Source organism: Cuculus canorus, chromosome 5, assembly GCF_017976375.1.
Source record: "Cuculus canorus isolate bCucCan1 chromosome 5, bCucCan1.pri, whole genome shotgun sequence".
Classification (NCBI taxonomy): Eukaryota; Metazoa; Chordata; class Aves; order Cuculiformes; family Cuculidae; genus Cuculus; species Cuculus canorus.
Window position 1 is genome coordinate 25,580,179 of NC_071405.1, and position 144,179 is coordinate 25,724,357.

Here is a 144,179-nt window from a genome sequence, read left to right on the forward strand (position 1 = left end):
GGTGGTCCTGGGGTTCACGTGTGCGTGCGCACTCCCCTCCCCCCCGCTGGCGCGCGGGCTTGGGCGGGTCCCGAGCGCGCGGGAGGCGGGGGCGGTGCCCGCCATATTGGGGGGAGTGCGGAGGACGATGTGAAGAGATTCGGGCGTGGAGTTGCGAGGTCCCCTGTGAGGGAGGGACGGTCACGCAGCGGCGGGTCTGAGGAAAGGAGTGCCAGGCAGAGACTTGGAGGGAGCGCTGATGCCTCTGGACAGCTTGGTGCTGAGCTCTCTGGTGGCTGCGTAGCGAGATCCTACCTTAGCGTGCGAGCGGGCGGCCATTTCCATCAGGAGCGTCCCTCCTGCCAAAGGCCAAGTGTCACTGTCCCACTAGGGACCCAGCGCCCTCGCCCTTGCTGGTGCTGGGCCCGGGAAGTGGAAGAAAGAGAGACCCTTGGGTTTATGTGCGCCCACTAAGCAGCATCTTTCGCCATTGTTCAAGGAAGATTGTTGCTTGGCTGGATGCTGGTCTCACTCCTCTTTCTTGTCTACGTACGCTTGCTTGAGTGACATTACTAGCTACTACTAGTATTTTTTTAAAGTGTCCTGAAATTTCTTGGATTAAGGAGTTTATATTGATACCAAAAACGCCAGCAAATAAAACTCTGCAAGACATGTTTTGGAGTTTTACAAAGCAAGCATCCTTTATCAGGCCTGGGCAATGTACAAGAGCAATCTTCCATCAATCACATGCAACGAGACAAATGCTGGTTACAGAATGTAGTTGCCACTTACATGTGTATGTATACATTTTCCCAGAAATCTTATGCATATTCTATTGCTTTCCAAGGTCTAATTTTAATGTTATGAAACGTCACAACAGTCAAAACTCTTGCTAATTTGGAGCTGGCTCCAGCTCTCCGCTTGGCTGTTGAGATAAGATGAAAACTCCAGAGAGGGGTAATTACAAAAGAGACATCTGTTCAGCACATATTATACTTAACACAAGGAATTATCATCTTCAAAGAATGAACAATGGCTGGAAAACACTGTTTTAAAGAAAACATGCTATCAGAGGGACATTCTGTCTAACTTTCACACAACTGCTTAGATGAAACTTAACTGTGCTTTAGCTTATATCAAAGCACTCCACTTTTTGTAAGCGATAACTACTTGTATCAGTATAGGATAACTTTTCCACCATCAAAACCCTCCAGCCACCAATGAAGAACTGAAGGGAAACGCGTGGTGCTGAAACATGAGAAGACAGTTTCTCTTATACCTCATATGCTGCCATTTTCCAATGTCTATTTACATGACAATTAACAAAAATCTGCAAGCTATGTACTTGGAAAGTTGTGAGGAACCTCATATGACCTAAAAAGCTTTTAACAGTGTATCTACCTAAGCTGGGCTGTAGTGCAACAAGACTGTCTCACAATGCTTGATGTGGAAGGTTTAGTTTTAAGTGTGAAGAGCTGGTTGGTAACAGGGCATAGGACTGATGTGGGGATGGAAGATTCTTCCACCGCGTACATGCAGGATAGTACGGTCAGTATCCTCGCACTCATTGGCAAAAAAAACATGGAACAGTTAAGCAGAAAGAGAGGACACATTGCTGAGCTAAGTGAGAACTTTTGGGACTTTTTGGTTGCTAGACAAGAGAAACATTTGTAGCAAGTAAATTTATGCTGGATGGCTGTAACTGTGGGACTTTAGGGTGGAAAATCACTGGGGTAGCTGGCTAAGGAGGCAGATAAGGGCATATAAGGCTTTGCTTGTGCATAATAAACTGATTTTGTTACCGCACCCAAAGAGATCCTGTGCCATCATTGACACAGACTGAAGTGTATCAGTTTACAAGAACTAGCCTGTTTGGAGCTACCTTACAGTTTATTTTAATTCCAATCTCAATGAATTCCCTAGTTCCCAGCTCCCATGGCATCTTGTCATGCCCCGGACCCACAAGCCACATGCTCACATCCAGGCTTGACTGGGGGTGGGTTGTTTATCTGTGCTGTGATCCAGAGGCCAACAAGGTCATTCTCAGGGTGAAAATCAAAAGCAGTATTTATTCTGGCTCTGGAAAACATAAACAGACCAAAATACTCAGGTGCACAGCCAAGACATGGGGTTGCAACTTCCCAAAGTTACAGAAACAAATCCTAACCTGTTCAGAGTACAATCTGATCCCTGAATGCAACCAAGGTCACTCGGATCTGATCCGACACACACACACCATAAAGTAATGAGAGGGAGACAGAGAGAAAGAAAGAGAGACAAAAAAAAGGAAAGAAATCACCACATTGATGGGCAGTGGCAGTTCCTCGTGAACACATGATTGCAGCGTCAGCTTTTACCAGGCAGTGTGGTTCAGGCTGGTCTGATCGAAGTGATGGTCAAGAGAGAGCGCGGGAGTGAGAACGCCCTGCGTGTTTCCTTGTGAGTTCTTTTATAAGGCCTGTCTGACACCCATCAGCAAGTGTTCAGGTGGCCTTGCCACGTGTCTTTTGGGAGCATTCAGCCCAGGCAGTCTGGTGGTTGGAGGAAGGTGATGGGGGGGAGCAGCACCTGCCACTGCATTACCTACCCCTGTAGCAGCCAGCTCCGGACCTTGAGCTCAGCCAGATGAGAGAGAGTGGTGCTTACTCCTGCACCTCCACTGAACCCTGAACCACAGACAAGGCCCTCAGGCGATATCTCAAGCTCTGTCCTTGGGATCCAAAATCACATCCTTCAGAGAAACCAGATTTCTATGAGGCTTTATATGTGCCTCAAGTTTCCTAATACTCTGGTTTTAAGCCCCTTGAATTTATCTGAGCCAGTGGGATTCTGTTTACAAAACTGAACCTTAAAATTTTTGAGAAAATAAGTGGCACCCCTTTGAGTGGTCCAAAATTATTTTAGTTAGTAGTTTTCTTACGTTTTGTGCAAGAAAAAAAATATGTTACCATAATAATCCCTTCGTTGTAGGATACACACACTTAAGACTCAGAAAAACAGGCCTACCTGTGCTAATAGTGCTAATGAGCGGTCAGATCTACAGACTATCCACTCATACAAATCACCACAACAAAACTGTAAAGATATAGCCACATGTGGGCAATATGGTCACTCTTGTGGAAGGAAATCTTTAAATATCTAAATATACATCACTGGCCCCAGTCTGCCTCCTCTTGGCACCACATTTCCAGGGTGCGTGGATTTCATTTGATGGGTTATTTTGCTGATCCTGTTTGTACTCTTGCAAAACTGATGAGACCGCACCTCGAATACTGTGTTCAGTTATGGGCCCCTTGCTACAAGAAGGATGGTGAAGCTCTGGAGAGTGTCCAGAGAACAGCAACAAAGCTGGTGAGGGGGCTAGAGGATAAGTCTTACGAGGAGCGGCTGAGGGAACTGGGGTTGTTTAGCCTACAGAACAGGAGGCTGAGGGGAGACCTTACTGCTCTCTACAACTACCTGAAAGGAGGTTGTGGAGAGAATGGAGCTGGCCTCTTCTCCCAAGTGTCAGGGGACAAGACAAGCGGGAATGGCCTCAACTTCCGCCAGGGGAGGTTCGGGCTTGACATTAGAAAAAAAAATTTCATGGAAAGAGTCACTGGGTCTTGGCAGAGGTTGTCCAGGGAAGTGGTGGAGTAACCATCCCTGGAGGTATTTAAAAGATGGGTGGATGAGATGCTCAGGGGCATGGTTTAGTGGTTGATAGGAATGCTTGGACTGGACGATCCTGGAGGTCTTTTCCAAACTAGTGATTCTGTGTTTTCCAACCTAGTGATTCTGTGTTTCTGTGATCCTGTGAAAACCCTGCAAGGTGTGTGAGGTGTGCAGGTACAGCACCAGTTATGCTTGTGTTAGGCCAAGTGACCAAGTCAGGAGCCTCCTCAGATCCCATACATATGGACGGGAGATTATCTTGTTGCCTAATACAGAAGACAACAACCGTAAATGCAATGCAAAGCCACTGTTGGCCAGCTACTTCCCTTTTAAAATATGCAGAAGGCAGTGTGTATGCAACGAAAGATCTGTCACTGGAGGTCCAGCTTCCCTCATTCATCTGCAGTCCTATCAGAGGCTTACCATCTTCCTTTATATAACTGTGCCTAAAAAAAAAAAACTATGAGAAAAAAAAGCTAACTGGTACATTCGTAAGGTTCATTACCAACATTACTAAAACTATTTCAGATTAAAAGTGATAGGGCTACGGTATTATCAACTTAATTTCTCAACTCAAACTTCTATTGCTATTTACAGGATATCTCCTGTAATGCCCATGTTATTAAATACTAGAGTATTAGTTATTTTTATAGCATTGAAGGGGCATCCTTCTGTTTTTTTATGGATGAAAAGATAATTATATCCTGTGATAAAAGCTTACGAAGAGCAGCAGCCCTTCAGTCTTATCCAGTGGGAGCTGTCAGAACATATGGGTCTATTTTTCCAGTTTTAACTGAAGTACTGAAGGAAATTGGCATTTTTGATTATTTCTAACATAAAATAAAGCAGAAGGATACCCTCCTTAATCCTATGCAGGCTATGATTAAATAATGAACGTTATCCAATTCAAGTAGGTTCAAAGAGAAGGCAAGCAGGATACTTAAAACTGAGAAAACAACACACAAATGCCAGGAGAGTTCTGGAAGTTATTTTCATAGAAAAAAGGGCGTCTTTCTCCACAGCTGCTTCCTCCTTGAGCCTGCCTGCTGACAGGAGTTTTTGATTTTAGAGCACAGTTAGGATAAAAATTGTGCTATTCCTTATTATTCTATCACCACTATCCTCTCTCCATTGTAAGAAATGTAGATCTTATGTCATATGCTTGTATAATGACAGCTAACCTTTAAAGTTTAAGCCTAAATAAAAAATTGAGTTCTACGTTGATATCACGAATTTCTTACGAAGATTTTTAAAGTCAGATGAACTCATCAACTCTAAAAAACCCCACATATTTCAAACTGCTTGGCATTCAATGTTTGGTAAAACCCACACAACCAACCATAAAAACAAAGCAAACATGCCTTGAATGAAAGCAATAGAACAGCCCAACTAATTAAAATCCAGAACAGAATAAGTAATAATGTACTAAATTACAACTTTCCCCATATGTTTAGTACTGGAAATACTAATGTTTTACTCGATGGGATAACTGTTATGAGATAACGAGAAAACAAGGCATTTATCTATCTCCCTTCCCCTTAAAAATATCGTATCAGTAAGGAATTGGGGGGGGTGTCATCTTTCTTTATTTTTCCTGTTGGGTAAGAGTAAGAAAAAATTGTGTTTGGGTTAGAAAATAAGAAAATTGCAATTATTTTATTCTTTAAATCACTGTGTCACATGTAATTGTCTTTATTCATGCTATAGACTGTGTAATTATGCCAGCGGAAACCAAGCTTTGTGCTTTTTGGCTCTACATGTGTCATCAGGTTCTAAAGGGGACTGTGAGGAGATTCCTTCCCACAAGACAACGGTGACCTCTGTTGTTCCTTCCTGTTGATATCACCTGTGATGCTATTTTGTCATGGCATCACACTATTTCAATAATGCACTTTGAAACAAGCTGGCATTTATTGAGAAAATATGGGCTGAAGTGTTGCATTCAGGTTTCTGCCCAAGAAATGATGTGTCTATTCTGCACTACAGTTCAGAAAATATAGCTTGATATTTGCCTCTGAAGCAGTTTGTAGTCAGGCTACCGTTTTTTTGTTCAGTTCAGAAACGTGAACCACTGCAGAATAAAGCAGTTGCAAACATTTTAGAGCACAGTGTTAATAACAACATCTGCAATATGTTATGAGAAAAAGCTGCAGGTATGATTATGGAGAATGAAGGGGGAAGGCAAGGCAAGGCAAGGCAAGGCAAGGCAAGGTGAGGCAAGGTTGAATGGCATCCATTCCTAAAACTGAAGCTGAGATTTTGAAAAGGTGTTAGGTTGCACAAACTTTTGGTTCCTCCCTAAGATGCTATTTAACCCATATTTCATAACTCTAAATAAGGATGTTTTCCCTAGTGAAAGAGAAAAGTCAGTATTTTTAATTTCACAATATATAAATGTACTTAGCTGTTGTATTTATGCTGATTTACTAACATGCAGAAAACATGTATCAGCAAAGTGATAAATCAGTTTCCCAAGGTACAGATCTACCATAAAAAGGAAATGTAAAACCAATCAATTCAAAGTATTTACAGTAGATGGAGCTATACCTTTTGCTTTGATCATATATTACATGATATTCCTAGGTAAAGTGTACAGTTTGGCAAGGACAGAGAACTAGGATACTGTCTAACCACAGAATGGAGTTAATCACTAGAAAGCATTTCATAAATTATTACAATTAACTCTCCTGGAAATAATCCTTGTAATATAAATAGAAATAGCAATTCAAGAAAAGATTATTTCTTTATATTGCTGTTTTAATATAAATCGCAGCTCAAGTCTAAGGTTTTGTTATATTGGCCGAACAGGTGGAAGGTGGCTTCTGCTGGCTTCTGTTTACCAGTCAGGTAAAGCGAGCACTGAAGAGAGAATAAAGGTTTCATTATACACTAGGAACAAGAATGTACGCATGATATCCACAGGTTATCCTTAGGAGGTCTGGGCTCCTGTACAACCAAAGCAAAATATGCATACTCAGTACTTGCATATGGTTCCTCATCTGAAATGAACCATGTGCTTGTCTTTATTGCTGCCATGATCCATATGGGAACATTTCCTATGCTGCACTTGCCTCTTCTTTAAGCTACAGAAATTGTGTTTACACAGCAATGATAAGGGAGATTATTTTTGCAGTTTCTATCAGAATTACTTTTCTTCCAAAGCAGTGAAAAGAAATCAAGTCAAACAATTCCTATTCTTAGTGTGCTTGAATTTGAATTAGTCTGGATCCCATACTCTTGTAAAAACTTAATCTACTCACATGTTCTGTGATGACTTATGCATATTTGGACTTCACACCCCAGTCCACTTTCAGATCTACTAATTAGTGTCAAGTTGCAAAAAAATAACAAAACAAAAAAATCACTAAGTTTTTATTCTCCATTTAAGCATTATTCATGACACCAATAAGAGCTACTGGTCTCAAATTGTATCTAGATACTTTAATGCTCAAGACTGACTTTTCAAATATCCCAAGTTGTCAACAGCATTATGAATTCTCTTTTACTACCTACAAGCATTAGGTCTCGGGGAGGGTAGTCTGATAGATAGGTACCAGCTATGGCAGAGATGGTGACAAACACATTTAATTTTGTAGAAGAAACAGAGGAACATTTATAATTCCTAAAACATGATAACCATGAAATTTTAAGTAGAGAAGAAGCACACCTACTCTATTCCCCATGTACTATTTTCTTTCTCTGTGTTTCCAGTTTAGATATGTTTTTCAGTAGATAGATCATGGGGCTGTACTGAACTGTATTGCATCTCTAGCGTAGTTTTATTTTCTCACATACTGCCAAGGGAATTAAGGTATAAGGGGAGGAACAAGGTAAATATGAATCAGTACTGCTGCATGGACTAATTTACTAGTCCACTAGTCTAAACATTTACATAGAAACAGGCCAGATAAACTGCCTTGTAAGAACAGTAAATAATTAAGCACAACTGGTTTTGTAAGCTTTCCCATGGCTTGTCTTTATAATGCCAATTTCTGCGCATTAATAAATTAATAAATCTTCACCTTTATAAAACCTTAAAATTCATTCTGTTTGTTGACTGGAATAAACGTTTAGGTTCTTGAAAATTAAATGTCACTTTTTGAGCAGGCAGGGAAACAACGCAAACTATGAATTTGCTATGCTTACAGAGCTCTTCTCTGCTAAAAAGTGAATATCATTTATGGTCATGAAAATGAAAAAATAATATGTAAAAATATATATAATATATACAATATAAATGAATAAATAAATAGAATAAGAACAAAATGGTGAACTCTCCTGAAATGATTGAAGATATTTTCTTGGGAGGAAAGGGCCAAACTCACAGATTATATACAGGAAGCTTGTCCATTTATTTCAAAATTAGAGATTTTATAAAATAAAGTGGAACTAGTCACTAGTAAATACTATTCTTATTACAGTGTAACAGTTGCTAAAAACATTTTTTCTAGTGTACCAACTATACAGAAGAATATATTTCTTTCTCACAAAAATTAGCTTTGAGCAGCAAGTGCAAATATTCAATACATACCACTGATTGATAGCATTCAGAAGAAATGTATTTGAAAGTACAGAAAAATGCCTCTCCTTCAGTATATCTTTTGATACCACTCGAATGCTCCCAGCATTTGTTCTCATTTAAATAAACATCATTCCTCACCATTTGCCAAAGAGAAACATGTATTTTAAATATTACATTCCTTACTTACAAATGATTTCTTTAGGATAAAAGTTCCTCATTATCTCTTTAGCAATCTAGCACTTTACAGATTACATTTTAAACTGGAGAACTAACAGGAAGGATAAAACATTTTCTTCAGCTTTTTACACAGCAGAATACAATAGCACAGAGTGGTATGCCTACTAGAATATGTTTAGTTCAAGACAAAAGCAGAAGTTGAATTTCTGTATTACAATAAAAATAGACTTATTTGACTTGCATAAATTATTTGGCATTAAAAAATGACTGCATTCTTTCTTTCAAAAAATGAGCAGCACATAAATAGAAAGCTACTTGATTTAAATCAGACCAGTCATTTCTAACTGAACAATGATGATTACCTGTTCTAGGGTAAAAATGGCCGTGGATCAGGACCCATCGGCCACTCCCGCCCCCCTGCCCCATACAAATTGGTCCTTGGACACAGAGCAAATCCATTCTGTGAATCAAAGATTCCAGGAAGGCCTAGTGAAAGTAGTGAAACTACTTTGGAAATAAAGTATTACCTGACCTGAACACAGCAAGGAAGGCCAAGATGTAGCCTTTCTAGGAATGGTATGTTTTAGCATTTCTCAACAAGATAAAATTATTTTCATTGCCCCTTCTAAACTTTTCATGAAGGAAGAAGTATATTAATCACCCTAGGGCAAATTTCATGTTCCAGAGACATAAACTTAGACATTCCCCTCATGGTAAGAAAATAACACAGTTCTTGTTTTCTAGTAGTGACTGCCTGGAAAGGAGCCATTAGAAGTGCCACTGAGGTGGAAGGACATTTTCCACATTTCACATTCAGAGGAGGAAAAAAATACTTTGATGTTCCACAATTTCACTTAAGATAACCCTGAAATGGACATGGCACTTGAGAATAAGAGAATTAATTTTTCACCCTTGGTGAGCTCTAGAGTTGTGTCAAGCAATGGACAGAGTAAACAAGCTATCCCATTGAGAACATGACTTTTCCACATCATTTAATTTGTGTATACCTCCCATCCTCCTGCATGAATACCTTTACAATCTTGGGGCAGTGTGGGTGGGAACAAGCCATCCTACAAGTTCTACTTAGATACAGACCTGGAACTCCAAGGGGAAGATTTTTATGTTATCTGCCAGACAAAAAAACTGCACAATGTGGAAATAAAAAAACTTAGGATTTTTTTTTTTTTTTTAACCTCCATTGAGATCTACTAGCTATTAGCTCAATGGAAAATAGCAGGCAATCTATTGACAGGGTAAGAGCTTTCAGCTGTAGCAGTTTGGGGACTTTCATGGCGACATTCAAGCCTGTAACACCACCCTTGTCTTACAGACACTTGTTCCTCGCTGCTGTGCTCTTAAACAAAAATGGAAGTAGATGCTAACTTCCTAAAAGAAAGAAAAGATTGATCTGTAGAATTTAGGCAAACAAATATTATGCATACAGTGGGGTTAACTGAAGTCAGTGGCACTGTTTGCCTACATTGGCTTTGTGTACATTCCCCGCTGAGGGGATCCAGCCTTAAGGGCAATGCGTAGGCTTCAGATGCTTCCTGGCCTGTGTGATTCATGTTGATTTAAGTCCCCTTAGAGCCAGATCCTGTAGAGTGTGCTTAGCACACAGATGTGTTGCATTGACTTCCATAGAAGTAGAGGAACTGAACACATCACCAGATGCATTCAAGTTTGCACTTGTCAAGAAGGGACTCCAAGTACTTAAAGCTAGGGTAAATGATAATGCAGTATTATAACTATTATCTTGTTAGATGGCTTAATATAGTACCACATACACTGGCCAAATTAATCTAAAGCTCTGATTCTGTGGGGATGGGTGCAGAAAACCCTAAAAAAACCCACTAGGTATTGCATGGTATCTCCATAAACTCAATGGAGCACTACTTGGATAAAGAGTGACAGTCATACTGAGCTGGAGTAAATTGAGTCTCCAGAAGATGTAGAGGATTTAAGTGTGTTTAGACACCAAATATCAACATGTAGTAATTTCAGCCTCAGGAAGTTTTAATGGAAGAAAGTGGCTTAATCACTCAGTATATTTTGCAACTGTAGCTGAAAGTTTAACATCATAACATGACATATTGCTATGCAACTTTAAGAATCACACAATTGAATTCAATCATTTCCCATGTTTTTCAAGTCCACTGTTCATTGAAAACTCCTCTCCTGTTTGCAGTTTCCAGTTTTAAAATGGATGACACAACTGATGCATAGCTTAACGTTCATTCTCATTAGTCATAATAAATAATCATATCACATACATAGAATTTTATAGGTAGTCTTAAAATGGTTTTACAATTCTATTAAATATATAGATAAAATAATCACTACTATATAAAAAACATTTTAAAACAGCTGAACTCTCAAGCTTTGCATAAAATTCTGTAGACACATTCATTACAACCTAGAAACTCAATAAAAAAACATTTTAGAGCTCAATCCGTCAAAAATATCCATGGCGTTGAAAAGTGATTGTCATTTTTTTACTCTAACCTGTGCTTGCCCTATCTTTGCACTGATCATTTCCTACAGTTTGGCAAAGGTTATATTAAATTCAGTTTGTAGATTATGTGACTGTTTAACTCGTTTCTTCAAGTCTAAGATATCTTCCTTGTAAAAGTTCAGTGGATTTCTGTCTTTAATAGCATATCTTTCCTTGCATTTTCTAAAAAATCACAGTGAAACACTTTGCAGTTAAGTTACATGACTATATTGAAACTGAACCATCCTATTATAGTTGTGTCTTCGTCTTTAATGGTACTTCCATGCACACGGAACATCCTTTATCCGGTAATCCTCAAGCGTTTCCTGACACTTACTTACACATCACAATACTGTGCTACCTACACAACTGCTCAACAACAATGGGTTTTAGAACAGTCTTAACAGATCAGTACCCTTGCATATCTGAATTATGCTGCTAAATGAAAATAACCAAATGCAGTCAGTTCAAACAGCAATTTTCAAAAACCCGTACAAAAATTCAGGAAAAACTTCTTACTCAGGCAGTGCGTACATCTGTTGGAAAATGGGTAGATGACAGATTGCTCACCAAGACTGAAAACCTCTGCTACCCCAAGTCAGTCCTCTAGCCAGCAAGTTAAAACAAGCTTTGTCATAGTGAATGCTTAACAATCATTTTTTTCTACTGCAAGCTCAGAATAGGACACAAAGCGATAACAGCAAGCGATGCTTTCAGAATAGGGCACTTCAACTGAGGGACTGGATTTTGTGCTGTTCATCAAGGGGAGGGAAGAAAGAAAACCCTGGGGTTTCACCCTCTTGGAAGAAAATACTGTGTAATGATGTTGCCAGCATCAGTGCATTCCCATTCATTTTCCTTTCTTTATGGATGTCAGTTTAGATGAGACATCCAGAGACCTCCTCATTCTGATTAGTCTTCTTGGGAGGAAGGAGAGAAGACAAGAGGGGAGCTTATTTTATTTGATTAATTTTGATAGTTGTAAATTTCTATGAGAAGACGGTAATCCAACTCCAGACAATCTCTGCTAAAGACTAAGAAACGTAGAAGAACTAGAGAATAAGATACAAAGATTCAGAAAAAGTTGTCATAAAATAAAGGAACCTATGAAAAGTAGCACATAATGAGGAGCTATGAACGCTTCAAACTAATGTGCATTGCTGCTTGCTGCTATTAAATAGCTGTCATGCCCCAGTCTGGTGTTCTATGGTATTCAGGTTGAGGATATAAAATCTCTTACATTTAAGTTTTATTCTTTCAGAGAAAAAGCATCAGCCCTTCAATGGTATATTCTAGCCGACTTCAAGAAAGTATCTTCAAAAATTCTAAAATAGGTTTTCTTTTGGAAGAAAGCATCACTGTCTTCATTAACAAGCACAAACAGGTTCATGCATCACAAAATCAGGTGATTCAAAATGGTGAACATTTTCATCAGCAAGATGAAAGACTATTTTTTTTTACTTAAGTTGTTTTATACTGAATTAAGGTGGGAAGCTTGGACCTGTTCCTCACCAGGCACAAAGGATCTTATTTTTAAGTTCTATGGGGTGAATCTGGTTCTAGTCAATACTGACAGGACAGAATAGAAAAGATTTCAGCTTTCTGTTGACTGAAAGAGGTTCAGATTTTTATCTTCAATTTTTAAAATCTCCTGCCATGCACTGCTGCTATTGAATTCTAACTGCAACTCAGAAGAAAAATCCCAGGGAAACAAAAAGCTTATAAAGAACAAGGAAGTGTGATGGGCAGTTAGGATTACCTCAGCAGATGACCTGACTACAAACAGGTTTTAAATACCTGCATAAAATTGCTATATATTCTGATGTGTCCTGATCCCAGGTACTACTAGTTCAGCTGAAAACTAAGCCAGGGCAGCGATACTCCTTATCCTAAAGCAAAACTTACAGCCACACATTGTAACTTTCACTTAATGTAAATCATGAAATCTCTCATTTTTTGAAGCACATTACAGTCAACCTTAAAAATTTTCAAGTAGAAGCAGTGACAAAACATAGTCTCATGAAGCCTACCATGAAACTAAAAATAGGCTGAGGAAAAATAGTGACTCCACAAAAAGTCACACGGAGAAAAGTTACTGCTATTAAATTGAATCCGAATACTTCTCCTGTAATGCACAGGTAAACTTCCTCTGGCAAAAATCCTAAATCAAATATCTTGAGTTGTTCACTGATACGGACAAAAATTACAAGACGCAGAAGTGGTTCAACTGTGTTTACGGACAAGCCATAGGAATCTTCAGTTGCACTAGAAAGTCAATACCAGCTGACAACATTTCTATGTGTTTAGTTTAACATTTACCATTTCTTTCTCTACTGATTTGGGCACTTAAAGGATATTTCTAATTCTTTTATCATGCACTTGTGGCTTAACAGTAGCCTCAGCAAAGTATGTGACCTGTTATTTTTTTTAATATCTCCAGGAAAAGTGAAATCTACACATGATCTGGTAAGTAAAGGTCACAGAGAAAAGCAAGCAGATGTAGCCTCAGAGGCAGTGAGGCACTTTTTTTTCAAAAAAAGAACACGGAACCATGGTATCTGTTCCTGATAAAATTATTAAAGTTCCTTGAACACCTTTTCAAAGATGGCCACCATCAGTAACATACAAAAAGTGTATTTCTTCAAGCATTCTATACAGATTTTCTGGGCTAGAATTTCCTCTATGATCCCTCCCTAAGAATCAGTTAGCATATATGTTCTTCACACTTCTCCACATCCTATTTATTCCTGTGAATTAAACACCAAAAGGTGCAGGATAAAAATGAATTTATATCGTAAGAAAACAAACTCCTCTATCCAAATAAACCTTCAATCTGATATTGTTCCTCCACTGGATTGAATCAATTTCTAGGATCAGCATGTTCCACTACCTGCTGCTCTGCTCTGCCTCCAGCTCTTTCAAAGTATTCCATGGAAAAAGTGAAAAAGCATTTCAAGCCTTGCCCTTGCAGGTGGGCCGGATTCATGGGCAAGTAAACACCACCTCTCTTCCATAGCTGTCAGGCCCCACATTCCTATGGAAGTAAATTAAGCCAGAAGAATTATTTTTGAAGACTAGAGCTCTGAATTGTTCATATTTCTACTGATAATTATCTGGTTTTATTTAGCATCTTATAAAGCAAGGCACAAATGTACAAAATTGCGTCTACTAAATTAGGTAATTTTTTATATATATTTACACAATTATCATAATATAAAATGTGCTTAGACACTGTCATAGCACAGCAGTAGAGGAATTAAGGACAACCTGATAATAAAACACAAATAGCAGGTCCTACATTTCTGTTTGTGCTTCACCTGAAGGAACATATTCATATGCAGATACAGAAAGCAATCAATTCACCGTCCTTTATTTTTCCACTCCTCACAGAAATCAAACTTTGTTGCTAAGAAGCTGCGGAAGGAGTAAAAGGCAGTAGACCAGCACCCAGAAGAAAATGATGAAGTGGAAGAGCTCTGGCTGCTCAACAGCTGTAATCTCATGAGTTGGTGTAGGAGTCTCACTTGCTTCTGAGTCCTTTCTGTTCCTGAAAACAGCAGAGAACTGGGTAAGAGGCAGGACAAGGAAGAAAAGAACTTCACTGTTAATATTTACTGTAAAGATCAGAGGGTAAACTAAAAGACAGAAGTTTAATGACCCATTTCCATCTAGTCAATTGGAGTCCAAGCTAGACTATGAGGTGCATAGTAGGCTTTGGCAGCACGTTTCCTTAGGAGTACATAGCAATTAATCTTCTGAAAACTCTGGACAAATTCTCAGGTGATTTAAATATATTTAAATACATATTTACAGTATAGTCCTTTGATGTAAGGTAATTTCCATTATTGAAAAGGATGCCAACTAATATTCAGAACAGTACCTGGGCCACACATATGACACTTTCACAATTTTACTTATACAATGTATCTGACTTGATATACATTCCCCAGATCTTCTGCTTTCAGAGCTTCCATGTCAGATATCAGAATGCTAAACAGAAAAAGCTTAATACTTCAGAAACCAACCCCAGCAGTTGGGGGTGTGAATGACAACTCCAAAATTTCACCTTTCCAAAATTCCAGCTGTGGTTCATAAAGGCAAAGCCCAATGGACTCTGCCAGCACCACTGATCAGTCATAAAGACAAGAAAATTACTTGCAAAGACTCATTTCATAATTTTATAATACTATAAATCACCCTGTGGCAGACTGGCTTTTAATTCTACTTTTTGAGAAAATTGGGTTTTGCCCTGTTTTATGGGTTGCTTTTCGGTCTTGGGGCATCCTTCTTCCTCACATATTACATTGGATATATACCTGGGTATTACACAACATTTGCTCAATATCAGCAGTCTGCAAACAGACATAACTGTGACAGCTACTCATGGTTTTTTTTTAATAGATGCACATGACCAGGACATTGGTTCTTCATAGTATTTTCTGCATTTAAATGCAACCATCACTTTTACCAGAAGTTCTGGGAGGTACTTTTCAGTATCAACCGAGAGGCAAACCCTGAAGCAGTCCTTTTTTCTTGGAGATATGCAGACCCAAATACTGATGGGATAGACACTCTGCATTCAGGATCCATCATCCTAAATCAAGACCAAACACACATACAAATTGCTCATGGGTGCTCTAACAGAGGCCAGAACACCACTGAAGTATCATCTTTCCCCAGCACTGACCACACTAAATATTGTCTTGACAGTCTTACAAACCTGGAAAGAGTCAGTCATCACTGCTAGAGGGCCTCATATTTGAAGTTCTCCCACTCTTTTCTTGGTCTGAAATATCCACCATTTGGGAAAGTACTCACAGTCTTGCTTAGGCAGCTGGATCTTTCCTCTCAAGTCACGAAAAAGCTTTTTAATCAGGGGCAAGATTGAGCAATAGAGAAGTTTTTAATCTTAAACCTTTGGAAAATATGGACTCCAAGCCATTACACAAGACATTCAGTCAGTCTCTACCATTATAATTAATTTTCATTTCCCTCTACAATATCGTTAGAAGTACCTAGGAGTTATAGTTTTCTTGCAAAAGGCTTTGTCTGAATAAGAACTACTCACCTGATCATTAATGGATTTTCACCCACATCTGTCTTCTTCTTCTCATTTACACAATAGGTTTCCTTAAACAAACCAGGAATATATTATATAACATAAAAATTAAAACTCAGCATCTCACAAAAATGGCAATTCTGTGTGTATTCTATGCAGAGTATATCTTACATTTGCTCAAATAAAATGAAAGTGGGCTTATAAATTTATTCCCTGTCAGCACGTCCACCACTGCAGTCTGGTACACACACAGAAGAGGAAAAAACTTATGAAATAATATTTTTTTTTCTTGCTTTCAGCTGCTCTCATTCAGTTGAATAAAGCTCCCCTCATTAATACATATTTCTAGCACCTCTGACAGCATTGCAAAACTATACCTCAGTTTCATTGAACATTGGTGGCAGCATTTCTTTAAAACTCAAAGACGGTCAGAATCTATTTTGTGAGGAAAAGAGACATATTGCTATCCTTGATCAGTGTGCCCAGGTGGCTGATGCTGTCCCTTCCTTCTGACTTAAAAAATAAGAATCCAGAGCTCAGTTGTATAGTGTGCTCTCAAGAAACCAATATGAACTACATCTGCTGTTAAGGATGCAGTCTCACATCACAACTAGAACCTAGTAGGGTTAGCTGCTGCTATTGAGGTAATATAATACACCGATACTATGAAGCAGAGGGACAGAGCCCAGTCTCATAAAGAGTGCACTTCAAGAGACACCCAGCATTCTTGCAGGGCTGTGATCAGAATGCCAGCACACATACAGAGAATACAAAATGCAAAAGAAATTGGAGCAGCAAATAAAGATAGCTTCAAAGAAGCAAAATGTTGCAGCTATGCAGTTCATAGAATGGTCTGAGTTGGAAGGGACCTTAAAGCCCATCCAGGTCCAACCCCCCTGCCATGGGTAGCCTTCCACTATACCAGGCTGCTCAAGGCCCCATATAACCGGGTCTTGAACATCTCCAGGGATGGGGCATCCACAGCTTCCCTGGGCAACCTGTGCCAGTGCCTCACCACTCTCATAGTGAAGAAATTCTTCCTAATGTCTAGTCTAAATCTGCCCCTCTCCAGTTTATACCCACTGCCCCTAATCCTATCACTACAAGCCTTTGCAAACAATGTTGCCCTTCTCCCAGTCACCAGGAACTTCTCCTGACTGCCATAATGTTTCAAATATTATGGAGAGTGGCTTGGCAATCACATCAGCCAATTCCCTCAGGACTCTGGAATGCATCTCATCAGGTCCCATAGATTTATATATGTTCAGGTTCCTCAGGTAGTCACAGACAGTGACACTACCCGTGCAGTACCCTCTTGCTCTTCAGTTTGACCAGCAGGTCTTGACTCAGCCACGCTGGTCTCTTCCCTTCCCTGCCTGATTTTCTACATCTGGGGACTGAGTGCTCTTGCACTCTATGGGAAAGCATCCTTAAGTATTTGCCAGCTCTGTTCTCCTCCCTTGTCCCTAAGGAACATTTCCCAGGGGAAACTATTGGGAGTCCTACTAACCCCAGGGGAAACTTACAGGGGGTCCTATTGACTAACTCCTTGAAGAGCTGGAAGTTTCCTTTCCTAAAATTTAGGGTCCAGTTACGATGAAGTAAGCCTCAAATTTACCATAGATTTAATTGTAGTATTAGGTACTCCTTTGTGGGTTTGTTCAAGGTTCAATAAGGTTCAGTTCCATATATTTAGGAGAGTTCAGTAAAGCTTTTCAGCTATGTCTAGTTTTGGCATAATCACAGAGCTTTATATATAGAGTAGACCCTTTTTACAGTATGTGAACTTCTGGAGTTTAAGAGAAATAGAGAAACAGCAATAGGTAGGTTTCCACATACTTACCTCTTCAGAAATATTAGGAGCTCTTTTTCGGAGACAAATGCTGGAATCACTGTCACTGGTTCTGAAAGGTATGTAAAAGAAAAGTTTTAAAATTCATAGCTATTTTTTTTTTTACTTCAAAGAGAGCCACTATAATTACAAAATCACAAATATGCATTGTTGCATATATGGGAATATGGGCTTGAATTTATCAGTAACATTATAAAAAATAGCTTTGGGAAAATCTGACCAATGATAAAAAATCCATATGCTCAAATTAGAATCTTTTCTGAAAAATCATATCTGATAGGGTTTTTGCAAATTTAAGTGAGAGTATAATCAGGTTTTATGGCTGTCTAGATAAATGAAAACTTGACAGACCTTGCAGGGAACAGAAAGTCTGAAGGAGACAATGGGTTTTTCTAAGCAAACTCTTTCAAATTCATTTGAGTGCTGTAGTGATAAGCATCATAAAATTACAGTTCATGTCCCACTCAAGTACATTACCTAAGAACTAAATGAGAACATAAGAGGGAACAGAATTGAACAGGGTAAAATTAGCTGAATGTCTCTGTACTGGTGCCGGCTGGAGGGCAGTTCACTTTCCCTATAGCAGCCTTTCTAGTGCTGAGCTTTGTATTTGGAGCTAGAACAGTGCTGAGAACACACTGGTGTTTCCCTTATTGCACACCTACTGAGGCTCTGTTTCCCAGGAACTGGCTGAACATTGCCTGCCAGCAGGCAGTAAAGAATGAGGTTTTAATGTTATTTTTGCCCCTCATTCCTGCTGAGGTTGGGGAGTGAGGGAGAGGCTTGGTGGGCATCTGGTGGCCAGCCAAGGTCAACCTACTACAATTGCATTTACCTGTTCAGAGATAGAAAAAAAAAGCCAACAAATATCTGTTGAAAAGAAGCAGTGTCACGCTTCCACATAGTGACACAATGTACATGAATTATTTTTTTCTACGTTATAAAATATTCTTTGCGCCCGAAAAGCAGTTATAACACTGCCTTGTTCAAGATGCACTGGGGTTCCAGTAGGGTTTTGTGTAGTAAAGTTTGTATAGCAAAGTCAAACCATGTCCATTCACACCAAACTGCTTTACATGTTTAAAATAAACAGAGGAAGAAGCCAAAAGTCCAAATACACTGGTCCTAAAACAAGTATATAAGAAACATCAAACGGACAGGACACACTTCAAAAAACCAAGCATTCATACCAGTTAGGTGGTTTTAAGCCCAAATAAATGTGAAATACCTGGTAAATTCCTGATAATCAGCAATTTCTTCCAGTTTATCTTGTGACAGAGCATTAGTGGCAACTTCTGAGATCTGCAGGTCTTCTGCTTTGATCATGTTTTCCCCTTCTTCCTCCCTATTACTACTTTTTTCTGATGTCTTTATAGCTATTGATAAATCCTCTAGATGTTCTACTATGGCCTGTTGAAATCAAGAAACATTTTGCATTAGATAACAAGACTGTTTCCTTACCCTTCTAAATTTCTTAGTGGTGTAGCCTGCTCAGATGCTAAACCGAATGTAGTATAAAACTGAAAGTCTCACCAAAGAGAATAAAAGGCAATCCATTTCTTGAGAATAATTTTGGATGCGTTGAGCTATAAATTATCATCAGTTCAATATACATACAATTAGTTGTCAGTTCTTTTTATATAAGAAGTCATGACATGACATGGCTCTTTGAAGTAATCTGCTAAGGTTTTTTTTTTAATCTATCCCCAATAGTTTCTGAATCTAACAGCAAATTGACTTCATTACTCTAGTAAGTGTCATGACCAAAACATGTTCAAACAACTTGTCTAAGCAACCTGTAGATTAACATTAAGTGGACATTCATTCCTGAAAAACACTAAAATTACTGTGCTGGAAAACATGCAAGACAATTATAAATCGGTATCTGCAAGAAAAGATGCAGTATGAAATTACCTAAATCTAATACATAGAATGACTACAAAAAATCACCTCATTTCTCCTCCACCATAGTAGACAAGCCTTCAATTTACACATGTAACTTATCCTGCTCAAATAGATTTAAGTTTTTGTGGGCAAACTTGTTTGGATTCACACAAAAATTACCTTTGCTTCTATCCTTTCTATATCAGAAATAATTCTTTCTGTTCATCTCATTACAAATTATTAAAAATACCCTCTGTGATATATATATAGGATTATACAGGAGCCTCAAACTAGTTTAAAACATAATTAAAATTCACATATTTGCAGTACTATTAGTACTAGGGCGTATTCTCTCTCACAACTTAGAGATCTGCAGTTCCATTCATTCCAGTAGGGGGCTGTGGCAAATAGTGTTACTGGACAGGAAACCAAGTACATTTTACATATTTCTCCAAAGCAAAGCAAAACAAAAGCAAATGAAAATCATTGAAGTCAGAGGCTGATCTTCCATACGTACACAAAGACATTCTGGCAATAAAAAATAAAATACCTCAGGATGCTGTGGAATAATGGAATCTTGATGGGTGGTGGGCTTTTTGCCATCTTTTTCAATTTCTAACTCTTCTACTAGTAATGGCTCTTCTTCTTCATTGGAAGAATTAATGTGACTATTAATATCTGTTGTTTCCTCCTCACCATTCTCAGTATCCATTTCTGATGGAGGGACAGCTAGCTTATTCCTTGAGTCTGGCTCTGGAGCACCTTCTTCATAGTTCTGTTCTGGTAAGCTCTTCTCATGTAAAACATCCATTGCTGTTTCAGAAGAAGCTTTGTCATTTCCACCAGCATAACCCTCTATACAAGGCTCAAGGTAAGCATCCAAAACTGCTGATATGGGAACATTATAATGTGGATAATAAAAGAGATTATGGGGTATTACAGATACTTTTGAAGAATCGGGTAGCACTTCAACTGAAGACTCAATTTCATCACAGCTGTCCACATCCTCTGGACTTTTAAGCACATCTGAGAGAGAGTCATCAGATGTTTCATGCTGTGTAGATAGTTCCTGGCTTTTGAGATTAGAACCATTCAATGAACAATGGTTGGTTTCTATTGTCTCAAAGACAGGTGATTGCTCTGTATGTTCGTTTTGTGGAAGTTTCAGTATTTCCTCATTTAGAAGATGAAGAACATACTTATGTGTATCTTCTTGTTTTGAGGTATCTTCCGGTAAAAGAATTGAAGTTTGGGGTTTGCCCTCTTCTACTTTATTTACAGATTCATCTGTAAGTATACCTGAAGTCCAGGATAATGGACTCAAAGAAGAAGTATTGGCTGAAAGGCTCTTAGTTTCATTGTCATATTCAGCAGAGGTTTCTTTAGTTAATTCTTCAGAGTAGTCTTCAGAAGAGTCAACAGAATTTTTCTGATCTGTCAAAATAGCTGGAGAACGGTCATCATTCTGTATCAGTGGATCATCACATATGCCCTCTTCACCTGGCATGAATTTATCACTTAGAACCTCCCAAGAGGAACTGGATTCAAAACTGACAGATCCTTTAATTTTCAGTGAGGTAGGCCTCTGAGGCTCCTCTTCAGATGTTTCCTGTGCATCACCTAACACTTTACTCAATTTCCCATTGCATTGTTCAGAAATGGTTTCTGATGGGATTTTCTCAGGCGTGTCATGAATATGAACCTTTGGAGGAGCAGGATGTCTCCTTTCGTGATTAACAGTATACAAGTTTTCTTCACTTCCACTTAAAATCAAGATTTTGCTTTCCTTTTCTGAAGGTGTGTCTTTGATGCGTACATACGTGGACTCAATTGGAAGCTCCTTCTCAGGATCTGTAAAGTCTTCCTGTAAGTGATGATGCACCATTAGAAGACAAATCATAACTCAAATACCATTTTACTTTTCTCCAAACAGTACAGGAAAAGCAACTTCCTAGCCCATCACCTCATTACCTTATGAATGGCCAATTAATGACTCATTTATTCTGAAACTAGGAAAACCAATTTGGCAAGTCAAGTGAGTTGAACAAAGCTCAATTTCAAGAAGCCACCTGTATAGGAAGATCAGAATGCAGACAAGCCTAGTCCTCATCTGTTAATGTATTCATCTCTCCCTGCTGCACCTGTGGAGACAACTGACTTGGCTTTTTAACACAATCCCAAACCCTAGGGATAAAATAAATCTAACAAGTCCAGTAAGTCCGCTGTGAAATATATTAATATACTAGATCATTCCATCCCAGCAGACTGTATTTAATAAAAACACAGCAAACCAGTAAGCTTTTTCTTTGTCCATTAGAATGCTCACAAGTCTTAACACCAACAAATCTTAATGCTCATCTAATCTAATAATCATAATTAGATTATTATAATAATTTTAGTTCCAATGACTTTAGTAATGCCCACCAATTTTATAAGCTACAAAATACATACCAACTGGAACATTCAATCAAGAAATGACAGGGAACGCCTTTCATGTGGGAACCATCATTTATGTGCATGTACTGTAGCACAAAACCTTACCCAGATACTCGAAAGATGCTGATTCTTTGGGAACCCTTTCAAACCAAAATTACTATGTTCAACTAGGTTTGGTTGCAAGTACAAGCAGCCTCCATAACAGTTTTTCACCTTATGTAGATCTCTTCTCAAGTTCCTGGGACTTCCCATCTTTTTCAGTCCCTGACACTGTCAGTCCCTGCTTGCTCTTCAGGTTTTTTTAGTTTTGACAAAGTCTGTATTAAACTCTCTGGAATCTTGCCTGCCATATTAATTGTGGCCCTCAAACTTGAGGAGATAGAAGTCAAAATGAAATTCAAGGTCCAATGAATTGTCATAGATAAAGGGATAAATTTCAGTCTTGTTTGGAGACTAATATAGTGAAGTAGTAGAGCCCTATGTAACCAGTTCTAACCTCTGAAAGTTATGACTGGATGCAAATGTTGAAAAGCACAATTCTACCTAAGCATTTTAGCAATTGCCAATGAAAACCTATTTGACTGGATTTAACAAAAATGTGAAAAATTAAAACTAAGTCTGTGGTTTACCTTAAATAGTTTAGAAAGAAACCTAGAAGATAAATACAGAAATATCTGAATTTAAGTATGCCAAAGCAAATAAAAAAAAAAATTAGGTGACACAGGAGTAAAAACATACCCCTTCCAGCTCCGGGAAGTGTTCCAGAAACTGCGCCACATATGTCACAATTGACTGTTCATCAGGAGATTCCACCATGATATCTATGGAGACAGACACAAGGGACTTGAGCATACAGATCTTTGAAATGCTCTTGCAGAAGAATAGATCATCAGACATTCATACTGCCTTTATGATGAGAGAAATAACAGCTACAAACACTTTCCTTTTTCTGACAGCATATCAGAGAAGGTGGAATCCTTTTCGCTGTTGACAGTATTCAAAAGAGTTCTCAACATCTTACATTCATTTTTTTCTATTTTCAGACACATACGAAACACTGATCAGGGTCCTTTTTCATCCACCTTATGGTCATTAGACAGTAAGCTTGCTGAGTGACAGCACAGGTTTATTTTTAGCAGATGGCTCAGTCTGCTAACAGGTGACCCATGAAAGCACAAATAATCAATCTCTGCTTTCACTCATAAAATCAAGACTTAATACCTGTCCAGCAGAGATCAGTAAAAACCACTGCAAGAAGCAGCTTTATTTATATACATACATTCATATACATGCATACACACACTTACAATATATAAATACATGTGTATATATGCATTGTAAAGGAAAAACTGGGAGATGTAAATACATCTGGGTAGGTATCTACCCAGAACCAGTGTACATAGCTGAAACTATTTTAAGATCTCTCCCCCAAGGAGTTTATAAACGTGACTAGAACCATACGACTACATGTGACCAACTAATTTTTATTTTTCTTAGCAATCATAGAATGGTTTGAGTTGGAAGGGACCTTAAAGCCCATCCAGTTCCACATCCCCTGCCAGGCTACTTAAGGATCCATCCAACCTGGCCTTGAACACTTCCTGCAAGGGGGCATCCACAACTTCCCTGAGCAACCTGTGCCAGTGCCTCACCACCCTCAGTGTGAAGAATTTCTTCCTAATGTCTAGTCTAAGTGTTCCCCCTTCCAATCTGAACGCATTCCCCCTCACCCTATCACTATGTGCTCTTGTAAACAGTCCCTCCCCAACTTTCTTGCACATCCCCTTTAGGTACTGGAAGGCTGCTATAAGTCCACCCAGAGCCCTCTCTTCTCCAGGCTGAACAAGCCCAACTCTCTCAGCCTGTCCTCATATGGGAAGTGATCCAGCCCTCTGATCATCTTTGTGGTCCTCCTCTGGGCCTGTTCCAACAGTTCCATATCCTTCTTATGTTGGGGATCCCAGAACTGGACCCAGTACTCCAGGTGGGGTCTCATGAGAGAGGAGTAGACAGGGAGAATCATCTCCCTCGACCTGCTGGCCACGCTTCTTTTGATGCAACCCAGGATACAGTTGGCCTTCTGAGCTGCAAGCACACTGATCACATCAACAGCCTAATGACTGGGAGATTTTTGGTAGGTATCATAGTACTGTATATTACAGTTTGAATGTTACCCAACAAAGGTGATGTAGGCATTTTACCTTCTGGTTCTAGGAGCCGAGGAACACCCAGCTTATTTTGTGCAATGCTGAAAGCATCCTCCAGGTTTTCTCGAGCTGATTTCTCCAGTGCTTGCTTCATGTCTACCAAAGTAGAGTCTATTGCTTTTATGACAGCTAAGAAAGCAAGGCCACTCCTCCAACTGCTGGCAAAGTCCTGAACTGCAACACCGTACCTGAACAGAATTACACACATTTTCCATTGGTGGCTGTGTTACAAAATCCAAAGTAAAGGCATAATTTTCCTGAAAGTTAAAAGTAAGGTTGCTGAGTTGCATTAGTCACATTGGAGACAGTTTTGGATTTCAAAATGCACAAAATACGTCCATTAAAGCACAAGAACTCACAAACTGGATTGGTGTGGCTAACAGCTGACATCAACCTGCTTGTAGGAAGTAGTTATTAAAAACAAAGCCCTCAAGAACTCAGCAACATATAACATTTACAGAACCAAATGTCTCTGTGATTCCTGTTTCTGTTGTTCTCCAGCATTTTAATGTCATTGCTTGGGAAGACTGCCAGCACTTGAAGTATTTAAAAAAATAAGCATAAACGATTCACATTCCTGTGTACTTGGCCTGCTATAGCAGAAAATTGTGCTTTGCCAAATACAAATGGTGTCAGTATATGTATAAACCACAGGCACGCCAGAGGCCCTAAGTTTAGGAGGAAAAAACAGCCATCAAACTTGCAATGAAATACAGCCCCAGTACAGAAATTTCTGCACAGGTCGTTGGATAACGAGATTATAATGACACTATTATGGTTTTAATATTGCCGTTGCAAGAACAATTTTTTTCTGTTAGATGTTTTCAAATTCTACTCTTTGACAGGAATGAAAAGTCTATGGCCTTTACTTTTGTGGTCCTCACTTTCCTTGTACCACCTCCCTGTTAATGACATGATCTGAATTATTTCGGGGGTAAAACTGTGCTTCCTCTGTGGTCTGCACTGGTAGCAGTGAACTATGGAACGTATTTTTTCAGTTCACCCCTTGTTTATGCCTACCCTTTAATTAGCAAAAGATATCAAATCGACTTCACGAAAGCCAGGGGGTACGAGGGAACAATCCTGTTCTAAACAGCACAAAGCAGATTAGTGCAAGTTAACATTTAACACTCAAATCATGAAGCCAGCAATGCAAAAGGCTTCAAGGTCAGACGGTCACTGTAGACACATGGTATAGTGATATTCCCTTCTGCAGAGACCTTGTGCCTGCAGACTTCGAAAGCAGAAGCCACAGTGCACAGCAATGCATGCGCAGGGTGTGAGACAGAAGAGAAATACAGCTTCAAGAGGGCAGGTGGAACACATTTTTACATGAGGCTTGTTAGCTTACTTTCTGGTTTTCCTCTGAACCCAGATTAAAAGGGCTCTGATGGCTTTCCGCTGATCCTTCACTGTAACAGACATGTTTCTCTCCACACTAGGAGTGCTGGGGTAGGATGTGTCTGATTCCGGACCGCTGGGCCCGGAGGATAGGCTGGAGGAGGAAGAATTCCTGTTGAGGTTACCTGTCAACTCCTTAATCTGTAATAGAAGGTGAAACATGCAGTGGTCTCATTTACAATGGCTGCACGGAGAACTCAGTGCTTGTTTTCATGCAAACTTTTAAAGATAACAGCACCATAACTGAATTTTAAGATGTAATTATAGACCTATCCATTATAACTCTCAACTTGTACTGCACAGGTGTGACAGCCAGCAGCAGCCCAGCTGGCAACCCCAGGAAACAGAAAGGGCAAGGTATCAGTTAAGGCTGAACTGATCAAATTCATATTAAACAAAAAGCAACGAAGTGTGTCCTTCAAAGAGCAATTTCTTTAACTGCAATTGTTCTTCCTCTTCGCAGGACTTGCTGGAGTGAAATAGTCAAGAAATTGTGACCTGCAGCAGCACTGCTGTCATGGTCAGCATTGATATTTGAGTCCAAATAATCCACTCTGCTACTTTTAGGTCTCCCATGCACTCTGCTACTTTTAGGTCTCCCATGCCCTCTGCTACTCGAGAAACAGTTTCTGGTCACACCATCTCTGCCTTTGAGTCCTTCTGGCCAAACTAGGGCTGCGCACCACAGCTCAGCTTAAGGAGCCTAGCCAGGGAGAGAAACCCCAATGCAACTTTTGAGACAGAGATTATTTTTTAAACTTGTAGCCAGTTTAGAAATGAACTCAAGAGAATGAAAGAGCCCTACAATCTTTCTTACAAGAGTTGCAGAAACCCTCTTCCATCTCTCTCTGTACATTATAATTTGCTATTGTTTCAAAGGATATTTTCAAAATACAAAAAGATTAGGGAACAGTTTTAAACTAAGCCTGAGGCTAAATAAATTTTCAGGCTCAAATCGGTTTTATCAGTTCCAGGTCCTTCAATATCTTTCATCTGGCCCTCTACATCAGTTGTGAATTTTTGCCATGTTGAGTAAGTTTCCAGAGATCAGTGATTCTACAAGGAATTCCTCTCCACATTAGATTAAATCCAGAAAAGCTTAATGCAAATAAACCATGACCTGGAACCAAACCTGATATGTTGGTTCAGATCCAGGGAATCTGGACCAGAACCCTGAGAAGGCACAGAAGATAAGGGAAAGTAGTAATGTGAAGCTCTAATTCTGGTCCAAGTCAAACGAGGGCTTAAATTGCCTCCTTTTAACACCCAAATAGGTCCAATAAGGTAAAATGAAAGCAGCTGCAGGTATAAAATTAGTGTATATTAATAGGGAAAAGCTCAGGTTTAGCATGCTTAATTATGTTCCTTAGGATTAAAAATCTATTTAAAAATCAGTATTCAGCTGGAACAGATTGATGCCATGAAGATTATTCACTTATGATTAAAGTGTTCAAGTTTTATTACCTGAAAAAACAAGATTATATTCCATATTAATCCAAGTACCAGAGAGGAATTTCCATCTGCTATTTCTGCTGCATCGATGCTAACAAGCTTTACCTGTAGAAAAGAACATAAATTCAGAGCAAAACTCAAAGAAGCAAAAAATGCACTGTCTTGAACTGAGACTACTGGATGTGTCCAGAATACTTCTACCACAGACTGGCCAGCCAAAAAAGCAAGACTGAAACCTTGTGTTAATGATAATTTGCCCCGAACACAACCACTCTGCCCATGGAACTCTTATGTCAAGCCCCCAGCACAGTTTGTAGAGTAGAATTGAGCCCAGTTCTGCATCATGAGGACCACAAATATGTTTCCTCCACACAAAAATGGAACAAGATGTTGCCCCCTCCAGCGGACCCTATTCTTAAAAAAGCAGAGTTAATTCTCGTACAAAAATTAAAATCCTAATAAGATCTACTTACTTCTGATTTGCTATGCATCTCATTTCTCCTTGCTTATCTAACCTAACACAGTTTGTAAGGGAGTTCTGATTAAATCAGGTCACAAAGGATAGGGTTGCTAATGCAAGCAAACTCTAGATTTTTCCACACAGTGATTTCTTCCCCCTGATAATACCAGGATGTTATTCTCTTAGACAACACAAACTTAGTTTTGGCAAAGGTCATGAAGGAGGGAGGAAGCTGTCAGTACTGCACATGGCACCCAGACCCAGTTAAAGCCCAGCATACAGCCCATTTATCACTGAGAAATTCCGTATATGATGAATCACTTTGCAGTGTTTTACCCTGCTTCCCCAGAAGCTTATGCTGATGGGTTCCACCCATTGTGGTTTAATATCTAACCCTAAGGCTCTTGGCAGCCAAGGCATTTTGCCAACACTTTCATCACAAACCTTCACTAACCGGTCTGGTTAAAGTGAAAAAAGGAAAGCAAAATAACTTTTAACCTAGTGGTTTGCACAACAGTTTTCAATCTTAGCAAGAAGACACCTTTAGCTGTCACTTTTCAAGTCAGATTTCTTGTTAGCTCCAAGGTATTTGGCATGGGAAAACCTTTAATATATAGCACATTTTAAAAGCAGTTTCTCCAAAATAGGGAGCAAGTGACATTTACCACTATATTGCTCTCAGTGACAGCTCTGTTACTACTGCTTATGTCTGTCACCCAGCCATACCCGGCTAGAAGATACTGGCTGTTTCATAAGGAAACAAGTAATCCATAGAAAAGTAGGTGTTTTAGTACTACTAATTAAAAGGGTGCCTGTGACCAGGGCTTCTCCTGCCTGGCCTTGCTGATTGAGGTTCTAGGTTGTCTTCTACTGAGCTCCTGGCAACCAGATATGCTTCAGCTCTGCAATATGATGATGTCAACAGAGAAAAAGAGACCTGCCAGTAGGTCTTAGTTGTATTTGGGTAAAAATCAGCTGGGAAACTGTTAAGAAATCTGAGAACTTTTAAAATATTTCTTAGCAGTTCTACGGAGAACAGGTAAGCCGGCAATCTGTGCTCGCAGCCCAGGCAGCCAGCCTATCCTGGGCTGCATCAAAAGAAGTGTGGCCAGCAGGGCGAGAGAAGTGATTCTGCCCCTTTATTCCTCTCTTGTGAGATCTCATCTGGAATACTGTGCCCAGTTCTGGAATCTTCAAGGTAAGAAGGATATGGAGCTGTTGGAACGGGTCCAGAGGAGGGCTACAAAGATGATCTGAGGGCTGGAGCACCTTCCCTACAAGGACAGCCTGAAGAAGAGAAGGCTCAGAGGAGATCTTATAGTGACCTTCCAGTACCTGAAGGGGGCCTACAGGAAAGCTGGAGAAGGGCTATTCATAAAGGCTTGTGTGGATAGGACCGGGGGAATGGGTACAAACCAAGAGGGTCATGTTTAGACTAGACATTAGGAAGAATTTCTTCACTATGAGAGTGGTGAGACACTGGCACAGGTTGCCCAGGGAAGCTGTGGCTGCCCCATCCCTGGAGGTGTTCAGGCCAGATTGGATGGGCCTTGGGCAGCCTGGTCTAGTGGGATGTCCCTGCCCATTGCAGGTTCATTGGAACTAGATGATCTTTAAGGTCCCTTCCAACCCAAACTATTCTATGATTCTATGTAGACATAACATTTAAAGTCAGAGCACCCCCTTTTGGTGGAGTTTCCAAAAGGAGACTGAAACACCTAGAAGTTACTGGACAACTTCTTGACCTTCACATCATCTCCTGAGGAAAATGGCGAAGGAGATTAAACCTCCCACATCTCCCAGTTCCTAAGAGAGCCACTGAGGCTTCACATCATGTTCATCCCTGCACTGAGGCTGCAGTGACTCTCCCGCATGGCTAGAACTGCTGCAGGATGTCTGGAGAAAGAGCTAAGCTCATGGCAGGGAGGAAGCAAAGTGATATCAGTTGCTATTGCGGCAGTCCATGCAAGGAAGAGTTTTGCCTATACGCACACACTGGATCCCTCCTAACCCATAAAGTTTAAACACTATAGAGCACTTGCACCCTGGAGTCAATAGCATGATCAATTAAATTTCCTCCCCAGATGGTATAGTGGAGAAGCTGCAAAACTTTATTTCGGATACTAGATAAAAAGATCTTTCACTACAGCAAGAAAGCTGCAGTCCTTTATAGGACATAGTCCAACACTTGTTTTTTCTTTTCTGAAAGATCTAGGTATACCATGTATATGAGTTGTTACGTGACTGGTACTTTGCGGCTCTTGACCCCCAAGCTTCTCAACATTTTTCAAGAAGAGAGAGTTTTCAAGACACAGACCACATCCATAGGGCTTTGGAATAAAGCCCTAATGGGAGAAACAACAAAAAAAAAGGAATTAATAATTTAAAGCTTCAGGGTCTGATCTTGGTTTGTCACTTACAACTTTAGGAAGTGATGTTGCAGTAGTGCCTCATTGACTATAAGGGAACTTACAACCTTGTAAGCTTTTGATTCCTGGAGTTAAACATTTCCCAGGTTTAATTTTCTCTTGCCTCTGATCAGCTGCCACAGCCATTTACAAATAAATACATGATTTGTAATACCTTAAGCATTTCTGAGGAAAGTCATCTGCCTTCAGTGTAACTGAAGTAATGCCACTAAGATCCAGTTCATAAAGATTACCTGCATTTCTTTTTATTTTCTTTCAATATTGAGTTCCCAATCCTTTAATCCTGTTGAGCTTTCACATTAAAAAAAATGAACAAATACTTCTTGTTTTAGACTCTCTAGGTGTTCTTGTTGTGCATTTCTATGTGGTGTTTCAGCCTGGTTGCTAAGGTAAGTCACAGTGCCTTTATGTAGTGTTTTCCTCTTCCATACACGCTGTACATCAGACTAGTTACAGTAATTTTAATTTGCAATATGCATCGAGGAAGGTATTAAAGTCAGTCTTTGAAAATACTCACATTACTGTCCTCCAAGAACTTAAGTGCTTTGGCAATGTTGTTCAAACGAAAAATGCGATGGGTTGAAGATTTGTATTCGTGCATCTAGAAAAAAATAAGAGCAATGCTGTTTCAAGAAAAGTTGGAATTATTCAGCACTACATATAAAGCTTAAAAAAACTACAAACAGAGGCTACAGAGGCTTCAAAGAGTAGTGGTCAACAGCTTAAAGTCCAGATGGAGATCTGTGACAAGTGGTGTCCCTCAGGGGTCCATACTGGGACCAGTGCTGTTCAATATCTTTATCAATGATATTGACAGTGAGATTGAGTGCACCCTCAGCAAGTTTGTGGATGACGCCAAGCTGACTGGTGTAGTTGCCACTACAGAAGGACAGGATGTCATCCAGAGGGACCTGGACAGACTGTCCCTGGAGGGCCCTGGAGAAGTGGGCCTGTGAGAACCTCATGAGGTTCAACAAGGCCAAGTATAAAGTCGGGGCAATCGGGGCAATCCTTGTTTTCAGTGCACGATGGGGGATGATGTGATTGAGAGCTGCCCTGAAGAGAAGCACTTGGGGGTGTTGGTCAATGAGAAGCTCGACAGGAGCTGGCAATGTGTGCTCACAGCCCAGAAGGCCAACCGTATCCTGGGCTGCATCAAAAGGAGCATGGCCAGCAGGGCGAGAGAAGTGATTCTGCCCCTCTATTCCTCTCTTGTGAGACCTCATCTGGAATACTGTGCCCAGTTCTCGAATCCTCAATGTCAGAAGGATATGGAGCTGTTGGAATGGGTCCAGAGGAAGGCTACAAAGATGATCAAAGGGCTGGAGCACCTTCCCTACAAGGACAGGCTGAGAGAGTTGGGTCTGTTCAGCCTGGAGAAGGGAAGGCTCAGAGGAGACCTTATAGTGACCTTCCAGTACCTGAAGGGGGCCTACAGGAAAGCTGGAGAGGGGGTGTTCATAAAGGCTTGTGGGGATAGGACCAGGGGGAATGGGTATAAACTGGAGAGGTTCATATTTAGACTAGTCATTAGGAAGAATTTCTTCACTATAAGCGTGGTGAGACACTGAAACGGGAAGTTGTGGCTGCCCCATCCCTGGAGGTGTTCAAGGCCAGATTGGATGGGGCCTTGGGCAGCCTGGTTCAGTGGGATGTCCCTGCCCATGGCAGGGGTTGGAATTGGATGATCTTTAAGGTCCCTTCCAACCCTAACTATTCTATGATTCTGTGATTCTATAGCTTCCCAAAACAGCAATAATATTACAAAAATAACCAGTTCTGACTGTGTGACCACAGCGGTCACTCATGCTTCAGTGTGCAGATGGTTCGGTTGCTACAGAGTATCACCAGCTAACTGCAAGTGCACCTGCAGTTGTGAGACATCTGCAGAATAGGTCTCTCATCTTATCCAAGTACAATACCCACACAGAAGAGAGTACTTGCTGACAAGATTGATGCAGGAAAAAAAACATTAATTCAACTGTAATCGGTCATTTATATTTGCACTGGGTGTTTCCACTTCTGGTATGTGGAACTTTATACAGCTCTTACAAAGAAAGGAGCAGAGTAAAATACACTGATATGTGAAACTACCCTTCTGATTTAGACTATATCAGTAAGGCTACTGAAACCTGAGCCAGAATACCAGAATTAGGCTCACAACGCCACCAAGCATCAGCAGACCTATTAAGTATCATAATGATCCTAAACAAAATAGAAACTGAATTTATGGATTAAAAAAATAATACAGCAAATATATCTCTTCTGGGTAATGTGACTTGGGTGATCTCCAAATGGAATATGTGAATATCAATGTATTAAAGCCTTAAAACCCCTGAGGGGTAAGAACATTTACACTGATCACATATCATTTACACCTCATTGTTATATATCTTCCTGAATTGTAACTCAAGACACCAACCTGTAACATAAGGAATTCACAGCAAAGTTGATGAAATGTTTATTACTATAACCAAGACTCCGGACCAAATTCTCCCTTATTCTTTGGATGTTCATAGCTCCATATCTATGGAGTTTTTCCCTCTTACATACATACCAGCTTTTGTCCTGATAAGACTTCCAGTAGTGCCATCAAGATTTTGCCATCTTGTATATCAATAAACAAGTCTTTCACTTTCAAAGGAGGCTTGTGCTGTGAGTTGAAAAAAACAATAAATAAACAGGTAGATTTTAAAGCAGTACTGCTTGGTAAGTCACCAGGATTTCAGAGTCTAAAAAGGAGAATTTTACAAGACAGAGATAGTAGAAATAAATGATAAATCTTAGCCTTAGGGAAGGAAGGGCTGACTGTTCTTCACATCAGTGGCAATTCTGTCCTAGGAGTGTCTGAGCTGAGCTAAACCAGATACAATACTCATGTAATTGAAATCAGACAAGGACTCTTACCAGATTTCCCGTAACAGAATCTCATCTTAATGACTCTGCCAAGGAAAAAAACACCTAAAGGTTGGGTGCTGATCCATTAGACTAAGACTGGTCCAGCAGAAGCAAATCCCACAACGCTGAAATAAACCTACAATCCAGTCGGCCACAATGCCCTGTCTCCTCTGTAAGGTGGTATACCACTCTGTTTTCCACTATTTTCCAAGCACTTTAAGCAGCAACTTCCTGTACTGTCTCTCTCTCTTTTTAGCAAACTCCTCCAAAGGAATCCATACCCACATTTTATCAAGCTTTCTGATGATGTTTGCGCCGTGAGGCATGTTGCCAACTCAGTTCAGCCCTTACAGGTAGTCTCAGCTGCAGCAATTATACTCTGTTTGGGTGTCACTCACTCACGTGTTCCTAAAGAGCCCAATCTTTCTATATTTGATTAGGCCATACACTACTGTTTGGGTAAGCACTGCTTTCGGCAAACTGGAACCATACATTTTCATTACTAGTCTTTAATCTAGTCAAGAATACTCAACAATGCTCCAGACTGAAAGAAAGCAAAGTACTGTTCATTTCAAAATTACGTAATCTGTCTGAAAGCCTCAAACCCAAACCTGTTTTCTTCTCGCAGTACTTAAGACAAGAACAACCAGAACTCAGGAGATGCAGACTACTCCCAATTATACCATGACCAGCAGAGCCAGCTCCTCTCCAATGACAACCCAAATGGGATAGTCCGCTCCAAAAGAGGACACATCACACCACAAGTTTCCTGAAGAAGTACCAGAAGAAGACTTCACTGCTGCCCTTAAAAGAAAGAAGTCACTCTGCAAGAAGTGCTTCTTCTTTAAGGATAAGGGCAGAAGCCACTTTCCTCAGTGGATGTTCTCAGGGAACCACTTATAATTACAGAAAACTTTAGCGAAGCTCTCATTATTTACATAGATATATTTACTATGCCACTTCAGGAAAAACCTTAGTATAGCAGGAGACTTTTGCCCTCCCTTCAGAAAAGCATTTTTTTTTAGTTGAATCAAAGAGGAAAAAATTTGTATGCACTCCAGAGAAAACAGTTCACCTGCCCACAAACTTTCTAATATTTCATATGCTTGGCATAGCAGAATTAACAGCACCCTACAGTCTCTTCATGATCTAATTCCTTCTGTAAATCAAAGTCCTTCTCCACAGTCACATATTTGACAACCCTTTCTGACAACTTCCAAAAGTGCAGTTAATTTAAAGCCCTAGGCCCTGATTCACAAAGTAATCACGGAACGCTTTCTTAGTTCTGAGACCCTTTGGGAGTGACTGCTAGTCAAAACATTTCAAACTGGCCTTATTCTGATTTTCCAGTGAGACTGAAGAGGACCCCTTTATTCCTTCAGCAACACTCATTGAAGAGCAGTGGACTTAAGCAACTGTATACGTGATGCCTTTCTTCTTAAACCCCTTTGTCTTTCTTAAACCCCTCTGTCTGACATGCAGTCACTTTCTAAGAACTACAACAGCCAGACTGAAAGCAGTTTGCAGCCCAAACTTAGTCCCAGTCCGTACTTAGTGAAATTTAGCCACAGATACTAAAAGCCCTGTGACGCTTGAACTCCAGTCCAAACTTTGTCTAGATCAGGAAGCTGCTCCATTCCTGGATCCTACACTAAGCATTGGTGCTGTCTCAGTAATATTAAGAATTTTTTTTCACTTTACATCCTCAACAGCAGGAGAGTCATTCTCTGGATGGCAGACTACTCAAGAGAGTTAGTACTTATCTACTATCAATAAGAAAAGTAAATTTGGGTTAATATTCATTATTATGGTGTGATTAAGGAACCATATAAAATTATATTAAAAATCTTGTTCTCTAACATAAGTGCATGTGTAAAGATCCCATCAGACAGCCTCCCCAAAAACATGACTGACAGGGAATTAATATTTCTCATCCACAGATCCGTGATGAAGACAGGTTCTGAAGAATATCTGTCTTGGGCCATGATGCCTCAGCTGTCCAAACTTCCAGTCCATGGAAGAACACAATCATCATCACCTCAGAGCAGCTTACACTAGATTTTATGTGGGTATGTTCTGTGGGAAAATTCTAGCCATATGATAACAGTCAGTGGCATTAAAGACTTAAATCCACCTGAGATGGACTAAAGCCTGCCAAACATTTGTTGCACCTGAAAAGTAATTTTCACTTACCCAGGAATATGCTTGCAGCTTCCCCTCATTCTCTTCCAAACGTCCCCATATACAGAGAAGTAAACTTTGCTTCCAAATTCTGTTTTAAGGGGAATTAACTGCAGTCTGTCTACTGTTGTGTCCTCGTATCTCAGTATTAACATGGTCAGTCTTACCTTTCCCAAATGTAGGTTTATCCATCTGGTAAAGGTTCTCTTCTGTACATTTTCTCGTTCCACTAGAAATATCATAAACAAACAAACGAAAAAAAAAAAACAGCACTTAAGATTCCAGCAAAAACAGATGCACAAAAAAGATGAAATTCATCAGATCCCTGTGAATAAAATAAATGTATTCCAAGCAGGAGGTATGAGCTTGAGCTGTAGTGTTTTATTCAATTTCTTTGCCCAGACATGAGCTATATACTTGTAGATTAAGTACATAAGAAGTCTGCCTTAGTTCTGCAATCTTCAATGTAGCTTTCGAGAGGTGAATATTTATGGGTTGTGCACAGCTCTCCTGTGATGTTAGACTCTGAGCAGGCAGCTTGAACCTTCTATGTCAATTTATAGGATTAATGCTCTGACACTCATATGCAAATTGGTCTGGTGTGGATTCCAATGTACTTACTTGCGTGCACAAGGGAACAGGACCGCGTTAGCCAGCACAATTTTTGTCTTCATTCTTACGAAATGAAAAGCCTCATCAAATCCCATCTTCCTCATCTCCTAACAAGTGCATTTAAAATCAAAATTCCATGTCCCTACTTTGAAGAATCATTTTATTTATACTGCAGTAAGATGAAGCGTGCTTGTTCCTTGCCAGAAGTGCTGTCTGCTAGGTGCTGTACAAAGAAGTCTTGTGCCAGCTGAAGAGTTTTTAATCACATCTGCTATATCCGGAATCCATAGCGAACTACACAAAAGTGTAAGGGGAATCATATTACTGACCAACTTTCATTTACCTTCTAATATAAAAAAGTAAACCATATATTTAATATAAATGAAGTAGACTGACAAAGCAATACTTCACTTTAGAGACCATTATTCTTAAGTGGTTCTCAAATTTCTCTTGAATTAAGGAAATATGGCAATTTATGGAGAAAAAACATTAAAACTAGTTATATGCTGTATTTCAATTTAGTCATAGACTATATCAAGTATATTTTAAAACCGTTCTGTGTTTCTTCAGCCCTACAAAACCAGCTAACCTATCTACTGGGAAATCATATTCCGTATAAGTCTGGTTTGTTTTTATTGGTCAGACTAATTATAGGCTAAGTAGTAGCTTCCGTAAATCAAACTTTAATATTGTTCTTTTTGATCATTTTAACTGAAGGGTCAGAAGCCTCCAATCATATGTAAAATTGTTTTCCTTATTTTGATGTATTGGAATAGAGCTTTCAGCATGAATTACATCTGTCACTGATGGCCATTCTAGCCTTTTAAGTTCTCTTATTCCTGTAAAACCTGATTTTATGTAAGACTGGTTGAAAAAATTCATTACCCATTAAGTGCTTTAGAAAATATGGAAAATGCCAAACTAATTATTGCTGTTGGCTTTTCTTTAAAAATATCTTAGAAGAATGCACACAGATTTGAAACAGCCCTGTACACATGAAATTGTAAATTATATTAGGGTTCCAGAATATCTCTAAAAACCCTACAGTGTTTACCACCTACAAGCCTCAAAGTACAATAAACTAAGAGATGTGTCACATCTTTCTTGGGCTACCCTTCCTTCAGCACCTCGACCCTGCAACTGTTCTTTCAATGCACTCACACATTCCTGTCTGAACAGCAGAAGTGCTATGTTTCACCCACAGCGTAACTTCCACAATCAATCTGTAAAAATTAACTTTTGAGGGTGGGTGGAGGTTAATGTGAAGTCAGATCTGTTCCCAGATACACTTCTTTTTGTTTAAATACACATGTTGGTGCAAAGGGGAAAGCAGAACAGGCACACAGAAGCTAGGTGCAGGACACGGCATGAACTTTCTTAAGCTTGTCCGAAATGCTTAGGAATGCTCAGATGGACAGTGCCAGGTTTCAGGGAGGACAGAAGACCTTATCAAATGGGTTGGATATATGGACTTCCAATGTCAATCAAAATCAAAGAGGAAACACATAAGGGTACAGAGAAACAAAATAAATGTTTTCTGATTTCATCAGGGGCATGGTGTCTTGGTTTCAGGTCCTATTTTTCACCAGTCACTTTGGCAACCCTCATTTTTAGGGTAAATAAGGATGCAAGAGAGAGCTGTGTTTATTTACAGATCATCCATAAAACCGAGCACACACTGGCTCCTAATTTTGCTGCAGAAATTCTGCCATCAATGCAAATTAGAGTTGCACATATGCCTGAAAGGATGGGTGAGCCAAGCTGCTATTACTGCTTCAGGAAGCTCACACACCAAAAAAAACCCCAGGCCCATTAATGAAAGCACTTGCATATATATACAGGTTTCAGTGGACATTTCTACAATAAGCAGTCTCTTTCTAGTACGAATAATGACCCCAGAATGGTCACTATTTGATTCTGTAATAGTTTAAAGCAACAGCAAGTAGATGAGGAAGAGGAAAGGGGCGGAAATGTGTTTATAAAATCCCTGAGGCAGACAAACCCCTAATGCAGACCATATGCTCGATGGTAGAGTTAATGGGGAAAGTTCAGCACAGGTATTTACTGATGTGTGCCTTTAACTGTTATTTCTCCAGCTTCGTGGACCTCCCAGCGTCGGTACAGCCCTTCTTCTCCACAATCTTTTCATTTCAGATGATTGTACAGAGACTCTATAAATCTTATACAGTTTCTATAAGTTAAATGGATTTTTTTTTCCTCTTTTGCACCTACTATTGTACAAATGTGAGGAAACTCATTCAAGTCTAAAGTTCCTATGCTTACGTATATAGTTTACTTATACTGCAGTGGGTTTACTGGGCAGCTAGAGAGCAATAACACCATTATAAAATAATAATTACACACACCATATGGCTGGCATGTGCACAAATCCCACGCAGGAAAAGAATGATGTCTGCTGTGAGGACTGGATTCAAAGACATAATGCTGGATAGTAATAAGAAGTTAGGAATTGCCATTTTGTTTCAGCTTAGGCCTTTATATAAGAGGAAAAATTATAAAGAGAAATTCTGACCACCACACAGAAGCTGGGACTTCCGTATGGAATATGGAAGTATTCCAATAAGCTCAGCTGCAACATGCTTTCAAAGTAGGGTCTAAGATATCGCAGAGGCACAGTATCTATACCACAGTACACAGGTGCAAGTAGTCAGTTTGCAAACAAATATTCACAGAGATACATATTCTGGTTTGTAAAATCTTACGGCAAAGGCATCTAATTTGTCACAGAGTAAAACTACACTTGTTCAAAAACCACTTGGGTAAATTCAAAGTTAAGCTGTTATGGACAAGAGAGTTGGAGTGCTTCCTTTTGTGGTACTATTTCCTGCCCCACCAGCCTAGAAATTCCTCAGGCATTTACTACTAATGCCATTTCTTCCTCCCTCAGATCTCCTCAAAGGTCATGACTGTTGCAATACCTACAAGAAGCCAATCCCCCAACAGCCTCTATGTTCAACATCAAGTTGGGGATAGCAAATATCAATTTGCTTGTAAATACTATTTATTCTATTGTTGTAGAACCAGTTATGAACAATCCTCTGAGGCACATCAGTATGGGGTTGGGCATATGAAGGAACTATGAAATGTAGAAGCTGATGTGAGTGGAACACTTGGCAGTATGTAATTACATGGCTTCAGAAAACTGATTGATTTGCACATATGCATATTACTCCTAAAGCAAAGCAGAAGGTCACTTAAATTTGTTTCCAAAGCTATTAGTATTTCATCCAGGATATCATCAGAAGATGACATTATAACCTCCACAACTGGCCAAGCTTGCTTTGAGATCCACTTGCAATTTACCTTCAAGACATCTTGTTAACTACTAGTTTTATAACACACACCAAAACCAGCTTCCTCATTTCTACTACAGGTTATAACCTCTACAGATACAAGATATACCAGTTATTAACATTAAGCAAGTTTTCAAGACAGAAACAGTGTTGTTGGCCACCTAACTGTGAAAGAGGATGCTGTGACTGCCCTTGGCTTCAGAAGCAATAACTTGCCAGGAAAGTCATCCCATATCCATTTCATCAGTCACCAACGGCCCCCAAAGAACGAGCTTATAACCTTTTTGGCTCTAGAGGTATCTGAGCATCTGCTGAAGTCTTAGATCAGCAGAAAACAGTACTTCTTATTAAACAACAAAAATATATGGGAAAATGTATGATATTCAAATACTACCATCTAACTCCAAAATGAAACGTTGTTCAGACACTCTAAGTCTTGGGAAATGCAAAGTCCTACCCTTACACCTTCCTCATCCCTAAACCCCAGCTCTTACAGACAAGCAATCAATCAGTCTCTAGAGAACACACATTGAGCAATCTACTTTTGAACCACTCAAACTCCAAGCCACCAAAAAAAAAAGAGGACTGGATTTTAAACTGGGCTTCATGGTGTTCCTATGCTTTGGCTCTGCCTCGGTATTTCTGATTATTAGTCACCACACTATCAAGTTTTAATACTGTTTTCTCTGAAAACTCAGTGTTCATAGAGGAAGCCAGCCAGACATCTTAGAAAATGAATTTTACCTAAATTTGCTCATTTGCTGCCCGCAACATTCTATGCTCGTGCTATTATGTCTCAGAAACTAAAAAGTGTGTTTCCAGGCCTTAAAGATGACATTGTTTTTAGAGAACATTACAAGGTTGCCAGCAATAAACACTATCGGCTAAGGAGAACTTCCTAGACTTTTGTTTTAATTAGGGGGTTCTGTATTCATAGACACAGACTGATGGCATTGAGTAGTCAGGTTGAATTTTGGTGCCAAAACAGCAAAAAAAGGGTGGCCTTTGACTAAGATCTGCCTCAACGTGCTTCTGTATACAAAGCAGCTCAACACACAATCCCAGCGTGCTGTTCTACCTCTTTTTCTGCCTGTACAGATGCAGGCAATTGCATATGCCATATGGGCACATAAAGGCCATGCCATCAACACAAGATGTTGATGGTAGATACAGGGTATTGACTGCTGAACGGAAGCACATATCCTTTTCCAGGAGACCTTTCACTGCTCAAACACAACACATGGGACAAAGTTCAGATTCAAAGACAAAAGGCAGGCCTTATGTAAGCAACACATCTCGCCTGGGAATGGTGACTAGAAGTGAGCTATAGCAGAAAAAACAAAAAGGAGGGTGAGAGAGACTGGGTGGAGATAGCCACCAGCAAAATAAATGGAGAGTTTAAGACGAAATGTGTGAAGTAGGGAAGGGAAACATACAATTAAATTTTTAACTTCTGTTTGCTCTCAACACAAAGTTACATTAAACACATTGAACCCTCAGAGACTTAACTTCTATTATATGTGTTTACAAGAAGCTGAAAAAATAGCTCACAATGTAAGACAACACGCAGGAAAACACATGCCTCTCAAGTCTATAATGTGCAGCCCAGCTACACTGCTCAGTGAGTACTTAATATTTACAAGAAAATCTCTGTATTTGTAGGAGTGTGAATTTTAATGGCATAATCAAAGTATAAGGAATAATTTTATCCAAATTGCCCACAAAATTAATTTTATAAGCTTCTGAATTCCTGGTAACTGTATTTTCCTTGTGTGTAAGAAACCCCCAAACAACTTAGAAGATTAATATAAATTTTCTTTTTGATCTATACAGGGGTTGAAGGCTTTGTTGTGTACCAAACACCAGTCTGATATAATTTGGAGCATGTGAAATATTAAATTTTACAAACTCTGGTTTTCTAAAGGAAATATTAACTACACTATATAACATGAGACTGCTCTCAAGTTACCCTCTACGAAATAGGGCCTCTAAGACTTCCAGATGAAGTTGTTAATTGTTTGTTGAAACTGACCCATTTATTAGGGTCTTTATTAAATTTCTATGGCAGGTGTTGAAAGCTTGAGGCCTTTTCATTCCATTAAAGTTGCAGAGTCTGATCTTACTGGTTCAAAATTCTTTAAAACCGAGGTTGGTCCTGCAGAACACAAACATCACAGGATCACAGGCATAACATTTTCATTAGCTGCAGCTAAACAGGTTTCTTTTGAGGTCAATGTCTGGTTATAGCAAAATATTTACTGCTACAATTACTATATTGGGATTACATACGCCGGACAAATACTGCAGGATGAACGTGAGATTTCTAAAAAACTCTTAGCGCTTCAATCCTCACAATGTCTGAGACAGATGTTCCCTCTTACCAAAGCATTAGAAAGATGAGTTTATTTGTAAATTCTACTGAGCTCTGGAAGAGAAATCCTACATAAAATATTACTATTAGAGCTGACCAAAATATCTTCCAGTGAGAGGGATTAATTTTTCCCCCTTGAAAAGTAATTTGGCGGTGGCAGATGGTAAAGATTTCCCTCCCTGTACCCTTCAATCACAAAGCAAACATCTTTGTTCTTGTAACTTTTTATATACATGGAAAATGTTACTGAACAGATTAACAAAATATCAGATTTACATAGCAGGAATGTTCTTAGGAAATAAAATTTGACAATATTTAAAAAGATAAATAAGATTCTATTCTGAATATTATGAATAAAACAAACATCAGTGTTTAGTGGGAGTTTGGCAGACCCAACAAAGTAGTAATTAGGTTAAATTCAATGGGTTTGGAATTGATTTAACATGTGATTTATGTGTTGATCCGGCAAGCGGTTTTCAGACTGTGCACACCACCTCTTATGCGCTTTGTAAGAAGCATAATAGAATCATAGAATCATAGAATAGTTTGGGTTGGAAGGGACATTAAAGATCATCTAGTTCCAACCCCCCCTGCCATATGCAGGGACATCCCACTACATCAGGCTGCCCAAGGCCCCATCCAACCTGGCCTCCAGGGATGGGGCATCCACAGCTTCCCTGGGCAACCTGTGCCAGTGTCTCACCAGTCTCATGGTGAAGAAATTCTTCCTTATATCTAGTCTAAATCTGCCCCTTTTCCATTTATACCCATTGCTCCTCGTCCTATCACTACAAGCCTTTGTGAACAAATATACAGTAATCCTCCTGTATATGAAAATAAATAGGATTTGCTACTAACTGTAATGGCCATTAAGAGCAATGCAGATTTACATCACTTGGTTCAAGAGTTGCTCCTAGCCCAGAGTCTGCTGCATTCCAGTGCTGCTCACTGCACCAGCATTGGTTTCTAGAAACAGGATTGCTGGCGTTTTCTTCAGGGGTCCTCAGCTCTGCAGTGGGCAAAATGTCCAGTGCTTGCTGTTGCTGGAGTGCTGAACTCTGCTTCAAAGGGCAATGCTGAACTTCTGTTTCAACCTCTTCTTGCATCATTTCTACCTACTTGAGTATATCACACCTGATTCTCTCTACTTGGTCTAAAATAAAATCAGGAGTGCCCTTCTGAAAATAATAAAATCAGGGTTACTGCATTCAACCAGGTACCCATTAGCCCTAGTTTCATGTTAGTTAGAGGAACGACTCTTGAATCAGCTTCACACTAGCATGGTTTTACCAGCACTAGCACAGCCTTTTCCTTCCCACCCCTATGGAGAAGAACGGGCTGTACCTGTAACAATATCTGCATCAATATCTATATATTACTCCTGAAAGAATATCTCTGTGCTCATCCTGTAGCGCCCAAGAATTAAAAACAACTTCCAGATGCTACCTACCTCAACCAAGTAAAGGCTAGTCACAAAGTCCTGTTTCATCTCCACTACTCTGCATTTACCCTTATTTGTTGTGGCAAACCTAGAAAGCCTAGGCTGTGAAGCACTCTTTATTGTTGATGGTTTTTTTTCTTCCAGAGAGGAAAAAAAAATATCCCTTTGGCTGGTTCATTTTGTTGATACATCAAAAGCTGAATTGCAACAAGATATTCTGCTTTACATCAGTTCTGACAAGAGTGCTAAAGCTTGAATAATTTGAGACGAGCAAAGAAGCCCAACAAAACCCACACTATGTGTCGGGGTTATTTCCTGACATTCAGAGTCAGATTCCCACTGCTCCCTCTATTTGACAATTAATGTAAAGAGGTTGGTGGTTAACTGTACTTTTAGGCATTTGGAAACTTTGTAACTGAATTTGTGAGTAGAAGAAAGAAAATGCAGGGGCAGGAGACCAGCAACAGGTCCACTTCCAAAAAGAAGTCTCAGGCAGCTTCCCAAGCTCTTTTACAGGAGTCAGTCTTTAGTGCAAAGTTTGAACTCTCACAATTAGTAACCAGGACCTTCAAAGAAACAGAAGATGGTACAGAAGGGCTGAGGAGGCAACCTCCAGAGACATATAATCTTGTTTGGAATTTGTCTTGACCTCTGGGGAACTTGTACTTAGAAGACAGTAGTTTCATTGTCTAAAAATCAGGTAAGGAAAGGCAACCTCAAACATGGTTTGACACAGAAATACATTGCAAAAGTCATGAAATCACAAAGAATTGCTTGTGAAGGTGCCTGTGGCTTCTGGATTTCTCTTTTCTACTTCCCCCATTGTCCTCAAACAACTCTGGGACATTACCCAGACAGCAGACCATCCAAACCAAGAAATGCTTACGAAGCTTTCTGAACAGGACATCGCAGCACTAGAACAGGTTCAGAAGTAAACCAATTATACACGTTCAATACTGCAAAAACAGTAATAAAAGCCAGAAAGAATATCCGACTGTATGGACCACCAAAACCTACTGGTATGCTCAAGAAAGTGAAGGGGGACTCAGATGGGCCTCCTTAGTGAAAAATACACAGAATCACACTGCATTCTGCCTCTCTCCCACTTACCCACCCCTTTACTATCTCATATCAAAGCCGCTAAGCAGCTGAGAAGAAGCAGAGTGAGGAGCATGGTAGTTATTAGAAACATGCAGAAATACATGCACCTCTAAGAGCAAAAGATTCAAGAGATTTACAGAGATTAATATTAGCTGGCACAAAATCCCATGGCTTTGGAGGAATAAGCAATGCTTTATCCATTGTGGGCCAGGCACATGATCTGAAGTAGAGGGTATGAGACCATTCTTGGAGGGATGGAGAGGAAAACAAAAGCAAAAATACAACATACGGGATGGCAGCTACACTGTAAAGTGCTGTGTTGCTGAGCAAAGTGACTGTAATTTAAAAATGGATGAAGGCAGACTGTAAGCTGCCAAATAAAATGGCTAAAAAGCTGAACTACAGTAGACATCCTTTCTAAAATGCACTATAAAATGCAAGAGTCTAGCAGCGACCAGTGCATACCCCTGAGGAGTCATCACCTATCTTAATGACCTTCTAGGAGGTATGATTCAAGGGAGTTAGACCTGCTTTTGTGAGAAAAAGGTAGCTGCCATGGAAGCTATGGGCAGATCAAGGATGGCAAACTCAGAATCACAGAATCCTTAAGGTTGGAAAATAACATAGTCCAACTGTAAGCCTAGCACGTCAAGGTCACCACCAAACCATATCCCTAAGCAACTTCTGAGTGTTTAACTAAGACAATCATGCAGCCTCCCTCATAAGACTCCAACCCTAACTCTGCCCCCCTCTAGTCCTTACACAGGCTTCATGGGCAGCACAGCAGAAAGCCTAGTCTCCTTTGCACACTGGTGAGCACTGCTTTAGGTAGTACAGGGAACCATGGGTTGGAAGTCCTGGGATTATACTGAGTGATACTATCCAGCTGCCAAAGGCTAGGAAAGAAATTATTTTTCTGAAGCCAGCAGCAGTCTTTCTTTTGCTCCAACAGTCTTTGAAACCAGTCTATAACATGTGAATATCATTCAGAAATAGCATAGCATTGGCACAGCTTACCAATTAATCAAAACTAGAAGGTGTCAGGCAAAATCTTGTACTGGGCTTGGATTGAGGCCTGCTATAGCACTCAGGGTCCCATTTCTTCCTAAGAGCCTCCCAGAATGTGGTAATGTAGCCCTCAAGTGATTGACTGAAGCTCTTGATGGAGCTCTACATTTAGCTGTATTTTAAGAAATTTGACTGAGAACATAGATTGAACTATGAAAACCTACCCTTTCCCCTCCATGAGCTCACAGGGAATACCACCCAGAGGAAAAAGCAAACATAAAAGAATTTAGACCTAAGTGGCAAGCAAATATTTGTGCTATTTATGGGCATTTCCAGAAACAAAATTTAGCAGAGGGATATTCCTGATGTACAGTAATACTCAGAGCAAGACAATCTTCTTTCAAGAAAAAACTTGTTACTAAACAGCTACACTCTGTCTTTGCACAGTACCTTTAACCGATGAGGTCTGTGATCCTCCTTATCAGACTTGCACATCCTTGGGGACAAGACATAGCATCATCTCTGGTTACAAAGGAGAAAATGAGAGCACCAAAAACTTCAGGGACTAACTATCATAGAGCAACAAGCTCTTCCTTTAATACACTCAATGGTGCTCATATGGCATCACATCTTTCTAAGAGATAAGGTTTTTTTAAAAAAAAAGCTCATGGAGAGAACACGTATTTTGTTCCTTTGAACTGTGCTCAACATGCATAACGATCTCTGCTGAGATGGATTTAAAAGATATACTTCAAAACGGGACGTAAGCATTTTATTTGCTGTCAGCTTGTACTCAGAAAAACGGAAATCAGACATTCCAGACAAAGGTAGACCTTCAAATATGTCCTAGTCCAAAGCACAGGAGGAATAAAAGCAAGTTGGAAAAAGAGGGAGCTTGTGTCAGAGCATCTGGTTTCTACAGCCCTTTGAATCAGTTCTCTACTTTTATCTTTCTTTTAATGCCAATTAAAATGATATTTCCCCAGCTTCCTGGTGTTCTTGGCTACTCCCCAAGACTATAAGAGGGACGAAGACAAGGAACCATTCAGTTACTGCAGCCTGCCTGGTGGGATTTTAGTCAGAGAAACTATACCACGCAGAAGTATAGTTTCACACACCCTTTAACCCAGTACAGATCTGCACTGTCACTAAGAAGCTTAGCAAACACTTTTGCCAGCACAAGCGAGGGTGTCAAACAGTGTTTTGGCAGCAGAGTTGGCCTACTGTGTACATTAGCCCTTGGCCTGAGAGCATCCATATGCCTAAACACTATCAGATTAGCTCACTCTCCTCTTCCCAACCCTGTTGCTCTTGCACTGCCTGATATTTCTTGCCTCAAGCCTGAATGACAGGATTCTGGTTAATTTGCGTTCCTCGCATTTTTTATCCATTTGCCACATCAAATCATGAATGTTGTGCAATATAAAATAATATAAAGCAGAGCATGAGGACTGACAGCATTCCTACTGCCGTAGGAGTCAGAGGAGCTCTAATCAGTCAGCTCCTGTTCTGCCTCTTTTTCTCACTCTAACAGGCACGCCTGTCAACTTCACCACAGAGGATTGCTGGTATATGCTGAATACAGTTAATAGACGATACATCCACCTTCTTCAGGCCTGCAGGTACTTACAGAGCTGGAACGTGCATGCTCTCCAGCAGAGGAATTGCTATTTAGCCTCCATCTTTCTCCATCTGTAGGATGTGAGTTGGATGGGTGACCAACAGAAGAGGACAGTGAGGACACTGCTGTTTTCAGGACTACACATTCCAGTTTCTTAGGGCAACTCAGATGGACAATCCAGTAAAATAGGAAAAGACATCAAAAGCACCAGAAAGGCTGCCGTGCCCGCAGCCTCTTGATGTCAGCAACACGTTCTTGTCAATGATATTGAGATCAGCTGAGCTAGTAAAACCACAGACATTGAAACTGGGTGACAGAGGACGATGAGAAATGCACTAAGATGACAAGATGCACCAAGACCATGACTATGGTTAGACCTGGAGACTTGAAGCTGAGAAGCTTTTGCAGGCAGGAAAGCAGCAGCAGTCAGCACCTTGCCTTGCTTACACCATTCAGAAATTGTTCAGTTTTGAGAGCCTGGTTTTAAGGCTTAAGTCTTCCAAACAGTCTTTACAGCTGTATGAAACAGTCTTTACAGCTGTATGAAACAACCTAAGGCAAACCAAACGCTTTAGGAACATGAGACCTGACTCATGGGTTTCAAGAGCCATATATCCCCAGTGTCTTGTCATTTTGGGGTCACGGAAAGACATTATTAAGTATTTCAAGGGCTCTGGCAGTCTTAAAGTGCACATGGCAATGAGCTTCACCAAAGCACAGGGTACAAGCAAAGACAGACCAGAGAACTGAGTAATCATGACTAAAACATGATCAAGCAGTCAGTTCCCCTCAGGATCAGAAACACAATGAAATCTTCACAGAAAAAAAAAAAATAATCAGGGATGCAACTACCTGATTGCAGCCTCTTGAAAGGCAACAGGGAAACAGTAAGTCTTTAAGTAAAAGATACTACTTTGAAACTGAGGTATCATTAAAAAAAATAAAAGGACTCTCAATGCCAAACAGCCTTTAGACTCTGCTACAACATATTGCTAGAAGTTCATGGATACCAAAGTGTGACCTCTATTAAAAATATTACGTAGAAGATGGAGAGAAGGCTCAAAGTCTTAAGTGACTGAAGGAATCTCTTTCAGGCCTTGGGCAAATTTCCTTGATCTCTGTGCTTCTCTTTTTAATAGTGCAATCATTCATGCCTTGAAAGGATCTTGAAATTAAACCCACAAACACTGTCTGCAAAAGCAGTCAGATACTTCAGTGATGACTACAGAGTCAGGACCGAACGTTTAGAGAATAAGCAATTCATAAGACAATTTTTGTGATGCATCTGCCTAACAATATCACAACTGTGGATTGATAACATCATTTACCCAGCCAGGAAATTAATGTCAAAAGGACTGGATACAACAGTGTGTCACTCCTAGGCTAGTTTTGTTGGCACCTATATAAAATTCAGTCCTAATGCAGGAAAGTTGTAAGGACAGCAACACCTTTTACCTACTAACTCTATGGTACTGGAAGCAATTGAGGGTAAAAATTTGCAATTGAACTTCATCCACGGACCATACTTCCCTTGCTCACCAACATTACATTCATAAGCAAGTCACTGGAAAAGTCAGGATGGGACTTTTATGTGGTGTAACTTCCCCTGGAAGAAAAGAGTGAAACTTTTCATGATTATCTTCTAGTTTATTTCTCTGTAATAATAATGACTGAAATTTAGTTGTAAGAATGGCTTTGAAAATTCACGTTCTCTATTTTATTTCTACAGCTGCAGAATTACATTGTTTAAATTTTCTTTCTTAAGTGGATTTCCTTTGGCTTTGGTTCCCATTTAATAAACTGACAAGTTTACTGAAAACAGCCTTTGCTGTTTTCAGTGGATTAGTATGGTAAAGCCTAACTTGATTGAAAAATAATTTCACTCCATATTGCTTTACTGCCAGTCAGCTCACACTATGGACTACAGTTGCATCTGGCTGCCAGACCACTTATTTCACTTTCTCAAATGGTCAGCAATAGCAATACCAATACCATGTACACTCTTCATTTTCATGTTCTGTGTTGTGTATAGAACAGGTGGCAACCATCTGACTGGAGACAGGTCATCAGAAGAGGACTTCTACTGCTTTGTTGGAGATCAGCAGGTGACAAAAGCGAAGAAAACAAGTATGGACCAAAGACAGCAATATAATTACTTACAATTCTATGCCAGATGAAACACGTGGGTGGCAATTAAGCAGGAAAAGCTTGTCAGAAATCCCTAAGCACATAATTTAATCAGGATTTGATGCTATGACACCACTACATGCTGCACACCTCTTTAAGGCCTGGAGAGACTTCATCCCCGACACATCTCACATCCTGCAGGGCTCTGGGCACAGCAGCGTCCCACAGAGACTCTTCCTTGACAGTACCCACAGCTAAACACAGGCATCAGGATTTAGGGGTTTTTGTCTGCTAAAACAAACATTTAATCCTTAGTCCATTTTATGACAACATAAATAATAATTACTCTGTTCTTTCAACACTGAAAAGGTTTAATTTTATAGCTGTTTTATGGACATTGAATTAAACCTCATGTGTGTGAGCCAACAAAGACTCTTTGACATTAACAGATGAGAAGCAAGGACCGTGGGCCTTTTAAACTCCCAAGACAAACTGTATCTTCCCTCTCCTACCTTGGCCAGAAGATAAATGCTAACTTTTTACAAATGCCAGTATTGCCTCATATGTCTCTGCTGGAAAAATAATAACTGACTGATTTACTTCTGTGTCCACTGCATGTAGGGTTTTAAAGCTTAATTATATAATTTCTTCCATTATATACTTCCACACCTCCCTACCCATTAAAAAAACTATAAAGATAGAATCTAGTATAGAAGAACAACTATATAGCAAAGGACATATTTTTGTCAGAAACAACGTGCAGGTAAGAAAAGAACTCTTTCTGAGTAAATTACAGTTTACAAAATAATGACAAAAAGTACTTACAGAAGTTCACAATATTTGTGCTTTCATGAGAAACCTCCTCGGTAGAACATAAACTTTGCTTAGTAAGTGAGAGGTAACAGTTTTCTAGAGAATCTCAGGTAAGGAACCTGCCAAGGGCTTAAGAGATGAAACTGTCTGGTTTCAGGAGGAAGAACTAGCCAAAGGAAGACTCTTAGTCAATATAATCTGTCCCTTTTTCTCTGGATTTCTAGAAGGTTAATAAATTGATCCATGCAATTTTATGGGGAAATGTAAGAAATTATTACTATACTGATTTTACAAACAAGTTAACTGACTTGTCTAATGCCACACAAGAAGCTGAGTTACAACTTCAGCCCTGCTCTTGAAATCACACTTCGCATGGTATGTAAGGACATGCTTAGAAAGTGCTGATTTGATTTCAGTTGCTATGTAAGCAACAGATCTTTAAACTGCAGCTTGTGTGGGCCCTTTTTTTAATGAAATCCACTGAGATACTGGACTCCACAGTTAAAATAGGTTTTACCATACAGGTCTGAAGTGAATAAATCTGGAGCAGAATGTACTTGCTATAAAAAGCAGGAGGGGGGAAAGTCTTCAAACTTACATTTGTCCCAAGAGTCACATAAAATTCTATGTCTCAGGGTTGTCTTCCAGAGAAACTAATGTTTCCCTGGAAACATGTTTCTAAATACAGTTGCTCCACTCACTATTTTGCAATAACAATTTGTTCGTCAAATACAGAGACAGGCTAATCAATGATGAGCCAGTATCCCTGAAACCAGCCTGCTCTAGTCACATCTCAGAATTTCTCAGGATCCATCTATTTTTAACAACTAAGAGCACAACAACAGTAACCTCTGGTCCAAGTTACTTCCAAAAGTCAATGGGTGCAAGTCTTCATACACTGGAAGGAGCACTAATGCATCTTTGACCTCTGCAATAAAAATACAGATATACTACTGCTAAACACTCTTCAAATCTGATACAGCTAGTGCTTGAACAGGCACCGTGGGCACTCCAGGAAAGGGACTGTACCCTGACTTCATACCATGCCTGGCACTCTGGAGCACCAGTCACTTATAAAAGAAGGATCTAGAGCTGCCCCAGATAAGTTATGATGCAATACACATTTCTGAGGAGCTCCTGGGAACTGATGGAGGAAATCTGTGAAGTCACCATGGTGCTTGGTTACAGGAGACGGGTTTTCCTGTTGCCCAGGCACTAATATAAGCATCAGTCCTAGTTTCTTCAAGGATAAAGCATAAATGCTGGTGAATACTTCACTGTGAGAGGGCAAGAAGATGGAACTGCATATTTCCAGCATCCCTTCTGGTTAGCCTGCATTGAACTTCTTGTCAATATCCACCTACATGTAGGAGGCAGTGCTGGTCCTGGCATGTTTCCTAACAAGATCTCCAAGTTGCAGTGGGTTTGGCAGAGTGTTTGCTGTTTTGTGTCTCTGCCTAGGAAGAGCCAGCTCTAAAAAAAAAGTGGGTGGGTCATACCAGCCTTTGCCCTGTCTTCTTTATGCTCTACCAGAACAGAAGTGCTAGAAGACATCACACTAATCTTTTGTGACTACTCACCTGGCAGATGGATTTTTTTCAGTAACAAACAATCATTTTATCTTTTGATACAAGAGAGAGCGCAAGAGAAAGATTATTTGATCTGAAGAAAGGAAGACTTGACAGAATATTTTTTTCTGTGTGAGTTCTCTCATGAGTGCCCTGGAGGGAGACTAATCTTTCTTCTCTCTCCCAGCAAAAGAATTGGGGAACATCACAGAAAAACATTAGGATGCAGATCCGAAAACAAAGTTAGAGAATTGCCTCTTCACACACAACATACTTGTGCTGTGGAAGTCCTCACAGCCAGATACTGTGGATTCAACACATTTAGTGAGGGCTTAAGTGGATGCACGTTCACACAAGCGCAATCCACCCATGTTTATTAACTACAATGAACTTCCTTCTGGCTCAGTAGTCCCTGGTTTGCAAACAGTTGCAGACTAGACGAGGAAATTGTGGTAACTGCTTGCCCTGTTGTTATACTAGGTACCTCCTTTCGGCTACTCAACTGCAGGACAAGCCAGAGAGAACCTGGGCTGAAGGCACATTGTCATATTGTTACGTTGAAGCCAAAGATCACTTTGGATAAAAGGCCCTGGGAGGTAGAAAAGAAGTGAGAAACTTTTGAATTTCATTCTCCTACAGCAATCTATGTGCTCATGGGAAGGTGAGAGGTTTGGACTTGATTTTCTTTGCTGTTGCCCACTAAGTTAAGTCTCCAGTAGGATTTCCACCACTGCAGATAAGTAAGTGACTGTTACCATTTTTGACATTAATTTACAGTCTTCTCAGAGTGATCTTGGATGGTCCCACCCTCAGACAGACAGAAACATTAAAAAAAGCAGAGAGGGGGAAGGACCTGGATAAGACAACCCTTTTGGCTATCTGCTCCAACGGCTTTTCACTCACTTTTACCGGTAAAAAGTAACACTCCTGGTTAAGGTCAACTAGTTTAACAAATTACTTTATTAATTTAAAATGCACTACCCTATTTATAAAACAGCTGGCCTTGTTAAACCAGCCTGACTGTTAATGAAACAGCCATGAAAAATTTCCACATTGCATATCTCACAGGGTGTATATATCACTGAGCCCGTGGGTGGGAGAGATGTATTGGCATCCGAAGTTGGACACACACAGAAAAACCCCTACGGTAAGCATAAGAACCAAAGTAAACAAATAGGTCTCCTGTCACACCCGGAAGGTTGCCACCACCCAGTGCTTGCCAAGGAAAGCACATTCCAGATACAGGGCCCTCCCCTGCTGAGACAGGGCTGCTACAATTACTCCCAGAAGCACATCTAATGCATCAAACTACAAATCTATATGGGAAATCAAAAGCCAAAAATAAAATCAAGAAGGTGATATAAAATTATTCTCAGACAGGTCACCACAGACAATATTTTCAGACCCGAAACGGTCTGCTTGATGTGGACTAGAATGCAAAGAGCAGTTAATTTCTCTTACCCTCAGAGTAAGCACTAATTCACTAATGCCAGCATACTCTGACAATTTATTTCTCCATCCCCTTGCAGATCTGTTTAGTCCAGCCTGCCCCTTAATTGCTCAGAGAACAGAAAATGCCACTTTTGCTTGCTTTGCCTTGGGTTGACTAGACTGTATGAACACTCCTCTTCTTCCCTTTCCTTCATCAGGAGAGCTTCTCGTACAAAGGTGTAGGTTTTCTGAACAGCTAAAGGTTTTCCTAACAATGTAATTGCTCATCAGACAAGGTCACCATTGTACTTACTTGCTTTAAAAATGAAACATTACAATATCAACTGAGTGTTTTTAAAGAAACATACAGCTTCCAGGAGCTTCCAGGCACCTACTGCCAACATACTTGCCTTTGGCCCATTCTGAAATTTTGGAATAAGCTCTGGGCAGAGAAGTTATCAGTCAAACACCAAGCTAGTAATTTTACTCTGATAAATTCTGCTGGTGTGGTGCTATATCAGAACACTCTTCTAATTCAAAGCATCTCATTGCTGCCCCCGTTCTTTTCTGATGGAAAAAAAAAGTATTTCTTAACATGTATTTTTTTCAGGAATTGCACCTGGAGCAAAAGAGAACCCCACAGTTATCAAAAAAGGACTCTGTGTTCTTACTGAGGAAGCAGATCTGTCCCCAAGCACTGCAAGTATCTGTCTCATGACCTACACATAAATTGCATATCAAATCACTTTTTCCACAAAGCCACCTGTGCTGCACTCCCAAGGACGTGTTCCCTTCAGACTATCTGCAGCTTCTTGGCAGAAACTTCTCACGCTGTAGTCCTCAAACCTGGAGGTGAGAAGGTGGAATTGTTGCACATAAAGAAACACTGCCAAAAATCCACATATTTTGAGAGGACATTTATTTGACGGTTTATGGTTTCTCATCTTGTAACACGGATCAATAACAGTTCGATGACCAGTATGGCACACCTAAATTTTCACCTCCAGTTTGAAAGCACCAGCTCGTGCTTCTCCCTTAGATGCCTTCTAGTTCTTGTTTCAAATTGCACCAAAACATCCATGAAACCAAGTTAATGTCTGCGATTGTTTGCACTCAAGGGGTTCGTAAGTGACATTAGGAGTTCCATCTAGCTCTACAAACCAGCACACTAATTCCAGCTTTAAAAGAGGGAAACCCTCTGTTTTGCATGTAGTTGGTGTTATGAGTAGTATGGGGTATATTGTTCCTTGGAAATGGATAATTTCTGTCCTCTACTCAGTCCTCTTAGACAGAAAAAGATGCTCCTTCCTCATTATTAAGTCACAGGCCCAGTGAGGACTAAATCACCTATCCACGTGTCCTCTGGGTACCCATTCATAGATGCATGACCTTGTGCTCCACGTCACTACCACCACTGTCCCAGATCACCGTCCCAGATTTGCACCCTCCTTTCAATTCTTCTCAAAATCGCAGAGAAACTCACTGCTAACACAGTTCTGTCGAATAGATCCCCATTTGCTAAACCACCTGTGCAACCACAGTGACTGCGCCATGACAGGAGGTCCCGGACAGCAAGATGGACCCCCAGGAGCAGCAACACCGTGGCTGGAGCACTGTGTCATGCCTACCCCGAGCCAGCTTCCCCTGACCCTACAGACAACCAGTGCTGCCCTACAGCGATTTCTGCCGGCCTGGGACACGTGTGGTGCTGTCCTCTCTCCCTCGCCCCAACCTACAATGAGGATCTTTACTTTATAAGTTGCGTGCCACTATCTAAAATGTGCACAGTGGTTATTCTGCCTTTGTTAATCTTTTTGAGCTTCTTTAATTGCAGCCTGGAAGCTGATATTATTTTATCCTTTCCCTGAAGAGTTCAGCTGCCTTTGCTATTTACAGGCATTTCTCTAGGGTGGAATCTGTTCCTCTAAATTTTTCCTGGGACATAAGTCATACGTTCCACAGATTATCCCACCATCCACCCCTCTTCTGCTTCTTGAATCAAGTTAGAAAAGAAAAAACAACCTGCATACTTCCCTCTTCCCAGAAAGTTCATTTCATGCCATTAAAAATTGATGCAACACACTTTGAATAGCAGAAAGAAATACTGCAGATTCACCAGCCTGTCACTTGCTCCACCATTCTACCACTAGACAATAAAATCAAATAAGGCTTTCTAATTTATTGTTTTTTCTCCTACACTCCTCTCTGCACTCGGGCTCTGATCTTGCTTCCCTGTGCACATAAGCAAATTTTGCCAAGAAGCCTCTTCTTCCAAATAGTTTCTGCTGGATACATAGTCTTTCTAGTTACTGTTACTGTGCTTTCCCTTTCTATTATTTATTTGTTAAATTGATTGTTGTGTAATTGCTCTACTATACATACCAAATGCCAGAAAATACAACACTTCAGAAAAGACCAGGAAAAATTGGTTTCAGAAAGACCTGAGCTAATCCCAAGACCAGCTCAGAGAAGCACTGCAAGGACAGCTTCTATCACACTAGGTGCACACAGACTCTTGTGGGTACTCTCCAAATTCCTCCCATCCATAACTGTGTTTCTTCCTTGAAGTTGAATGCAAATTACTTCATCTTGCTTTTTAGCAATTCCTCTGGTTCCTCATAGACATATTATTTCTCTGGCTCCTTCTCTCAGATTGATAACTCGACCTCCTGTAGGAACATCCCATTACACCACCGTGACAAAAAATCATCTCATTTTATCCAACGGAAGTGAAAGACTGTGGATGCAAATCACAGGCATTTCATATTTCATTTTTTCTGCATACGTATGAAAAGCAGGTAGAAAAGCAAGCACTGCAGATCAGCATTGTAAATAATTCAAGAACATGAAAGGTTCCTGTATAGAAGCATTCACAGAAGCAGCATTACATTTTAAACTGCTTGCAGTTTAAATTTTTTCAACAATTAGGAAACAGCTATGTCCGTCATGTCCTTTAAAAAGCATCACTCTCACCAGTAAGCACATCACTCTTCAGCTGACTAAATGCCATTTGTGAAGACTTCCAAAAAGACCACTGACTCCAGCAGTATATTTTGCGTACAACTCCTTAATAAGATTGGTCAGCAGCTTAGAGGTTTTGGAATGTGTACAAGTGTGACGCATCAAAAAGCCATACACTTGCAAAGTGATGGAAAATAACACTTCCCATGCCAGCAGGGTTCTGGGTGAAAGCAAGGAAAAGAGAAAAGGAAGGATTTATGCCCATTTTTAAGTATATGTCAGCCTCCAGATTTTAGGTTTGTATTGGTGTCAACATCTCAGATACTTTTGTGGCTCGAAGGAAGTATTATCTAATCCAAATGCAATTTATTGAAACATTAAGTTTCTGTAAGTTTTAGTTAAAGTTATACTGTGTGGCCAATTTTTTTTTCTTTAAATGCAAAGTAATTTTGAGTTTTATTCCATTGTAAGGACAGAAAACATCTGTTGAATTTTTAGCTAGTTTATTCTCTCTCTATCAGAAGGAACTTTTTTTCTGACAAAACCCAAAATCTAATCCTGCTAGTTGCAAAATAAACAATAAAAAACTGTGAATAGTATATAAGCCCTGCAGGCACATTTGCAGACAGACACCTTAGACTGCTCTCCTGGCTCAGAAGCAGGAAACAAATGAGATAAGAAGCTGCCACAGGGAGACTGATGGTGTTCATGGGAAAGGACTGATATCCTGGCGCACCTCTGGAACCTGAAGCATTATTTGGAGATTTCAGGTCACCTACATGTTAGAAATCCAAACAATATACCTGTTGTTCAACAAACTGTTGAAATGACTCACTGGGTATTTCTTTAGTAAGCTCCCAGTAACTTCTGGATGTGTTTTTCTAATAGGATTACTCCCATCATCTTTTATTCCTTTGCCAGCTTAGTTTTCACACTGCATTCTGAAACAGCTGAAGCATTTGCTTAATGCTTTCAGAAAAATGCACTTCTCCTCTCATAAAAATGTCAATTTTTAAAATATTTATTGATGTTTCAAGACACACAACAAGGAAAGTAATTAGAGACAGTGTGATTTTTTTTTTCCCCCAGTATACACTCAATTTCTCTATTTCTCACAGTAATTTGGGCCCCAAATGTAGGTTTTACATTTTTTTCCAGAAAATAATTTAAAACAATACTCTTAACGATGCATTGAGGCCGGTTTAGTTTACTTCCTAAAAGCTTTGCAAAGCAAAGTCAATTTTGAGCTCATTTTCATTATCTTCAGAGATAAATATAGTAACTTAATAACATAAGCAGCAAAGAACACTGCATTTCTGAAACAGTACCGTAAATCCATCCTCAAGCTTGTAGAACCAGATTTTTTTAAAATCCACTTCAGCATCAAAATGCTGAACCAATATAAAGTTAACCTAGCAGCCTTATTATCTAAAACAAGTTGCAAGTTAACTTCGTACCGCCAAGTTTTAGACCACATCAGTTATTATCAGATCTCCTGCAGCCGGCACGCAAGCGTAGAGCTGCCAAACTTCATCACACGTTCTGGTGACTTCAGCAGAGAAGTGACTGTGAGCCCATGTGTGATCTTGATCACCTCTGCCTTGCTTTATTGTACAGTAACACGATATATTCAATAGAAACAGCTACGGACAAGGTAGTTTTACAGTAACCTCTAGTTTTAAGGAGCTGAGGCATTAGGGAACACTTCCTTCATGAGTCAGGCTGCCACTCATTAGCCTGTGCACCATGTCCTGACATCAAACAGAAGTACTGAAAAAAAAACTAATGCCAAGTCTGCTCTTGGTTCATCTTATATTTTAGTAAGGCCAGCTCCAATCCAATCCAGGACAGCCTCAGACTTCCTCTTATATATACTGAGGGTACCCAAATGCAGAGCAAGAAGTGCCGATTCTGCTTGTCCCACTTCGCCCTCAGTTCCTTACCAGTGAAGGTATGGAAGGAAACTAAAGTCGTTATACCTGGAAATACACCGGGTGGGGAGAGCCTGGGTCAGAGCTTATTCACAAGGGAAGGGATACTCTCACAGAATGTGACAGTCTATAAAAGCAAAGAAGTTTTATCTGCTACTTCTGATATGAATATCATATTTAAATGATAACTCAATCGCATGTCATTCATTATTACCTGGTCTTGGAAACAGCAGTTGTAACTAAAACATTAAACTATCTCTCTAACCTATAAATGTTAATGTAGATGGATTTCAACCTTCATCCTAGGAAGCAATCAAAAGCAGAAACAGAGAAATAACTGCCTACAACAGGCTTCATCAGCCACAATAACATGTATCTCCTTTCACAACTGCAAGTCTTCAATACCAAACAGGTATCTCAACAGGAAGAAAAGACCGAAGAGAATGATGATTTGCCTTCTCTCTCATCCCCTAGTGCTATCTCACTAAACTCAATGCGTAGTGCCACATCTGGTTTTCCCTACCTTTGTCACGGATTCAGTTTACATACCCGACGAGGGCATGCAGATAGCCCTTGCGCAAAGATTTGCTTAATGTTCTCCAGCAGTTCACAAACTCAAATGGCCCACAAAAAGCAGAAGATAGGGAAGAGCAGTTTAAATCCTTCTGTGATTCTGTGGGAAACCAGATGCAGGATTTGATGCCAGCTAAAATTAACCTGGTGGACAAAAGGGTTTATTTTAACTTGGTCACTCGATCCAATTCACTGCACAGTCAAACAAACACTTGTGCCTGTACGAGCCAAGGGGGAAAAGGGTGTGTTGCAGCTCTGCCAGTCTTGGCAGCAGCACTGGCTTATTTCTATCTAAACTGTATGTAAAAGTATGTCTTAATAGGCCTTGAGCCATTTTATTTAGTCTCCTGAGTCACACATACATCACACAGATTTTTGCTGCTGTCCAGACTGAGGGCATTTCATAAACAAAGCACCAGTCCTCATACAGGGTGGAAAACTATTATATGTCTAATCATATATTCAGTGATCCAATGGCGGTATATAATGGTTGTACTTTCAGAAATAATTGTAATTGCGTAGTTAGAGCAGAGGATTGGTGAGATATGCTGCCAACATGAGAGAAGCAAACAAATTCATCCCTGTGCCCCATGTCACCACCTTTCGTAAGTACTTTGTAAGGTCTCCGAACGAGAGCTAATCTTTTGATTATGATTTTTATGAAAAAATAACTGGCAAAACCCTAAGATTCTTGAGATTCTTAAAAGCATTTAAAAAAGTAACATAGACCTGAGATATAAACCAAATAAGACTAATTATGTCTTAGGTGTCCATTCTCTCCTGTGTATGTGCAGGGCCGCTCAGAGACTGCATGCCTGCACTAGAAAGGAAGTCCTTATCTTAAGAGTTCCTTCATTTTCTCTCTCCCTTTTGTCCCTAATCCTTACCTCTACATATCTTGCAATAAGTCACAGAATAACTTACATCTACTGTTGATTTAGAAGAGTTAAATTACACATTTTGCAAGCCGTTCATCCCAATCTTACTCCTAATGATGGAAATGGAGGCACTTGTTTTGCAGAAGTGGCTGATGACATAAGAATCAAAACCCACCTTCCTCCTTGCCTTCTTAGCATTTATCATCTCTGCCCCTCTGTGTTGCTAGTGCTGATTTCCCCATCTAGTCTTTGCTCTTGTCTGTAGTCTTGGTACACAGTTACCTCTTCCTTTTCCCTTCTCTGCTTGCTCCTTCCATCTCACAGCAGATACAGCAGCACAGATTACAGAGGTAGTTCCCTTCCTTAGCAGAACGATGAGTAACCCATTTATGACTCTGCTCTGAGATAGCTGTGGTTAGAGAGGCATTACACATCCCTAGCAACTCAGCTATAATATTTCAGGTCAGTACAAAATGAACAAAATGCCCCTCAGGCATCTATGCATTACGCTGCCCAAAGGCAGCAGGTGATGCACGATCTCAGGAGGCCTGACAGCAGGATGCAGTGCCTGCTCACGTATTAAATATCAGAAACACAAGGGTCTGCTGCCTTTTAAATCCAGCTAACCAAAAAAGGCTCCTGCATGTTGGTTATTTCATATCTGAAGGAATGAATAAATAAAAGGTACTAGTTATTCCGTACAAGAATCAAATCTTTAGTTAGGAGCAGAACAACATCTAATAGATCAAGACTAACTTATATGAGAAAAAGCTTAGAAGAGTCAAAGACCAATCATTCAGACGTACACAGAGCAGGCTGGCAGAGGATGTCTGATGTGCAAAGCGCACTCCTACTGGTCCTGAGTCACTCTGGCTCTCAGTTGAGTAACATGTTAATCGTTCAGGCATGTCCCTGCCTTGCACAGGACTCACAAAACTGTCCTGTTTTCCCCACACTGGTGGTATGTTACAGGCAAATGAACATTCCTTCTTTTGAAGTTTCATTTTACAAGCTGCTCCAGCATAAAATGCAGACACGGTTAAACAAGAGCTGTGCTCAGGCTGTGGGATTTCACTTGCATTAGCTGTAAGATGCCACATTGGTGGAAATGAAACAATAAACTTATCTTGTTCCAGTGACTTAATGCTGCACAAACAGAAGCTGACTAAATATAGACCACGCCTGCAAAATCACTTTCCATAGGTGAAGCCTACTAAAATCCCTGCTCTCACTGAAGCTGCACAGCTTCCTGCTGACTGCGGTGCTCAGCAGCCCCTCCAAGGGGGCTCAGTGCTGCCAACTCTGCCAGGACTCACCCAGATGGGCTGGGCGTGCACAGCATGATCCACATCTACCCAGGCAGGACAAGCAAGAGGTGGAACAAATGCTTCTCTGCTGCAGAAAATTCTGTGTTACAGCCTGGTGATGGAGGCTGGCTCTGCTGCCCACAGATACAGGCAAAGTCTATAGTAAAGCTGGCAGCTGCACCTTCCTCCAGAACAGCCTCACAGCTTTGAACTGCCAGTGGCACAGTCAGAAGTCCTCTGATCCTTATTAGTGGGAGGAACAGTACTATGGATATAACTCAGGCTAAGAGATAGATCTTAAAGCCAAAAACCCTTTGAATACTCAGCTTATGAAACTAAAACACCTAAGACAGATCATGGAAGATTCCTCTGTCTGCCTCCACTTACGAATGTGTCCCCTCTACCACAGGATGAAGTGTTTCAGTCAGTTGTAATCAATACTCTCCAAGGAGCAATCACATTGCAGTTGGCATTCACCGGCTGTGGGAACAGCAGCTCAAAGGGCAGTGTGCAGAGGAGGCACTGGGCTCAGGTGCAGGCCTTGGCCCCTGGAAAGAAATTCCACTTGCAACACTGCTTTTCTTCTAAACACAGCAGGTAGTTCTGTGACATCGTTAAGATTAGGTGGCATAAAATCACTTGTATTTCCTCCTCCAGTTCTTTTTAAAAGCTGTGCCATTTTAGATGAAGAAAAGCAATTGTCTTAATGATTGGTAATTACCCATTAACATTTTTCCTGCCTTAGCATATTAATATTTTTTCAGGTCTCCTTCGGAACTGCAAACAGGCAGAGTTCAAGAAAAGCAGTGTAAAAACACAGACAATGCAAATGCACACCAGGTCACTCCTCATATAGTCACAGGCATGCTGGATGAAGGGACTTCTGGAAGCCTGTATCCCACAGTATCTTTTCCTAGCACATGCTTTAGTCACCTTGCCATCTTTGTAGTCCCTCACTGGACCTTCTCCACATCCCTCTTGACCTGGGGAGAGGGGGCAAAATTGCACACAACTCTCCAACTCTGGCCTCCCCAGTAACCAATTACAGGTATATTATAAGTTCCCACAATCTGCTGGCCATGACCTTCTCAATGTAGCCTACTAGAGGGTTTGCCTTATTCGCAGTCAGGGTGCACTGTTGAGTTGTTTGCTATTTCCACATCTACTGGCATCTTTTGGCATCCACAGTAATACCCACATCCATAGCAGGCGGGCTACAAGTCATCCAGTCAATTCCCAGCCTTTACTGATGCACGTGGCTACTCTAGTCAAGGCACAGACTGTTTTGCGTTTTCTTAGTGAAATCCATGAACTTCATGTTGGCCTTGTCCTTAGGTTTATCCCTCTGGATTTAAGTTCTCCCACTTGACATGTCAGTTGCTCCACCTAATTTAGTGCCATGAGCACATTTGGGAATGCACACTCTGTGTCTTCACCAGCCTGCTGATGAAAATGTCAAGCAACATGGACCCCAGCATTGAACCCCGAGTAGTCTGCTCACTACTTGGTGCCAGCTGGATGTCAGCCCTTTGATTTTCTGGAGTCCAGCCAAAGGTGGTCCCATCAGTTTTCAATCCACGTAGCAATCTGTTACACCAGATTGCATCTGCAGTATCAGAAAGGCCATTTCCCATTGGCAGAATTTGGCAGCTTTGAATCTTTCCTACACTGAAAATACGCAGATGGAAAGAGAAGCCATAGTATCTCTTTTTAAAGTCCAAAACAACCTGGGACTTAAGATTGCAGAGGTCAGTGTTGAACTGTACAACACATTCATCGGCACAAGAACAACAACTTGTGTGGCCTTTAGCTTACTGAAAAAGGATGTTGTTCACAGATGAAATAGAGATCTGAAAGAAATCCAGGGGCATTTTAGGCACAACTTGCAAGAATTAAGTTGAGTAATTCCTAACTGCCATTTAAGCTTTACTTCCAAATGCAAAGAACATCTCTTTACTGTGGCCTTATTAACAGTTAACAAGGTCACACTTTCAGAAACATCGCAGCATTTGTAGAAGAGATTTTGTAACTTTCAGGGAAGCCACTAAAAAGAATAACTAACGTGATCCAAATCTGAAGTATAAAAAATGGTAGCAAAAACACATCGATTGACTAGATTGAGAAATCGGTGTTCAGAAGAAGAGATTATCATTTTGGGTGTATGCACCCAGATTAGTAATTATGGGTAATAGCTTTCAGCTGCATTTTGCTGTCTTGAAAAAATAATAATAATGACTTGTAATTAACCCCAATTTAAGGACAGATGAAAGCCCATGTTGGTGCTGAAAGGAGACACCTGACAGAAAACAGCATCCTCAAATGCAACTCCAGTGGTGTCAGCTAGAATATTTATGCCTTGTTCCTAAACCAAAATTACAATAGCTTTAATCTCTCTGTCTTCTCAGGCACTTCCTACCCATTAATCTTTCCCTTTACCCATAGTTAGATCCTCAACAAAGGTATGAGAGAGGAAGAAACTCATTGCGCTTCCTATTACTCCACACACGCTGCCAGATAGCAGCCAGCAAGTACTCCTCGGTATCTACTGATAGCCTCACATAATGGCACAGGACATGCCATACTGATAGTACTTAGACAATTGAACGTGGAGCAGAAGACTGTGAACCACACTGCCCTGTGATGCACACTGTTCTTTGACTACATGAAAAAAGATAAACGTATCCAGATCCAAAATTAAAATGAGTTTGCTGGAAGATTTCCTGGCCATTTCACATAATCTGTCCTGACAACATTTCCTGCCTTGAAATAAGAACCATCCGTCTCCGGGCAGCCCTGGTTGTGTTTCTCCATGCATCTCCATGCAAGGCAAGCCCATGCACAGGCTGCATGATGAGCAGGGCAGGCACTTGGTCAGTCATGTCTAGGTTCAGCCGCAGTTGTTACAGGCAGACAAACCAGTGAAGTGCCAGGGTGATGTGGGGGAAGAAGCTACTTGACCTTTGCAGAAGTTTGGCTCTGTGGCTCTCCTGGGGTCAGTGAGGAGGTACACAGGAGGCACTGTGCCTAGTCAGCACTTTAGCAGAAGACATGTCCATCTCACATGTACCTCCCCCACAGGTTACTCCTCAAAATACAAAGCATTTTGAAGCGATATTGTCAAAAGTTTACCTGCTCCAATACTTCACCCTGTAAAAGTGCACACCTGTTACAGGCTTAAATGCATCAGGCTTGTAGACTTTGTCTAAAGAAATATGCTCCCAGCATCTGGTTAGCCAAGCTATAAAACCTTCATGCAGGGTGGTTTAGAGTGTATTTTTTTTGGACAGTGATAAGGCTGGATCAGACCTAAATGTCCATCTGACCCAGAGTCTCATCTGTTGACAGCATTTATTTGTCAACACACAGGACAAAGGACAACAGGGACCAGTTCTCAGTTGAGCTTCAAATTATCAAATACCGAGCAAGTCAAAAAGCCCAAACTCTGAGTCAGTGATGCATTTATCCTACATGGCCAAGGCATGCCCATTTCTCTTAAATATATTTCCTCCTGTTGACTACTATCATATTCTTTCAGGATTGGTTTCCCTTTCTAACCAGTATTTATATTTGGTAGAATGGGAAGCCTTCATCGAGAATGAAACATGTCCCTGGACCCACAAGAGCATTTAAGTTCTCCAGCCCCACTTCAGTGAGCAAGCACTGAGGTTCCCCACTGAGGTTGGAGCTGGGACTCAGGTTAATTGCGCAGTTTCTTGCCTCACTGTGGCACACCGCTGATTCCACCACACACCACCTTCACTAGCGAGGCTAAGCAGATTTAGGTCCCTGCAGTATAACTGCTTGTGTTTGGTTCATGTGGTTTCCTTAAAAAAAAAAAAAGTCTAACAATCACTATTTCGGAGCCCCAACCGGACATCCACATTCTTCTGATGGTGAAGAAGCTCAGAGATGTCATTTGATCTCTGTTTTCTCTTATTCCCTCTTATTTCTACAGTCTCAATTTCAGGCATCTTTTATCAGGATTTTTTTATCATCAGACTTCACAGCAAACAGGTTCCACTGCAAACAGGATCTGCAACACATTATTCAGAAATTTTGATTCTTTTTGGAGCAGAGGAAGCCCCTACTTGTGGCTGTGATTTCCAGTTTAGTCCTGGGTAAAACATTTAAACTTTTCGCACTCTATCCTACAGGTTTTGCAATGAACATCCCTTTACTTATTACAGACCAACAACAAAGGTGCCTTTTTGTGCTTCCTCACCCTCCCTCATGACAACTGGAAAAATGCTGAAAAGCTATAACCGTCCTCTGACTCCACAGACCTGGTCTCCAGGTCCCAGGAGCTGGAGGCCACAGAGAGGACGGTATCTGTTGCCACAGCTGAGCAGGGGTGCAGGAAAACAGGAATTTCCATTTAGGGACTGGCTGCAGAGAATTACCTGGTTGCTTAGAAACATGAGATTAACTACAGCTCAGTTTTCCCCTTCCTTTGCACAGGCACTTAAGGAAAGGCTGTAAATCGGCTGCTTGGGAGACTCAGGACAGACCATCTGTGGAGCGAGACATGGGGTCACCACCTCGGTCAGAAAGCAGGCAGGGGGAAGACAAGTTTTCTGCTCCCCTTTCCCATTCCTGGGCTGTGTGAACTCCCTCTGGTTTGCAACAAAAAAGTTCCTCCTCAATGAGTTTCAGACGCCAAAATGAGAGTCAATCATGCAGCTGCACAACAGAGTCGCCTGTGCCAGGGTTTCAGCTCCGATGGCAATCAGTTGAGGGAATGCAGCTAGGGCAAAGGAAACAAGCACCTGATAAGAAAGAGCTGCTGATATTTAAAGCAGATGATATTTTAAGCAAAATTACAATAATTTCTGTGCCTCTCAGTAATGTTTTCTATGTGAGCTGCCAAAGCATCGGTGATCAGCAGCAATAAACACACTTGCTGCCTGTTTGCATCTTAACACCTCAAGGAGCTGGGGAGAAAGAGCAATTAGAAACAGAGACCCAACTATTGCTTTGCTTACCCACCTTCACATAACATGGAAGAAGGAAGAAAAATCATTTAGATAAAACAGATGTGGACTTAATCCCACACAGTTTATGGTCAAACCAGTTTAACATGAAAAAGCACCATCACTAATACAAACATGAGAGCATAGCCCACAATGTGTGCTCAAGAGCTTTAATGAAGTCTCTGCAAGAACACTGCTCTCCCAGCCTGACACAACAGGCCAAAGGACAGATGTACTGAGATCTGCCTATAAAATGACAGAATTCAGAAAAAGATACTGGGAAATGTCCCTAATTTAGACTCTTTCACATTCACTCACATTCAAAGACATCAGCTCTGTGACGTGGAGTGGAAAGCATACTACACAGCATAAGAACCTTGTGGAAAAGAGCCAGCGGTGTGGTTATCATTACGCTGGATAGTTATAACAAGCTGAGGGTTAATTATTAGCAGAGCTTAAAATCAAAGAGAGTCTGATCCAGGCTGCATAGCTGTACACACACACACACAAAGCTATTACCCTAAAGCACTTCCAGTCTCTTTCTAGACAAGCTCAACACAGTTTAGACATGTACCAGGTGGCACACCATGCTAAGGTGGAAGTGACTGGGGGACTATAGCCAGGCAGCTCTTGAAAAGAGTTAGCACCTACATGATGGGTGTTGCGAGGCTTTCCACTATTGTTCTTTTGGCTTGGGTTTTTTTTGCAATAGCATTTCTATGTTTGTTTAAAAACAATTAACATCACAAGAATAATGTTACATTTTGAGTGTTTTAATTAAGTTCTGCACTTAAAAATTACCTCTTTGACTGGGGAAAGATTTTTTTTTTTCCATAGAGGAAGGACTAGAGTTGCCGTGCTTGTGTGGTTAGCTGTGAAAGCAATGAGCTCTGCAAGGACAAGTTTGCAACCATAAGAGCTCCAATTTTGTTGAAAGATATTTAATGATATTTGATGATTTCAGGCTGGTGGGATGGGGAAGAGGAGGACAAGGGAACAAAGTAAGAACTCTGAAAAAAAATACCAAACCAAAAAAAATAAAATAAAAACAGAAGCTGAAAGAACCTGACAACTTTTTTTTAGATTAATAGAAACTCGGATTTGGTGGAGTCATTTGTTCTTTTCCACAGCTAAATGCTCTTTGGGCACGAATGGATCTCTGTCAAGTAAGTCAGCACACCCTGCCTTGCTCCAGAGATGGACATCCCAACTTGGGAGGTGGCGCTCAGCTGAGAACACTCTGCTCTTTTATTTGCCCTCATACTATGTGCAGGGGCATAAACATGGGCTGACGTGACAGAGGACTTCCTGCAAGCGAGTGGGGCAACTTCCCTTTGGCAGAGAAGGATTAGTGTTTGCCGACTCTGTCAAAAGGAAATTGGGGCGACCTCTGCCTCCCCCCCCCCGCCACTCCTGCCATCCCAGTAACAGCAGGGGCATACACTGTAGTTTGCAGTGTTTACATTGCTGGCCCCCAATCTTTTTCGGTGTCTGCAGAGTTACAGTGGAGGCAGAAATTAAGCCTAATTCTCTCACAGCAAATAACAGTCCTTTCCCAGCCCGGCATTTAGCATTTCACATTCTCACGTACTGCAAACACGGTTCCAGAGGAAGTCTACACAACTAGCTGAGGAGGTCCAACTTCCAGACAGCTAAGGCTTAGGAGAGAGAAATGCCACCCATTAAGCCAAAATTGCAAAAAGAGTCCCAGGGGGTTTTATCAGACCGGACAGGTAGGCTCAGGAATCACATCCAGACACTGCAAAGTGCCACGACTCAAGGTGTTCATCATTAAGAGTTACAGCTATGAGAAACACACAAGCTTTAATGAGGGCTAAGTCAATTCAAAGGCCTTTCGAGGTGTGTAATGCCAGCAGCTATGCTGAGTGCAGATAAGAGTAGACTGTATTTTCATCAAGGAAACATTCACCAAAATAGTTTTGAAGTCAGCAATCCAAACAACCTCTCTACTGTTTACTCTCCCTCCTAAATGTGGCTCTTGAGTTAGTAAATTGAATCTTGCTTTAGTAAATTAAAGCACCTTCCCACTTCACTCTGCCAGCCATCGCAAGAACAGAAACGGTGAATTCAACCCTGCGTTTGCTCCTGGGATCCTGGAACAACACTGACAGCCTGTCAAGGGCTTGGGAAATACCTAAGCATATCCCAGCCTTCACTCTTGCCACCTCCCTGGAGTACTCCTCAAGTGCTTTCCATGCATAAATAAACTATAGTAGGATGAACTTCAAATAGGCCTCGCCCTACACAGTCAAATAAGCTAGGGAAAATGCATGTATGATTTGTAGTATTTACATATCAAGCAATGAAACTTCTTGTTTTGGCACATTATACATGCTGGAATTACTAACAAGACTGCAAACTGGATAGGCGCAGTTTATGCATTGCTTTTTGCCATGAAACACTGCTGGGTGACTTTGTTTAGGGACCAGGCAGACCCTATAAAACTCAGGCTATGCAGCATACCTAAACAATATTCTCCTGCCTACCACTTTAGATTAATCCATTCGTTTGCTACCTATCACAAGGCAAAAATTTCACATTTGCAACTGCAGTCAGGCTAAGACCTGGCTCTGCTTTTTGGTTACCTGTCATTCTCAGTCAGTCACTGCTGTAATCCCATTTGTTTGTAGACATGCTATTGAAGCAATGCTGTATTCTTAAGAAATTACTCTGTATAAATGAAAGAACATATTTTTTCTCAGTGGTCACAAATTAGACAACAAAGTGACATAGGAAAGGCATTAAATAATCTGGATTTATACAAATTAACTTTGAATTTGTTTGTTTCATAGTTTGCAGCCTGGCAATATGACCACTTGCACTAGGCTAACTTCATCGGTTTCTATTTTTCAGATAAGCACACCACAAAAAAAGTCTGAGGTGAGGTAGTAGCTTTTATTAGGCCAACAAACAGGAGTTGGAAAAACAACAAAGCAACTTATCAGTCAGGCTAATAAAAGACATTACCTCTCCCTACAAACCTTGCCTTGCTTAAATCACACCAGCAACTTCACTACCTGAATATTTCTCATCTTATTGATTAATTTTTTACATTAAGCCTCAGCTTATAATTGTATTTTGTAAGTAAACAAGATTTTCAGTGCAGAAGGGTGAAGAAAGCATGGGAACAAAGCTTGTATAATTTTGCCAGTGTGGGCATTAGATCTGCTAGTTCCTCCACCTCCACATGCTGCAACCCCAGCATCTGCGGAGAATTCCCAGCAGAAAAATGATGAGCCTTGGGACCAAATTACCTTCTAGCTGACGCTGCTCAGAATTACCATTGCTAGTGTGAGCGGGTCTGTATCCCAAATAACTGATCTGAGATGAGCTGGCTCCCTTGCAGGCGCGCAGGATCCCTTGGGGACTCCTAAGAAGTGGCAGCAGCAAGCTCTTAAAGTGGCTGAAAGCCTTTATTCATTCCACATTCACCATCATGGCACTGAATTAGCATTTTCTGTGAGCCTGGAGGAATAATTGTATCCCACGGATCAGCAGATGAACAGGTAATGTATAGCCATGGGGCAGTGTAGGGATACCCAGGAGAGTTTTTGGAAGCAGAGGTTTCCCTGGAACATCCTGAAATCTGGAGAGGACTAATGAACTACTTCCAGGAAACAAGCACATTAAGCACATAATTTTGCCTTGTCAACTGCACAGTAAACATACCTCACACAGAGACACCCGGCCCTTTCTAAGCATCCTTGTTATTAAGAAGAGCTCTGGCATCTCCAGCGAGCTTCTTGTTGAGAGAGAAATACACAGAAATACTCATTTTTCCTCACTTATTTGTGTTTCGAGTAGCCACACAACTCAGCCTTAGACCCACGACAGGGCTCTGAGTTGAGCCTTTCCAGCTAAACTGCTCCTCTGCCTGCCTCTCATGGCACAGCCTCCAGTGGTGGCAGCTGTGACTAAGCCCAGCTCCATATGCATTGAGCCTGGTACAAAGCACACGCTTGGCCCACCACTCTGAACTCAGAGGTCAGGGTCCTCTCCTCTGCCTCCCTCACTGGCTTTGGTCAACTTTGAATGGGCAGCAGCAAATCTGAAACACCAGCAACTGGGAGCCTGTCTCAAGGAAGATAATAGCAGAGGTAATCCCTCTCTGGAAAAAAGGATCCTTAATTCAGTTTAACCATAAACAGCTAAAGTAGAGCCACTTTTGTTTTGCAGAGGAACCATCACACCAGCATCCAGAGTGTTATAGTTAACTGACTTGCAGGAAAATTAATCTGGATTAACTTTTGAATGATCTCATGTAGATGCACTCCATGTTATTCCTTAGCTATATAACACCAAAGTGGCAGTGGCCAGGTTCATTGCTCTATAGTACCATCACTAAATGCTAAATCTCTCCTTTAATGGTATCAGGCAGGCAGTAGCTGTTGCTGCTGAATGCCCAGCAGATTGCTATTGCTCTCGGGACTCTCATGAGGGAAGGTACTGAACAGCCTTAAGATACTATTGTCTGGTAACAAGCATTTTCTTTCATAAACAGCACCCGAAAGAAAAGAAAAAGCAGTTCTGTGTTGTGAAGAGATGATGAAAAGGCTTTCCTATTCCCCTGCTCTGGGCACCAGGCTGTTGGTTTTTTATATGAGAGGAAAATAAGACATTACACGATCTTCTGAAAGAGTATATTAGAGAAATGGACAGCATAAATACATAATTCATGGTTTGCGAGAGCCTTGAGGCAAGACCTTTCGGACTTGCTAATTGCTTTGCTGAGAAGTAGGCCAGAAGCCATAATAATGCTTCCTACACCTAGGCAAATACACACATAAAGCTGTTGCAACATCCACCTAGGGGCTTCTACACCACCCCTGTTGCACCAATGTGCCGCTGGCCCACCTGACAACATGCCAACCAAGGACAAGTATATGGGATATCAGACTGATCCAAGTATCTGGATCTAATTCTGGTACGCTTTTCTGTATATTCAGGTTTTTGGACTTCAGACAAATATATTTAAATAAACAACCTGCAGCCATGCTGTAGCCCTTGAGGACCCTCACTGTGCACTCACAGCACTAGTATGCAACTCTGGGCACATGAGATTGGCAGAGGTGAGTAGCTGCTCCACTGCAGCAGCCTGATTTAGCCCCACTGAGCTCAATGGCAAAAAATTCAGCGGCTGCAAGATCAGATCCCAGCTACAGGAAAAGACATTAATATGACATGTAGGGAGGACAAAGGCAAGTGTAACAGCTTATAACTACAGAAGTTTGCACACGTGCCTAATTTGGTGGATTCAAGTCATGAAAACACGAAAATATCTTTTAGCTTCCTATGCCATACCCACCTCCTCCTCCATGTCCCTAGTAAATACTGCTGGATTGTCTCACGTCAGCAGGCAAAATCATAGGCTTTTACCTACCTACATTTTCAAATCTCTCCTATTGACATTGTCTCGTTCCATAAAACGCTATTCCAACCAATTGTCTGATAACATCCTGCTGACCGCCACCAGCCCCTGCTGCTTCTACTTTGTTAGACCCCGCCAGAAGGCAGCTTCAAGGAGCTATAAAAGCTCTCACTGTTGCTGTTTCCAATTTGTTACAGAATCCAGTTAGTCATTCACTGTGTCTCAAGAGAGTTGGACCTGCCTCTAAAACACAGGGATCAATTGCCTTCCTACTCAGCCAGCTTCTCCTTCTCCAGCCCCTTCAGAGACCAGTATTCCTCCTGCTATCCTGTTGTAACCATCTTCCTTGCAGCACCCTTAGAGAATTCTAACCCTTTGACTGATACTCTGCATCCCTTTCACTACACATTAGAAAGAATGTCTTTTTAAGGTATTTCTTGCCCTTTGGTATTATTTACTGCTGTGTCAAAATTACCTTAAAAACTCATTACTAAAATGCAGATCAATACCTTCCATAAAGCAGCTTATCTCCATGAAGCTGCAGAAGTAATACTACTGAAAGTGCAAGAAAACAGAGTCTGTCGCTTAATTGTACTGTGCTAAGTCATACTACATTGACAAATTTACTGAAGTAGATTAAAATTTTACTGCTAATATACTTACTTACCTAAATATGTTCTATCTATTTCTCAGGATCAAGAATATGAAACGTCACTTAATCTCACGAGTTCCACCTTTAATAAATTTTGATAGATCCTACATTAGATGCAAGATAAAGAACCATAAGCAGTAAATATTGCTTGCTGTAGTTTTATTATGTTCTGCGATCCACTCATTTGGTCCAAGTGAGAGAAACCATTAAAAGCAGAGTAGGTCCATTACAATCGCAATACAAAGGGCAGTCTTCACGTCATGTAAAGAATACTAGCACAGATGGTGAATCAACATTTTGCAGGAAAATCCATGTGCTTCCACATTAATGAGACACGGGTTAGAAGAACTCAGTATTATACACCGTCATCATATGTCAGAAGTAATTTGTTGTCTAAGCTTAGGTATCCAGATGGTACCAAAAATACTCTTTTTATAAGCACCAGGCTTTCACTATAATTAAAAAATGGTTTCAGAAAATATAATGATTTCTCTGAGTATTCCTAGTTCACTTCTGACTGCTCAGCATGCCCTGTATTTGCCATGCAATGCTTTAACAAGGAGAACGTACATGCATTAGAAAATCTCAAAAGACAGAGCTGGGGAGTAATAACACAGGAGAGAGAAGCTGTACAGGACCATTGCGTTCTTTAAGTGTGAATAAGATGGAACCAGGAAGGCAAAAGCTACATGGTGCTTCCCTTGTGGATACACCAGCAAGGTCTTCAAAAAAGACCTGGTCTCTGGAAGTCATGTCCACAGGCCTGCATGCAGGATGGCACTGAAGCAAAACTAGGAAGCCAGGTGAGCCACGTTCATAGCATTGAAAATAGCTCAAACTAGAAGAAGTGGCTGCTTCTGATTCAGATTCAGTTTAGCCCCCACGCTCTGAAATTGGGTTTATCCATACTGGAGAGAAAGCAATTGGACTTTAGAACTAAGTCCCATTATTAACACGCTTTCATTTCTGCTGGGAGCCTCAAAAATCTTCATAAAAAGCTTGCAGTGAAATAATTGCTTTCTTTTCACTTCACCCTAGCAGACTCCCACAGGTTTGACTGCATTTTTTTTTCCTCTTCTAAGTAAATTGTACAGCTTCTCTTAGAAGCTTCACCTTTAAAAAAAACAGCCTAGAAAATACCAGGCTAAATTTGACATGTTTTTTCCCTATGTTTCAAAGCCAGAGAAGGGGTTTTCTGGAAGAAGATAACACCTTTTCTACTCAAGTAGATTGAAAATCTGCTACAGAAAAAATGAGGGGAAAAAAGAAAAAATAAAGGAACAAACTGCTGGGAGAGTATGTGGGTGGCAGGGTTCAGTCTTTAATCTGACAAGTGTATGTCAGCACTTCTCCACGAACATACCTATAAGGGATCTAACTGTTTTCCTCTTTGCATAGCTATAAGTTTGTACTGTTTGTTAATAATACCTCCTATTCTTAGGTTAGCTTCCTGACATTCTCTCTATATGATGTCCAAAAACCTAACAGGTTCACAAAGCAAGAAAAGCTGATGCCTTTCTTCATTAATACATTTGCCTTTCTAAATGCCTCAAACAAGTTAATCTTGAAATGAAAAATCACATCATCAACCATGCAACAGACAACATGGTCCAATGAGAGATTTACAGACTGGTAACTAGGGAGCAGGCAGAGGAGGCGGCTGCTCAGCTGATGGATATAAATAGTAAAATCCTAGTCAACAGGATATTATTGTTCTTTGGGGTTCCCAAAGAAGCCTTAAGCATTGGATCAGCTCCTACGCACATGGTGATCACAAATCAGTGCCCATGTGCAGTAGGGAGGCACTGCCCAGGGAAGACTCGAGGCTATTTCAGCAGTTAGGAGGTCTCAGCACTTCCCATGCTCCTGTAGGAGGAAAGACTGAGAAAGTAGGGGAAAGGGCTCAGCAAAACACCTGTCATCTATTCATTCCTTTATGTATTCATAACTCATCTCTACGAAACATAAGACTAAAGAGAAATGCTTTCCTCTGCTTATGCCATGAATCCAAGACTAGATGGAGATCACCAGACAAATACCAAAAAACTTGAGAAACTTGGGGGGGGGGGACGAAGAAAGGGGAGTCTTCCAGGAGAAGTTTAGAATGGCTTATTCATAAAGCTGTAACCCCACAAGACACCTGCTGCAACTGGCTTCAAGTGAAGGCAGCTGACACTTCCAGGTACTGCAGAGCTTCCATTATAAACCACATTTCAAGGTGAGGCAGTTAATTGCCTCATTGCTCTATGACCTTTGCAGAAAGGAAAAACAGAATCCGATTGCTCTCCTATTTCTAATTTTGTTTCTGTTAACTCCTTGACTCCCTTCTCTTCCAGAACATATCCTTATAATCATCCAGGGCAGACAGATACCTTCAGGTAGATCCCTCTCTATATTCATGAAGTATTGTTTTGTCTCATGCGTACCCTAAGCAAGCTGTTCCTCAGTCTTCCTCTCTACCTCACCAAGCTCTTTCAGACCCACGTAGAAAGGAGACAGGGTTTCAGGACAGTGGGTATAATACTGCTCTCTGTTAAAATAATATTTGGATGAGTCTGAGAACTGGACTGAGGAGTATGATTTGACAGCAGGTTCAGCCTGGGATAAAATTTAATTCGATTCATTTATGCATGCAAACGGAAAGCTTTTATTAGCACACATTACTCAAAGAAAACAAGCAATAGTTCCGGGAGATATTCATCATGAATTATCCTCTTCCAGCCTCTAGTACCAAGTTTTCTTCTTTCCCAGCTCTACTTAATCTCCTTTCTAGCAACATATAGTCAAACCAAAGCAAACAAATTTCTGGTACAAACTCAGTAAAAAGAAAACATAGTAAGTAGCAGCAAAGGGAGGACACCTGATTTGGATCTTCATTGAGGTAATTCCAAAGCACTTCAAGAAAAAAATGTTTTGCCTGAAGATGATAAATAGTAACTTGTAAAGATGATCAACATAAGACTTTTAAAAATACATCTCCACAAATACAGAAAAGTAGAAGAAAGCAGGTTGTTTCCATTCCACAAACATTTTGTTCTTGCATTAAAAAAAATCCTAAGCCAGGCCAAATGAAATATGATTGCATTCAGTTAGCCTTCACACCAACTGGTGTGTGCTGGAGAGAACACTACAAGCACAAGCAAACCAGAAGGAAACCTCCTGCCCTGAAACAGGGGAACACCACATGCTGGGACAAAAGATGGGTTTGCAGCTTCATGGGAATTATCAAGTTGTAAAAGTTTACAACAGACAAAGCAGCATATATGTATTACAGTTCATGTGAATTGATAGATGACATTGTTAGGTTTTGTTGTCAGATGGTGAAGGAGAGAAAAAGAAGGTGTGAAGAGAGGATTTTGGTCGGGTAGTTAGAACAATCACCTCGAAAAAAGAAGAGTAAGGTTCAAGGCCTGCTCCACCAAAACTTTACAAGTTCACACTGAGAAAAGTTTGCCATTAGGCTGTCTGGATAACTTCGAAATACATCCTCTGGCTTTCACGTGCCTTTGATCCCAAACCCTAATACAGGGATGTCATCTAGAGAAATACACCAAAACCATGGGACACTCAAATACTAAACAAATTGAAACGAATCTCTGCTGGAATGTATTTAAAAAAAAATCAATTTTAGTCAAGACAAATGCAAAGCAGTAGGAAAGAAAACCTATTTATATTACCTGAGTACCAGAACTTAAGTTTAGACACTTCCTGTAAACCTCCAGTTATTAAATACTACTTCGACATCCTTAACAGCCCTATCCTTCTATAAGGATACAGTGTGCAAGAACATACATGTGTAGCAGGATCGGCAAGCCAAAATGCAGTGGGTAGCTCATGGCAGTCTTTTCGTCACGTAGACATCAGGTTAGCACGTTAAGCTGTGTTTTCCATGCAGCTCCTGAGAGGGAGCCTGTGTTTAGACTCCAAAACTGATCATTAGTGTGATAAATGAAATGAGCGGAAACTTTGGCTCATAGGGCTTGAACTGCAGCGGCTCTGCAGTCAGTTACTCTTTGTAAGTTTTCGATCATTAGTGAAATGAGAATGTAAGAAGTCAAGTGAACATTCAGTTCATAATTAAGTGCCTGAATGACAAAACTGTCTACTGGGCTTGAGTGATGCAGCATACATCTGAGCTTGCTGTAGGCATCCAAACTACCTCTGGAACTGGCTTTCGCCATGAGTCTCAGCATCAAAAGGAACAACTCAACATACACGAAAAAATATGCTCCAGAGCCAGCTGTGGGATAGACAATGAAAAAATGTTTAGAGACACACACTCCACTCCCTCAAATTAAAGGAAATCAAGGATTTGAAAAGTACCCAAGATCTGCCCAGCTGAAAACAAAAATTAGTGTAACTGGCTGTGTTAGTTAATTATAAACCAGTTATGAGAATGAGAGACAGATGGGTATCAGCTTTCCAGACCTCTGCAGCTACATCTGCATCTCTCAGCACCTGAGGACAGCCCCTCTCAGTAACGCCCAGGACTGGACAGGAAGCATGTGCTGTCCTCCTCCTGCAGATACAAGCTACAATCACCAAGGTCACAACCGCTTCCTGACTTCAGAGTAGTCACACTGGTCCGACCTCCAAGTTCTTAAAATAAAATAAACTCATCATGAGTGATACTGTCAACTGCAGCATTACAGAGGAAGGAATTTATAGCATCCCTTGGCTGTATTGGCCACCAAAACATGGTACTTCTTCCTGATACATGCGGTTTTTTTAAGATCATTAAATCTCCTATCTTCTTTGATACTTCTGATAAACACAGAATGTTTCTAACTATTGAAAGGTGAACACTGAATACATCAAAAAGACTATCTACCTTCAAAAGAAGAAATGCAGCTTAGCTAGCAAAATTTCATACTCTGTCTTCTTTCAGCCAAGGTCAATGACCATATTAACTTAGAATCATAGAACAGTTTGGGTTGGAAGGGACCTTAAAGATCATCCAGTTCCAGAGACATCTCCCACTACATCAGGCTGCCCAAGGCCCCATCCAACCTGGCCTTGAACACCTCCAGGGTGGGGGATCCACAGCTTCCCTGGACAACCTGTACCAGTGCCTCACCACTCTTACGGTGAAGAAATTCTTCTTTATGTCTAGCCTCTGCCCCTCTCCGTTCCCCTCATCCTATCACTGCAAGCCTTTGTGAACTTCTGGAAGAAGGCTGAACACAAGTTCTTATCTAATATTAGGGCCCTTAAAAACTATTTTCTTCAGAACATATAGAAATGCAAGAGTCCCTATATCTTCAAATCACTTCTTGCTCTGTATCCAGGGAGATCTTTAACAAAAAAAAAAAAAAAAAAAAAAGAGAAGACAAAAAATCCCTGAGAGTAACAGGAACTAAATGCTGTTCAGTGGCATTAATCATTAGGGCTGGAAAATCCCCTACCTGGCATGGAACCTGCAAACAAGGATAGGGAACAAACGCTTCCCAGCTACTCTGAACAATAACTACTAGAATCATTCAGGATTCACAACAGAAATATTTCTCTCAAGGAAAATTATTGAAAATTTTCTCTCTGAAAGCTCATCTCCTCATTTGGGCAGGATTTTCATGATTCACTGATTTTAAGCATCACGTGAAGTCCCTGCCCATGGCAAGGGGGTCAGAACCAGATGATCTTTAAGGTCCTTTCCAACCCAAACTATTTTATGATTCTATGAAGGTCCTGCCTGTAGTCTCTCCTGCACTACTGTTAGATTTCTGAGGACCATGCAAATGGGATCTGGTGCTCCACTGTTCCGTGGCTCTTCCTTGTTTGCCCACCTCTGTTTGCCTGATTACTGCCCAAACAAACAGCCCAGACAGATTTATGTTTCTTTCTTTACATACATCCCAGACACTAAGTCCGAAGTGGACATTTCATACTATGTTATTTATAAATACAATATGTTTATTAAGTTATAGCTGTGGATCATGTTTATCATGAACATCAGTAGGAGCCAGAAAGCTTTAATCATGTGTCCAGACGTAGTCATAGGAGGGATCAGATTTTAACAAAAAGTTATCTTCATTGGCATAGCTCTCATTTGTGCCGGTGCCAGGACTCTCTTGCCCTTCCCATTTTTCACTGAGCCAAAAGAAGCATAATCAGCCTTTATTAGTGAACTATTCTGACTGCATGTGCAAAACACCTATTGATATACATTAGGGATTCTTTGCAAAGACTAAAACAAAATGGTAGAGTACTTCTGACCATTAGTGCACAACAGAAGGACAGGCTGTGAATGCAACCAGTCCCGGTGCTTTGGCAGCACTACAGAGCACTTCAGCTGGAGCTCCTCGAAATGGACAATTCAGGCTGTGATACAGCTCTCAAAACACATGAATAGTACATGGACGCCTGATCGTCAAGGGGTTTATTGTACTGTTATTTTGTTTTCTTTCAGAGGACACAGGAAAAACAGGCTGGAAAAATAAAAACATAGTTTACCAGAAGCACTTGAGAGTTATGAGGCACTTGCAAGACTAGTGCGTATCAGAGACCCTTCATAGGTTTCAGAAGTACTAACAAATGAATTATCCTGAGGGACAGGTCCAAAACTGTAAGACCTGCCACGTTACCATTGACAATGATGGTAAGCTGGGTGGGGAGGGAAAAAATGCATGTAGGCAGTTTATTTCTCATCTGTAAATACCTTCTTCCTGGTACAACATACAAAATGCCTTTTTTTTTTTTTTTTAAGGGTCTGTTAACTTGGAGACTGCAACTGCTGTGCCACTGTGGACAGCCACTGCTTCTGACAGTTTCAGTCCCTCTGAGGGACAATTCCAGATGCAAGACCTACATCTGTAAGTCTGGAGCACATGGGATCCATGGTGACGGAGCTTAATTAGACACTTGAGTCTTGTTTCACAACCAGCTAACTACAACAGTTTCCAACCTAACCCAACCATTAAACAGAAAAATCTAGTTGCTGAAAAAGCCATAAACTCATCAGTACAGACAAGCAGAATATGATTTACTGCCTTCAGACAAGATCTGGTCTTCCACTTAAAATCCCTCTGCACATGAAGGCACCGGTGCCACAATCTGAACTATCAGAGTGATTTGGTGGGTATGGGTAGAACATCCCTGACTTCAGCAGGGGCTCTGGATGGACTCGTATACGAAGCATCACTGGAGTGAGTGAGGCAGCACCACAGCCTGTGGGGTCGGGCTAGCATGTAAATCTAAACATGCCACTAAACAGCCGTGTTTCCTGGTAATGGACACTGCACAAGAGCAGAGACTTTCTCACTCAACTTGGGACACTAGAAAATGCACTCAACCCACAGTCTTAATTAGGATAGAACAAAGATCCAAATGGATACACATATTAAAGATAACAAGGACCACAATACAAATGTTTCTATTTGAAATTAATCCTGTGGGGCATATTTAGTGAGCATTTATTTTGTAAACAACTAGGATTACACTACCAAAAAGAGAAAAACATTAACATTACCATAAAAAAACAATCAACAACACTGGTCTAGAAAGGTCTCATTTCTGAATAGAAATGGCAAAAGATGCTAACATAAAAAGTATAAAAATAGGGTAACTCTCTGTTTATAGATTCACTGGATCTGAATTACACTTACATAACAAAGGTAACTTTCAAGGTACTACAGTATAAAATATGTTTTTAGATATGTCTGAATTAATGGAAAATACTTAACAGAATATCTTGAAGTATGACACTATTTCAACAAATACTCTTCAATCATGCCATTGAGCTAAGCAATGAACACACAGATTAGTGCTATCTTTTAAGTGTTATAGATAATATCTTTCCAGATTCAGTGGTATTTCTGCGTTTAGAAATAAATCCTTTCTGCTAGCAAGTTACATGTTCACGGCCATTCACTCTGTAGACATCCAAGGTGTTGCTATTACGACACTCTATAGAGGATGCCAATTTAAACTTGGGTTTGTGGCAGTAAAGCCTCAAAATATAGATAAAACACAGCACGCAAACATGCCGCAATTATAATGAGGTAAAATCCTCCATCTTGCAATCCTCCACCTACAGTCTCTGTATTTAACTGGTGGGGGAAGAGATTAAAATAGAACAGCTGGTAAAGAGACATGTAGAAAAAGACACTAAAAGCTGCTGTGATGCCCTCCACCATCCCAGCACTGACACAGATGTGACTGCTGATCTGGTAAGTTATTCTGAATACAAAATTCTGAGAATCTTTTTGACTTCTACATGACAAGACAGATAACATTTGGCTCTTTCTCTTTAGACATGTGCCCCTAAAAATCATTTTGCAAGAAGTTTAAAAAGCACAGGGCATAAACAGATAATGTTTAAATGGACACTGACAAGCCACAATGCCCAAGGTTGCTTCATCTAATCCAACAGAACCTTGTCTTTTTTAAAATGGAAAAAGGAAACAAAATCATTCACTTGTAATATTTTCAAAGTTAATAGTAGAAATACTTCAAGATGCAAGTGACATACCCTTGAAATTGTCTTTAGAAGAAAGACAATTGTTTCAATTTCTCTCCAAGCTGAGGGGACAAAACAAAAAACAAGCAGGAGAAACTATGAGAAGTACATGACATTTTTAAATTCACGTTAGTTTTAACACAATGTTTTGAAGACTCTTATTTTCAAACTAATGCCATTCAACTACAGGCAAGTGTTGCAGTCTGAGATGTCACCAGCTCTCCTAACACCAAGGCTGGTCAGTGCTTGAACAGCTCACCTAAGGAAGAAAGAAAAGGTGATGCTGGCAAGTGACAGCAGACCAACTCCATGTCTTAGTCAGGTCTATGCTTGGATGCCAAATACAAACAGACTCTTAGGATGAAGTGTTAATAGATGGGTGTAAGAGTTCATTTGACTGCAGTGCTACCGGGCATGATTTGAATTTGGTGTAATGTCATCCATGCAATGGGACAGAAAGCCCAGACTTCTAATTTGTTAGAGAAATTAAGCATTGACCTTGTTATACCTGCATGCTGAAACATGCAATCTGTACTTTGTCTTACCTCTCACTGCTCCTTTATTTCACTGCTAGTGTTTCCAATATCTGGAGCAAGTAAGTCTTCCTTCCATTGCTGACAAATACCATCAGGTATGAGAGTGCTTTTATGGAGACCATCCTCATTGGAAGGCTTATGTTTCCAGCATTATCTTTGCTTTCTTACACCTGGATCTAAATTTATTTTTGCAGATTTGAATTTATAACTCCCAGGCCTATTTAACTTCATTTTTATATAGAATAGCATCACTTTGTTGTTCTATAGGGCTTCATCTAAGGTTCTCCAGGCAATTTAATATTTCCAAATGTCACCTTAATCCACTGAAATGAATATGTCTACGTGCAGAATGAAATCCTGCTCAATATGGGACAAGTTATGGGAGACTTAAAATAATGAACAGTTACAACACCTTACTTTCATCAGAATGAATGGATACATTAAAAAGCGTTCCTTTCCATTTATAAAATTTCTATGTGTTTGAAAGATGTGTCAAACTACAGCAAACAAGCTGAATGCTGCTGTATCTTTTACTTAAAAAAAAAAAACCACACTGCTCTCTGTAGTTCAGTGCAACATAAGTCATAAGAATTATGCTTTATACATAAATGGATAAACAAAACATAGACAAACTTTCAATTGTTTGTGACTGACTATGAGCACCTGCCTTCAGATATCCATCAGAGATGCATACGCCCCTCAAAGTAAAGAATCATAGTTACTTTTACTGACAGAGAAAGTTAACTATTATTAGTTAGGGACCTGTAAGATACAGACTTTGGGACCTGTTATCTCAGCGGAAGCCGAGGTTCGTATCAGTAACAACTATAGTTACCACTGCCCAAAGCTTGTAAAAGTCTAGATCTTAAGTATCCAAGTGTGAAGACAAGCAAAATCAGAGAGTACTGGAAGTTTATGATTGAGTGATTCACCCCAAAGTACAAACTAGCACAAGGACGGTGAGCTAGTGGGGCTGGTATTGTTCAGTTTATTCCTTTCAGCCTTTTTTTTTTTTTTTTTGCATTATTCCTGACAACACTACAGTATATTCCTGTGTAGCCCTCCAAGTATGTTTGAAGGCCATGCAACCCTCAGCAGAGCAAGTCTGAGAGTCAGGAAAGCATTTAAAATTACTGAAAGCAAGGGATAAACCATCTATGGCTTTCTGAGGGTTCTGCATCTAATTCTGAGTGAGTAGCAAAATGACAAGTAGCTTTGACTTTGGGCCCCCTGTCTATTCCTCTGACAGGCAAATGGCAGGGTCCTACCATCCCATCCCATCCCATGTATTCTATTATATATATGTGAAATGAAGGAATATTCAAACCATAATTATTTTTAAATGGTGGTAACAGCACTCGTTTGCCAGAGATGGATAAAACATCCGACTGCACAAGTATTCATCTTCACATAGTTCATTCAAATGAATATGAGGAAAGGTACGTACTACTGAATATACATTGAGTATTGCAAAGCACAGGACCAAAATACCACCTAAAAGAGAATAATTCCTTCTGAGGGTGTTGCCTTTTTCTATGTATGTGCAATTCACCACATAAGGGAGTATATTTTTGATGATCCTAAATCAAGCTTCCAGTAGGGAAGATTTTAGAATATTCTTGTGTTGTAACAAAATGTTCCCACTGCTGTGGTAATGAAAGAAAGAAAGAGGGAAAAAAAACTCCTCCTGGCAGGAAATTAATTATTAAGCATTCTTCTGCTTGATGATGCGCTCCTACATTTGGCGCAGGCTTTCCATTTTTCTCTTTCAGTATGTGGAGAAATTCACTATGGAGGATACACAAACAGAACAAAGAGCACAAGAATGTCAGTTTACTAAATGCATTTAGAAACCAAACATACCTGAAGTGAGGAACTCAATTTGTGCACCATCACACCTGGCACTTACTCCCTCTTTACATTTCACTTGCCTCTATTTCATCAGATTGTCACTTTTCCTTCTCTTCTCTGAAATTACCTTTGTCGAGAGTGGAAGGCGTGCGCCTTGCTTTTAGCGTCACTTGCCTGTGATTGTTTTGAACTATCCTTTCCTTCACTGAAGAAATCAAATGGAAAATCTTAGAACTTAATGGAAAGGGAAAATAAAAGCCCATCATCGTATGCCTATGTCAAATATCCAGATGTAATCTGATTCTTAAAACCATGCATTTTTTTTCCTATGTCCAGCCAGTTCAACAAATTTCACCCCTGGCTGTCAGTTTTAGTCTCTCTGTGAAAAAGCTGAAAACCCCATGCGTGCCATAATTTCACCTATCAGTTCTGTGACAGAATATACAGCTCCTGAGGCTACTTGTGCACCCAGCATATGCACCTAGAACAACTCCTGAATTTGGTGAGCTCATACCACTGCAAAACCACTCCTGTGAGGGCAGACGCTTCCCAGTAACCGGTATCCTGGATCCTTCCTGGATGTGGAACTACCAAACTACAGAGGGAAGATGCAAAAGACAGAAACAGCATATGCCATCTTCAAATAGTATTTTACGTCAGCAGTGCTCTACAGCCTCGCTAAGAGATAACGAAGAACTTCTCGACAGAAATGAATAATTTTAGCTTTTAAAAAAGGAGGCAGAAAGATTATGAAAAACTGCTATAGCAGATGGCTGTATGATGGCTACAGAAACCTTAATACCAGGTAGGCTGCTCGGGTTAGTGGTACTGTTTGTCATGGTCACCACCACTTTAGGCTCATCTCCTTGGGCTCTTCCATCAGTTGCTGGGCAGGATGGCTCACACACAGCATGACAATAATGGCTCTATCCGCCTTCCAGACCTGAAAGACCTCATATTTGGCTAGCTCTGTGCATCAAGCAGAAGAAGGTGGTCAATCTCCATCTCTGCATGCAGTCATGCCAGTGCTTTCGTGTGTTGTCCACAGCTGCAAATATTAAGCTGCTGCCACCCACACTCTCCTTACAACATACTCCCTCTTGGTCTACACTTATATCATAGGGTCCCTTGAGAATCGGAAGCATGTTCACATATGGAACATGTCCCATTGAAAGGAAGCATTCTGGAATAAGGCAAACCACCAGCTTCATAGTACAGCACATGTACTCTAAGCACACTCTAAGCACAGCTGGTCTTGCAAGAGAGCACTGCAGAAACAGAAGACAAAGCAGCAGCAGACAGGGACCATCACCATCTGATGCCCTTCCGTGGCCCTGAGCAGCAGGGTCCTGCAGGAGGTTGGTTGGTGCTGCTGCAAAGTGCATCATCCTTAGCTAGTTTTTCATCCTAGACTCATTACTTTCTAACACATCAAAACTGTTATTGAGTCTGAAACTGATAGACAAAGATACTAGCGGTGACTCAGATCACTTTGTTTTGCAAGGAGAGAATGAATTTTAAACTGTAAAGCAGGAGCAAGTTTAATTACTACAGAAGAACATAGAGCATATGCTGCCATTTTACAAGAACTTATCCTGAAAAGAAGCAACATGCTTTACCACTGAGCTCCTGAGTGACAAAAATCACACTCTCCTGAGTATCAGACTCTCCATCTGTAAAATGTTTTTCATCTTTGGAAGATAATGTGCAAACTACACATTACAAATCATATATGCTGCAAGTGATAGATATTATCACTTGCTTTGGAGCGACACCCTAGAACAAATGCCTTTTCTGCCCTATAATAGCCCACAGCAGGCATAAAAATTCTTAAACCCCTATTTAGTTGTGTAAGCAAGGTGATAAGTAATATTTCTCAAAATTCCTCTTGTATAGCAAGAAGGGAACAGGCAGGTTTTTTAATGAACATAATGTTATTCAAAGGAGTTTGCCCTGTAGGATGACATTCTCCTACAGGCCTACAGGAATTTTAGAGAAGGCTGTGTGCATCTGTATAAATGCATTTTAAGTTCCAGAGAGGAAAATGAGTTTAATTCCTTCTTACACAAATGATTGAGAGGGAAAATGAAAAACATGTTATTCTCTTTAAGAACAGATTTCTTTTCTATTTCTTCTCAAAAAAACGCCCACGAATTAACAATTAAGCCTAGTTTAATTGCTACAGTTTCAACCAACAAGAGATCGGATGCAGGCCATCCATGCTAACACGCAGAATCCAAAGAGACAGTGCCAGGAGTCAGAAATGTAGAATTACACTGTAATGAGAGACTGTCAAAATCCAAGGGGAGTTCAACCTAGAATCAACAGCCCTGGCTGTACTCAAAATCTGAATTTTAGAGGCTGTGATGATTGTCAAAATGTTGTGGAGTGACCCCATCAGCAATTAATGGCATTAATACAAAATTAGAGCTGAAAGAATGGCTAATTTGGGTCTCTTTTCTGATATAATATACATATTCTGTAACCAAGCCAAACCAAAACTAATTTCCAGCAACTGCACTGTCTCTGCCAGTAGACAGTGTTTTAATATCATTATGCATAAACAGGACCTACAATAATGACCTACAACTGAAGTCAATTATTTTTTATGGAACATGAAGATACATTGCCGTATAATGTGAGTTGCTGTTGATTAAGATTAGCGTGTTGCATTAAACGAATTGTTCTCCCATAAACCACTACTGTTTTTCTTCTTTCGTCGACTGCTGCTGCCCCTGCCAATCACCAAGAGTTGGCCGGTGAGGAGCAAACATAACTTTGGAGGAACTGCTACACCGATACCAAACTACATTCAATCGCAGATATTTGCACCCTTTCTCATAAGCCGCTGCTGAATAAACATGGGCAGAGCTTTTGGGCAGATCATCCAGGAGATGCTCTCCTGTTCTTCCACAGGCTGTGCTGGCAGAAAGGATGCAAAATCTATGAGCGAATGCAATTTGGTATCAGTGTAGTAGTTCCTCCAAAGTTACGTTCGCTCCTCATTAAATCGGATTCCCTTCGGATCGCAGCGATCGGTCCTAGAGCCGCATCCCGGTACCCAGGTCAGGGGGGGCTCTGCCCGCAGCTCGCAGGGCGCCCCCGCCGGTCTCTGCGGGAGGCGAAAGGCAGAGCCCCCGCTCCTCAGGGCACCCCGAGGGGGAGAGAGGGCAAAGGCAGCCCGGCAGCCCCGGCGGAGCGGCGGGGTCGGGGGCACGGGCTGTGCCGGCTCCGCCGCAGCATCCCCCCCCCTCCCCCCCCCTTCCCCCGCGGGTCCGACCCCGCGCCGCCCCGGGGATGCGGGGGGTCGGTCGCTTACCTTGGAGGTTCTGCACTCGGATGTCACTGATGTGCCCGATGAGCTCCTCGCGCTGGAACCAGTCCCACTCCTGCCCGGCCATGAGGACGCGGGGTCTGGCCGGGGCGGAGGGAGGCGGCGGGTCCCCGCGGGGCACCGGCACCGACGGCGGAGCCGAGCGCCGGGACGGCCTCTCTGTCCCCGCCCCTTCTCCTCCTCCTCCTCCACCTCCTCCTCCTCCCACCCGCGCCGCTCCCGCATCCCCCCGCACCCTCCGCCCCCGAGATTCTCCCCAGTCCCTTTCGTCCCTCCAAATAAACATGTTTTTCTCGCGGGGGCTGCCGGCAGTGCCGAGCTCTTCTTGCCCGTTTCTCTCTCTGCTGTGCCTGGCGACGGGAGAAGTGGCATCCCCTGGAATAAACGCCGTGCATCCGCGGCAGAAATGGAAGGAGAAAGTACGATCCGCAGAGGGGTTTTGCTTGTGGAGAAGAAATAAGCGTCCCTGTAAATTAAAAGCGCTAATATGCCATTTGTATACTTATTTAGCCTGCTCTTGCTTGTCTATTTAAGCTGTCAAATTTCCTTGGTGGTGAATTTTCACATCAAATAATTTTATTTACAATGTTTTTCATCAAAATTGGTCAGGAATTCTTGTAAAGTAATTGTTAACATGTTATACCTTGGTAACAATTCATAGAATCATAGAATAGTTTGGGTTAGAAGGGACCTTAAAGGTCATCAAGTTCCAATCCCCTGCCATGGGCAGGGACACCCCCCATAGCCCAGGCTGCCCAAGGCCCCATCCAACCTGGCCTTGAACACCTCCGGGGATGGGGCATCCACAGCTTCCCTGGTCAACCTATGTCAGTGCCTCACCACTCTCACAGGGAAGAAATTCCTCCTTATGTCTAATCTAAATCAGCCCCTCTCCAGTTTATACCCATTGCCCCTCGTCCTATCACTACAAACCTTTGTACACAGTCCCTACCCAGCTTTCTTGTAGCCCCTTCAGGTACTGGCAGGTCGCCATGAGGTCTCCTTGGAGCCTTCTACCCTTCTTGATCCTCTTCAGTGTCACTAAGTTCTGTGCTCTGCAAACCTGGTGAACAGCATGAGCATTTCCTTTACGTACAAGGCATTTCATTACAATGCACCACTATTTGTATTTTTGCTCCTGTTTTCTTTTCAAACCATGAAGACTGTATAATGTAAACAGAAAGTTTTGACACAATCCAGTCGGACTAGTATAGCATCATTAGTTAGACTAGCAAAACAAATAAGCTGAGATCTACAAAGTTAAATATAAACAAACTGGGATCTAGAGATTGTGGCTCTTTCAAGTTGGAAGTGTTTATGTGAACCCAAGTGAACGCTTACTCCAGGCAACCAGTTTTTTCAGCCAGCTCAGGAATGCGTTGCTCTTCCCACAGCCCACTAGGATGATTTTATGACTATTACAACTCAAAATCGCGTGTAGATGGTGAGAAGGCAAAGTCATCTATAAAGCATCTAATAGGTGAACTATTTATCACCACTATTACATGTGCCAGTCAACTATCCCACAATCCAGTCTCCAAGAGTCTGGAGTGATCTTTAGCTTTATTACTGATTACATGTCAAGGCTTAAAAGTTTTGCACAAATGTAAAGACAGTTGAATTCCACGCTGAAGCCTGAATTCGAATTTATAAGCCCGAATTTAAGGATCAAAAGAAACGGCATGTGAAAAAGAAAATGCATCTAAACTCAGACGGATCTGCACAAATTGCAATACCAGGCTTTGACTTCATTTTGCACTGGGAGGCCCTGTTTTTTTTTTTCCAGGAGATATCAAAGTGCATCGATGCATCAGTACTGTGTTTGGAGCTGGAGCTGAGCTGATGTGGCTGTGGGAAAAGCAGATGAATGACTTCACAGCACTGATGAAATGCTGTCCGCAAGGGCCAGCTGGAGGTCCCTAGTCCACACTGCTGCTCAAAGCAGGACTACTGCCAACACCGGATTGGGACAGCTTTGTCTCATCGTGTGTGGGCACCCTCCGGGAGCTGGGGTTTTGTGAACTCTTTAGGTAGCCTGGCCCAGTCTGCACTAACCTGCTTGTGAGACTTCTTTGTGGCCACTTGCTATGCCAGCTGGGGAAAAGGGCTTGTTATGAGTTACAGGTAATGGATGAAAAATGGAACAGTCTGCAGCCTTCAGCAACAGAATCATAGAATCATTGTACCACAGAATCATTCAGGTCAGAAAAGATCTTTAAGATCATCAAGTCCAACTGTAAACCTAGCACTGCTGAGTCCACCACTAAACCACATACCTAAGTGCCACATCTACAGCCTTTTAAATACCTTCAGGGATGATGACTGAACCACGTCCCTGGGCAGCCTTTTCCAGTCTTTGACAACCCTTCCAGTGAAGAAATTTTTCCTAATATCCAACCTAAATCTCCCCTGGTGCAACTTGAGCCCATGTCCTCTCACTTTTTACTTGGGAAAAAAGATGGATACCTGCTCCATTACAACCTCTTTTTTTTCTGGTTGTTGTATAACCTTAGCAATAATTTCTCCCTTCAGCCTTCTCTTCTCCAGACTAAATCACTCCAGTTCCCTCAGCTGCTCCTTGTAAGACTTGTGCTGCAAACCCTTCCCCAGCTTTGTTGCCCTTCTCTGGGCACACTCCAGCACCTCAATGTCTTTCTTGTAGTGTGGACCCAAAACTGAACACAGTATTTGAGGTGCGACCTCATCAGCACCAAGTACACGCAGATGATCGCCTCCCTGATGCTGCTGTCCACACCATTTCTGAAACAGCGGATGGGCACTGAGCTGCAGCAGAAGGAGCAAAGGTCAGAGGAAACAATCGAGTAATTTCTTGCTGCCAGCCCCACCTGATGTGTGAGTTACAGCTGTAATTCATTGCTCTGTTCGCATTTTTCTGGGGCTGATAACTGCCCTCATTCTGCTTCCTGCCCCTGTACGAGAGCTGCCCAGCTTCTCTATGAGAGTGGATGAACATGCAGTGCTCTGATACGTCCTGGCGCCTCTGATATGTCCAAGCCTGCCAGGTAGCTGTGTTTGACCTGCACAGCGTAGGTCTCAGGGTCAGGCTTGGTTTAAGATGTTGTAAATGATTAACGTTGCGAGCACAGGGAAGTTAAAACTTCTGCTTAGGGAGAGGAGAAAGGCATTAAACCTTTCTTACCTGATAAAGCATCTGATCTGTGCAGCCCCATCCACTGAAGGGAAAATGGCACTAGCTAGTGTGGTCCAGCAGGCAGCCCAGGTTGGAACTGCACACTCTTCCTATGCAGATAGGAGGCGAGAGCATCAACATTACAACCTGTCCTCCTGCCAGCGAATCAGGCCGGACCTCAACCTTGGCCTGAGGCTCAAGGCCTATCTGCTAGTTTTGACCACTCCAGTTTCCAGCTCAGCACATCAATATAAGCTCCACTGATCTAGTCTTATGTTGATACACTGGTTCATGAGCTACTGTGAATAAAAACTCTGGTCCTGTTTCACTTAGCAGGTGTGCAGCTCTGTCTAGGGAGACAGCAGCTTTGTCACCTACATTTTTCATCCAAGACTTTCCGATAGTTCTTCAGCCTTCCCTGAACCAACTTTGATTGGGTGAAGACCTCATAGGCAGAATTTCCTCCAAGATGGTTATTAAAAAAATTGCAATATCTACAGAATTAAGTGCTCCAAAATGAGAAGCTAAGCCTCTAAAATTAAAAGGACACTAAAAACATGTGAGATCAGAAGGGGCGTCCTTTAATAAACATTTTTCTTTAAGTTTTCACATTCTTCCCTGCACCATGTGGTCAAGAAGAAAGTAAGAAATCTCAGATCCTCATATAAAGCCATGACTCCAAACGTTATGTTACTTGTCATAAAGTTTGTAAATGCTTGTGGGAAATTATCTGTGAAAATACTATATGCCTTCCTAGAAGTAACTGATTATATACAGTGAGGAGTAAAGAACTTCTCTTAAACAAAAAGTTATTTCACATTTTATTATTAAAGTTCACTTACCTTTTGATGTTTAAGGACAATACTATAGCTGAAAAAGCAGGTTACATTTAATTAAGTCCCTTGGCTCAGACTTGTTACTTAGGGCAACACTGTAAACACTTGGCAGAGACTCTGACCTATAATAACAGGTTTATTAAAAAAAGATTTTGGTCACATATGAGTACGCAGGGAGTCTAATAGGAAGCACATGGGCAACTTGCCACTGTTCTGCATCACCTTAATCTTCTCTCTTTTTAGTATATGCAGAATAAAGATGTTTAAAAACTTTTAGCGTACATCCTTTGCATATCTTAATTGTGAGTGATTTAATGAGTTGAATGCTCAATTTGAGAGGAAAATTTATACTTGAAGATTGTCTGATAGTAGCAACAAACCCCTTAAAACCTTCAGCTAAGTTTTGTGCCTGTCCAGATGGAGGGTGCCTTGTAGTTCTGGCTAAAATGGCAAGGAAGATATCTGACACAAAGGAAGCTATTTATGGAAGTCGAAAAGTTATTTGTGCCATTGTAGCTAAATTGCTTTGGCTTTATAAGCATGATTCCCCATATGAACAGTCATTCCAGGAATGGATTATTTTCTTGCTTTGTTTAAAACACTTCCAGACCAATGGCAATCAGAAAAAGATGTTGTCTCCTCATGTCTATGTGAGGACATGGTGTATATTCAACCCAAACCTCAGAGAAGTGCAACTTTCTATCCAGGCATGCCATCCCTTGCTGCTCTGGTAGAAGAGCTACAAAAATAACTCCACAGTCATTACTGCTAGACTTCCATCCACCCACAGTCCCAGAACATCCTTATTGAATGCTTGCAAGGTGCTCCTCTGCCCATGACAAATAGTGTTTCTGGAAAGATGGTGGACAATCGGGTCCTGCCCCTACATTACTCGTGTAGCCCTCATGTCTTTGCATGCTGTTGTGACTCGTTAAACGGGCTACAGAGAAGGTGAGGATGTCACTCAATTTTTAATACATTTAGGTTTTGTTTAAGTCTTGGAAGAGGACTGAAAACAAAGGCTTTCTTACCCTGTAAGTGAATGAGGAAAAGGGAGGAAAGTTGAAGTCTGTAACACAGGAAAATAACCCTAATCCTTATTTAACTCTCATATTTTACAAATACAGTACAACCTGCCCTAAATGGTGACTTCAAGGCAATAATCGTGCCACTGTAGGTCTCATCAACTCTTCATTTTCCCTGTTTAGCCTATATCTGAAACACCAAGGAGTGCCAACCATGAGAAAAGTTTCATTAGCTGTGTCAAATGAATAGCTAAGTGAAGATTTTGCTTCTTTTACCCTGTCCGACAGCAGCCACCCCTTAGTCTGGCTCCTCTGCCCACACACATGTAAACCATGGGAGGGGTACCATGTAAAATAGCCTTTCAAAGCAAAACACCTGAAAACTCAGGAGAAAAAAGACAGTCTAATTCAGCGAGGTAAACAGGAGACGCTTAGGAAAAAGTGCAAAAGGAATAAGAAATATTGTAATGAGAGGATTAAGCAACTGGAGGATGTCACGTGCAAAAAACCCAAATAAGCTAGGAAATGTAAACGCTTTGTGACTTTTTCTTTAAAGGCAAGGGAGAGTACACTGAAATGTGTGTTCTGCTTCTCCAACGAAAGTTCGATATCAAACAATGAATTAATTTATAAAATTGATGTAATCGATAAAATTAATGCCAGCTTAGAAATAGGAGTGCTGTGCACCACCTAACCATTCCTTTTCTTGGTTTCTTTCAGGTGCTAACAGAGGAAGTGATGTGGTGAATGTGGGCCCTGCCTCAATGTACCACTGCGCGTATGTACAGACTCTGGATATTGACCAGGCTCCCTTCTTTTACTTTGTTGTGCATCCTCCTTCCTTTACTCGCAGAAGGCTACCACATAGGCCACACTGATGAGCCACACTAATTCACAACTGTTGCCACATAATGGCAGTAAGTAAACTATGGGACTTGCTAGAAGGTCTCTGTGTGTTGTAAATAAGTTTCATCACAGAATCTCTGAATAATGCCAGGCGTTACAGTGGCTTCTAACTTAGACAAGTTCGGCTGAATTTGTTTTACTTGCTTGCTACCAAGCTGAAGTTTGTTTGTACCAACTTAGTAGCAAAATGCACTTTCTAGTGAGCAGTGGTATTTTCAAGACTGGGTCTTTTTGGGTGAGGGTGTCACTTCAGGGACGGCTTCCATGTGCAAGACCTGTGCCAGTGAGGTCTTTCTGATTCTTCATCAGGACAGCTAGTGTAGTGGAAGCAGGGTTATGTGGGTTACCCGCAGTCCTTCCTCTGTTCTTGGGGTTTTTTTTCATTTGCTTTGGTGAGCATTGTTTATTTTAAGGTGTGATTTATTGAGAACATGCATGCTTTATTTGACAGAGGCAATAGGAAAGGGCCTTCCCTGGCCTGCAGGCCAGTTTTCTTACATTCAGTTTGGTTTTCTGCTGTTCTTTCATACAGTCTGAAGGTTGGAAGAAAAGGAGAATAGTTATGTAAAACTCATTTGAATATTATGCGCTTGTGGAGCTGATTTGTTTCTGTTGCCATGGGCCTTTCATTCAAAATCTTCCCCTTTACTGATTCAGAGAGGACTTGACACAGTAAAAGCTCCATCTGGTTTTTGAAAACTTGTTCATTATTTTTCCCTTTTTTCCCCTTCTTATTTTCCCTCTGTTTCTGATGGATGATGGATGCAGTTGGTCTCATCCATGTGACGGTATTGTGTAATTCTTCCCCTTTGAGCCTGATTTGCTCTCAATCGTGTGTGACCAACTGAATTCAGGACCTTCCAACTCCCTTCTGTACACTCCTGCACGCTATGAAGATTTGTTGCCCCAGTAGATACTGAACAAAGGTTGCAGTGTGCAGCAGTAAGGGGACCATTTTTCTGGGTATAGATGTTGCGTAGCTCCATAAATCCAGAAAAAAAGAGCCATGAAGTAAAGCTTTAATTTTGAGAACATCTGAGTGTCTCATAGGAGTTTCTAGCTCTTTCACAACCTGCTCCCACAACATCAGTTTAACTGTTTCATCCTGTCTGATCTCAGTCAAAGGTAGAGATGCTGGTGTAAGCAGCAGCTTAAACAATGACCAAAGAAGTGGAGGAGCCTGTGGTGTGTAGGGGCTTACTTTATGGAAAGAGACAGGGACAGCAGTGCAGTGATTTGGTATGGTGGATATTTCTATAGCTGATGATGCTTGACAGTCAGATTCTGTAGAACTGTATAAACTGGTAGAGTTGTGCAGGAAGAAGCAATCCAGACACAGCTGAACATTGCTCAGGGCAGGCCAACTCACTGCTGAACAATGTTCAGGGGACACTAGCTAGCCAGGTTGCCTTCTTCTACCAGAATTTGCTTGGTTAGAGAAACTTGGGTTACATTCACTGTATACACAACATGTAAAAGTCAAGGCCTCTGCAATAATATTCACTGTGAAAGACTATTTCTGGACATAACTGCAAATACTTAACATAATGCAAATTATAAATCAACTGTCTCCAACAACAACCAGAAGCAAATACTTCAAGTAAAAAATGGGGATTTCATGGTCTACTTTTTACAGCAGCAGTTATTACAGTGTTAAAGTGCTGTAGTTGTAGATGCTGTAAAAATAATAACATTGCTGGCTTTTATACACAGCTTTCCATCTGCAATTCTAAAATCTCTTGTATATTGCAATTTTCTAAAATTTCCTGGCTTAACCTCACTGAAATAAAATTTACAAGCCCTAAAATAATATTTTATATTATAGAAAACAACCTGCATAGTTTAGCAATAAAATGTTTTTGGAAGGATGAGTTGTGTACGGTCTATGCTGGGTACTTCATCATAATTACGAAATGAATTAATTTGTTAGAAGGAAGCAAGAAAGCTCCTTGTAAACTGCCTGGCTTCTTTCACGGCACCGGAGATGTCAAATATGCAACATTCAGCTAAACTTCCTGTTGAAGCAGCTCCCTTCAGAAGTAATTCAACCTTTTGCCTATTTCTTTGCTTCTATTTGAAGAAGTGGTTTCAATTTTACATCCAATGTCAACTGTGAAAGAGAAAGAGAAAACTGGCCTTCACAAACAACATTATCTTTGCAAGTAATAGAAATATATAAATATTTCCAATGGAGCCATAGCTTGGAGGAGCAGTCCATCACAGATGATTAATAAGCTGATCATTTTGGGGGGTAAAAAGTGGACGACTGATACATAACCTGCCAGGCAGAGGCTTTTACAGTATGAGATGCACTGATGGTTCCAAGCTCTTGAGGAGCAGGCTTTTTCAAACCTTACTTGTATTTCACTGAATATTTAATGTGACACTTCTGCCAAAAACCTCTTAAACAAGGAGAGTCAAAACCCGGCAATGATTTCTCAGCAGAAAAAGAATGATTATTTTGAAAATTTCTCTTTATCACATTTCAAAGCATGACCTTGAGGACCCCACCAGTGTCAGACATGTCCTTGTAGTTGTCATATATGGCAATTTAGAAGTCATGGTTAGTGGTACTCCTCTTGACCACAGCTAAATGCAGGCATCTATCAGGGTTTATCAATCTCTAACCAATATGACATTAAAGACTGATCACTTTAAAAGTCATGTTAGAGAACACACAGTGCAGCCTTCACTTAAACAAATTTTGATGTCCCTGCTTTGCTGGGATCAGCAAAGTCTTCAGTGTTGGTCTGGAGAGTACCACTCCAGTAAGGACATGTTTCTAGTTAGAGGTGGCTTCTTGCTTTCTTATCGCTGTGCCTTTGGTAAACAGGGATGAGAACAGATGACAATCAAGCTCTGCCTTTGGCACACATCCTTTAAAGAGAAAAATCTGGAGAGAAAACAAACAGTGGTATATGTGGGGTGTGGGGCACCAAAAAGAACTTCCTATGCTCAGTTTGTAGTTATTTGTGTGTGCATGAGAAGAGAAACGCAGGCTGGAGTGATAACTTTCCAATGGTTCAGCATGGGGACTTCATTAAATTGTCTTCTACCAGTGGCCAGCCTCCCTCTGCAACAACCAGTCATACCTGGATTGCAGAGCTGAGTGTTGAGGGGATAAGAAATTGATGGATTTGTATGCATTTATGCATTGTTTTCCCTAGTTTAATAACTTCTTTGCAAAACTGAACAACAGGAAGGAAGGAAGACATGAGGTATCATCACTTGGCAAATATTCCTAAGTCAGCTTTGATTGAAATGTTTGTACTTTGCTACTGAGAAAGGCTCAGGAATACATTCATTTGTGTTATAACTCCCTTGGCTTGAACTGGCGTATGATAACAGTATAAAATTCAACTGGTGTGATTTGAAAAGGGAGTCTGGAGATGGAACATGCCCATAGAATAACGAGTTAAAAAAGAAAATAAATTTGGTGCCATCTCCTGCCTGCCAAACCCAACTCAGTAATGAGTGACGGGTTTGAATGGAAGTCCCAACTGCAATAACTATATCCAAGACTACAGAACTGGCAGTGAAAGAATTTGCCAAATCTTCTAGCTTTTGTAAGAACTGGTAAGGCTGCCCAGTTCCTCAGAGCTTGGACAATCAAGGATTTTCTTTGATATATTTCACGTGTTTTTATACAAGTCAATGGCTTATCCCATGTCATTCAAATGTACTTTATGGGAGCTCTTCCAGGACAAGGTGAAAGCATGACGACATGCCATCGCGCCAGAGAGTTTTGCCTTTTGTATTTAGTGATTTTTTACCTGCTTTTGTGCATCTTGTTGCATTTTATTGCACAATCGAATTTAAAATTATGTATCTGTCCAGGAGTTCTTTCTTATGATGGTTGCGGAAATACCACTGAAGTCTTTAATGAAGAAACAAGTGTTAATAACTCTTCATGCATATAGTTAATTTTCTTCTTGACAAGAAAACAGTGGGCATTGAGGATTTTTTAAATGCACTGGGGACAAGAAAGACAAAAAACAATGGCCAGAAGCTTGAAGCCAAGATGAATCCAAATGAGGAGATTTTAATAGCGAGTTAGTCATCCAGAGAAATGATGATTTGCCAGCTCTTACTGTCTTCAGGGAGAGAGCGCATGCCTCTCTAGAAGATGTGCCATACTCAAACACAGAACAGTTTATGCAAAAGTGGGTTAATTCTGCAAAGTGTAATGGCCCATAATATAAAAGCCATACAAGAGAATCTGTCTAACGGTATTTTTGCCTTTAGCTTTATGAGGTTTAATTCCATTCCTTACAGATTTCTACCCTGGAAAATGAAGCCATTGAGGAAAGCAAAAGTAGTAACAGCAACTGCAAAGTGATAACAGTTTGCAGTTAGTGCTCAACCAGTGGGAACTATTTCACTCATTCACAGTTACAAAGCCACTGTCAGACAGCATTTTTTTGTCACTATCGAATAAATAGTGATTAGATCCATTGACAAAGGTGTATGCTTTGATAGTGATAATTTAGTCCTCTGCTATGAATTCAACAAGACAGTCACTAAAAGAGGGTCCATTTTTTTTTGCAAGGTTATCCTGCATTTATAGACAAAACTTCTGCCACGATATTTGAAATGACATGTTGCTAGTTATTTGTTATAGCACAGTTCATACCTGTGTTGGTATGTAGCCTGTATGTCCTCTTGGCCATAAAATCATATACGTATGTACATATACATACACATATAAATGTAATTAATGAATATGAGAGTAAACAGAAGAGTGTTGTGGTGGAACGCGAATATGGGAATATGGATGCATTCATTCAGCAGCATCTCTATCAGTCATACACATCCATGCATAAGGAGCCACTGCCTCACGCTCCATGCAACTTCATGAAGACTCATAGCATTCATGATACCTGCAGAGAGAGGCTTAGTTAGCCAGCGGGTGCCCTGCCATGGGGTGTCAGTTTTTGAGAACTCCTTTTCCCTGCTTAGGTATGTTCTGAGAGTTGAAACATAATAGTACACCCTTACAGGAAGTTATCATCATCCTCATTCACTGAATCCAGAGCACTTGAATTTGGAGAATCTGGACATTAGCTTGGCTCTGGCTTAGGACACGTATGGTCATATGTAAGTCAGTTAACTTCTCCATTTACAGGACATGCTGTTTTTTTAACATGTCCCACTTCTCCCAGCTCTTTTAAGCTGCTACACTTCCATGTCTTCATGTGAAGGGAGTTTGAGGAAAGCCATGTGGTTTTATTATTACCTGTGTAAACAGAAAGCACTGGCTGTAATCTGACTGGTGAAAGTGAAGCAACAGGGATCAGTTTTTATTTGTGCAGATTTACAGTAGGATATCAGATACATGCTTCTAGAGTAACCTAGTTGGTACTGCATGTGCTTAACCCTTCTAGCCTCACCACCAATATTTGAAAAGGTCCTAAATGAAGGCCATCAGTGCAGGGAAATGGTGTAACCTCCCCAGATTATGGAAGGATTTACAAACCTGGTAACAGAAGTCCTTGCTTCTTCTCACTGCTATTGCAAATGAATGGTATTTGCTTAGAAGTCCATTTTCCTGCCAGGAAGAGAATTTTAGGGAGGATGAAGTCTGGTTTTGGCTTCAGCAGTAGTGAAAGAAACCTAACAAATTGTGCTACCTGAAATGTGAAAGGGCCAAAACGGAGACGGGGGCCCAGGGAGGGAATAAAAAAAAAAAAAAAAAAGGAAAAAGCAAGTAGTGCTTATTTCTAAATTGATTTCGATGATCTTCAAGCAACTGCAAGCACAGGGATGCTCTGCGTTTCCTGTACAGCTGAACAGATGATGTATCCGCTTTATATTGGTTCTCAGCTGATAGGGAAAGGTTTACAATCTGTTCCATAGTGCCTTTACCTCAGATGAGTAGGCATCATTTCTGAAGGAAAAAATATTAGGTATGCGGCTAATTTATTGAGACCAAAGGAGATAGGCATGCAGCCATTAGATATACTCGTAAGCACCATGTTCTCTGTGTGGATTACACTGCACAGCAGCCGCCTTAAGTGCACAACCAGTGTCCAGTCTCACCTTATGCATTTGAGGTAATGCAAAAGCCACAGCTTTATTCCCACCCTGGTTCCCAACTTCAGACAGCTACGTCTTTCTCTGGGAGCTGGAGTAGCGGCACACAATGCACAATATAACACTGCTCTCTCTCCCTTTCTTCCCACAAACCAGCCATTGAGCACTCAGGACCCATTAGCACCCGGTTCAAACACAATGTAAATTCTGTGAGAACTCATTCTTTTTATAAAGATCACATGCAATTTGTTGCCAAGCAGCCTACAAAAATATTTGAAGCCTGCTTCTTCTCTCCACACAATTTAAAAAAAACAAAAAACAAACAACAAACCAAAACAAAAATAACAAGAGCATTTACTTTGTGCCATAAAGGCTGAGAAGGAATTAACCCTCATAGATCCCAGACACTGGAATCACAGAATTATTGCCATGTGCATGCATTTCATGGGGATGATGCTGGAGAGGACTTGGAGGACTTATTAGTTTGGATTTAAATTGTCATATATTTTGCCAAATGAGTCTTCCCAATTCCCTCTCCTCCTGAGATGTAACATTTTCTGGCTAACCCTGATGTAATTAACTGATTCCTAATGACCACCTCCTCATCCCAAGATATCTCCAGGGTCCAGGCCCACCTAGGAAGAACTGCTACCTTTGATTGTGTTTTTCTCCCTTCCTCCATCCCTGCCTTCCTTAATATCTAAGCACATGCTTAGCTACTTTGTAGAATCATCAGACAGGAACAATGTCCAGTCTGTTACAATGTGGTAAGAGTGCCAGATCTAGATTTTTGTGTAGAAACATATTTTAAAATACTTGTAATTATTTTACTCCTACCAGACTTCAGTTTCACCAACATGAGTTATCAGGCTAGGTTTTTTGTTTGTGGAAACAGTCTTCAGGCATGGAGCTGTCTAGTCACCCAAGAATTATCATCTGTATCTCACAGGACAGGTCTCATGAAAAAAACAGACCAAGTATAAATAAAAGCAATGGCTTGAATCCTAGCTGCATTTTTCCATAGGAACAGGCCCTCATACAGTGCATACCTTTGTTTGTGCAACTGCAATAACTGCAAGGAGCCATTTCCCAGCCAAATGAAGGCTTGATGCCCTGGAGCAGTGGCTCCAGGGTCTGATTGCAAGGAGATATCTATGATCTGCGAGGAATAAGAATTATGAAGGCAATGAGGACAGTCCTAAGAACTACATTGAAAGTTTGCTATTCATTTTTCATACCTACATATAGCATATGAGAAAGACTGTTCTCAGGACATTTTCTGACCACCTCCCTCTCACATTTGATTTCTTAGGTTCACATATTATTCTCTTTTTTTAATCCAAAGATTGATGCTCAGAGCAGAATCACATAAATGTGATCTGAGTTCCCTGAGGCTGTAATTTATAGGATACATCTCATGTAAGTTTTAAATCAGTTCCTCCAAACTGATTTCAGAATTATCTGGAAACATACCGCAAATGCCATTTAGGGTGGACTGACCTATTTCTTGCCAGACAGTTTTAAAACAGGTTGGAAAGCATCCCCGTTTTAGCAATGACCTTGTTATTTACAATCAGGTCTTGATCTTATAATATCTATTAATTATAATATTTTTTCTCAAAATGTCATTTATCCACATGTTCCTAAGGATGTAATATCCTGCAACTTGCATAACTGAGGCAGAACTGAAGGTCTCACCGTAGAGTCCGCTTCTGTAAAAATGCAAATACCAGCAGTGAATGTGGCATGATGGAATTTTCATGGTGGTAACAGTAATTATGAGCATGACTGTTTTCTGGATCGAGACATTAGTGTGTAAAAGTAAAAACAATTTTAGAGATTCATCTTTTAACTATATTGACTGGCTGTGCTTTCTGTATTTCCTTCAGTGAATGCAAGAAGCACAGATTAATAGACAGATTTTTCTTTGGTTTCCAGTTTGCTTCTCCTGTGGTTCTCATGCATTGCCAAGGAGATCTGCAATATACCCAAATGAAAAAAAAACAAAAAACCAAAACCGAAACAACATTTAAACTCATGAGAAACAACTGAAAGTAAGCAATAATCACTATTTAAAGAAAACATACATGGCAGCTCTTCTTCACTGTGGAAAATGGGAGCATAGGTTTGGTCAGACAGGGTCAGGCAGCAGGGGTAACTTGTCTGATGTCCTTTCCTGGAACTGTAGCTAGTGCTGGTTGAAGTGCAAGACACAAGAACCTCTTGCTAAGTAGACATGAATTAGTCTGCCCCCTGTGCTGGAAGCTTTCCTAGTTCCTTAAAAAGAGATTGACATAAAAGCTGATATATTATGTTTAACGCTGCTGCTGATTTTGTTTTCTGGATATTAGTGTTACCTTTGCACAGATCTGATTACAAGTTAAACTGAGCAATAGCCAACTTTTGAATTTGTGCAAGGAGCAGCTTTTGTGCTGCATGGTTGTGTGAAGAGGAATGACTGATTCGATTTCCCCACCTTCACTTTTCAGGCAAGGCCCTCTTTTCTGATGTTACAAGATGGGGAAAATGAGCTCTGGTAAGAGTCCTGATCAGTAGATATCTTTGTTTTGTTTTCCCCATAAGCTTTTGGCTGTCAGCCTGTAGATTTTGTGGGAGGGTGATCTCCATGCTAGCTAAAGGTCACTTTTCTTCTCCTTTCCTCCCTTGGTGTTCCTTTCCCAGTTCTACACATGCATATGCAACTCCAGGTTAGGAAGGGCCAGGCCAAGCCAGGGAAAGCACTAAGAGGGCTAGAGGAGAGGCCAGCAGAAGAGGAACCCTCCTTCCTACTGCACAGTCACCATGGTCTGCATTATAAACACACAAGAGAGGTCTCTGCGGAGATCTGTGCTGTTTTCAGGGATCACAACACGAGGCCCATTTCAGACAAGAGATGAGACTGTCTCACTCTGGAAATCCCTTCTGGCCTTAAAATCTCTAAGTCTGTGACAAATTCCCTGTACTATGGTTGAGTAATTGCAAGATGAATTTATATTTGACTGATGGGGAGTACGGTGATGGGATGAAGGTTCATAGAATCAGAGAATCATAGAATAGTTTGGGTTGGAAGGGACCTGAAAGATCATCAAGTTCCAACACCCCTGCCATGAGCAGGGGCATATCGCACTAGCTCAGGCTGCCCAAGGCCCCATCCAACCTGGCCTTGAACACCTCCAGGGATGGGGCAACCACAGCTTCCCTGGGCAACCTGTGCCAGTGCCTCACCACTCTCACAGTGAAGAAATTCTTCCTAATGTCTAGTCTAAATCTGCCCCTCTCCAGTTTGCACCCATCCCCCCTGGTCCTATCCACACAAGCCTTTATGAACAGCCCCTCCCCAGCTTTCCTGGAGGCCCCTTCAGGTACTGGAAGGTCACTGTAAGATCTCCTCTGAGGTTAACAGTTTTAAGTTGAAAGAGGTGAGATTTAGAGAAGATATTAAGAAGAAATTTATTACTGCTATAGTGGTAAGGCACTGGAAAAGGTTGCCTAGAGAAGTCACCCCATCCCTGGAGGTGTTCAAGGCCAGGTTGGATGGGGCTTCGAGCAGCCTGATCCGGTGGGAGGTGTCCCTGCCCATGGCACGGGGTGGAACTGGATGAGCTTTAAGGTCCCTTCCAACCCAAACCATTCTATGATTCTGTGTATCTGACCGTTAAAGGAAACAAGAGAAGTCAGCCAAGAAGCAAATTTTAAGTCCGTAGTCTGATGTAGAATCATGTCCCTCGAAGCGGGCCCGTGCGCCTGTGGGGGAGCAGCCGCGCAGCCCTGGGCACCGCTGCCCTCTCCTGGGCTCTGCCAGCATCTCGCCTTCCTCCGGGTGCAGACCTTGAGATGCCGCACTCGGGAGGGCGAGTGTTAAAATTGCACCACTGGGATGCACGAGGAACGATGCAGAAAGAAAACAAAGCAAAACAAAACAAAAAAAGTGAGGTTTCCTGGTTATAACCCAACTCACTCATTTACAGATCACCAAAGGGGAGGGGGCTCAAGGGTTAATAGACAACGGCTGTGGTAATTCTCAGCAAGAAGCTTTTCAGTGTTGTTTCCCTGCATTAGGAGTACAGACCCAGCCATGTCCCCCTCCCCATCCTCCTGCCTTCCCTACTCGGGCAGCGGGGACCAGAGCAGGACATGCTTTGGCTCCCAGGGGCTGCCGTCCTGCGCCGAGGAAGGCAGTAATGGGAGAGACTTTTCATTAGTCAGAATTTCTAATTTGGGGATTGTGTAAAGCATTTTCCCATTCCTGTAGTTAATCCAAAACCGCTAGCACATGCACTACTAGTCTTGGTGGAAAACAAATGTTGTACTGAGTGTTGCGATGCTCCACTGAGACCTTGGGAAGAATTTGTCAGTCCTAGTCTATAGAGATATACAGGATCTTTTCCTTGTTTCAACACTGAGCAGTCATTTGTGACACTATTGAGACAGCATAAAGCTCTGCTGCCTGTCTTTTCCAAGCTCTTTCCATGGCTGTGTTTGCCTGTATGAGGTGCAGGGAATGAGCAGAATGCTGCAGATCGGTTCCCTCTGCTCATCCACTAAAGAGCAGGACTTTGATTTTAGCTGTATCTCTCCCTTTTCTCCTCAGTCTGAGTTTCTGGGGAGGTTGTGAGAGTGCAAGAACACTTGCACACCTGCAAAACACTGAGCAACTTCTCTGCAGCCAAGACCATCTTTAAGGCTCCTACTCTGCCCAAGGCATATTTCTCTTGCAATACAGGGAACAAAAACCAGAAAGTCCTTCTCTCCTGGCTCCAGCCTGGGGTGGGACCACAGAAACGTGAGCAGCCAGTTGAGAGAGAACAGAGGTGGGGGGGGGGAAGTCCTGAGCATGGTGCGCTGGTCTTTGAGGGCATCTCACAGCCTTAACCTGTTGAGTGATAAAAGAAATGTTCTCCATTCCCTCTGTTTTTATTTTACTTCTCAAGGAACTTCACATAGCTGGAGGAGGAAAAGAAAAAAAACCTTCTTAGATATTATTTCCGTACTTTAATTTCTATTTCAAAGAATCCAATTGATTTAGCGGTAGTACTTGAGATTACATTCACCAACCGAATTCTCAGAGGAAGCCTCACCATCTAGGTGTATTTTTCATTATGCAATAAACTCTGAACTCCACCAAAGGTGTTTTCTCGTAACGTTAAACTCAGTGCTTGACAATTATTGTCCAGCCCCATTTGGTGCCAGAAGTGCATTCAGTGGAGAGGTAATAAATCCTTTCATGCTGTTTAATAAAACAAGAAAATGTGTTGCTCACACTTGGATGCTAGACTTTATTACACAAACACAGCTAAAAAAATAAATGGAGTATTTCCTGTTTAGAAGTGCCTACAAGTCACATGATATTGATTTTCTCCAGGTGTTGCAATTCTAAATGAAATTTTCACTTAATTTATTCTTAAAGAAGCAAGTGAGTTATTTCAAAATGCCATAATCAACATGTTGTTAAAGGTGCAAAAAACATTGTAAAAAAAACTCAAAACATTCAATGTGCTGTAATGAAATTAGGTGTGGAACATGGCAGTTGCCAAATTATACAAGACATTTGTGAGATGCTTTGGCATCCACTTGAGTGCTTTTCTGAATTTCCGCCGAGGGCAAAAGAAAAGCAAAAAAAGAAATCCCATGAGGTCTGAGAAGCCCTTTCTACTTCTCAGTTGATTCCATCTCTTTGTAGGGAGGTGAGGTTCTTCTCTGCTCTAGTGGCTTGGCCTTGGTTAGAGGTGCCACTGCTATTGTAAAATAAACGCCTGATAAAAAGTTATCTTCTGCAACGTGCTCAGCACTAAGTGGAAACACGTCCTTAAACACAATTGTCTGTATCTGTATCTTCACTAGCTTAAATGAAGGAAAATGTTGACCTCATATTGTCCTCTAATAGTTGAATCTTGTATTTTCAGATCTGTTCTATACTACTCTTACTTACATTGCCCACGTGAACCTCATCCAGTGATGCCATGAAGGACGTGGTGACTCTCTGTCGTACATGCTTCATTCCTTTTCTCACCCACTCTTCATTGACAGACTTGGTTGGGCTGGTCTTTCTCCTTTGAGGACTCAGTGCAGGGTATTTAATGGTGCCCAGTAGTCTGTATTTCTGTGGAGACAACACGGTTAAAGAATGCCCTAACATTTGGAGCCAGAAGCACTGAGCGTTAGAAGGGGCTTTATACCTTGCTGGAGTTTCTCCCGCAGATTCTGAACAACCATTGGTGTGGAGACAAATTCTAGGCCCTAACTGTCTTGTTATATCCATCCATGATATTTTCTAGACGTGTCATCCTATGAATTTAGCATTGCTTCTTTTGTATTTAACAACCGAAATTGAATCTTTCTTTTGTTAACCTCTTGTTATGATCTTTGCCAGTTTACAACGGTTGAGCACACTTAGACCACTGGGGTTAATGACTCCTGTCGATGTTCCTTTTAGGAAAGAATAAATCTCTAGCATTGTGTGGCTCACTTTTATTCTGCATAGGCTCACTATAGCCCGTATAGCCATAGGAGGCACTAATGCTGCACCCCTGTGAATCTCAAAGAACATTATTTCCTTCGATATCCTCCAAAAAACTCCTCTATGTGAAAGAATAACTTGAGGACCCATGATTTCACATGCAATAGTATAAATTAACCGTGACTGTAAAAAACTTTCCAAAAGACATGGACTTTGTGGAAGGCCCTCCGAGCAAATGAAGTTTCCTTATCGGCTTGACCAGATGAAGACTGTGCAGCCACCATAAGAGGTGGGATTGCCCCATTCCCTCACCCCTGTGTCTCACAGTCTTGTGGCTATGCAGTTGAATCAGTTGGAGAACACACCCATCCGAAAAGTATTTGTATTTTTGTAATATTGTTTTTTGTTCAGATCAGTTTGCTGATTTAGTTGGTCAAACAACCTGGATGATTGCTTTATTGAAGAAGCATGGAAGGGGCAAGAGGTGGGACATGCCTTTTTAATAACAGTACAGGCATCAGATGGCTACAAGTGCTTGTGAAACCATCCTAGAGGATTTTGCGAGCCTAACGCAGTGTGCATATCCCTGTATCCTTTTCTCCCAGAGGCTCCAGTCCAGCATTCCATTTAAATGTCTGAATTTCAAGCAAACGAGTAATCCCCAATGCTTTTCTTATTTAATTTCAATTTAATTATATTCTTAACTTATGTTTAATGATAAGCGTAGATTTACTCACATGTGCAGAGTTAGGTATGCATTCCCCTTCTTCACTGACCTGAGAGCATTTCTCAGGAGGAATATCACTACTGTGTGTTTAGAAAATAATTGATTTTTTCTCATTGGTAGGTTGGCAAGAATGCAGCTTCTGGTTATGAATTTATTTGCCTCATTATCTGAGAGCTGATTTATTCACTTTTTCTCTTTACTGACAGGTAAAGTTTTCCTTCCACCTGGGTGTAACTTCAAGACTCAGAAATTTCCAGTTAATTCCATCTGCAAATTTCGTAAAATACTTGCTTATCAAAGTTGGGGTTTTGTGGCTTAAGATTACACAGACTCAGCAGACTTAAATGTAGGCTTTCAAATCTACATTTGAACTCCTCAACATACTCTGGGCATTGTGAGCTTCCTATGTAATTTCCAATCAGATGGAAAAACGAAAATCTCCGAGTCTCTCCCTGTGGCTGCAGGGACCAGGAAGGCCATTTCTCAGCATGCCTTCCTCCCTGTTGGGCGGTAGAGTCATGGCACAATGTGGAGAACACCTCCATACCCTTCTGGAGTCAGAGAAACACAGGTGAGACAGGGAACAGTGATAATAATAGAAAAAGAAAGGTGAAAATACTTGGGATTTAAGAGGAATTTCAAAGACACTCCAGGAATACTAAATATTGAGTATTACACAATTAAGTGAAACCTTCTGCTGGTATAAAATATATTAAAAAAAATCAGTCTGTCTGAGTCGAAGTGTGATGCCATGCTGCTTACATTATATATGAATAGTAATTGGAAACAGAACATTAGCAGAAATTAACCATTAAATGCTGAGCACTAAAATCTTTAATTGAGTTTGTAAGCCCTTAATGACACAGTTAAACTTAAACATAGCTCAGTACATGCACTACCTGGTTAGCGCTGCTTAATAACTCTAACAGCTGATAATATTTCACACCCATGAGAGCACCAGATTAGCAAGAGACTTGGTGGAATGAGCTCAGCTTGCCACTCTTTTGCACCACAAACATAACAGTTTAACCTTTTTGGTGTAACTGCTTTTTCTGGGTTTTCTTCCTTCCAGACCTGTGTGTGATGAGAGAACCCCTGTGCGTATAACTTTGCAAACTGCAGACATTGCCATGTCACTTCATGGTGTAGCAGCAGATGGAAACTACCTGGGTAGTGCCGCATAAATCCAGATCTGGTGGCCTGACAGCTGGAAGAAGTGGCTATAACTTGAAGCGTCCTTGGCAGGGAGCAACGCTGTGAACAACCTGAGGGCAAAATCCACCTCAGGGTATCAATGGGAGCTGGAGAGATCTAGGCTTTGAGAAACATCCCACTACTTCTTGGCTGAAGAGTCATTCAGGGATCTTAAAAATACCATGCTCTATCATTAAACTATGTGCCCAGCAAACCCTCAGACCAGTGCAGCCCAGGTAGCCTGGTTCAAGAAGGACAATTTCAGGAGTGTAGGCAGTTTAGAGGAACTGGTGCAAGCAGCAGAGCTGACCAACAAGTGGAAGGAGAGTTGTTGAAAAAGCACATGCTTCTTTGCCAGCAATGTAAAGTAAAACTTGACAAGTGGATTAATGGGTCTAACTTAGCACTGTCAGTGCTAGGTTTCCTAGTTTGGAGGCTTATAAACTGAAAAATACTATGTCACTGCCAACTTCTAATGCATTCTAAGCAAATTAACTCTGTGGTTGTTCCAGAAGTAGCGTATATATGTGTATATATATATTAAAACAAACAAACCTCTGGATATGATTTGAATGAATTTTTGAAGAGTCTCAAGGATCCCAGCCACAGAACTGTGTCATTCATAGCACGAGTGTGTGTCACAGCTCCTCCAAGGCTGGCATTTATGTGGAGAAAATTAGGTGCAGAAAATCTGTTCCGTGAGCTGTTCTGATATCATCCTGGCCCGAACCCAGGCAAAACTATTGTGCACTGCCCTTGCTCACTGCTAAAATCAAGGGCAGTGATGAAGAATGTCTATGGCAGAGCTACTTGTATTGAAACATCTCTCTGCAGCAAAGCACAGTTGTGTTGCTGAGATGCCAGCCTACACCTGCCCTGTCTGTACGCACTTTCTGTCAGCAGGGCAGGGGGGTCAGGGCACAGCACAGCTCAAGAATTCCGGTCCTTGCCTTGTGACAGGCAACTGCTCTTTTATGGCCATGACCTGCAGCGTGAGACTGAAGCCAGGAAATGAAATTCACCTTCTTTCTCAATTTACTCATTTGCCTTAATAAAAAAATCTTGCTTATTCCTGAGAACCCTTATTTTATGTCATTTTCATTAACAGTACTTAACATGACAACGGCTTTAATGATAGATAATTGCCCATTTTCCTGCCTTCTTTTATGGTACATGAAAATTCACAGTAAGTGGGTACAGGCTGAGCCCTGTGAGCCAACAGATGTCCCTGAAAACAATTTTTTCGGTGCACTTGTAATAGAAATTCTCTAGCATCTTTTTGTACCTACTAAAATGTTTGCAGTCCCAGATAAATAAAATGAAAATTATAGCTCTGTGCAGTGTGGTGGTTTGCATTTAATGTATATCTTTCGCCAGCGCAGGTTTAGTCCCTCCAAGGTTGCTGTTTTGTCACCTTTTACAGGTTTGTCTCCTCGGCACCCTCAGATTTTACTGCAGCTGACATGGCTTCCTGTGGACTTTCACCTACACACTGCCTTTAGGTACCTGCAGGAGTTGATCACTTTGCAGTCATTATTCTTTTCCTATTTTCCCATGTGTTTTTATGGCAACTAATTTCTAGACTAGCTGGGGTATCTGGGACTTCTTTGTGCCTTTGCTAGATGTTTTGTTTTTCTTTCTTTTTCCCCAGTGGCAGTTATTTTATTACATCCCAGCCTGTGTCTCCAGGCCTTGAGCTCTGGGATTCTTGTTTGGTTTTCTCATGGAGCAGCCCTTTTCCCTTACCATTTCCCTGATGCCTTGTATTGCATTTTTATTACAGCAGAGGCTGTGTCTACAGGTCCTTCAGGCTATTTGTTCTGAGACTTTTATTGGATTCTCAATAAATATGTTTGCCACTGGGGGTCCTTAGCTGGTTTCCTTACCTATTTTATTGAAGCTGTGCTTGCAGACAAAATGTTAACCAGCTATTTCAACAGCAATCTGGTTTCTCTTCTGAGCCCTTGCTCCGTTTCTTACATGTTTGCATTGGCTGAGCTATGTCTCCCACTTTTATTTCTGATGTTTCCCTCACGTTTACGGCCTTTTGTTGAGGCGCTCTGGGTGCTTTTCTGCAGCTGTCTCCGTTTTGCGTGGCAGCACAACTATACCTTTGTGGCAGGCAACAGGTGGAATGGAAATGTCTTTCCACAAAACCAACAAGTCTTAGGTAGACAAAGGTCACATGCCTGCAAAAAGCTACTATTTGAAAAAATGACCCAATGTTTTTGCTTGGGATAGGCCGTGCTCCACTGGGGTACATCAGGGTATATAATCTTCATTAAGAGAAATGGATTTGGTGTCTTACAGTTTGGTGGGTTTGTTGTCTTGGGGAATGTCCTATGAGCAGAGAGTAGCATACCTTTCCAGGCATGTCAGCATGCTACTGATGCTGGAGGTTCTCAGGGCCCCTGGGGCACTGTTGTGAGGGTTTTGGTCCAAATTCCAACAGCAAATCCTATCCGAGTCTTTGCTTAATCCTATTTCCCTGCTTAGTGATATCAAAATATGTAATTTAGGGGCAAGGGCACCCATAGAATCATAGAATGGTTTAGCTTGGAAGGTATTTTAAAGCTTATCCAGTTCTACCCTCACTGCCATGGGCAGGGACATCTTCCACTGCATCAGGTTGCTCATAGCTTCATCCAACCTGTCCTTGAACACCTCCAGACACTTCTCTGGACATCCACGACTTCTCTGGGCAACCTGTTCCAGTGCCTCACGACCCTCATAGTAAAAAAAATATTCCTAATATCTTAATATCCCCTATTTCAGCTTAAAACTGTTACCCCTTGTTCTATCACTGCAATTCCTGACAAATAGCCCCTCCCCATCTTTCCTGTAGGCCCACTTTAAGTACTGGAAGGCTGCTATAAACTCTCCCCGGAGCCTTCTCCTTATCTTGTCTGGCATGGGAGGTGCTACGTCTTTGTGACCCTCCTCTGGACTCACTCAAACAGATCCATGTCCTTCCTCTGCTGTGGACTCCAGAACTGAATGCAGTACTCCGGTGAGGCCTCATGAAAGTGGAGCAGAGGGGCAGAATCACCTCCCTTGACCTGCCAGTCACACTTCCGATGCAGCCTAAGAGAAGCTGATGTGGAAAGGATGATTTGGCAAACGAGCTATGGAAGATAGGACCAGAAGCTTGTCCTCCCCAAAATAACAATTGCACCAGTGTACTAATTGTTCAAGGAATGAGATTATATGGTACAACTACCCAGTGTTCAGGTAATAAAAAAACACTGCCAGGGCCAGTGGCTGCCCAGCACCCCATAGGCATACTGAGGCCAGACAGCAAAATATTGTTAGTTAATACTGGAGATCAAAAAAAGTGTCTCCAGCGTGAGCTTCATCTTTTAAAGTAATTTTTGAGTATTCATCAGTTCCCTATTTTTAGTTTGGATAAAAGTGCTTCTGTGATCACACTCTGTGTGTGTGTGTTTCTGTGTTTCTATCTGCCCCCCCCCGTAATAACTTTTAAACCTGTGGATCAGTTTCAACCAAATTTGCTTGAGGAGCAGAAAGCACAAAGGTAGGGCGCTGTCGCAATTTCTATGTTAAATAAGCAGCTAGGTAGAGGAGAGAGACATCAGAGAATCCACACAGGAATGAGCCATTCTAAATACTTTAACTGCAGGAAAAGTTTAGATCATGGTTAATGCTTTATTAGACATAAAAATCCACCCATCATTCAAGTTGTCTTTGCCAGATGAAGTACATATCCTGTGTGTAATAAAAGGTAATTCTGATTGAGCTTTTTTCCGGTGCTAAGGGCATTCATAAAGTCCTCTCTCCTCTCACAAACACATGCTGCAGCTTTAGCCTAACCCAGTTACAAAAAAAAAAAATCAACTACAAGACACAAATTCACTTGAAACCAGGATCTGCTGCTTCTCATACTGATAGATGTGGATATTTGCTTAAAGCTAATTAGAAAGCTGTTCTATGGCATTTGTTTTATTAGTAGTCTCAAAAAAATTATTAGATTTTTTTTCTGTTTAATGTGCTACATGTATTAATATCCCTATTTATGAGAGGGAAACTTCTTATTAGACAACCAGCAGATTTTCCCAGATCACATAAGAAATCAATGGCTGAGCAATGAAGACAGTCCATACCAAATGAGTCCTCTGACTTACATGGAAAAACATTTCTCCTTCAGCATGAAGATGTTTACCACTGTGAAACTGTCTAATGCTATGCTATGATTTACCTTGGAAAGGAATGAGCACAGTGAGACTAATAGCCCTGACTTGCCTAAAGTCTACAGGTGGTATGATTGAACTATTCCCAGGTCAGTGGTTGATTGGAATGATCCTAGGAGTCACAGCCACTCAGATGAAGCCACAGGGACTCTACCTGTAGAGGTAAACCTCATTTAAAAATAATTTATTTGCCTATTGCAAACAAGAAGAACAATTAGAATTGTTCAAGAAAAATGAAAACGGAGATTGTAAATACTTAATTCATGCCATTCAGATCAACTTGGAGAACTTCATTATGAGCAGTTAGAGCCTGCTTTGCACAATACATCAGTGACTCTCAAACATCTCACCGGACACCCCATTCCTGCAGAACAGATCATAAAATCATAGAATCATAGAAATGTTTGGGTTGCAAGGGACCTCAAAGCCCATCCAGTTCCAAACCCCCTGCCATGTGCAGGGACACCTCGCACCAGACCAGGCTGCTCAAGGCCCCATCCGACCTGGCCAGGGATGGGGAACCCACAACTTCCCTGCGCAACCTCTGCCAGTGCCTCAGCACCCTCATCATGAAGAAATTCTTCCTAATGTCTAATCTAAATCTTCCCCCCTCCAATGTAAAACCACCCCTCCTCATTCTATCACTACATGCCCTTGTAAAAAGTCCCTTCTTGACTTTCTTATAGGCCTCCTTCAGGTACTGGAAGGTTGCTATAAGGTCTCCTCTGAGCCTTCTCTTCTCCAGGCTGAACAACCCCAACTCCCTCGGCCTGTCCTCATAGCAGAGGTGCTCCAGCCCTCTGATCATCTTTGTGGTCTTTTTATGGACCTGTTTTAACAGTTCCATATCCTTTCTATGTTGGAGATTCCAGAACTGGACACAATACTCGAGATGGGGTCTCAAAAGAGTGGAGTAGAGAGGCAGAATCACTTCCCTTGACCTTCTGGCCACGCTTCTTTTGATACGGCCCAGGACACAGTTGGCCTTCTGGGCTGCAAGCGCACATTGCTGGCTCATGTCAAGCTTCTCATCGACCAGCACCCACAAGCCCTTCTCTGCAGGGCTGCTCTCAATCATGTTCCCTTGCAGCCTGTATTGAAATCAAGGATTGCCCTGAACCAGGTGTAGGACCTTGCACTTGGCGTTGTTGAACCTCATGAAGTTCACACAGGCCCACATCTCCAGCTTGTCCAGGTCTCTCCGAATGACTTCCTATCCTTCTGGCATGACAACTGCACCACTCAGCTTGGTGTCATCTGCAAACTTGCTGAGGGTGCACTCGATCTTGCTGTCTATGTCATCAATGAAAATACTGGTTCCAGTACAGCCCCCTGAGGGACACCACTTGTCACAGATCTCCATCTGGATGTCGAGTTGTTGACCAATACTCTCTGAATGCAGCCATCCAAACAATTCCTTATCCACTGAACAATCCACCCATTTAACCTATATCTCTCCAATTTAGAGAGAAGGATGTTGTGGGACACTGTGTCAAAAATTCCAGAAAGTGATCCAGAAACCAGGTTCATTTTGCCCAGTGCGGGGAGATGCAGGCTGCTGCGCAGCAAAGGTGGGCAGGAGGATTCAGCAGTATTTCCTGCCAAAGTGGACTATTTGTCCACAGAAGGCTTCATTTGTCTAGCTTAAGTAGTAGCTTGGGCTTGTACTAAAGCACGATCAGATGTTGCCTTCTTTCCATGTGTCAAGAGGACGGGTAGAAGGAGAGACTGGAATTGGGAAGAGCCAGGAATCTCAACAGAGTGATGACACAGGACTTCTTATGCTGAGTAATATCTAACAGGCACATGCAGAACAGAGCAAGTCCATCTTGCTTCAGGCCAAAATTCAGGGACCACAAAATGACAGAGATAATGTGCATTCATCTGGGTGCACGGGGCATGTGGAACAGATGTTAATGACCCTGGTGTGAATGCGGGATGTTCAGTATTTCAGCATGGCTATAACCAACAGATCCTAACAAGAAACACCTTTAAAAGAAAATAAAAATAATTTTCTGCATTTCTGGGACTCGTTTATTGTTCTCCTCCCCCTCCCCTTTTTATTTTCTTGCAAACCAACAGTTAAAAGATGTATCACACATGGACAGTTGATGTTTCATCCCCCCATGAAACTGAAACACCCAAATGCTTTACAATAACAATAAAAGCCCAAGTACCATTATGTTTGAGTGAAATGTGGGACACAATAACAATAGCAGTTTTAATTTTTTTTACATGAAAGCAATAGCTATATTCTTAAAGGCACAACTCTCATTTACGGGTTATTTTGAGCAAACAAAAGGCTCGCTCTCTAAGTCAAGAACAGTGGATATTTTTTCACTCTTAACAAAACTATAGTCTTCTATTATGGTGGCACTTAACGTATTATGAAACAAAGCACTCAAATCCAGGCTTTGGCATCAAAGGCCAGTGTACTTAACTGAACCTGAGGCTCTAAACTGTGTCTGTATAACTATTTTTTGCAGTGACCATTCCCACTGCATGGTCAGCTCTGCAGTTAACCTACTGAGATAATCCACAGATGGGTTGCAGACAATGACAATTAGAACAGTCCTGAGCTGCTACTGGGAATAGTTCAGGAGGGAGAACTGGCTCTCACAGTCCCCCAGAGGCACTGGGGTGCAGCTGCCACATTTTAGATTGCTTTGAGTAACTGGGGGGTGTTAATCAAGAATTATCGTTGTCTGACTTCAGTCTAAAGAGACTTAGACTTAATCAGAGATCTCAGTTTCTTGATATACAAGTTGTGTAGCAATAAGCTATCTGGGATGATTTAAACTATGATGCATTCTGAAATTCTGCAGACCATCTTCCATAGTAGTTTCTAACTTTTTGAAGTGCTTGTCTCAAACTTCAGTTTTCTTTTTGCTATTGCTTTCTTGCAAAAAGACACTTCAGATGGTGTAAATTGGCATAGCTCCAAAGGGACTTGGTCTCAAGAAGAATTGTTTTGTGTCTTCATAGCCTCCATGGAATCAATAGCAAACCTCAAACCTATTTTAGTGACAGAACAAGCAAGCCCAACACCTCCTTCACTGCAGATCAGGGAAGCAAGTCTCAAAGAACTCAAAGTTTTGCTTACTGAGGTAAATTTGACATGAACTACTGAATAAGCGAAGTCCCACGACTAAAGGTATCCTGAAATGTGATAAGGGAGTCAGAACAGAACTTACTGCTTTTCAAAAGAGCACACTGGGACTGCACAAGCAGAAAATGTATTACTTGATAATGGATACACTTTTGGCAGGAATATCTAGTGAGTCTACAAGGTCATATATGTTTTGCAATAGTTGCTTTATAACGAAGAGGGGGAAAGAATAATTAGGTCTCCATGCTTCAGGAAGGCAACAGATCCCTCTTTACTGGCAGATTTCAGATTCTTTTATCCTCCTGTGAGTCTCTAAAATCCTCACATTTCTTTCATATTAAGATTCTTCTTCTCGTCCCTCCTTTTACTATTATTTTTTTTTTACAGGAAAACACAGAACTTTTATCTGCTTTTGTCTGAGCTGAGCAACTTGATTTAATTTTTTTCTTTGTACTACCGACAGCTGTGTGTGACGCTTGGTGATTTCAGAGTGCATGGAAAATGGGGATTCCATCCCACAGATTATCTGTGATACTCTCAAGAATTAAAGTAAACACTGTTTTTGTTAGCTATTTCAAACAAAAGAAGAAATAGCAGCTAGTTTTGGCCAGTTGAATCAGAAGAGGTTTTGCATGATGTGATGGAATTTAAACACAAATGTTTCAGGCTGTGGTATGAAAAGAGCAGAGGAAATGGAGCCTGCTCCCTTCCCTTGAGAAGCACGCACAGCCTTGTGTCTGTGTGCATACACGTTGTCCTCAAAAGAGTTTCCCAAAGCACCAGTGCAAATTGGAGATATAAACTAGGAATGCGATTGCCTCCAAAGGTGGCACATGGGCTCTCCAAGGAGGGCATTATCAAACAAGTCCTCAGAAATTAAAAGCAAATAAATAAATCTGATAATCTGTCATTCTGCAGATTATAGTTCAGTCCCAGCTGCTCTCATCTAGTATTTTTCTGCTGAGTGAATGAATGCCCAGCACTGTAGCAAAATGCTTCTCTGTGAGGGCCCCGGGCTCCCAGGCAGGTGGCCCCAGCCTGCAGACCTCCTGGACTTCTCCAAATGTGTGAAACTGCCCAGTTTTTCTCACTGTTGCCTGGGTACCCAGGGTCCTCACAGGTAAGATGCTAACACAAAGGGCTTTAAAAATGGAAATGGCCCTTGTTCTGTCAGCTGCTGGCACTTTTGTCTGTGCTTATCTGAGCAGAGAGTGGACAGCACAGCAAGTATGCCTGAGTATGATTATTGTTAGCTGTTAGATACTCATTAGTTGCCAGTAGAAATGTCCTCACATTCTTCTTTTCTAGTATCAATGGATTTGCATACCTAGTGTAAATTTTTTTATTGAGCTCAAATTTTCCCCTAAGTTTAGACAAAGGCATCCAGAGCACTGTGACATCCAGCTTGAGATACTGATAGCCATGAATCCTGCATTCACAGTAGTGTGGTGCTACCTTAGATTATCTCCTTGATGTAACACAGCCCCTGAGAAGTCCCATTGACTTCCATTTTCAGAAGACGGAAAGAAAGTGACACCTAAGAAAATTTCTCATCCTGCTTAACATCAGTCTTCTTCTCTTGACCCTGTTTTCTGTCGTAAGAAATTAAACACATTTTTGCTGTCCTGGAGGAATCACCTAGCAATGCACGTTTGCAGTTCCCATCTGTGTTACTCCAGACATTTCACAGACTATCACAATCTGCCATCTCAGGTGGGTAGGGGCTAGGGCTGCCAAAATATTGTGGCACCGTGCCGGTTCTTACTAATTGCTGTATTAGCTCTTCTGACAGCAAAACCAAGGTGGGTGACTAGAGGTTGAAATACTGTAACAATAACTCAGACAAGGCAAGGCTTCTATCAAAGACAAATATAAACCGCTCATCACTGTTAGAAAGTGAACTGCATACAAGAGCAGGAATAGCTCTTCTTATAACTTGGCCCAACAGCCAAGCTTGTTGATCCTGGGATGAAACCTCAAGTTTCAGGGCTACTCTGAAGTGAAAGGAGATACCCAGACTTAGGCAGGCTCTAGCAGAGGTTGCTTGAATTCATGCAGAAATTTAAACTTACTCTCAAAAAACCCTAAGCTTTCCCTCCAGCTTTACTTAAGCTTTGCCAGGTGCCCTCTAGAGAAGACTGTGTTGCTGGCAGGCAGCTGCACTGCCCCTTGCCAGCTCCTGGTGGCAGGGGCTGAAGGAAGGGCTGGAACCATCCAAGGTGGCTGGAGACAGCCCAGAAGGCAACGATGTGGCTTCTGAATGCCATGTGGCAGTGAGTATGGTCAGAAGCTGATTTCTGTTGGCCTTGCAGTACAACAGTGTCAAGATGGTTTTGGAGGGAAAATGGAACTATTAGAAAATTGCTAGTTATAAGGATCCTGAGGGTATGGGCTAGTTCTGCCAAGCGTCTAATGGAAACCAGCCTTGCTGATTCCCTGCTAGCCTGCCTGCCAGCAGTGAGTGGGGCTGGGGCTGGCTGCTGTGCAGCCTCCAGCTCCTCTGTGGGGCATCGGGCATTCCCCTCTGCTAGGAGCCCTCTTCCTCCCAGCTATCTGCTAAAAGAGAGCTGGAGAGCCAAGCACAGCAAGACAGTGACAATGTGGAAGAAGATTAGGTTGGATTTTCTTCCCATGAACAATGTGACTCCTGGTTAGAAGTGTTATTAAAAAGTATCTCTATACCTGATTTTTAGCAGAAGGCATTTTGCTTTTCTGCTCACTCTAACAGATTGAAGTGCGGACGGCAGATCCCCAGTGTGGCCATGACCCTCTTGGCTGGTGACTGTGATGGAGCTGAGACCTGACTTCCCAGGATCATAGAATCCTAGAATCCCTAGGTTGGAAAAGACCTTTGAGATCATCAAGACCAGTTGTAGCTGTCCATTACTAAATCCCTAAGCACTTCATCTACCTATCTTTTAAATACCTCTAAGGATGGTGACTCCATCACCTCCCTCGGCAGCCCTTTCCAGTGCTTGATAACCCTTTCAGTGAAGAAGTTTTTCCTAGTGTCCAATCTGAACCTCTCCTTGTACAGCTTGAGGCCATTCCCTCTCGCCCTATCAAGATGCTGTCTTGCTCTCTGCTCTCCCCTTGGGAAACCCAGCACTACTCTAGGGCATGTAGCTGGGGCCCGAATTTCACCAGACCCATAGGAAACATTGCAGAGCTGGGTTTATCCCCTCTTTCCAGAACAGCTCCTGAAGGTCTCACCACACCTTTGCTGTCCGGGATGGATGGGACTGGCATCCTCTGGCAGCAGCAGGATGAGGTTCTCATGTGCAATGGGGCATATGGTTGTGTCTGAGACTGTGCCTTCAATAGAATCCCAAGTCCTGCCTCTCACGGGCCTTCTGCAAGTCAGGTACAACAGCTGGTCATGGAAAACACTGAGCCTCCCCCAGTTCCTCTCCACTTTTGTTAGCCAGATTCCCATAAGGATGAAATCACCATTACAGTACGAAATCAATGAAGCCCAAGGGTAGATTTGGCAGTGATTTCCCAGGGAGAGCAGGATTTCACACTGGTTCCTCCAGTGACCAGAGGACACCTGTGACACAGCTGGAGGCAGAACAGAGATCTTGGCCTCATCCTGTGCCTCTGCATAGATATAGTTGTACCAGCAAAAACATGTTTCTGCCAATATGTCTCAGTTCTCCTCTGGAAAAATAAATAGTACAGTTAAAAACATGCAGTTTTCAAACCATGTCCTGTCACTGAATGTCTTGCCAGTATTGCGTAATTCCAATAAAAAAGCTGCACTCAACATATATGGTCATTCTGTGAAGTATTTCATCTGCTATGGCTGTGAAGGCATGAGTGAAACAGAAATACAATCTGCAGCTACTTCTTCCCAAATGGGTTGTGATGGTCATGTTGAAAGCAGTAATGTAGCAGTATGAGCAGTACTAGGCTTCATACAGCCCCTAAGCAGACACGCTTGGCTTGCTTTGCACAAATGAAGAGTTATAAATTCACCTCCAGAGGCTGGAAGCTGGGCTGTTAGTGCTCAGCAATACCTGCTGTTCCCCATCCTCTTCTCAGTCCATGCCCCACAGCACCCATGTGGCTTAGATGAGATGAATGCATTTGCGATCTTTTGAAAAGGAGGGAAAAGAAAGTGGTTAAAGGTCTTCTTCACTTCTGCTCTGACTCAGAATAAAGATATTTCAGGTCATGATGCATTTGGAAGAAAAAAATAATACTATTGCTTACAAAGTGCCAGGGTCTGTGGGCAAAAGGCTCGGTCAAACACCATTCATTGATTTCAGACTAACAGCAAGCTATATTTCTCCTCCAGGATGTTGCTCCTTCTCTTGCTTTCTTTTCCACCCCTCTCTGCTGTGACACAGCCCCCTAATTACTGTGTGGAAGTGAACATTTTCCTCCTTCAGCCATAATTCTTAGTCAGATGTCTACAGAAAACAGTTTTTAGAGGTTTATACTGTTTCCTTCTTCTGCGTGGTATCACTTTATGAAGAAACACAGGACCTGGTGTAGAACGTAAAACCCTTCAGTGGGTACCTACATGACACACAGTAAACACTAAAGCTGCCAGCCACCATGGGCTGAATTCGTTCCTGCTGTAACTTTGGTGACCTCCTTGGAATTACTTGGAGAGGAAATCTGATGCTTACAGCCACATAACTAATTGGCCGTTCATGAGGATGTGTTACTAATTACAATTACTGAATGTTAACAGCACCACAGAAATATTGAGAGCACCTTATATAAAAAATATTTTTGTAGCAGCTAAAGTAACATACTAATTTCAGTTTAAAAGCAGAATCCAAGGGTCTGTATGTTTGCTGAGGGACCTCCTGTGGTCTGAGGCAAATCAGGTGGGGGCTGCTGGCACTTGGAAAATAGCAGATGAAGAAGAAAAGTAATTGCTAGTCCTGACCTGTCAGAGCTGCTCCTTTGTGCAGCAAGTCCAAATTCCCCTTACACTTCCAAGTTATCTATGGCAAACTTTTTTCCAAGCTAAACAAAATCAGAGGCTTTTAGGAACTTAGAGATGTCTGCTTAATTTCAGTGTCGATAAGCCACTGGTTCAACTCGTTCTTAATGTACCAAAGTTAAATGTTTTAAACATATTTATCTAGTTGCTATGGCTTTGCCTGGGGAGTCAGACACTTTATCCATCAAATACGACAATTGAATAATATTTTTATTTTTAGATATGGATCACAGATCCTTCTCATCATACTATTCCACTTCCCCCTCTTCCTGAGTTTTGAACTCACTGGAAAATCTGTTCCATAATACAGTGGGTAAATGAATTTCAGTCACAGATGGCCTCTGGAGATTTCATACATGCTGCAATTCATTTGTTCAGGAATGAAAAAAAAGAAGAGACCCTTGTCTTGTGAGGGTATTATCAGAGACAGCAGATCAGACGCTGTAATGCTGCCTTGCACTCTGGATTTGACCCATTTCCTAAAGCTTTTATGACTCGGCATTTACTATTCCTGGATTTGAAATTTTTTAAGTGGAATGTCAAAATCCACAATGAAAATGATTGAATGCAAGGAACTGTGGTAGTTACAAGTCACAATTTATTTTTACAATCCTGAGTGAAACTATCGTGCTATTGTAGAGAGATGCTCAAGAATGGTAAACCTCTGCTCCAGCAATAGTATTTCAGCTGTAATTACCAAAAAGAAATTAATTCATAGAAGACTGTTGAGAATTAGTTAAACCTTGCAATGGGCTTTGAGATCCTCAGGAGTAAAATGCTAGAAAAATAAGAAACTCAATACAGAAAGCAGTATATAGTTTCACTGCTTGAGTGTCTTGTTCAGCATAATTCATAAATCCTATTTGCAGGCAAGCATTAGGGTCAGTCTCTAAGTCTCAATTTTGCCTCTGAATTCGGGCCAGTGGTTGCAGGAGGAAGAGATGGGATGATTGCTGCATCAGTCGTCAGGGAAAAATTCATCTCTCAATAACTGCAGAGAATTCTTCTCAAGAGTGAATCGGACAAACCAATTTCTATTTGTGCAATGATATAAAAAATATTACTACCTGTCAACTGTAGTAAAGTGATTTAACTCTCTGCACTGACATACCATCACCCAGTTGCAGGGCCAAGCTGAACCACACTGAGAGTGAATATTTACCTTTTCTCAGTCCTGCGATTCTATGTAATGGATGGGCATGGTTGGACTCGATGATCTCAAAGCTCTTTTCCAACCAAAAGTGTCTATGACTCAATATTTAGCCCTGTTTGGGTGACATTTCACAGCTGTCATACCACCCTGTGGTTAGCCCTCACAGCTGCCACAGTCCAGTGGGTGCCCTAATGGAGATATTCATCCAAATGCCAGATAAGCCAGCCAATGCAACCATTTGAGCAGAAAAGTACTGGTTGAGAGGACTCGCTCTGTGCTGAGACTTATTTTGGGTTAGAAGGAAATCACCCTCTACCTCCAGCACTTCCACAAGTGGGTGCCTCAAGAGAGATTGTGCATTCCAGTGGGCTCCTGCCCCTCGACAAAGGTCTCTGTGTGGAGGTGAGCTGCCTGTGTCCTGCTGCTGGAGATGCTGAGAGCCTGTGGGAAGGCCTTCACTCACCCATCTTAGCAGGAGTGGAGGGAACCAGAGGTTAAAATGCCAGTTGAATCCTCCCAGGGCTGCCGTTTCCCCCCCATCTAAAGTGGGGGTGATTAAACAGGTTCCTTGTTCTAGTGTTTAACGGATGGCTCTTGCTGCAGTGCTTGGGGACCCTCAGACAGGGCACTATGAAAGGGCAAACGGGTGCTAATAGCTGCTGTGTTTTCCAGCAGCCCCAGCCAGAGATAGTTCTGTACATAGCTGACAAGCAGTCAACGTCTGCTCCCTGTCTCTGTTTGCACTTCATCTAGTTATCTCCTTGCGAGCAAAGAAATCCCAGCTGATTGAACAGCACATTCATCATCTAGATTTCCCCCATATCTTTTCCTGTATCAATGATGCCAAAAAAGCCCACCAGAAAAGTTGACAGCGATCTTCCATTAAAAGCCTTTGCAGAGCCATGTTAAAATCTGAAGTAGAAAAAACCCAAAGGAACCCCAAACATTTTTTTTCCCACTCAAATGTCAATCAAGGAACACTAAACAAAAGAATTAGTTCTGCTCTTATTTGTTTGTAAAACAAACAGCATGAAATATTTAGCAGTATTGTAATGCAAACCAGATGGGAATAATGCCGTTTTTCAAGGCTGCTGGTAACCAACTCCCTTTCATGCTGCTGCAGCAGCGGGACAAGTCAGGCAGCCCATTAGGACAATTTATGAACTGGACATCCACAGAGGGAGTTCTAGCAAGAGGTCCACAGCTCGTACAGAGCAACCCTGATAACATCTGTTAGGGTTATTCATTGAAGAGGATTATATTACAATCCCTCTTAATACCACAAGTGCTACGGTAAAACCGGATGAGCCTTCAGTTTCATTTGCTCCAGCAATATGTGTTTATCAGAGAGTTTTTCTGCAGTTGGATACCGAGTCTGCATTCATGGAATGTCAGAGAATGAAATTTAGAAAGCCTGAAATATTGACCTAGAAAAAAAGTCCTCAGTCCCTTCTTTTAATCTCCTATGGCCATAGCATTCAGCTTCTACTTGCAGCATCAACATACCAACAGCCCTTTTCCACAGAAAGCCACTCCCCATTAGCTCTCCAGGACTGAGGTAGATTTTATTTAAATAGTTCTCACTCACTAACCTTGCTCCATCTTTTATTTAAGACTTTGCTGATGATGTATTTTTCCCCCTTAATTTATCTAAGCGTATAATGAATGCTCACATCCAAAATGACCTCATTATACCAGAGACGACTTGTGTGCAGATGCAATTTAGTGCACAGGGCAGAGAAGAATTCTCTAAATGGAGAGGTTTTAAGCATTCTGCAAAACCCCTGTTGACTGCAAGCCAGATTCTTACTGCCATAAATTGACTTGGATCCAACAGCTTCAATGAAGCTGCACTGATTTACTCCACTTGAGGGTCTTACCCTATTATTTTTATTTATTCAACTTGCCACCTTTTCCTGCTACAATCTTAATAGATACTTCCACCCTCTAGCAGTAGTGTTGCTATCTAAAATGGGTGTTTCTCCAGTAGCATATTACTTAAGAAATTTCTAACTGCCTGGAGTATTTCATTGTCCTCTAAAAGTGTCCATAATAATTCTTAATGACTGTCTCAGCTCCCACTGATCAGCTGTACAGTTGTTTGCAGCCTGAACTCGGTCAACAAACTATTAATTTACCAGAACACTGTGAGCTGTTTCATCTGTTCCTTGGCACTTCTCTCCTCCCTGCTGGATGGCAGTCTTTTCTGGTCTATACACAGTGTCTGGGACAACATCAAGTCCCAGCTTTCTTTCCTGGTTCCAGAAGAAGGGGCCTGGTATACACTAAGAAGCCTACTTTCTGGCTTCATGAAAAATAAACTGCAAGACAAAAAGAAAGAATTGCAAAGGAAAAAAAAATCAGAACAGAAACTTCTTGTGGGCATTGTCTGTAGCCCTTGTGGGACAGTTACAGTCCCACCACCACAGTCTGTACTTTCTACGGCACTGGACTCATTTTATCCCATTCTCTTCTGAGAGGGATTCAAGCTGCTGTTCTGTTCTTGACACAGCTGTTATCAGCCGAAGCGTTCGCGTTTGTACGCTTGAGGGCTTACTGGGAGACAGTCCATGGTCTAAATGCCTGAGAGAAGTCAAAGACTGGATAGAGCTCAGTGATAAAAGCAACGGGCAACTAAGGCCTCAGGTTCACACAAAGAAAATAAATCATAGTGGTTTTGCACTCCTCCAGGAGTAACTGCTTGTGAAGCCCTTTAACATCAGCAATGCTGGCAGATTCTGTCTCATAAAGATACAGGAAAGAAACCAGCAATTACTTGGATGCTAATGAGACTTGTGCATCCACACATACATGCTGCAGTGTCTACTCATTGGAGAAATGAGCAGCAGTTAAATTAATCCACTGTTCACTCAGTGCATGTGATTGGCATTAAGTTAAAATCTGAGGTTTTCAAAAAAATTTCGCCCTTGTTTTAGTGGGTTTGGGATGAAGGATAACCCTATAGAGACAGAGCGTCAGTGGCCAATCCTGTAAGAAAACATACTGAATTATAATATAATATAGTGAATTCACATTCTCTTTGGGTAGGTGGAATTTTATTCAACCAACTGCACAGTCTTATGGAAAAGCTGGCATTTTTTATTAAATAATACAGAACCAGAGTGAAGTCATCAAGCACGAGCTTCTTCCAGTGGTACATGAGCAGAGGAGCAGGCAGCAGCAAATTTTATGCTTGCTTCCCTTGCTCTGGTTGTTTCTAGGTCAGTCCAGATACTCTGAGAGTAAGAAATAAGCACAGCAAAAATGTGAAACCACTCCCCAGAATAATTTAGAAGTCCTTAAAAAGAAATACATATGTGTTTATTTACTGCACTATGACTGCAACATCGAATATAACTTTTTTCATTACAAAAAAGGACACATGCAATAAAATACTCTGATTTTATAATCCGATTCAACAAAGTTCATTGGTAACAGTGGAGAAGGAAAAAACAGTCTAAAGGCTAGGGCTTGGGGTGATGACTTTCCAGTCTCCTTAACTTATTCGCAAACAGCAAAGTCACATCATATTTTATTTGTCTGCAAGGGATAAACTTTCAGAATAATGTGGCCCAATCACAGAAGGTCCCAGCTGCCTGTAACTCCCAGATGAGTCTTGCAGAATCAGATTTTTTTTTTAACTTGAGAAAATATTATGCTTCTGACAAAGTTGAGAAATAGATGGTATTTTCCAGGCAAAGAGCAGAAATCCTTCCGTGTTACACCATGACCAAAGTACACACCAAGGACCTCTGCTTCACAGGTGCACAGAAGCCAAGGCTGTGAGTGACTTTAATTATTGTTCCGAAGAATATAATCAGGCCATTTTCTGCAATATTTCACTGCAGCCTTCTACTATGTTCATTTGCACATAGGGCTTCAATTGATTTAATCTGGCATTCCAGCTATGGAATAAATCCAGAATACACAGGAGTCCACAGTGCAGAAGAGAACACAAAATGTTGTCCTGAAATACTCAAAATATAACCTCTTCCCTAGTTAAAAGGCCCCATTCTTCATTAGCAAAGAGACTTATTCTGTCACTTCTATTCACACATCATAGCCTCTTATTTTTAATATTTCCCCAGAAATTTCACGGGAGTAGTTGTAAAAAAACATCCTAAACAGTACAAATAAACTACAGAATCAGGCCTCAAAATGGCACCATTTCTAGGATAAATTTTGACTTTCAGTTGAGATATTTTGGGAAGTGTCATGTAATACTGTCCAACCTTTCAAAACAACCACCTGATTTCTTTCTGTACATCGGAAGATACAGCTCTAACAATTTAAATAAAAAATAAAGTCAGTCTTTTTATGCAGCTACATTTTTATACAATTTCATAGAGTCAATATACAGAAGCTTACAGCTTTTTGAGATAATTCTAGCAAGTAGGAGGCTATATATGAAAACGAAGAATTTCAAAACTACATGGAAATATGTAAAATAAAATATATATCTCTCTATACCATTTTGCAAGAAAACATATGCAGTTTAGAAAAATATGATTGTTACAGTCTTTCTGAATCAATAATTGTAAAAAGAAAGGATTTAAAAAATAAGTTCAGCTTTTCAAAAAGCCACATTTTCAATAAGAAAATAGACTGGTCCACATTTCCCTGAATAAGCCAGAAAGGTTAAGGAAAGGTCCTTAAGCAAGATGAGGAATCTGACTTAGACTTGATATCAGCTGTGATAACACGCACATGTACAGAGGCAGCTGCTTGGCTCCAGTATTGTTTATCTTAGAAACAAGTCTAATTTATCACAAATGTATTTAAAAATCATAAATAACATGACAAAAGTGGAACTGTTCTCTGCAAGGCAAGTAATTATATTCATACAAGCAAAAAGTGACATCAATCCAGTTAGTTTCTTGTGACAGTTGAAAGGTATTTTATACCCAACTGTTACATTGACCAGCACATGTATAAACACAGATTATTATTACAGACTCCGCTATCAGCTACTATACATAAACAAGAAGAGATGTTCATGCTGTAATTGCTCCTAACATTTTTGTTCTACTTGAACATTAACATCTACAAGAAGCTGAGGTGGAGACCTGAATTCAAGCCAGGATTTCAAATGCAGAATGCACAGGGTTCATGGGAAGGTTTCTGATCATCTCCATTACCAACATTTGGAGGTGGAGAGGAGCTCTGAGAAACTTTAAAACCATTCACAATATGAGTTTCTCTTTTGAACTGCCTTAGGTTTCCTCTGCCCATAGATGAATACTCTAACATTGGACATTCTGGTAAAGTTTAGATCTGCAAATCTCGCATTTGAGCAGATTTGCATTTAGTTTCAGGTTACTTCTAACAGACGGTGGCAAAATGTACCTTAAGATTTGCTGATCATTAAAGTAAAGCAGAGAACTATTTCATTGCAGAAACTTAAATCCAGGCTGTTCTTAATAACTTTTTAATCATAGACTCATAGATTGGTCTGGGTTGGAAGGAACTTAAAGGTCATCCAGTTCCAATCCCACTGCCATGGGGAGGGACACCTCCCACTAGAGCAGGTTGCTCAAAGCCTCTTCCAATCTGGCCTTGAACACCTCGAGGGGTGGGGCATCCATGGCTTCTCTGGGCACCTTGTTCCAGTGCCTCACCACCCTCACAGTAAATTTTTATTAATTCTTTTCAATTCATTCTTTTTATGAATTTAATTCATTTCATTAATGTGAGAGTAAATCCCTTATTTTTCTTGCAATTTTTGTGAAATATATAGGATATTTACTCCCCCTATATGGGAGTCTTAGCGCACTCCTTTAAAATTTCTTCTAGATTGAGAATAAACAAAAGCACAAAAACTGATGGAAGCAAAATCGATTGAGTGTTGGTGAAGGGATCCAAGATTTTTTATAATCCAGCCTTGTTAATTAATTGTGTCTCGATGGCTTTGAGAAGTGAGGACAGGTTCCCTGTAGAAGCACTGTACATTAGATATTTTGCTAGAAAAAAGCCCACTGCTGCTTCTGATCTCCTACCACTTTTCAATGTTGGTGGAGTATTACATCTTACAAAAGGCTGTGACAGAAAAAAGCAACACCATGTTATTGCTCATGCAATTGCTTCACAGTGGTCCAGTACACCCAGGTAAATAAATGAGAAGAAAGTATATTGCTGGAAAGGAAGCTCTAAGGCTGGACAAGTGGAGTGTGCCCTCCTGGAATCACATAACCTCAACTGGCACAAATTAAAAGGAAAAAAAAAACAAAGAAAGAATGACATTGATCAAAAAGGACTACATCTGCTGCAACAAAAATGACCACCGGGGTCTTGGAGCAAGACAGTAGTGCTTCTTTTGCCTTCTAGCCAAGCATGTGTACAAAATGAAGGCTGGTGTTTGAGGACAGATACACAGTTAGTGCATGCAGTATCCAAATATCTCCAAGAAATAGCCAGTGCTCAAGCTGTGACTCCCACAGTCCGATCTGGGAAGGTGATGGGAAAATCATCTTGTGTGCTTTTTGCCTTAAGAGTCTGAAGCCCTAACTCAAAGCATATTAAAGCTCATTAAAACACATACCTCTAAACTCTTCCAGCTTCCTTTAAGACAACATTTCTTTTAAAAGCTGCAGTTGGAAGTTACATTGAAGTGGAATGTCACCTTTCTTTAAGTAGAACAATAATTGCACTCCCCATTACATTGCATATATACACACACACATATATTTCATGGCAATGGAAAGTACTGTACAGAGGCATTCATTCATATCTGTAGTGAAACCAGGTCTGTGGTGTTCTCTTGACAAAAGAAATAATTTGATTTTGAAGGTGGGAGTCACTTCAGGAAAAATAACAGCTCCTACTTCTGAATTCCAGCTGGAGGCCTACTGGCAAAGTGCTGGTGAGGGCGGGTGGCACAGCAGCTTGCCTTCAGCTTCTAGCCTCTCCAAATTCATCTCTCCCTTCTAATGGACAGCTTTTGATGGAGCAAAAGGAGCTAAAATAAATGGTTTGCTAGAGGGCTTGATAAATGAGTTGTGAAATCAGTTTAAAAGTGACCAATTTCCTTTCCTTTCTTTTTGTTTTCCCAGCTAAAAAAAGGGGGGGGGCAATCCTGGCTTATTAGGGTATATAACAGTGACATTCAAACACTCCCAGCAGCTCAAGGGCACACACCCTGGAGTACACAAACCTGGGTCCAGCAGCACATGGGAGCGCTTACACATGCAGAGACAACGTGAGGATAACAGAGCTGAAACTGAAAACACTGGTCCTCCTCGCTATTAACAGGCAATTTTCTGCATTCAGTAATTGGATTATCCATCAAAACCTGCTTAAGAGAAGAAGAGTAAAGGGTCTGGGCAGGCTATGAACAAAGCATTGCTCATAATTTTTAATAATTGTTAGTTTAAGCAACACAGTTACACTCCCATCTGCGGATATCAATATTAAAGTCAGTCCCTGATGCAATAAGCAAGGCAGATGAGGGCAGGACATGGCCAGGAGACTTGGAAGAGATGTCTGGCAAGGACCGGAGTCCTCTTAGAGAGTGATGAAGGCTGTTTTGGCACAGGGGGCAGCAGAAACAGGCAGAGTATCTGCAGGAGGAACTATAATGGGGAAAAAGATACTGAATTTCAATATATTGAAACAGGACCAGATTTTTTTCTCTGCATATGGAGGATGAACTGGCACTGGAAACAGTTAAGAGAAAGGTGACAGGAATGATCAAGGGTGCGGAAAAGCTAAAACATGAAAAAAAAGCAGAGAAGACTGGGATCATTTACTATAGGAAGGAGACAAAGTCGAGTCTCCCCTACCCTGATAAAAGAAGGAAAGACAAAGAATGGTCTGGAAAAGGTAGCACTAGTCTTTCTGCTTCCTTGGATTCAACACACAGGGACCAAAGAAGAAAAAATGAAATAAACCCTCAAACAAAAATTTTCTGATTTAAAATCAGTTCAGGAGAATACCTTTTTTCACAACTTGTAGGGACAATGTAGAACTAACTGCTGTGAAGCCAGAAAGTCGCTAGCCTTCAGTAAGGCACTGAACAGGATCACCCCTCAAATCCAGAAAACTAAGGCAACATCTGGCATTTTACTTGCATAGGAGCAGAAACCCTCCTACCAGTTGTATAATGAATATGTGATTCGTATAGAACTGAACAGAGACCTTCATGTCAGCCTCTCTATCTACAATAGCATTTCCTGCATCTTTCCCTGGAGCATCAGCACCTACCACCTACCATTAATCTGCCACTGAGGGGGTTGATTTAACAGTTAATTTTGTATTTAATGAAAAGGGAAAAAAAAAAAAAACCACTCCCAAGGCTCAGATCTCAGCTAGAGCGAATCACCCTGAGAGGAGCCTCCTTCCACAGTCAGGGATGTGAAATTGCACATTGCTGATGGCCACTGTCAAAATTATGTCTGGCAGAGGAAGATGACAACCCCTTGTTCCTGTGTTGTTCTCATTATGCCAAACCCGCATACTCATCTCTTGCATCAAGATAGCAGACTGCCTTTTGAAGACCCAGTGTTTCCTGCTCCTTTCACTGGGGTGTTTCACACACAGTTTATTAGGAGGAAGGTGTATACCTCACAGGTACGATGAGCTAAATCTGGCACTTGCTGGAGTAGGTTAGGTAATGGAGGTACCATCTAGGCTACTTCTTGAATTGGTATATTCCTGATATATATTGCTTTTCTTTCCAGATGTACTGATATCTCTATGATAGATACAAATTCATATTTTAAACTGGATAGTCAAGAACTAATAAAAAAAATCTTCTGCATGACAGATCATCCCATCCTGCTTTATATAATTATTTTTTTTAACGCTGCATTCAAGAGTTTTGGGGTTTTCTGTTTTGTTTTACCATTAAGGAAATACAAAATGAACCCACAACTCTTAAACATACATGTGCAAGTCAAACAGCCTTGTGGCTAAAACCTTCCACAGCTACCCAAAAACTACAACTAATCTATTTACAACCCAGTATAACCAATAGATAATTATGTTTAAATATGGCAAAGAATAATATTGGTTTCTGATTGGATCGTGATGTCTGTACCAACAGCATTATCTTTAGTATTTTAATAAACTGGTTTCTAGGAGTTGCCAACTGTGGACAGGTAGATTAATGCAATAAACTTGCAGTGGCTCAGAGTGGGTCAATGATCTGAGAACTGCAAAGAATATACTTGACAGCCCCCAGCAACTCTGGAAGAAGCTGGATTAATTCATTGGGCAAAGGTGTTTTCAGCCGAAGAATGGCAATTGATACTGTCCAATTGATAGTAAAGTCTCCAAAACGAGTCCTTACAGCCAGCTGGTTACATAATCTACAACCTGAGAGACACCTATGATGCCTGGCAAAGATATACTTATTGTGGTGTTTATACAAGGATTTCTTGAAAGACAAAATGATTTCTCCAGTTTACTAGGGTGGCTAATTTAATTTCAGTCTGTAATCCTCAGCTATTACAACAAGTTTTGTTTGCTCTAGGAATCTCTGCCACACAGCGGTTTTATTTCTTCTGGAGAAAAGAATAAAATGTACTGTCTTGTTGACACAAGTTACAAGAATTCCTGTGTATGAACTCACTCTTCAAATCTGTTTTGTGCTAATGAGTTGTGTTTGCAGACACATCAAAGTAAAACATTTTCTATTTAATACTGAAAGTATCAGACAGACCAAACTCCTGAGCAACTGAAGAGAAGATACTACTTCTTTTGACAGGCAGAGATTACTATCTGCTGGTCTAGTGATGGCCATTTTTTGGAGACATTTCATCCCTTCGAGTTCTTCAAGTACCTCAACGAAAAGGATTAAGGACAAGCAGAAATCATGATTGCTTTGGCGATTCTGCGCTAACAGAGGAATAAAATATTTTTAATGTGTGTGCATAGAACTGAACATGTTCTTCATGCAGAAATATCTGGAGAGGGCATATATAAATAATATTTAATACAATCTAAATTGCTAGCTGGAATCAGAGAAAGAGCTATTAAGAGGCATGTGGCACAAAAGCAACTTTCTACCTCATTGTATTGCAGTCATGGAAAATTCTGTTGAAAGCATCTGGCTACAAAATCAATTACAATTTATAAACTAGGGTTACTTTCACTCCAAAGGCTTCATTTGAAGTATGCCTTTGGGGCTATCTAGAATTCTTACTTTAATGCACAGCCACTGGAGTGCAGGATTTTGCCTTCAGCAGTGAAGGGTCTTTAATGTGGTCAATCAAATACTGAATTCAATAGTGCAGGCAAAAGAGCTTGGAGAGATGTATGAGAGCCCTGCTCTGTGAACAGGCTGGGTATGTACATGCAGTATAGGCTACGTGGTCTGAGACAGATGCACAATTTACCAGCTCAAACATATTCAATCTGCTTTATAGGCTTTTAGCACTGCCTGGAAGTGGTTGGATTTGGATTAAAGTAGTGGAAGTCCTCAGTTGTTGATTCTTATCTGTTATGTGAATCCTAGTTTTTTGGCAAAAGATGTCTCAATGCAGCAACTCCAATCCAAAGCTGTACGGATGTCAGAGATGTATGAGCTGGAGATGCTATAGGCACAAAAGTAAGGGTGTAATCCCTAAATCATATATAAGCAAAGATTTAGGCATGAAGAACAGCGCTCAAGATTTTAAGGACTGATTTGTAAATGGTATGATTTAGTTTCTGATTTAAGGAATCATAGAATCATAGAATAGTGAGGGTTGGAAGGGAACTTAAAAATCATCTAGTTCCAATCTCCTGCCGTAGGCAGGAACTTCCCACTATGTCAGGCTGCCCAAGGCCCCATCCAACCTGGCCTTGAACACCTCCAGGGATGGGGCATCCACAACCTCCTTGGGCAACCCGTTCCGGTACCTCACCACCCTCACAGCGAAGAAATTCTTCCTAATGTCCAGTCTAAATCTGCCCCTCTCCAGTTTATACCCATTCCTCCTGGTCCTATCCCCACAAGCCTTTATGAACAGCCCCTCTCCAGCTTTCCTGTAGGCCCCCTTCAGGTACTGGAAGGTCGCTATAAGATCTCATCTGAGCCTTCTCTTCTCCAGGCTGAACAAGCTCAACTCTTTCAGCCTGTCCTTGTAGGGAAGGTGCTCCAGCCCTCTGATCATCTTTGTAGCCCTTCTCTGGACCTATTCCAACAGCTCCATATCCTTCTTACGTTGAGGATTCCAGAACTGGACACAGTATTCCAGATGAGGTCTCACAAGAGAGAAATAGAGAGTAAGAATCACTTCCCTTGACCTTCTGGCCACGCTTCTTTTGATGCAGCCCAGGATACAGTTGGCCTTCTGGGCTGCAAGCGCACATTGCCGGCTCATGTCAAGCTTCTCATCGACCAGCACCCACAAGTCCTTCTCTGCAGGGCTGCTCTCAAGCACGTCATCCCCCATCGTGTACTGAAAACAGAGATTGCTCCGACTCAAGTGTAGGACCTTGCACTTGGCCTTGTTGAACCTCATGAGGTTCTCGCAGGCCCACTTTTCCAGTCTGTTCAGGTCCCTCTGGATGACATCCCGTCCTTCCGGTGTGGCAACTACACCACTCAGCTTGGTGTCATCTGCAAACTTGCTGAGGGTGCACTCGCTCTCGCTGTCAATATCATTGATAAAGATATTGAACAGCACCGGTCCCAGTACGGACACCTGAGGGACACCACTTGTCATGGATCTCCATCTGGACTTTGAGCCATTGACCACTACTCTCTGAATACGACCATCCAACCAGTTTCTCATCCACCTTACCATCCACCCAACAAATTCATATCTCTCCAATTTAGAAAGAAGGATGTTGTGAGGGATCATGTCAAAGGCTTTACAGAAGTCCAGGTAGATCACATCCGCCAGTTTACCCATGTCCACTGCTGCAGTTACCCCATCATAGAAAGCCACTAAGTTGGTCACACAGGATTCGCCCCCGGTGAAGCCACGCTGGCTGACATTAATCACTTCCCTGTCCCTGTCCTCCATGTGCCTTAGCATAGCTTCTAGGAGGATCTGTTCCATGATCTGAGCTTTGTTCAGTTTCCTGGAGCTTGAATTGGGCAGTTTGTTTTCATTATTCCAACTACTGGCTTGATTAATATTTACACATACTTTCAGGGATCAGTCTCACAAACCTTTCAGAAGAAAAACAAGAGAATACAAAAGAAAGTAAATTTTGGATTTACATTTCATGCTTACTTCTATGATAGTTTAAAGAATCTTTCTTTCTTAGAAAAATCTCACATCTGCATTAGACAGGTGAGGTCAATGACATTATGGGAGACTAAAATTCCTTTGAGTGAAATGAACATCAAAGCCCTGTGCTTTGGATAGTTTCCCATTGCAAAGAAGTATAAAGATTCATCACTTGTGTGAGATATTTAGATTACTTAAGTTAATGAGAATGGATTTGTGGAGATTTAAAGCAAAAAATCCCAAGATTACAGACAGAGGACTTACAGAATAAATTGAAGGCAAACCCAGCAGCAAATGTGTGTTTCTAATTTAGTGGGGTTTTTAAATCTGCCACAACACTGAAAAATCAAGGGGATGATGCAGTTGTTCTGTTATGGTCTTCTGTGTAGAATTTTTAGCTCAATACTCCCACAGTGTCGAATGCATTTGTGAACCCATAAAAATCATCCAGATGAGAAACCAGGGCAGAAAGAAATCTGATGTGAGATTTTGTGCTTTCATAGAAAAAAACTTCTCTACCTCCCTACTGCTTTTCTCTTGTGGCTATATTATTCCTCATTATTTTTACTTTCTCACTGGCATTTTACTTTCATCACCTGAATGGCTCAGCAAAACTCAGAGAAGTGCAATGTAACTATGTCACAGAAAGGTGCATGCAGAAGTACACATACACGCGATCACATACAGAAGGGTTTGTTACTGTCCCTCGTTCCCCACACCTCTTTTCTATTGGAGCCTCTAATTTGAAATGCAGATGTGTGTGCAGCCACCGGGTTCTTCCCTCAGGGCTGGCAGCAGTTTTTAGAGGAGCATTGCAGGAATGTGCATGACTCTTTGAAAGCTGATCAGGACAGAGAAGGAGGTACATCCCCTGCCACGAGAAAGAACCATTGCAAAGAAAGAATTCATTTGCCCCATTCTCTGACGAATTATAGCTCTCCTCCATCTGGCTCCTTCATGAAAGAAATCACAGGCCTTCCTTTCCTTCCTCTTTAGATGTGAATATCTTATCGCACAGCATACATCCTGTCTCCTTACCGTTCTGCTTTCAGCCCCCCTCTGCCTGCTCTTTAGAACTCTTTTGCTACCCTCCGACAGTCAGGTTTTAATCCACTAATCCACATCAGTTCAGCTCCTTCTCGCTCTCCTCTTGCACTTCACCTCAATACCTTCACCACCCCTGCTCCTCCTACTCCGATTTCCACACTCCTTTTCATTTTTAACACAAATCTGACATTTTTATCCAACTCTAGCAAAACCAGTGTAGTCTGAAGCACTATTAGGAACACAGCGACAGAGTCCTTCTGGTGGAAGAGTCTCCTCAGAATATTGGTAGATACCCTGTTACTTGCCCCATTTTTAAGCTTGCTGAAGTAAAGCTGTTTAATACGCAATAGTACTAATACTGCAGTAGGGAGAGTGAACTAAAAAAATTCAGATTTTTCTTCTATAGAGCCTGTGTTCTTGCCCTCTGTGTTCGTTGTGACTTCTTTTCTTAAGCTTTATAAACTGTTGGCACTTTTCTATCTTTAGCTAGTCATCTTTCATATCTGCCCATTCTCCCTCATTCTGTGCCTATAATGATCTCCTTGCTGCTATGCCTCCCTATTTTACCCAAGTTTGCTTCTTTAGCAAAACTTTCATGGTTTTGTTAAAGAAGTATGACTTCCTTTGTCAGTTTCTCAGATGCTAAATAATTTATTTGTACAGCAGATTTAATATTATTTTGGAACTTATTTGGAAAACAATACTGAATACACCATACTGGTATTCAGAAGATAAGTTCCTCCCACAAAAAAGCCAGGATGGAAAATTAATTATTTCTTGGGTTAGACTTTTTTTTTTTTATCTTTACTACTGTGGCTAAAAACATGGAACAATAAGAGATAGCTTTCAGAAATGTCACTAAATTTTAGAAATTAGCTTTTATCTCAGGAGTCAATTAGGTAAAACACCACTAAGAATGGTTTCATCACAGTAAAGTGAGAATTGTTCTTAAATTAAAAGGCAATGTTAAAACATACATTCAAAAATTTGATAAATCAGGCATAAGGTTAGGTAAATAAATGAGAAGTCATCAGTTTAAACTACATAGAAATCTAGGCTTGACTGTCTCTGATACAATTAGTTTACATCAGTTTAACAAACCATTAATATAGAAACATCCTAGGAAGGAATCTTATTTCCAAGGTGGTATTATCAAAGTACTTCCAAATTCTGCTTCACCAACACTGAGCCAGGCTGCATCCCACTGCTCAGGCTTTATGATCCATTGCCAAATGCCTCTTTATAAAGTGAAAAAACAAATCAACCCCCCCAAAAACCCCACTGCTTTTTTAAAGATAAGTCCACTGACACAAAGATTTGTTCAGCACTCATAAGTTTGTTCATAAAATTATGACCTTATTTTAAAAGTCTCCTGCTATTGAGATATTATAAAAAATTTCTCTTCTCCCAGCTTTCTTCCTACTGTATTCTCTCCTGATTCAGGTGGGCTTGAGAATACAGTAATTGGAAAAGAAATCTGATAAGTGAGAACAAGTAGAGGCCCACTTCCACTCTTATTGAAGTCAGTGGAAATATTTCTATTACCTTCTGCAATCTCTGCATCCAGATACTGGAAAAAAACCAAACAAAACAGCTCAAGAGTTCAAATAGAATCATCCAAATTTTCTTTGAGCTGAATGCCAACCACTGTATTCAAATGTTATTCTTCTCTACCTGCACTTTGGTGCACGCCCACATCCTCTCATACTTGCTCTGACTCCAGTCATAAATGACAAGATTATCTGATTTTAAAAATTACCCCCCAAAACCTACAACAAAACCAGCATTCAGTATTTCTTGCTGAAAGATGGTAGAAACAGAAATATTGGAGGATTATCCTTAAACAGCAGATGAATGGATGTTAGTTTGACCACAACAGGCATTTTTCATATATATATACATATATATGTACATGTACATACATACACAATCTCTATATATACATTATAAATATAATAACAAAATATTGTAAAAATATTAATTTTGCTCAAATACTTGATTAAAGTGAACTAATCTTACGCTGCATTTATGTAACCTATCCAGTTGATATGATGGCCTTGTTAGATGCCCTATAAACTACAATGCTTGCAGTTTTTAAAAACCAAAGACCCTTTATTTCTTAGAGTCACCTTGTGCCACTCCAAGAGGTTAGATTGGAGGCTGGCCCTTGTATCTCAGCATCAGCTTAAAAGACCGAGCAAAGTTGTTGGCCAGGTGGCAGCTGTGGGTCCCATCTGTGAGGGGCAGGAGGAAGGCCAGAAGCAGAAGGAACAAGAGGAGTAGTTGCAATGGTAGTGCTACCCAGCAGACTCGATGTAGGAATGAGCACACGCCTCCAGAGTGCTTCTGAAAGATACAAACCAAAGAGCAACTCAGAAAAATAATAACCTAGGAAGGTACATTTCAATTACATCAAACTGCCTAGGGGCAGAACAACCCCTGTTGTCTTTGCCCTAGGATCTGGACTGGTGCGTGCTTAAACTATTTCTTTTAGGAGAATATTTCACTCTCTTAAACTGCTGAAAACTATTATTTTCAGGCAAACTTTCTAGCAGAAAAAAACAATTGCCTCCAAGTCCATTTTCCAATTACAAAGTAGTAATTACAAATGCTCACACCAAAGCTGCCAACTGGTCTCCTCACAGTCAGCATGCAGCATATAAGTTAGTAACTCTCCTGCCAGTAAAATGAGAGTGCTGATGCCTGGAAGTAAGGACCCAGCCTTCTGCTCTCTGTCTGCAGAAAGGAGCTTCATTTGCAGCTCATTCAGCTCACAGTCATCTCCCCAGGACCTTTGGATCCTGACTTTGGGGTCCACGAGGCTGCAAGCCAGAAAAAAGGCCCTTCAGTGCAGCTTGCTTCAACAGCTCTTATACTTCACCATGCACAGCTTAAACGTTGATGTGAAAGAATGAGAGAAAACGTAACACTGACAATGAAGAGGATATTAAAGTCACGTTTGTCGCTGAGCAGTCACAGAAGGGACATATGCAAAAATCACATTGCATTTTTCTTCGAGCTTGTGCAAATCTAAAGTAGCTCAGTTAGCCTCATGAATTTAATATTGATTAGCACAAACAGGAGAGAGCGTATTTGGGGCTCCAGAATTCAGGAAAGACTTACTAGGAAGTGAGATTTCCACCGGGAGGATCCCTGGCTAATTCCTGCCAATGAACTGAACTACGTGTGTTTCACAAAAAAACACTCAAACCACCTATCTGCAAGGGAGATCTGAATAAAAGTGCTCAACAATCAATTAAGCTATGAAATACAGATTTATACCCAGAATGCCACAGCATTAGGCACCAACCTACATCACAAATATCAACGTAGAACATCCACTGAAGTAGGACCCAAGCTTTCCACAAGAAGAAGTTGACTTGGGTTCAAGCCGCAGGTGATGTCAGTGCTGCAGCAAAATCAGGGCTTATGGCCTCCTCTGGATGCTTGATCAAACCGGCTCTGCCTTTAACCCACTAGAGCACTATCATGACTGGTTCATGGGAAACACCAACAAAGAAGATAAGGAGCAGAATGGTGGTAGAGGAAAGTAATTACGAATTTGCTATTTTTTAAGGGTCTCTTCCACTGCTTTCTAAATTTCTTGGTCTCTTGTAGCATAATATAAATGCTTACAGAATTAATTATGAAGGCAAACATACAGCTGCCTTTACAGATCACAAGACAGTTGTGTTGTGAAATCCTTCAGTTGTAGAAGGTGTTCTTCCATTTAGCCAAATGCCTGATGAGATTTAATTATTATGACAGTCAGATGTGGAGGCAGCAAAGCAACAGCTGTTTGTGCTACCAACCATTTCTGGCCCGCAGTATCTGAGTTGCAACTAGCTTGCAGAGGTCAGTGAAAACTTGGGTCCTTGGACACTAGAACTGTCAGTAGGTAGCGGGCAATGAGTAAATGTCAGGCTGTAAGTAGGACGCTGACTTTAAGCACCCTTGGACAACTTTCCTAGGTACAGCTAGCATTTACCCTCCAAATCCAAGTTTTACCAACCTGGTTGTGTCACCGGACTCATCTGTTCCTACTGTGACTTATTCTCAAACATAAGCCAAAATACCAGGTGTAAATAGCTGTACTAATGGGATTTTCTCCGCCCTAGTCCTGGAACTCACACCTGTTATCCTTCTCCCATGGATTTCATTAGGCTATGGGCTGAACAAAACCTGCAGGACTTCTGTGTTTACAGTTAGTGCTAAAACCACTATACATAAGGCACCAGGCACAACTTCTGGTCATAGCTTTCTGGGTTTGGCTCTATAATTCCATGAAACAGCCATTCCTTGGTATAATCACTATAAACCAATGGACTATCACTGATGGCTTCTGTTTTCATTGACCATTTCTCATTCTTACTTCCCCATAGCATAGATAATATGCAGCAACAGGACAGACATATTTATTACAGTTTCCCATCTGTAAGAAAAAAGGTCTTTTCCAGGCTCCAAAAGCCATGGACAAGTTTGTTTGTAGGTATTAACAGGTGTAGTTCTGTTGGTGGAAGATCAGACTAGAGTTACCTCTGCCTTGGCACAATTCAATCCACTCACTTTCTTGTATCACTAAGATATAATGACTTAATGCTGATATTATTAAAGGGTAGGATCCTGTGACTGACTTCTCAACCATTCGTTATGGCTGTAAGCATCAAAAATGTTCTCACAAACTCAAAGTAGGAATTAGAAGCCCATCTCTCACTGACATTCAGTTGTGAGAATGAGGGCTACCAGTCTTCCTTGCAGCATCTAAAACTTCTCCTCTACAGCTGTCAATCCTTTAGCTTTGGTTTTGAAAGCTACTTCAATCTGAAACTTTTCTTCTATTGCCAGAACAGCTGAAACACTTGTCTTCCCAGTTAACTCCTTCTGCCTATGAACTGGTGAGAAATACTGGGCTTTTCAGTTGTGCCTCATCTCTGTTCCTGCCATAGCTGAGGGAGCAGGTGCCTTATGGTCACTCCGGTTTGTCTTTGCCTTCGTATGATGATTACACTGCCAATCAGTCACTCATATTTTCCCTACCCCAATTTTTTTACCTATCCAGAATTTTATTCACAGCATGTTGCTGACTCCGCCCTGATCTCTGAGGCAAAGATGATTAATGCAACTTTAAGAAACAGGATGATTGAAATGATCTTTGTTAAGTGCCTTGTTTTTAGATCTGCTGGAGGGAGCTGTAAAATAGTATTGCTTTTCAAAGCTCATCCTCCAGAAACAATTAATGTGAAATGGCCTTATTAACAAGCTATTTTTTGCTCTCCTTGGAGCTTTCTGCAGAGTAAGATACTCAGGCTAACCACAGCAGATCCTAGCATTATAAAAATCTGGGGGGGAATATTTGCCTGGGGGTAGAACTTCAGAGAAGTAGAAAAGTTTTGTCTTTATCTGCTGCTTCTCTCCCACCTGCTTGCTGGGTTTATAGGCATTTGTGTTTGATGAACTTGTGTCTTTGCTGCCCAGTTTTTCTGTTTTGTCTCATCACACAGCAAGGTCAGAATCCTTTATTTCTGACTCCATTTGTTGCCATGGGAATGACTTTGCTGTCACAAACATGGTATTATAATGGCTCTGCGGGACTGAAGATGCAGCATACAAGAGCTGTGAGGGTTTGGTGCTTTCAGCAAATTTTTCATGATAAGTCCTTAATATACAAGGGCCCCAACCTACACACACTGAAATCCATTGGAGATTTACCATTAACTTCAGCATCTGCAGCAAGATTATGCACAAAGATAACTAAATAAAGTCAGGATTTGGAACTACTTATTCATGGAGTTCAACAGATACTCTCAGAAAGAGATTCACTACTTACATGTCCCCAAGTTCTGGTGTTCTTGTGCACATGAATCCTACATTAATTCTTTTTCTTTACACTTGCTGGAACAATTTGTGATATGATTTATTTTTTTTTCTTGGTGGTAGTACTACTGAAGGTGCTATACTGTAAGGATAAAAAATTTTGAAGGAGACATAGTAACCTTTAACAAGAGAGATGATACAGTTGGAAAATCAGGGAAAGTTTGGGGCACTGATTCCCCCTGCGAGTGTGATGCAAGCAGCACTTCAATTTTACTAATACTAAGGTAAAGTATTTTTTTAGGTCTATGCTGTGAGAGAGATGCTTTCAGGCTGTGATGACCTGAGACTATGGCACCAACAGGGAATTCAGGAGGCCAAGGTTCAAACCTCTGGTCTGCTGGGCTCAGAGTGGTCAGGGCTGTATGAGTCTACTTGAAGTCAGGCCCACACTCCCAAACATTTAGCACATTACTCTGGGTTACAAAAGCACAGTCTGACATAGTTTCACCTTTGCAAAAGACAGTTCGAACATTTCATTTCTATATGAGATCAAAGTTGAGAACCACAACCTTTGCTGTGCATTGGAATTCCCCTTACCCAATCACTCCAGCTACTGGCATCAGTACAGCTACTACCCAGCACCCACAGTGCCTGCAGTGTGTGTGTCAGATCGAGGCTCCAAAAAATATTCTGAAACCAAATCTTCCTCTGAGGAAATCTGGCAAAGCTCCAGCAAAGTCAACAGAACTTTAATTTCCACCATCTTAGGAAAACAGCTGGAATACCTGGGTATTGAGCCAAGTACCATAGACATTTTTGAAACACAAATGGAAAAGGAATAGGTTGACATTTAAAAAGAAAATATACTTTTAAAGTTCACCATCAAGGATAAATGTCCTCTCCCTTTTCCCTCAAAATACCAGGACAAGCAAGGATTGTCAAGGGGTAGACGGCTGTGTTTTGTGTAACGCTAAATCCATGCTTGTTATCAAATGAACTGCATTGGCTGTGAACATTCACGTTTGTACTTGATTCATGTTGGGGTTCTTAAATGACAAGCATCGGTTTAGATCTAGCGAGTCCTCAGCACTTAAATCTGTTTGCAGTTAATAACTCCTTACCAAATGCACCATGAAAAATCACTTGGATGGGAAACAGCAGAAAAGAACTTTAGAACTTGCTACATAACATTCCTATGTAAGTTGCTTAAGTGTTTTGCTAAAAATCAGTGTTCTCCCTGGTTCACTATTGACCACATTCCAGGATATATGAAAACACACAGTTAATCTAGCTATTTGAGAGAAAAGAGGAATACAGCATCTTACACAATGTTTATTAGTGGGTTGTTGCTGCTGCTTGTATGTCACCAGCATGCCTGACAAAAATCTTGCCCGCCCCACTGAATCAGTGATCCAGCAGAGAAAGAACATAGAGTCAGGATTCATTCCTTTTACATTAGAGCATTTCACTGAGACACTATCCCGGGAAATGCACTGCTGTTTGAAAACTCCTGCTCTCCCACGGATAAAGGCACCAACGCCCTAGTGTTCTACAGACACTGCACAGACACAGACACCGTGTGCAGCTGTGCTGCTTCATGTCAGTGCTGTGCCCAGCCCAAATATCCTATGTTCTACAGCAGTAGGTGCAGACATGTAGGTACTAAGGCAAGCATAAACAATTTCTCCTTAATATTCTCAACCTCCAAATGCTTTCAGCTCAGGCAGTTTCCTGGACCTGATGCAGCTTGTCCATCTAGCTGACAGTGAACCTTTCTCCCAGATATTTGTCCAGTTTTGCCTTGAACCTACACAAACTTTAAAAGTCCTCAATGTCCTTTAGCAACAAGTCCCACAGGTCACCCATCTGGCAAGAAGAAATCCCTTGTGTTAGCTTTGAACTTGGCTTCTAGTTCTTTCTTGTGGAAAAGATGGGGGCTGGCCAGCTACACACTGCACCACATGTGGTTTTGTAAACCCCTGAGTTAAATGCTGAGACAGGATGAATTCAGGCCTACCTCTACAATCGGCAGATCACAACATAATGGATTTGAACTATAGTAATAGATAGAGAGGATGTACATCTTAATAGAAAGAATAGATAGGCCTTGGAAAGGATCACTGACATAGGTATGAATTCTACCACTTCATTATTCCTCTGAGAATAAGCAGAGCTGCCAGGAAGGCTGCAGTAACAGCTTACTGTGCATCACTTTCATTCTAAATAGGAACATGCCATCATCAAGCACCATCTGGTTTTTTTTTTGGTAAAGCAGTTGCCTTATCAGTTATATTTTGCTTCTGAGAGGCCCTGAGTTTCTGACACTTGAGATCCCACTGGGTACTAATTCAGTTGCCACTCAGAAGCAGGTTATTGCCAACAAGAAGAGATCAGTCACAGGGAGAGCACAGGCTGCTCTCTCAAACCAAAGCAAATTGGGTTTTCACCTCAATGCAAGACAGTTTGGAGCTAGGCTGCTTATCAGTTCTCAGCTCAGAGCCATGAGCACCTCTCTCTAAGATAAGCAACGTTGCAAATCACAGCTTTTCTTTTCAAGAGGGAAGTAATTTGGGGAGTTGAATATCACTGTAGCTGTAGAATTGAGTGTCCAACATGCTCTGGGGCAAAACTGTGGCTCATCTCCACAGAGCACAGCAGGAACTAAAAGTTGAATACTGTGGATCAGAGGTTAGGTGGCCTCTGCAAAAGGACAGTGAGCTACTGGCTTCAGAACTGTACTTTCCTAAATGCAAACATTGCCCAGCAGTCCTGTGCTTATCACTCTCCATCTCATCAAGAGCTACCATAACAAATGTGCTGAAGGGAGGTTAACTGAGGTCACATAAGAAATTTTAGCTCTGGCATTTTCGATCTTCAGATTCCTTGGCTTTGCAGCCTTCATATTCCTTTCAATTCTAAAGAGTGTAAGTGTATGTACATAAACAAGTGAGTATACGGGCAAATCACAGGCTTTGTTTTCTCCCTTAGGAGAGATTCTACAGTACTTCAACATGGCTGGATGATAAGCTAGAATCTTTGGTGAAGGCTTTATTCAGAAGAAACAGAAAACAAGAAAAAGCTAGCAGTTTGTATTTGAGGTTTCAGCAGCCACATATGGCAAATATTTCAGAATTTCTGCTGCAAAGTCACTTAGATCTAAGTACTGTGCCATATGCTACTGGGACACAAATGGATTTATAAAGATTAGCTTCTGTGTGCATATATAACGTGACACGCTTTTAGGAGAAGCATGCCACAGGACAAGGGCCACAACCTGATCTGTCAAAGTAGCATTCTATAATTCTCCAGGCCCGCGCAAGCAGAATTACCTGGTTTATTCTTATCTTCAGCACATAAGCAATGGAAACTTTCTTTTTATCTGGGAAGTTTTTGACATGATAAAAGTTAGGAAGCACTGTGGAAGATCAGGAAAGTGGTAGATAGGATGGGTTGCTAAAAATATCTTAGTTCTACATTACAAGAATATGGAATATCACACTTCCAGTGAGGTAATTTTGAAGGACATTTTCATATTCAATAGCAGCCACTGAGTTAATTTATCTTCTTATGTATCACAAGTGAAGTATTTGCAAACGGTTCAGAACCAGTTTCTGAGGTTTTTAAACCAGTTGTACTAGTTTTGGCGGGGCTAGAGTTAATTTTCTTCAGACTAGCTTGTGTGGGACTAAGTTTCGGATCTGTGATAAGAACAGTGTTGATAACACTGTTTTCCTTGGTTTCCTTGGATTTCATTTCTTTCTTTTACCTATTAACTTGCCTTTATTTCAGTCTCCAAGTTTTCCCCCTTTTACCCTTCCAATTCTCTCCCCCATCCTACTGTGGCAAGAGTGAGTGAGCGGCTGTGAGGTGCTGAGCTGTTCATTGAATTCAAGTGAATTCAATTAAAAACACAGGAACACTCCACTAGTTTTAAATACACCCAATTTATCCCAATAAATATATTTTTTATCTAAGAGTAATACTGTACTGCTTTTAGAAGGAGAATTATTGGCAGCTAGTAACTGAATGACTTTTCAGTCAGTGTATCTGAAATTTAGCAGAAGACATCAGCGTTTTACATTTATTCAAGAAGGCAGAGACGCAAAACTTCTCCCAATTTCCAACTTCTACTCAGCCTTGCAATTTGAAATAAATTAATTAAATTGGGCATAGAAAGAATAAAAACTGAACTAAAACCAACATGTTCTGGAGCCTGCAGAAGCAGCTACTGGCATCAAGAGCTGGTTTATCACGTCAACAAGGTATGTTTCCAGCTGCTTTACCACTGACTTCTCAGTAAAGATTAAATTTTTCTTAAACTTCATCAGTCACCACATGTAATTTGAGTATTATTTGCATTTTATTTAAATAATTTTAAAAAGTGGTGGCTTACTTTGAAAGAACAATACATATGCCATCTGAGGTATTGTTCACAAAAATTTTCTTACCATGCTTTTTACAGTAGTATAAAAAGCATTTTTTAAGTATATACTGGTGTGAAGAGCAACTTCTTTACTTGCATTTGTTATGCGTTGGACATTGTCTGAGTGCAGGGTTGCCTGTACCTGAGGGGCTTTTCTCTGGTTCCCAATTAACAATAAGAGGGGAAGCACAGGAGGAGGCACCGCATCCCCCACACTTGCAGTAGGGTCCCTGCCCTGGGTGGCTGCCACAGAGTGGGGCAGAAGGTGCAGCAGCAGAGGCTGCTCCACCCTAGCAGAGTGTGCGTACCCAAAGGATTGGCACAGAGGTTATTGTGGCAAGGTTCTGTGGAACTGCTGGTGACCCTGGAACCAATTCCAGAACTTTCCTGAAGGAGCTTCTGTGCATGCCCTGATGAGAACTTTCACAGCAAGAACGCCCCTCGCATGTCAATGGGGCACAGACCTGCCCTATGAATGCTGCATGCGCCCAGGCCCCGTGGAACTGGCCTGAAGCACCGCTGCTGCTTGGCTGGCCTAGGGAAATGCTACCAGACCATGTGTTCCTGAGGAGCTGCTGCTGGATGGACCACGTTTACCTGAGGAACTGATATGCCCAACTGAACACAGCATTCCCCTAATACTTCTTTCTCTCTCCTTCTCTGACTTATCATACCTTCTTTTTCCTTGGCACTACAGATTATCGGATTAAATCAGAGTCATGTTGTAGTTTGTTTAGTGACCTTGCTTGTATTCAAGGTATCAAATTGGGATCTGAACAGATTGGGATCTGTTTTTGCAGCTCTGAGAAGCTGTAACTCGGAGTGTACCCGAGTATCTGGTTTCCGATTTTTGGCTGTGATCAGGATAAATCATAGAATCATAGAATGGTTTGGGTTGGAAGGGACTTTAAAGATCATCTAATTCCAACCCCCCTGCCATGGACAGGGATACCTCCCACTGACCAGGCTGCTCAAGGCCCCATCCAACCTGGCCTGGAACACCTCCAGGGATGGGGCAGCCACAGCTTCTCTGGGCAACCTGTGCCAGTGCCTCACCACTGTCACAGTGAAGAAATTCCTCCTTATGTCTAGTCTAAATGTTCCCCTCTCCAGTTTATAGCTATTGCCCCTAGTCCTTCACCACAAACCTTTGTAAACAGCCCCTCCCCAGCTTTCCTGTAGCCCCTTCAGGTACTGGAAGGTCGCTATAAGGTCTACTCGGAGCCTTCTCTTCTCCAGGCTGAACAAGCCCAACTCTCTCAGCCTGTCCTCGTGTGGGAGGTGCTCCTGCCCTCTGATCACCTGGATTTACCCTGGGAGATTTGTTGGTCTCCGATTTGCTGCACAGATAACAAAAGAACCCTTTTTACACTCCCTTTTTGACTGTGCAGGTCGGGGTGGGCCTTGACACTACTGGTTTCAGCAGCAGGGTTTAACAACTGGACATTGGTTTCATTCTGCTATTGGTGAACAAATTTCTCTCATGCTACCTATTAGTTAAGACATAAAATAATATCTGCTGGGAAAATAATTTTACGACATCTCCTTGCTGAAAATTTGCAAATACTTCACATAGGCTGCGAAAGAATTCATCTTTTCAACAAAGAAAGCAGGGGGCATCAACTACGTATCTAGCTAATACCATG

At 41.1% G+C, this 144,179-nt stretch overlaps 2 protein-coding genes across 6 annotated transcripts in view; both read right to left on the reverse strand.

The window, feature by feature from the left end:
- Positions 1–6,838: 6,838 nt before the first annotated feature.
- Positions 6,839–85,491, reverse strand: CLMN (calmin). The gene is made up of 13 exons (XM_054068357.1): positions 85,315–85,491; positions 35,253–35,314; positions 32,564–32,659; positions 30,524–30,607; positions 27,130–27,222; positions 25,616–25,806; positions 24,259–24,452; positions 22,796–22,878; positions 20,172–21,485; positions 18,966–19,147; positions 17,729–17,789; positions 15,895–15,956; positions 6,839–14,373 (listed from the first exon to the last, which is right to left on the reverse strand). The coding sequence occupies exons 1-13, from the start codon at positions 85,394–85,396 to the stop codon at positions 14,220–14,222; spliced, it is 2,658 nt and encodes an 885-aa protein (XP_053924332.1). The 5' UTR covers positions 85,397–85,491; the 3' UTR covers positions 6,839–14,219.
- A 16,626-nt stretch (positions 85,492–102,117) lies between these two features.
- SYNE3 (spectrin repeat containing nuclear envelope family member 3) overlaps positions 102,118–144,179 on the reverse strand; it is an 82,470-nt gene continuing 40,408 nt past the window's right edge. The window contains exons 18-19 of one of the 5 annotated variants that reach the window (XM_054067543.1): positions 103,210–103,380; positions 102,118–102,224 (exon numbers count right to left, since the gene is read on the reverse strand). In XM_054067543.1, coding sequence (XP_053923518.1) covers positions 102,207–102,224; positions 103,210–103,380 — 189 coding nt within the window. In that variant the 3' untranslated portion in view covers positions 102,118–102,206. Of the gene's footprint in view, positions 102,225–103,050; positions 103,381–121,969; positions 134,643–144,179 lie in introns of those variants that run through there. The other 4 variants (XM_054067541.1, XM_054067542.1, XM_054067539.1 and 1 more) reach the window with 4 other exon arrangements.

Bases quoted from the DNA above. Each gene is read 5' to 3' on its own strand.
- CLMN (XM_054068357.1), bottom strand. From the start codon at position 85,396: ATGGCCGGGCAGGAGTGGGACTGGTTCCAGCGCGAGGAGCTCATCGGG. The intron at 32,660-35,252 runs GTAAGACTGACC...TTCAACTCACAG, and splicing joins TAAACCTACATTTGGGAAAG to CACAAGCCTCCTTTGAAAGT. The intron at 19,148-20,171 runs GTATTTTATTTT...TGATTTCAACAG, and splicing joins TTATTCCACAGCATCCTGAG to GCCATAGTAGAACATCTAGA.